This window comes from Sitophilus oryzae, unplaced genomic scaffold, assembly GCF_002938485.1.
Source record: "Sitophilus oryzae breed Bouriz unplaced genomic scaffold, Soryzae_2.0 scaffold_1181_pilon_pilon, whole genome shotgun sequence".
NCBI lineage: Eukaryota > Metazoa > Arthropoda > Insecta > Coleoptera > Curculionidae > Sitophilus > Sitophilus oryzae.
The window spans coordinates 602551-746729 of record NW_022145817.1 but is presented as its reverse complement, the minus strand read 5'-3'; the positions used below and the strand labels follow the sequence as shown (position 1 = coordinate 746729).

The 144179-nt window shown below is 32.3% G+C and overlaps 3 protein-coding genes across 5 annotated transcripts; all 3 read left to right on the top strand.

The window, feature by feature from the left end:
- The first annotated feature begins 5232 nt into the window (after positions 1-5232).
- On the top strand, positions 5233-8620 carry LOC115891446. Its single transcript, XM_030911898.1, has 3 exons — positions 5233-5661; positions 5968-6069; positions 6282-8620. Exons 1-3 carry the CDS (start codon positions 5613-5615, stop codon positions 8288-8290), a joined length of 2160 nt encoding a protein of 719 aa, XP_030767758.1. The 5' UTR covers positions 5233-5612; the 3' UTR covers positions 8291-8620.
- Positions 8621-26156: 17536 nt separating this feature from the next.
- Positions 26157-102465, top strand: LOC115891444 (supervillin-like). 3 transcript variants are annotated; one of them, XM_030911894.1, is made up of 9 exons: positions 26157-26305; positions 80899-81229; positions 94575-94779; positions 95629-95727; positions 96565-96740; positions 96968-97097; positions 97159-99093; positions 99523-99818; positions 101662-102465. In XM_030911894.1, exons 2-9 carry the CDS (start codon positions 81098-81100, stop codon positions 101902-101904), a joined length of 3216 nt encoding a protein of 1071 aa, XP_030767754.1. In that variant the 5' UTR covers positions 26157-26305; positions 80899-81097; the 3' UTR covers positions 101905-102465. The 3 variants fall into 3 exon arrangements, with proteins under 3 accessions (XP_030767754.1, XP_030767755.1, XP_030767756.1); XM_030911895.1 differs by lacking the exons at positions 26157-26305; positions 80899-81229 and adding an exon at positions 87351-87568; XM_030911896.1 differs by lacking the exons at positions 26157-26305; positions 80899-81229 and adding an exon at positions 92285-92415.
- On the top strand, positions 33824-34582 carry LOC115891445. The gene is made up of 3 exons (XM_030911897.1): positions 33824-33961; positions 34048-34302; positions 34359-34582. The coding sequence occupies exons 1-3, from the start codon at positions 33862-33864 to the stop codon at positions 34424-34426; spliced, it is 423 nt and encodes a 140-aa protein (XP_030767757.1). The 5' UTR covers positions 33824-33861; the 3' UTR covers positions 34427-34582.
- Positions 102466-144179: the final 41714 nt, after the last annotated feature.

Sequence of the window (144179 nt, the reverse complement as noted above, 5' to 3'; positions counted from 1 at the left end):
TAGCTGCCAAGTCGTAAATTATCAATTACCTTATTGAGGAATTTAAAGAAGAAGAAATAGTTGTCATTAGAGAGCAAGAGAACGCACAAAATCACAATTTTTACACAATCACACAAAATCACATATTTAAAGGACATAAAGGACCATTACTACCGCTTTCTCGTTCAAAATATTTTATTAAGGATGCGATTAGTTTTTTGTAACGGCTATTAAGCTATCATGAATGTACACTTCGTACTAAAAGAGGTTCCAAAAGAATAATGCTACAAAACGATCTGAATAAACTGCTAGTAAAAAATTTAAGCTTAAAGTATCACAACACTTTCATTGAAACGAAAAACTCGTAATAAGTGTCAAAACGAATGACAACGACAGAAAATAAAAAAATTGATTTGATAACTTGATATTTTTACAGCAGAGTTACCACCTGAAACCACTGCGGGAAATTTAAATTCCTGTTAGTCAGCCCGGCCCCAAATATGTCCATGGTTGCCAACAATGAATTTAAAAATCGAGCCTTCGATTATAGGTGTAATTAAGTATTTAGTTTTAAGAGTTTTTCTAAATCAAATTGAATTAGTCGTTGGAGATATTTGACCAGTTTTAGTGACAAAAAACTCTCTTGGTACTTTCGCTCAAACAATACAATACATTTTACCCGCCACTGAAATATTTATGAACATAATATATCAACTTTTTCTGTGAGACACAACACACATACCTCGTTGAATGAGTCATACCTGAAAATCTCCCGAAGCCATATTTACATATAATGTGCTTTACAACTTCTTGTGTGAGTGGATGTTTATTGTTTAGAGCTTAGTGAAGTCGTCACGTCTGCGCCTATACAGGGTGTTAACGAACGTCCGGACGTTGTTGTTTATTTATCAGTTCCGATTGGTAGAAAGGCTGCGTGCGTAGGTTTTTACGTAGCCCGTAAATATACGATTAAGTATGAGATATCGATATCTCGCGTAATCGATACTATCGATCTGAAAAGCTACTGATCTGGCTAGGTTGTTTAGTGATCTTGTTTGTAAATTGATTTAAGACCGGTTCGATCTCGTTGTGTCTGCTGGAGATGGAGAAATTTACTAAAACTATTTTAAAATATATACAATGCTTTTTGTATCTCGGAATAATAGCAGGATAATACATTTTTAAAACTTTACATACTGAATTTTAATGAGCTTACCCATACAGGAGTCCCTGTAGTTTGACAATGGGGCTAAGCGTGGCCCAGTCGCGGGAAACCAGATTTCGGCGCACCAAGATTGGTCCAAAGCTGGGTAATTCAGGCTTGGCCAATCCTATGTTCACCCTATCTTGGGCCACGGCTGGGAGATCAAGTCTTAGCCATCGCCTAATTCACCCAAATTTGGTCCAACACTGGAAATCTCAGCCCATGCTACGGCGACCCAGCTTTGAACCAGAGTTGGTTAACTAAGCCTGGGCCATTTTTTGGTGATTTAGACTTGGCCCAATACTGGGAAATCGAGTCTTGCCCATCTCTTAATTCACCCAGCTTTGGCCCCGCAGTGGGCATCTCAGCTCTGGCCTTCAGCCTGGCTGTTGTTCTTGTATTAAGGCACCTGATAAGCCAATGGTAAACAGTTTAGTTTAAAAGTTATAATACTTTTTGGAAAGGATATCACTGGGCAATGTGGTTACTACTTAGGTTTATAGATCAGAAGAGGACCACAATAGCCACTTCAAAAATATTTGAAAAATAATATTTATACTTATAATATTTGAAAAAAAAAACTCTAAACTTTCCTTTTTAAATTTTGGGTTAATTAAAAAACTAATTGTCACTCTAATATACTCGTTTAATTTGAAATTGCTAATTTACCAAATGAATATTTATACTACTTATCTTACGCTCTCACTTCTCGATCTCAGTTTATCAGTAAATTAGAATAAAACACTTAATTTCGTTTACCCCAACCACACTAAAATAGCAATGTCCGACATATAAAGCGTTTCCGTTTAAAACTAGTTGCTTAAGACTAGTTTACAAATATTATTTTGTGGAGCAATAAAATGTGTAAGCGATAATAAAGTCGTTCTTATTTTTAGTAGATGTGATAAGGGATAAGGGAATAGATTTTCTGTCGCAGGTAGAAAATCTTAGATGTTTTTCAGGTAATTTAAATATTTTAGAAGCTTTAAAGCTAACTCTACACAACTCTCTATTTTTTAAGTCCTGTTAGAAATACCATTGGCCTCCATAAGGATTTTAGAAATAGGGGTGTCTGCTGTAAGTTTAGCGAATATTCTAATATCAATTTTATCGTTTGTCTCTGCTTTAGTGAGTTTTCTGTGCTCTAGTGACTTTCCATCATTCTAGAGATTTGTTGACCAACCACTATTTTGTGACTATTTTTGTAAATCTTTTTGCAGAAGGGTTCTGGACCTATGAATGGCACTGATGAACCGGGTTTGACCATTCATCTGCCTTTTGGTCGCCTTTGGTCGATCCAGGAAATGTAACATTATTAAAAATTGACTTCTGTATGATTTAGTGCTTGTAGTGCTACTTGACAATCTGTGAAATTGGCATTCGGCACAATTATAGATTGCAATTATTTTCGAGGAGAAAATTGTGACATTCTTGGATACGCGTAATATTATGATAAGTAAACTGACATAATAAAAACATATCTGGGTAGTTCACCACTGAAACAGAGTTAACAAAAATAGTGTACTCCTTGAAAATGTGTCTTTTGTTAGGTTAGAAGTGAAGTGCCATTGACTAGCCGATTTCCCTTGGATTCTAACCCAGTGGCATAATAAAAAAATATCTACTTAATAGACGGAGAGATGCCTATATAAAAAAACCTTATCATCGCTACATGGCTAAATCATCCCTTTCTTATCAAAATTTCACGTTTTTCACAATGGCTGTTTCATAATGGCTACACAAAAGGATACTTTATAAGAAAAATTAGCCATGTAACGATGATAAGGTTTGTTATGTAATCAGCTCTTAGACTATAAGTAGTTATTCTGTTTTTCAGTGGTAGAACAGGCAAATATTTTATTGTAATTAATTTTCTATTGTCTCGGTGCATTTCAGTTGATTTTAAAAATTCTGACCACAGCTCTCGATACGGCAGAAATCAGAAGTTTTCGCTATGTATTTCACGCAGTTCCGATCGCATTGAAATAATTTTAAAATTGTGGCTTTGTCAGAATATTTACATACTTTAGTTTTTAATAGTGCAGTTATTGAAACTATAAAACAGTAGGGTACGAGGTTTGTGTGATATAACGCTGTTTCAGGTAGTAAAAATTAAGTGAAAAAAAAACGAACTGGGCGATTTCAAATAATGGTAATAAAATTGTCGAAAATATGTTAACACAGAAAAGAGGGTATAATTACGTGGTTTTGGGTACAATAACATTCAATAACTCAACTTCCCCAGATATTCAACTCTTTCGAAATAACCATTTTATAGCTTCACAACTTCTTACACCGATTTGATCAAAAGCAAAAATGGATTTAAGCAGCTCGACGAAACAAGTGAGTAAACAAAGTGCCCATTACATAATCAAAAATTTTAATAAGCATTTACAGAGGATAAATTGTAATTTGCAAAGGCACAAAGCCTGGAGTAAAACTGTTAATAAAATGTATGAAACGGATAATATTCTATTTAAAAATAGAGATAAATCGAATAACGGCTAACTATTTAGATTAGTAGTCAATAATTTAATTTTTATTTATCAGCTTTCTATTGAATTCACTCTCTGCAATTTTCCGATTAGACAACCGGAGTTATCGATATCATTAATTCAGGTCGAACTAAATACAACTTTTTTCAAAGAGAATATCACAGTTGTTCGTAGCCCGAAACCATCAGAAACATGTCACTTAATAACACTACTTAGCACTTTGCGTAAAATACCGCCGCGGAATGCCTATAATTTCAAACAATTTAAATTCTCTTCTATATATCGACGTTACGTAAGTTTGCGTGTCGCCAGAAGGGCTTTAAATATTCTTTCGCGTCATATTCGTTGGCGGATTGTAGACTACGGCGTATAATATAATAGAAAATGTGAAACCGATCTGGGTTTGATATTTAATAGTTAATAACAATTATGATAATTGAAGTCGAACAACGAAATTTTACAGCGCGCGCAAAGTCGTGGGCTCGGCATTGAGAAATTTCTATCGAGTATAACGGGAATAGGTAGGTAATTTTGGAATAAGAGGAAATTGAAAAAAATTGGCAAGCCCACGAATAATAATTGGAGAAATCTTTGATATAATTCACCAAAATATAAATAAAAGAATAAAAAAAAATGTCTATATCTATGTGGCGGATTCATCTCTCCAAAAAAACCCTATATGGGTATTTCGCCACTGCATGACAATCTACAAATTAAAATAGTTATTTTTTGTAAACCCTTCTGCTTTAATCCCAAACGGAAACTACTTATCAGAAGTTAGGTTTACAGATACACAAAGTTGCCTAACGAACAAAAAAATGCTTAACGTTTCGGAAAGTTTATCTCTTTCCGTCGTTGGAAGCAAAAAAATACAAAAAAAAAAAAAATTTAATATATTTAAATTAAACTATTCGAGAACACTTTAGTGTTTTAAAACAGATACGTCTACAAAAACCGTCGACGTGCTGTTAAAATGACATTATACCAAGTTAAACTTCAAAATTAGCAGTTACTAGCTGATAACAATTAAAAAAAGTAGAAAAAAGACAAAGTCTCGGTCTCTGTTTTTCTACTTTTTCATTTAAACCAGGTCTCTTTGAGAAGAATGGACGCCTTCTATAAATTTGATAACACTTAATAAAGGTAAAACCAAAAAGCCCCAAACTTTCTCTCCAAAAAAATCCTTTATGGGTATTTCGCCACAGCACTGCAAGAAAATCTACAAAATAAAATAGTTATTTTTTGTAAACACTTCTGAATGATTATTTTTAATTTTTAGGGAGGTATGTTATGTTCTTTAAAATCAAAGAAGCGATTGCCATACATTACTAACATCTACAGATGCATGAGCAATACATTTATTTTTATTAGATTGTACTAAAAAGCCTCTTTTATTTTTCTTTTAGAGGTTATCGCTTCTGTTATTATAACTTTGGCGTTATTAAAATTTATTCTGTGCCCTGTGTCCCATAAATGCTGACAAATCTTAGATTTGTGAAAATCTCCCTTTCTTAAATAATCTTTATGTTCTTTAATTCGATCATTTCTAGGGTGCCAGGGAAAAAGAGTATAAGTCATGATTTGCTCAAAATGAGATAAGTCAAGCAACTGAATCCTTAAAGTGTTGCCCACCTTTTGGTAAAAAGAGTATAAGTCATGCAAAGAAATAACGCATTATCTTTCCAATAATACAAAGAGTATAACTAGATTGTTGAGATCGTTATAGTATATGTCAAGCTATACTGTTTTAACCAACAATCGAAATAGTATAAGTTGACATGTTCTATTTTGATCGTAAAAACTGCTAGACTTATACTCTTAGAGCATAACCTCAAAAATATTCAGTGCCGAAATGTACATGCGTTTAATTTTAGTTTTACTATAGAACGTTCAGTTTAATTAAACAAAAGTGCAAAAGTGTATTATTAGTTACAATGGCCAGTGACAGAACCAGAAAAATAATGAGCCTTGTTGAAACTAAGGGTAAGTAGGAGTTTTGTTTACTTTTTAGATTTACTCTATTTGATTTTAATCGCTGTATCATTTAAAAAATGAAATCGATATAGGGAGTTAGGTTGACTTCTTTCTATACCGGTATTCTAAAAACCTTTAAAGGGGGCTCTATTCGTAGCTCACATCCGCGTTACCGTTATATTGCGTTCTTATTTGCAGTTTGGGTGGAAAAACACACTCGCCTCTATTTTTTGATATAATGATTTGACGCATTACGTTGAATTGTGAATGAATGGTTTGTATGTAGATTACCTTCCTGATTGTTCTGTTATCTAGGAAAAGAGCGGAATGAAGATGGTCAACAAGCAGATCTACGCAAAAATCTTTGCCAACCATCAAATTCTATGCAGGACTTTTCCTCAATACTAGGAGTTCCAGGTAAAAACTACTATTTTATTATGTTTCTAAGTTAATTTTATTATATTCAAAATCGCCCAAAAATAAAAAATATAGACACACTGATTTTCGCGTGGAGCATGCCATAACGTTGTTGATAACCTGAAGTCACGAAAATTTAAGACTTGATATCATTTTTAAAAATATCATAAAATGCGCGTTCTTTTGAATGTAAGCTTTCAACAATTTTTTAGGCCCATCCAAACCAACTGATGTACTATCGGAATGTAGTGACGACAGCGTGGCTGACAAAAGTTATAGTCCAGATGCATCCGAATCAAGTGACGACAATGATGTGCACGTATTTAAGACCGTTTCAGCATTGAAGATATCAAAGAGACCCAGAAATAAAAAACCATGCGCAGCTGCTCAAAAAGATGTTGCGGTGGAAAATTCAAGACAAAATGGTGCGGAGAAAGGCACTTATTCGAGAAAGAAGAGAAGCGAAAGAAAAGAAAAAAGAAACACCGGAAAAAGTTACATAACGGCTAAAAATAAAGTAGTGAAAGAGAGAGTGTCAAAGCCCTTGGCGTCATGCCGAATGAAATGTAGCCAAAAGCTGGAAGTGAAATTTGAAGAGAGAACTATTAGAGAAAAAATATTTCAAGAGTATTGGGCACTTGGTGACAGAAACAAAAGAGTAAGATTTATTGCTGGATTAGTTGATACTAAAGAGCCCGCTTCTTCGAGAAAAAGAACAGTAGATCCTGATAAAGAAAAATTCCGCACGAAGACACATATCTTTCACTTTGTTATTAATGGTGAAAGGGTTCGTGTGTGTCGTGCCTGTTTCATGAAAACGCTTGGGGAAACACAAATGTTCGTTACATTGTCTCTCTGTAATAAGAATAGCACATTATCTGGAATCACCTATGATGATAATAGGGGTAGATCAGTTTCCGCTAACAAACATTCCATTGAAACACTACAACAAGTTAAAGACCACATATCATCGTTTCCCCTATACCAATCACACTATACACGAAGGGAAAGTAGCAGGAGATACTTACCTCCTCATTTAAGTCTAAGTTTGATGTACAGTCTTTACTGTGACCAAATTAATAGCATCCAAAGAAAGCCAGTATCCAGGCAAATCTACGAAAGAGAATTTCACAAAATGAACTTAAGCTTCAAAGAACCCAAAGTCGATACTTGTAATAAATGTGACTTGCTCAGAATGAAAATCAGAGTAGCAGGGGATGAAGAAGAAAAGAAGAAAAGTGAAGAGGAGTTAGCTATACACCATTTAGAAGCTGATAACGCGTACGAAGAGAAAAGAAAAGATAAGGAACTGGCAGCAAATGATCAAACTCGGCGTTGTTTTATGTTTGATTTGCAGCAATGTTTACCAACCCCCATGTTGAATACGTCAGTTGCCTTTTACAAAAGGCAACTTTGGACTTTCAACCTAACCTTACATGAAACTAGTACTCAAAATGTTAGATGTTACATGTGGCATGAAGCTGAGGGTGGCCGGGGAGGAAACCAAATAGCTACATGCATTTTTAAGGAACTTACTTCGCTTCCTCAACAGGTATCAAAGGTAACGTTATATTCTGATACCTGTGGAGGGCAGAACAAAAACTCCCATGTTGCCACCATGTTTTTAGTGGCCATGCAACAAAATATACACTTGGAAATTGTGGATCATAAGTTCCTTATTAGTGGACACACTCATTTAGAGTGTGATGTGGACCATGGACTTATTGAAAAGCAAAAGAAGAAGTTGCAAGTGCCTATCTCTCACCCTTATGATTGGTACCAGTTAGTTCGTTCAGTTGGGAAAAAGAAAAAATTTGAAGTTATCGAGCTCAATCATTCGGATTTCCTTAATTTTGCAGATCTGCTAAAAAAGAGTTTGCAACTTCGAAAAAAGGATGAAGATGGAAATCAGTTCAACTGGCATTCTGTAAAGTGGTTTCGTTATACACGCGAATCCGGAAAAATACTTTACAAAACTACTTTGGACAACGATGAGCCTTTTCACACCTTATGCCTTACTCGTCGGGGACAACAAGATGCACGTTTGTACCCAGAACGCCTCTATACATCTTCCATACCCATTTCAAAAGAGAAGAAAAAAGATATTTTAGATCTTCTTCCTCTTATCTCACCAACATTTCACGATTTTTATAGAAACCTTAAAAGTAGTGACATGCCTGATACTTACCCTGATTCAGAAGATGATGACCTACGCGACTAACTGCAACAGTTATGAAGTATTTTAGGCATCAATATTTTTTTCCAAGTTTTGTCTTATTATTCTCGAGCGATTTTATATTGCTTATAGGTTTGGGGATTTAGTTTTGTTTGGTTTAAATAGTATAAGTGACATTTCTCATTTGGTCAAATTAGGATAAGTCATGTTTTCTGTTCAATGATAACGCTGAGTTAATGTGTTTCACTTGTATAATATCTTATCTCATTAAATATTTTGTTAATGCAGTAACAACCATAACTATTTAATTCCATAAAATCACATATAAATAAATTTGATTTCTGAAAAATCAACTTTTTTGACTTATACTTTTTTTCCCTGGCACCCTAGATATATCATCATTTTTTCTAATAGATTTTTTTACTCTGTCGTTGGCTCACCCTGTATTGCATAAGTTAGATTTCAGATACGTATTTTTTCAATAAATGGTTGTTTAGACATAGGAAGGTGTATCTAATATAAACGTCGTGTCTACTATAAGCGAAAACAATTAATTTTCCAAGCCCAACCCTGAGAATAAGGCTCAAAGATCTTTGTTAAATGGTGTTTGCGTTCGCGATGCGCCATTAATTGCCGATAACATCCGTGAACTGTTTATATTTTGAAGAGAAACAGAATGTTACGAAAACATTCCTTATTAATTATGGATGCGACGTTGGCATTTAATTAATATACACAGCGGTCAAGTAACAATAACATTTAGAGAATGTAAAGGGCAATTGAGGAATTTAATGTGGAAGAGCTTATTACAGCATTCTATAATGGAAATTAAAAAAAGTATTTTAGCACCATTATTGAAACAAAGTAATTTTGTCATCAATATCATCATCATCATCATTTTAGCTTATTAAACTATTTCCAATTATGGTGTAGCCTCACACTTTCCAGGTAGCATACCGATTGATACGCATGTAGCTCCCACTGAATCCGACAATCCTTGCAGGGAAGATTGGGAAGTAGCCAAGCTAGTAATAACAGAACAACTGAAATGGGCGATCAACACCTTCTAGCCCTATAAAGCAGCAGGGAATCTTTCCTGCCCTTCTAAAGGAGGGTCAGCAAATAGCTGTTCACCATATACTAAGCATTACAAGAAGCAGTCTAGCGATATGGGATTATATACCAACCACCTGGAGAAGAGCAAAAATTCTAAATTCTAGTTAGACCCATTGTTGTCTATTCTTGGCTATCCAAGTTATTCCTGCTAATTTCCTAATATCATGGTCCCATCTCAGGTTCGGTCTTCTTCTAGGTCTCTTAATTCCTCGTAGGTATCATGCTGTAATTTTTGTGGTCCATATGTTGTCCGTTGTTCTTGCCAGGTGCCCTGCCCATTGCCACTTGAAGGATTTGATTCTGTGGATGAAATCTATTACCTGAGTCTTTAGTCGTATTCACTCTATTCTTTTACGATCTCTCTTGGCTATTCCCAGCACATTTCTTTCCATTGAGCGTTGTGCGACCTGCAGTTTCCTTATGATGTCCGTTTTAAGTATCCAGGTTTCGCATGCATAGGCATGACTGGTAGTACACATTGCTCGAATGTTTTCTTCTTTAGATATAGTTATTTTGTATATACTCGTATAATATGCTTTTGTTGAAATATTTTGATAGTAATTGAATATAGAGTTGAAAGAAACAGTTAAATGTATGTTTTTATGGTTTTTAAGGTGGCTGTGACTTTAAATCAGGGTTGGCATGATTTAAATCGTGATTTAAATCAAGTGATTTTTTTTAATTTTAATCATGTGATTTAAATAAAAAAAAAATTATTGAAACTTAATAAATCAAAAAATAACTGTCTTCTTCTTCTTCTTCTTCTTTTAGAGGGCGTATCGCCTGGTTAGTTCCGGTTTCCTCCTCGTCTAAGCAACTCTTGCGAGGTTGTCTGCCAACTGTCTTGCCAACGTTTAGGTGGTCGTCCAGTAGGTCTTCTGCCATGGGGTACATTGTTGCGAATTATTATGGCCATTCTGTCGGGGCCCATTCTATTGACATGCTGATTCCATTCTCTTCTTCTCTGCCTTATCCATCTGACAACGTCGTTTGTTTGGCACTTTTCTCTTATGTCTACATTTTTCTGTCTGTCCCTCAATGTGTATCCAGTTATCATTCTTAAGGTTTGATTTGTTACTGATGTTTCAGCTCTGGTTTCCGCACCATATGTCATCACTGGTCGTATGCAGGTTTTGTATATTCTTGACTTACATTCTGTACTCAAATGTTTGTTTTTCCATATGGGATATTGAAGATGTCCTGATATTGCGGCAGCTTTACTGGCTTGTTTCCTTACATCTTCTTCCAGGAATCCTGAGCTTGTAATTTTGCATCCGAGGTGTTCGAATGACATTATCTGATCAATAGTTTTGTTTTTTATTACCAATTTGCACCGTAGAGGCTCCTTTGTAATGGTCATGCATTTGGTCTTATCTGTGGAAATTTGCATGTTAAGTTTTTCTGCCTGTCTGTTAAAAGCTTGTAGCATTCTTTGGAGGTCATCCTCTGACTCTGCAATAAGTACTGCGTCATCGGCATAGCATAATATGTTTACTTTATGCATTCCCATTCGATATCCTAATCCAGGATTCTTGACGGTTTTTATTACTTGATCCATGATTGTGTTGAATAGCAGAGGGCTGAGACTGTCGCCTTGGCAAATACCAGTTGTAGTTCGAAGATGCTGCGTTAAGGTAAAGTTTGTTCTTATTTGGGTTGTTGTGTTTGTGTTTAAGTCCTTGGTAAGTTCGGTGAGTTCTTTCGAGACATTACTGCTTTCCAAGATGGTGATGATGTCTTTTAGTTGGACTCTATCAAAGGCCTTTGTTAAATCTATAAAACATAGATAGGCTGGAGAGTTATATTCTAAGATTTTTCAACTAGTTGCCTGAGTATGAATAGTGCATCGGTAGTTGATCGGTTTCTTCGGAATCCTTGTTGTTCCTCGCTTATTGGCACTATTGAGGAGATTTTGTCCGCAATGATCTTAGTCAGAAGTTTTAACGAGGTGCTCAGTAATGTTATTCCTCTATAGTTTGTTGGGTCTGTTTTATCTCCCTTTAGGGAGATAAGACTTCTCCCTTTAAAAGGGAAAAAATAACTGTAAAAGTTATGAAAATGTGTCCTAGAAAACTAGAAAAAATATTTCTATAACAGATATAACAGATAATAAATCGAAAATAATTGTAAATGTTATAAAACTATATAAAAATATCTATACTACATCAATTTAAATGTTGGACCGATTTTTAAAGTAATTTCGTGTGGATCCACTAGACCGCTAAACGCAGGGATTTATTTTAAATTTTATGTATAAGTGACAAAAATTCGCTGTTCAAATACATATCATTCGCAAAGTCTAGTGCAGAACTAGGTTCTTCTGATGTAGAGACTATATCTTCATTCCCTTTTTTCTTCTCTTCATTCCCCCCATTTGTCAGAAAATGTGTTGTATGTTTCCAAATTCCTACCGACATGACCAGTACTTTACACTTTGACATTAGATAATACTAATTTCATTCTCGTCTTAAGACTATTTCCGAACAATAATAGTGTATTGTTTTATTAGGAGTAAAAATTATACTTTTTTTGACGATGCTCTTTGAAGGACCATCGTAAAGCTATTCCGACGTTACAGGGAGGCACAAAAAGTACATTTTTACTCCGAATAGAACATACTATTTCTTTTAAAACATTACAAATAATTTTTTAATCAATTTCAAACATTGCAAATAATATGAACAGTAATGGAGCAACAATTTATACTCTCGTTGAATTTGACACTTAATATCTTAGTTTAATAATATATTTTTGTACTTTTGTTTTTAGGCGTAACAGTGCTTTACTTTTATGCCTAGATGTTAAAATGACAAAAGTTAATATTTTTGAGATGTTTGAAAAAAAAATCCTTTTGATCTGAAGCGAGCGAATAGAATATATTGATGACCGATATGGAAAAATAACAACACGCCGTAGATGTTATTGGTATCGGGCAGTATTTTAAAGATTTAGGATAGGAATTTAACTGGAAATAAGTCCTAGTTTGGAAATCAGATTTAAATATTGTTTTGAATTAAAATTAAAAAAATCTTATTTAAATAAAAAAAATCTGTTTTTTTTTATTTTTTTTTAAAAAATCATGATGTTTTCCAACCCTGCTTTAAATACATATATTACATCTACCATTCATACTAAATATTTTTTCTCTAAATTTCTATTCATTATCAACTTTAGATATTATTTCATATTGACATTATTACAAACTTTATACAAAATATTCTATTTACTATTTAATGATGTAGTCGATAATTTCAATATCCATATGTCAAGAAACCCATTATTATTCTATTATACGCTATTTATCGTTATTAATTAGATTGGCTTTTGTCAATAATATTTGTTAGATATTTCATGTTAAGATAAAAGCAATATTTAGTTCTTTCAAAGGATGAAAAATAGATGGACAATGTCTTAACCATCTAAGATTCGCTGATGACATAGTCCTAATTGCCAATAGTCCTGAAGAACTATACAAGCACAAATTAATGAACTAACTACAGCCAGCAATAAAGTGGATCTGAAAATGAATTTAGCAAAAACTAAAGTAATGTACAACGAACTAGTGGAAAAAAAGACATTCTAATAAATAACACAACACTGGAAATAGAAGAATATATACAGGGTGGTCTCCGAAATGTATTCCGGACACTTCGGTAGCACATAAAAATAAGTAAAAAAGTTCGTATAAATGTCCTAAAATGCTTAGTTTTGGAGGTACAGGATGTCAAAGTTTCATTTTTATTTCGATTTTTTCTATATAATTAAAGTAGCGTCAATATTTGGATGAAAATTGGTGTCTGGGAGTTTTTTGACATGAGAAATTTGATTTTGATGTCAACATGACTCCTATTTGTAGTTGGCGCCACCTACATGTGTTTTAACTGTTTTGAAAAGTAATAACTTTTCGCTCGTACCTGTATAAAATGACTAAGTGAAAAAATATACATTTTCGTGATTTTTTTCGTAAAAAATCGCTACGAGCAACCGTTCTTAAGATATTTAGAATGGAATTAGTTACATGTCATTTATTTACAAAAAATAAACATATTAAGTAGATATTTATTTGACAGAAACGATAAATTTGGGAACTTTTATTTTTTTTAAATTAATCATATTTTTTTTTTCGAAAAAATCATGATAAAACAGTTTCTGTTGAACTTTTGGCACAAAAACATTCCAAATTTATGATTTCAGTCTAATAACTATTTAGTCAACATGTTAATGTATGTCAATGGTGACAGGTGTTGATTATTTCGATTCCAAATATCTCGAGAATCATTACTCGTAGCGATTTTCACGAAGAGACTTTTTTTTCACTCAGTAGTTTTATACAGTATGGACGAAAAGTTATTACTCTTCAAACCAGTTAAAAAATATGTAGGTGGCGCCCTCTACAAGTAGGAGTCATATGAAGATCAGAATCAAATTTCTCATGTCAAAAAACTTCTGGACACCAATTTTCATCCAAATATTGACGTTACTTCTGAAATTATTTGGAAATAATCGAAATAAAAAATGAAACTTCTATACCCTGTATCTTCAAAACTAAGCATTTTAGGACTTAATTTATACGAACTTTTTAACTTATTTTTATCTGCACAATATGCTACCGAAGTTTCCGGAATACAGTTCGGACCACCCTGTATATTTGGTACAATTAATACACAACTCGGGATCTCTACTAGCAGAAATCAACTGAAGAATTAAGTTAGTATGGAGTACTTATGGAAGAAACTCAGTTAAACTTAACGTACTTTTTTTAACTGTAAACTATTTAAATCTAGAATGCCACTCAATCCAAAGAAGAAAGCATTCGACCAATGTGTACTACCAGTGACATGTGCATGCGAAACCTGGATACTTAAACCTGGAAAACGGATATGATAAGGAAACTGCAGGTCTCACAACGCTCAAAGGATCGAAATATGCTGGGAATGACCAAGAAAGACCTTAAAAGAATAGAGTGGATACGATAAAAGACCCAGGTAAAAGATGACATCCACAAAGTCAAATGATATTAGGAAATTAGCAGGGATAACTTGGTCCCGCATAGCCAACAATAGACAACAATGGACCTAACTACGAAGAGAGTATGTAAATATGCGAGAGAGGCTACACCATAATTGGAAATGGTTGAATAAGCTGAAAATGATGATGAATTACAAATTGTTTGTGCACTACTCGTATTTCAATCATTGTAAATTACTTCGTGTGTAATAATGAGAAGTTTATTATAAAAAATAGGTTCTGCAAACTGCAGATGTTACGGCACTGGCTAGGCCAGAAAAGAACGACAATGCGTCGATCAACAATAAGTATTATTGGCCATTAAAGGTTCGATATCGACTTCCATTGTTTACAAAATGGAAAACGTCCGATCACCTGTGCGGTCGGAATATAATTAACAATCGATAGGGACGGAATGGACGGAATGGTCGTTTAAAAAGTTGTTTGCTTCGAGAAATAAGGTCAATCTATTCCATTATTAAGTTCAATTTAGATAAAGTTCAATAGAATTTTAATAAAATTCCTATATTAATGAAAAAATAGATTATTATGTTGCAGCAGAGTTCAACAGACTCTCGGTTGGTACTAGGAACTTGTAACCTGTGCTCTAAAAGAGTAGATTGTACGTACATTGTATGGGAGGGGCGAAGTTAATCACCATGGCCTTATAGATATAGTGTGTCCCCCTATCTTAAGTTATTACTTATTCTACAGTCTCAGGTCTTCTGGTGTTTTCTCATTTTCCCCACAGAATCTGCATTCGACGCTGTTTCTTAAGTATCTTAACTACAATCTACTGAGGGGTTTATTGAAGAGACAGTGTCCTATTACAAACCCCGTGACAATCTGCAACGTTGGCTACAATCAATGACACTTGTATTTTGTTCACGGCTCTTCTAAACAGCGTGTTGGTATTTACTCCGTATCACTCTCGCAAGTTCTTGAGCCAGGAAGTCCTTCTTCTTCCAGCTCAACGTCTCACTTCTATTTTGCCTTGCATGATGTTCTGCAATAGTTGGTACTTCTCCTGTCTCATAAGATTTCCAAAGTATTTTCTGGTCTTTATGCTGGTCTGTCTGGTCTTTTTTTTCTTATAATCTGAAGATGTTCAAACTGAAACCAAGGATGTTTGATTTTTTTACTGTCGTAAGTCCTGAGAAATTTCTTTGAGTGCCTTAGACCGTTGGAGGATTCCCATTCCAGGTTACGGATGGAGTCTTACAGGTTCTTGAGTTATGCTTTAAGTTGGTTTCTACTTGGGAAGCAGAACGGTTCTGGTCCAGTTAGTGGAGCGGTCGCTCCTTTTCTAGCTAGATCATTTGCTTTTTCATTACCTTCTATCCTTTGGTGGGTTGGCACCCAGAGTAGGAGGACTTCATTTGCTTTGCCTAATTTGTTCAGCTTCTTTGTTTTTAATGTTACTTTGTTATAGCGTCTCCCCAAGTCTCCTTATAGGTATGCTGTCATAAGCTTTTATCAAATCAATAAACAGAATATGAACTTCCAGATCAAATGCTGTTTTCTTTTCTAGGTTCGTGTCAGTGTGAAGATATGATCTACTGTGGATCGTCCTCTTCTAAACCTGCTTGTTCTTTAGCCTCCATATCAGTATATTCCTTTTCAATTTTGTTTTTTAGAACTATTTCATATAGCAAAATAAAACATTAAATCATCACGATACACCAAAACACTTTTACTTCAGCACTGGACGCGCGTTTCGCTAACCATGTTAGCATCATCAGCAGATGATTAAAACTCAGTTTTAATCAAAGTAAAACCTCGGAAGGCGGGTAAGGGGACAAATAACTCACAATCTTTAAGATGTTTATTTAAATTTAAATGCTTCAAAATAAAACAGGGGGGGGGCGACATGTTTCGGGACTTAACAGTTCCCATCTTCGGGCCCAGAAAGACAAAGGTCAACCTACCACTCGGAAGAATTAAAATAGTTAGAGTTGTTAACATTCACCTAACAATCTCTCTCATTGTAATTGCAAAATGTATAACTTTTCAAAAGGGAAACATTTCGTTGTAATTCTAAATAAAGGCCTATACCATAATTATCAGACAATCTTATTTCAATTTTATATTTTCTTTTTTGAGGAGTATAGTCGTTCGTCGTATAAGAATTATTACTTCCTAGGTTGACGTTTGTCTTTCTGGGCCTGAAGATGGGAATTGTTAAGTCCCGAAACATGTCGCCCCCCTGCTTTTTTTGAAGCATTTAAATTTAAATAAACATCTTAAAGATTGTGAGTTATTTGTCCCCTTACCCGCCTTCAGAGGTTTTACTTTGATAATATGTACTCACACTGGGTTAGAGAATGTTTAGTTTCAGTTTTAACCTTTCACTTCATTTTTCATTTTTAATCATCTACTGATGATGCTAACATGGTTAGCGAAACGCGCGTCCAGTGCAAAAGTAAAAATGTTTTGGTGTATTGTGGTCATTTGGTCATTTAGTGTTTTATTTTGCTGTTGTAACACCAAAGGTTCCAACCCCCAACTGTAATATTCTATTCTGTAGTATGCTCTATTAATGGTGCTTGTATATAATCGCTATTTCCCGATGATACTACTTCCCGGTACTTCCGATGTGTTTAGGCATTTTTGAAATAAAATTTTCAGCATATAAAATAGTTTTTCAGATCCACCCAATCGCTTTTTACTTAACATAAATACACTACTCAAAACAATTATCGCATATTCGAATAAAAAAGAAGTACCTAATTATTACACATTTCTAAATGAAGCATGCATTTTTCTGCTTTTCTCTTGTGAGTTTTTTAAAGATAATTAGGGTACGCACAAACATGTAATTTTTAGTCGGCCGACTATTTAGTTGCAAAAGTGAAAACAATACATTTTTATGGAGCCGATCGGCCCAATATTTGATTGCATTAGGCTATGCGCTGACAGGCAATTTTTAATCGGCCGATTATTTATTATTACGCGCTCACATGCAATCAACTAGTCGGCCGATCGGCTCCATAAGTATGTGTTGTTTTCACTTTTGCAACTAAATATTCGACCGACTAAAAATTACAGGTCTACGCCGAGGCTAATTGTTTCGAATTTTCCTTCACAGTATCCAAACTATTTGTAACCGTAAGTGAGGGAATTCAAAGTGCCTTGTTTTTCAAATTAATATTTTTTTTAGAAAATATGCGATAATTGTTTTGAGTAGTTTATTTCTAAGCGTTTTACATTTATGCAGATATTCCCAGAAGATACGCGCAGTGTCATTAATTTGAACACATTCTCTAATAACCGGAACATTTCAACTTTTCTATTTTTGTTTTTGCTCAACACAGTTATAAATGCATGCGCAGCATGCCTATGTAGATTGTGCACTAACAAAAAGTTAAGTAAGCTGATTATGGATTATGGATAGACAAGGCTTATACGCAGCTCTAGATAAGTGTAAAATAGTGATGCAAATATGGTTCGATAATTTAGTAATTTAACTGTACTTAGAGATATAAAACAGAACCAGGAACACATGTAAATATCCATTACAGGTTCTTAAGAAAATTAAAATTTACGTTAATGAAGATATCTTATATCCTGTTATGTCTATATTGCAAGTAGGTACGGTGTGATTATAAATAAACATAAGCCGGGTCATGAAACTGTAGTTTTCTTTCGTATCTCTATTTTGTTGTTTGATGTTGCATATGTATTTGTCTTTAACAAGCATTAGAGCCTTTTCTAGTTTTTGATTTGTCTAGGAATATCAGCTACGAAAGAAATTTAAAGTTCATTGAAATACGTTTATTTGTTTTACGTGGTATTTTTCGGTTAACACAGACCTAACCTAACTGAATTGGCAGACAAATAGAAGAAAAAAAGACAAATTAAAATTTAAAAATAATAATTTCCAAAATTAATTCTCTTTACTTATCAAATTTATATTAAAATGTCCGTCTGTCCGTCTGAGGACTCCATTTTTGCCATTCGGGTATCTCTATCCACGTGCCGAGTTTGGTTCCAGTCGACCCATAATTAAAAAAAATCCTGATGATTTCGTCCATTTAGAGGCATCGCACAGTGCTTCGTCCCATGGACAAAAATCGAAAAAAAAAGTTAAAATTTACCAATATCTGAATATGTAATTTTATACTTATAGCAATGTTCAACCATCCTGTATATTATTTTTCATAAACAGCGATATTTGTTTTGAAATAAATTTTGCGATCATTGTCTTATCAGTGAAAAGAATAACATTCATAGTAGTTCTGTATATTATGGAGTTAAACGGTACGTACTTAATTGAAAGCCACTATGGATATTGTTAAACAAGGTATGTACTTTAAATTTATTTCTAAACAAGTTCGTGATTGTTTAGTTTTTATTTATTTTTTAAGATGATTTCTAAATGGGTGTAAAAATTTTACGTTTTCAGACTTCAAAAAGGCATATTGATACTGTCATATTCATACACTTTTAATTTTTGTATAGTTCACCTGCGTCTGCTTGCGACGAACTTTATTTTATAATACTTTTCAGATGGAGTAAAATTGATAAGCAATACCGATCTGGTTAATACTTGGCTTGATCATAAGAACAAGAACTCAAAATTATTTGTATTTCAAAAAATATGTTCTTTATTAGATATTGATGAACCTTCTTTTTTTTCCAACTTTCTGCTTCCAACTTTCAATTTATTATAAAACCTCATACCCAAGAAAAGGAAAAAATAATATATGGATATGGTCTATTAAAGAGGTAACTATTAATATCCCGAACCCCTCATATCAACAAAAAGAACAGTAACAACGCGAAAAAGTAACATATTCGAAAATAATGTACAGAAATATCTTATATGTGAGGATACTTCAACTACCTGTGATTTGGATACTATAAATTTGGAAGATTCTGTCAGCAGTGATTCTTCTGAATCAGAGTAGTTACGATCTATGCATTTTGTTGTCCTAAAGTAAATTTATAGTACGAGGCATGTTTTTTAAGTAAGTACCGTTTTGGAATTAAAAAAAAACGTGCAAAGATATCGCAATAATTTTATTTTTACATGAAAGCCTGTATCTTAATCTACTTTTCTACATAATTTCTGTGAATATTGAGGCACTTGTCATAACGTGGCACCAGTTTTTCAATACCCTCCTCATAAAATTCTGCCGCCTGACTGGTTAACCACTGTATCACAACTGTTTTGACGTCTTGAAGACGCTGACCGCCCAGGTGTTTCTTCAAGTGCAGGAATAAATGGTAGTCACTGGGCGCCAGATCAGGGCTGTATGGAGGATGATCTAGAGTTTCCCATTTAAAAGATTTGATGAGATCTTTGGTCCGATTAGCCACATGTGGACGGGCATTGTCATGCAGCAAAACAATACCTTACTCGACTTGCCACGTCTTTTGTTTTGGATTGCACGGCGCAGATTGTTCAATGTCTCACAATAAGATGCTGCATTGATTGTCTCATTACGAGGCAGAAACTCCACTAGCAATGCTCCTTTTCTGTCCCAAAAAACTGTGCACATGATTTTCCGGGCAGAAATTGTTTGCTTAAACTTCACTGTTTTGGGTGATGATGAATGTCGCCATTCCATGGACTGTTGTTTCGATTCTGGTGTGACGTAGGCCACCCATGTTTCGTCACCAGTAACAATTTTGTCTAAAAAATCTTCACCTTCATTGTGGTACTGCTCAAGGAAAGTCAATGCACTGCCTAAACGTTGGGTTTTGTGCAAATCCGTCAACATTTTCGGAACCCAACGTGAACACAATTTCCGGTAATTCTAGTTCTCGGTCACAATGCGATACAAAACACTACGAGAACATTGAGGAAAGTAGTCGCACAATGATGAAATTGTAAAGCGTCTGTTTTCTTTCACCTTTTCGTCCACTTTCTGCACCAAATCTTCATTAACGACCGAAGGACGCCCACTCCGTTCTTCATCATGCACATTTGTGCGGCCATCTTTAAATGCTCTCACCCATTTCCTTACCATTCCATCACTCATAATGTTTTGTCCGTAAACTTCACAGATCTCACGATGAATATCGATCGGTTTTACGCCTTTAGCACTAAGAAATCGTATGACAGCCCGTACTTCACAATCGGCGGGGCTCACGATTGTCGAAGGCATCTTAAACACTTAATAAACAACGTATACAATGAAGAATCAGACTGTACTGGCGTCTGTGCATAGACAAGAGATGTAGGCAACCAGCGCGCATGCGCGGAACGCCGACCGTAGCGCTGCGGCGGCGGAATCGCAAAACGGTACTTACTTAAAAAACATGCCTCGTATCTTAAGTTTTTTTTAATTAAATATAATATTAATGTTTCTTTTTCATTAAAGAAAAACATTTTTATCTTATATTAGGCTTATATTGTAGGAATCATGTTCTAATGTTATTTCAATTCTTTTCTATCAGAAGGATTTATTTAATACTTACACCAATTTCATACTATAAGAATTATTTCCTTAGATGGAACACAGCTCCAACATTTTTATTATTTATAAGATTTTTTTTCATAAACGTGGGACTAAGAACATCATCATTTAGTACAATGAGAGTACTCATCATTTGTGTCAAATAAACCTAGTTTGAATAAATTGCCTACAATAAAAGAGTAGTTTTGCATTTTTGTCCTCTAGAACCATATGTTCACTGTGAACCATATGCACTGTGCATCGGTTCAAAACGTTGAGGGCGTCATCCTGTAGCCAGTCCCCAATTATGCCGAAATTGACACACATTTTTCTTCAATATCAAATCCTTAGTCTAGGGTTGCCAACCGTCCTCTATTTCAGAGGACAATCCTCTTTTTGATCTCACCGTTCTCTTTTCTCTCGCGTATTGAAAAAGTCTTCTTTTTTACGTACCAAACTCAAAATCTAAAAAATATTTGTCTATCGGTACAATGCTTTAAAAAATTGTTAATATGACTCTTTCGCTACTCCCATTGGTTTGTACAGAAAATAAAATGAAGAAATATTTGTGGAAGCGATAAACATGTTTAACTATTTTATGATTGCTTACTGTTATTTTAAGCTTATTTTTTGAAAAAAAAGTTTTGTGGAAAATGGTTTTGAGTATCCATCAAACGAAACATTTTTTAAGAAAGTGACAAAGACTATCAATCGCATATTGCTTAGATAACTTTTTTACTCTCTCGTCCTCTATTTTTTTATTTTGAAAGTTGGCAACCCTACCTTAGTCCCACCTTTATGAAGACGTAAACGAAACGTCGTATCCAACTTTGCAGGATCAATTATTGCGTTATGCTCGCAACTGTTTAAAAAAAGCTGCTTGTTTTATATACTGTTACTAGCGTGTACCCGCGACTTCGTTCGCTTCGAATTAATCATTTGTAATGGTGATGAAAAGGGAAAGCAAGAATTTCCATTAACATACAAACTGGATAACATTTTCTCATATTTATGTCAGCATGAGAAAAAACAATATGGCGATATTATTATATAACTTGGTAATATTTGAGAGGTAGTTTTATCTCGTTGGAATTCGACTTTCGTTTGCCAAAAATAAGCTTTTTACGTCAAGCAATTTAAGCAGAATCGTGGTTAATCAATTACCCAACTTTTTGGAACACCCTGTATGATTTTCTAAAAAAAAATCAAAATATGTAAAAAAACAAAATAAATTATGCGTGTCCAAGCGTTTTTCCGAAAGACTAACCGTTTTTTAAATAATAAATATTGTAATATTTGAGGGACGTTTTCACCCTCTTGGAATTTGAGATTTGAGAAACCCCTTATTATCGAACCTCTACACCCCACAGCTTTAAACGTCAAGCAGTTCAAGCAGTGTCGTGATTACTCAAAGGTCATATTTTATAAAATACCCTGTATAAATTTTTAAAAAATCTTAAAATATGTAAAGCAATGAAATAAAATATACGTTTTTAGAGTTTTTCCGAAAAACTGACCGGTTTTTAAATAAAAAATATTCTAATATTTGAGGGGTGGTTTCACCCCCTTAGAATTCGAGTTTCGAAAAATATACCTACACCTTAAATTCAATCCGTTTTCCAAAAATCAGCTTTTTACATCATGTGCTTTAAATGACCAGATTTTTCGAAAGACCTTGTATACATTTTTAAAAAATCTTTAAATATGTAAAAAAATAAAATATACGTGTTTAAGCGTTTTTTTTCGGAAACTTGACCGTTTTTTAAATAAAAAATATTGTAATATTTGAAGGGAGGTTTCACCCCCTTGGAACTGGAATTTCGAAAAATCCCTTCTTATCGAACCTCTACACCTTGAAGTCAATCCGTTTTCCAAAAATCAGCTTTTTACGTCAAGCGCTTTAAGCAGGATCGTGATTAATCAATGACCAGATTTTTCGAAACACCCTGGATACATTTTTAAAAAATCTTAAAATATGTAAAAAAACAAAATAAAATATACGTGTTTAAGCGTTTTTTCGGAAACGACCTTTTTTTAAATAAAAAATATTGTAATATTTGAGGGGAGGTTTCACCCCCTTGGAACTGAAATTTCGAAAAATCCCTTCTTATCGAACCTTTACACACTGAAGTCAATCCGTTTTCCAAAATCAGCTTTTTACGTCAAGCGCTTTAAGCAGGATCGTGATTAATCAATGACCAGATTTTTCGAAACACCCTGGATACATTTTTAAAAAATCTTAAAATATGTAAAAAAACAAAATAAAATATACGCGTTTAAGCGTTTTATTGGAAACTTGACCAATTTTTAAATAAAAAATATTTTAATATTTGAGGGGTGGTTTCACCCCCTTGGAACTGGAAATTCGAAAAATCCCTTCTTATCGAACCTCTACACCCTAGTGTCAACCTGTATACCAAAATTGAGCTTCTTACGTTGAGTGGTTTGAGCATGATCCTGATTAATCAGTGAGTCACTTAAGGATTTTATATATTAGTACACATAGATTTTTTAAAAGTAGCAACGTTGTGTTATGTTATTTCTAAATAACTGTTATAAAATAACTGATAGTTAAATAACCACCCATCTCTACAGTACGAAGTGACGCCACTGCCTGGGTACTCTTTCAACCTGCACGGGATGATGTTCGGAACGGAGAGAACCCGGAGTCGTTATCGATTTGAGCCGCGATATGATCGAAATTACGAGCGGTCAAGCGACGCGCGGTGGTAGCCGCTCACGTTCTAACGTGAATTATATTCGCTCGGCTTTTTTCTCAGCTTAATCGATCTCTCTCTCCCGCGGCTTAGAACAATTTTCTAACTTGTCCGAAGATTAAATTGAGTTACAGCGTCCGAAACGAGCGTCCAGCTTTTTCCTTTCTTCTATTTTCGTTGCTGAGCGCCGCTTATATTGCTTCTTGTCGGTTTTTTGGTTGTTTTTGGTGTAACGCCTTCGAATGAGATTGAATTGGTAGATGCTATTTTAGATAGAAGTTATATTTTAAAACTTGGCAACCTTTTCTACCATCTTATGTATAATGGATAAACAAATTGCTTATTTTTCTTCTTGTCTTCACCTTGTTTAATAATGTATATACCTTTGTGTCTGGTAGATTGTCACTCCATCGTTTGCGGGGTCTTTCGGTGCTCCTGCGCCCTAATGGTCCCTCGTGATCTTTACTATTCTGACGTTAGTCATGTGGTTGATGTGTTCGTTTCATTCCTTCATTTTTTATAATAGCCACTTATTCATGTTATCTACTTTACACGTTCTTCTGATATCCTCGTTCTTATTTCGATCTATAAGTATCTTGCCAGCAATTTTGCGGACCTATTTTTTATTTCCTCTGTTTCCAGTATTTGCATTGTTTTTAAGGTTTCTGAGTTGGTTTCTGCTGTGTATGTTAGTATGGGTCTGATTGCTATTTTGTAGATTCTGGATTTAAGTCCATTTTTAAGTCTTAAGTTATTTTTAAGTTTAATACTACAAAATTGATATCCTATCAACATATAGCTCCATATGATACTGTTGAGACATGGGGTTGTTCTTGGTTCGTTCAGGGTTTGTCTCCTCACCGACGTTTGCGACGTGTTCTAGATGACTAAATCCGGAACATGCATTTAGTTTTTGTTGCTGAGTTTTAAGCTTTTTGGCTGTTATATTAAATTGATGGAGCAGTCTTTGCAAATTGTGTCCTGTCATCTTAGCAAATCGTCTTCTGTCAAAACTGTCAGCTATTTATACTGCATCATCAGCGTAGCACAATATTTTCAGAATTTTATGTGAAACTGTAAGGAGCTAAGAGAATCATCTTGGTCGGATACCATTATTTACTTCTATTTTTTCTGTTAGTTCACCATTTACTCTAGCTTGAATTGTATTGGCCTGATATATATTTTCAATTGTTTGAATGATGTTTTGTGGTATTTATTTGTCGTAAGCAGGTGTGTTACATCTTTCAACTGTATGCGATTGACGGCAATTTCTAGATCAATGAAACACAATATGAAAGATGAACTTGGCAACCTAGAGATGAAAAGAACATATAAGGAGCATACGAAGGTCTAAAGTGGCAAAAACCAGTAATAATAAAAACGAAATAACAATATTGCAAGGAAGTGAACAAATCAAGAAAAAGGTTGCTGTATGCACAATTCTTGGTGACTGTGAATCCAGGCAGCAAACTTATAATTTAGGCTTTTTCTTTTACACCTAAATAAGGTTCATCAATGCCACTCATTACTTTCAAAAACCTTCTGCGGTGCCGGAAAAGCAATTACAAAAATGACCACTAACAGTGGGTAGCCAACAAATGTCTAGAAAATTGGAAAGCATCACTAATGCACCAGAGGGAGTCGAAATAGTCCAGAGTAGAACATTCGCCCAAATTTACTTTATTCAATTATTATTACATTTCAATTTAAATAGTCATTAAAATCTGTTGAGATTGAAGGACGAAGGTTAGGTTAGGTTAGTTTTGAACAGATTTAGTACAAAAAAGTGTTAAATATCGAAATAAAAAATTGTATTACTCAGAACTGCGATAATTTCAAAACAATAATGAAAGCTTAAAGACAGGTAGGTAGATAAATTTTGCTTATAGAATAAATAAATATTTATTAAAATTGAATCTATATGTATGTTTATGTAAGCTATGCAGGGCTAAGGAATGGAAAACGTCTAACACAGGCCAAGTACTGGTCTAGCAGTATATTCCATTCCATGATAGACGCCATAGATAATGTCTGTAATTTATGATTTGTAATCTATTGGTGATATATTATTTGTATTATTTTGTATTTGTTAGGTTGCTGGAGTTTGGGATCCTGTTGGATCTCTCACTTTTGGACTTGTGCCCATTGCGATACCCCTGTATTATTGTACCAAACCTTCCTCTCATTCTTTCTTTGCGTTAAATCACTTCCTGTTAAAGTTCCCGTATAACGATTTTCATATCACTCTGTATACTGCTGTAAAACAGTGCTAGCATTTCATTCGAGGTTCTTGGAAGTATCAAATTCTCTTATTTTCAAGAATATACACACAAAGTACACGATTTTATTCCCTCGACCCGTCTAACACCTTCTTCAGGTATCGACTTCTCTTCCCTCACTTCCCTGTCAAACCGCAACGGGCTTTTCAGTGCGCTTTCATAACCTTACCCCTTCACCTCACCCTGGTGCCTATGTTTACTTTCGGCACTTGGCGGCACTTCCAACATCAAAATCACGTTCCAGTCGGCCAACTCTCGCGCAATGTCCTTTGCATAGACCCCGCCGTCGACTCGTCTTCATTTGTTTGGCGCACCGGCTAGATGCGGCGCGCTTGTTTTGTGTACAAACAGAAACAGCCGACAGTCGCGCTTTGCTGGTTGCCGGAGTGGGCTGTGCGCGGTGTCGATCCTGTTTTGTTTACGTTTCGCTCGAAACGCGCGGCAGATTTGATTTTTTCCAGGATTTTTTGGTTTGTTTGGAGATGGAAAAATAGTTTTGGACGCGTCGTTTAGGTGATTTTGGTTGTCGAATTGAAGGTGAATTTATTTTTTTTATATTACTAATTATATTAATTATTATATTATCATAATGTAATAGAATATGAAATACAATTTTTATTTATTAGTAAATTTTTCTTCATCTAGATTTATTTTTCAAAAACATTTTTGATATAAAACAAATTGTGTTGATTTGTAACTGGAGAGCACTGTTACATACAATAGATTAAATATTTATTAAATAACTTTGGATATTTTTATTCTATAAGGACCACGATTTTTTATCATATTATTCATGATATGTTGTTATAATTATTTCTTGCTATTATTGAACAATTAGGTGGTATGGTTAAGTCATTAACTAAAAAATGTTTTGGAGTACTTTAGATTAAATTAAATTTTTTGATGGGGTTATTGGTCAATTTTTTTTGTGTCGAAAAATCTGCAAACCAGGGACCGTATACGGTACTGTTGGGGTGGTTGAGTACCTTACCGATCCAAAATACCTCCACAAGCTGCTTTGAGTATCCCCCCGAGGAACTACCTTTTGGCATTACTTCCCGAGGAGGCTGTTTTACTGTGATGTTTTAGTTACTTCGTCCAGCTTATTTCTCTTTTATTCTTGTTAGTATCATCATAAAAGTGTGGACACCATTCCAATTTTCTATGGATCGGAAATCTTAATTTTATCGACTCTTAGTTTTTTGTATAGCGCTCTTCGTTCAGCTGTCCATCGGTTACATTCTAAAAGGGTATGTTCCACCGTATCAGCATTGGAGTCGCCATAGAGACATCTGGGGCTATCAATTAAATTTATTTTATATAATTAATACCTGAAACAACCGTGACCAAAAAGAAATTGACTCTTGGCATAGCTCAGTTCTCAATATTCTCTGTTTATCCAACACTCTAGGTTTTTTATAAGTGTTCTAGTCTATTTATCTTTCCCATTTCTGTTTTCACTCCATCTTTTACACCGTATTTCCAAAACTCTATTTCTACTTTCTTTCGCTGTTCTTCCTGAATGTTCTTGCCTTTCCATTCTTTCTTCAATTACTATGTCTATTCAACTTCTTTCTGGGCTCCTTTGCAGATCTATTGTGGTGATCTTCAGATCTCCTGATAATAATAATAATAATATTCTCCAGTCATATTCTTTTCAAAATGGCTAATAATTAAAATTTAGCGACCGAATGAACCATATAGCTCTTTTTTAAGGTCTTAAAATGGCCTAGTACAAAGAACAGCGCCTTTTCCAGGCTATCGCACTAATTCTTCTGCTGTTTCTTCTTCTGATTGACAAAATCTGCAATGTTTTTTTTTCTGTCAATCCCATCAGCTTTTGATGAATATTTGAGCTTGCAATGTTAGTAGACCCATTACAGTTACGTCTGTTTTGCCTTGTTAAATTTTTCCACCATTCTAGAGATTTGTTGGCCATCCATTGTTTTGTGATCATACAAACGGAAGTCTATAAATCCTCAATTTGCAGTCTAGATTGATTTCATTTACAAGGCTTTTCTGTGATTGCCAATTGGGATTGTTCTATGGTTTATTAACTTTGCTAGTGTATTTGATGAATGTCGAAAAATTTATGTTGTATATTCAAACCAGGAAAAAGTCTTTCATAAAGATAATATCCTCATTAATATTTTGGTTTGGTTTGGAAGAGGTGCTGAAACTACGAATGGCATTGATGAGGTTTGTTTATGAATTAAGAAATTTTAATTACGGTACAAAAATTTTAATTAAGGTATAAAAATTAGAACCTATAAGCCTCAATTTGCAGCCTAAATTGGTGATGTTGATTAACGTTTCCAGGGTATTTGAAGAACGGGATCATGTTGTATATTCAAACCAGGAAAAGTTTTGGAAGTAGATAATATCCCCATTAAAATTTTGTCAAATGAAATTATCAGCTTTTTGAAGAAAAATTTTGTTAAACTTTTAATAGAAATTTACTAGGATCATCGTAGGAGTCTTTCAAAGGTCAGTCAAGTTTGCCCCCCGTATTAGAGGAAATTCAAAAATAAATATACCACTATTTTGCACACAGTTTTTTATCCGTAATGTAATAAAAAATTTCATATCCATTAATAATGCATTACAAAATTTTGATTAATAAGGTGCACAGGGTTATCAGAATTCAAAAGTCTTCTTCGTTAATAAAGATAAAAAGGATATAGTTAAGTTCTTATATTAATTACTCTATAACGACTTTAAAAGGTCTGTTTGGATTGGACTATAAAATAATTTTAATGGTTTTCTTTGCTATTTAAGTTGAACTACTTTCTAAGTTTTACAGGAGATGTAGATGTTGGTTTCTTCCTACATGGGATTCTTACTAGAGGAACTTTTAACGTAGAAAATGTTTAAATAAATAGTTTTCCAAGTAGTAGTAGTATTTAATGCAGATGAAAATTCAAAGAAAATAATTATTATCTATGAAAAATGAGATGTGTAACTAAAAAACGTAAAAAAGGAATGCAAGACTGCAAAAATCTTGCACGCTTGGTTTTGATCTTGTGTAAATCTTGCACTGATCGGTTTTAGTCTTGGTTTTGCTTTTTGACCAAGACTGCAAGAGACCAGTCTCGTTCATCACTACATTGTAAAAGTAGAGTTATTGGTGTTTTAGATGAGTGGCTTCTAGCGATGTCCATATCTTTTATTTTTACTTTTATTTTTAACAAAGCATCACCTTTTGAAAGGCTGTGTTCCTCATCTCATTGGACATCAAATTTTTTTTTCACAGAAATCTTTTACAGGCACTTTATAGAAGTACCATTGGGCCTTAATAACGTTTCTATAAAAGCAAAATTTTCAGAATCTTTATTGTAGTTGTAGTGTCACATTTATAAGGGGATTTTTATAAAAAAACGATATTTTTCAATCTAGATTATTCTAGATATTCAAAAAGCCGCCGATGTTCTCAAATGTTTGCTTGTTTTTTTAACTATGTTTAGTGAACTATTTAAAGTACAGTAAATATTATTATTACTCTTATTGCTATACTAAAATTGTTTCTAAAATTATAAGAAAGTTACCTATAGAGGAAGGGTTCCTAAGATGAATGGACCGATATTTTATAGTTCTTTCTATCCATTTTCATAAATACCTTGATAAGAATAAGGGTTGTTAGCTATAAAATTGTACGCACCTGAAATGCAATCTTTTCACGACTTGTGCTACCCAAATAAGTTTTTATTATGTGTATTTATGGCCCCTAATTAACACCTTGAATTCAACTTAAAGGCTTGAATGCAGTATTATTTAAATTTCTAGGCATCTCTTAGCAGTATACAGGGTGTCCCAGGCCGAGCGTGCATTAGGAGTTTCTAGAGAACTAACTACATTACCTAGATCGGAGATTTTTTGCACATCGTTGTTTCATAACGAGATCTATCGATTAAATTTTTTTTCAATATGGCGGCACATCCGGAAATACCGGAAGTTGACAGCAACTTTCTTATTTCAAACGGGTACCCCCATTTTTTATTACATAATTACATTCTATGTAAAATTCATGAATTTTGATTTTAAACACTCTATATCTAACATTAACCGTTTTTGAGAAGAAAAATATTTAAAATTTTTGGACGAAAAAAATTGCCTGTCAAAAAAATTTGTATAGCTTAAACGTCAAATTTAGTGATTATGTGTGATGCAAAGAGAAGACATGTGGCTATCTATTTCAAAAATTAAATTGTTCTAATGTCATATAATAATAGCGGTAGCTGTCATGGAATTGAGCGATTAAAAAATTATAAATCATTTTTTTCAAATGGAAACTCCCTTTTTTTATTTCACTAGTGAAAATGTTTTTCAATTCGATACTTTTTGACTATACATGTTCCTATACCCAAAATAAATCGTTTTTAAGTTATTTAAGATTTAGTTTTAGAGTCCTTTTTTCTTGATTTTAATCAGTAGCCTATGGCTTTAAACGTCAAGCGTCTAGTGTCATATTGTGACACTTTGTTCAAAAAGCAGTATGGCATGGATCATCATTCCAAAACATCTTTGCGCCTTTTTTCAATCATACGGTATATTATTAATAATATCAACTATTAGATATTACTAAAGAGCGAAAATACGAGATATATTTTTATAAATACACTTTTTAGTAGTATTTTTATAAATACACTTTTTACACACAGGCTAGCAGTATTTATAATATAAGAAATTCAAATAATTAGTTTTCTGATAGATGGAAATAAATTGTTTGATTGTTTGACGCTTAATGTAAAAGGAAGCTAGATACAATCATGAAAAATATAACAATTTAATTCTTGAAATAGATAGCCACATGTCTTCTCTTTATGTCACAATGACTGTGGTAATCAGGGGCGGGAAAGTGAAATAGCAAAAGCGGTTCCACCGTTTCCACGGAAATTTCAAATAAAATAGTTCCTGCCTCAGGCGCTAGGTGGTAGTGCAATTAATTTTTAGGTTAAGAAGTTGCTACTAGTTACTGCCAGATGGCGTTAAATCAATTTTTTTTGTAGTTTCCATAGTTGCCAACGACCATTGTCATACTATTGTCAAATTCTCAAAAAATATTGTCGTTGTCATAGCGCCAATCATAATATTATCAAATTATTATCAAAACGTTTTTCAAACTATAATTTGTTATATGTGTTTTAATTAGACAATTCCTTTTGTATGTGGCCCTAAAAATATAATGTAAGTCTATTTTTGCCATCATTTAAGTACCTATTTATATTTACTCCATTTACAAAACTTTGGGTGTATTACGTTGGCCTTATTTTATTATAATAAACGATGTTTAAATATTTGACTTATAAATAAAAACTTTAAATAATAAATAATATTTACACATGTTTGGCTTTAATTTTATTTACTTTATCTTATTTTTTACACATCACAACGATACTTGTTATTAGTATTGTTGAATTTGTGTAAAAAATAAGACTCAACAATCAAATTTAATTGTTTTAGACTAAAAGTCAATAAATACGTTCATTTAAAAAGCCCGCGCTTCGATCCGTTTAAAACAAGCCCTACTCAATAGATGGCGCCACTTCTGTAGGACCATTTTTCAGTATGGCAGAGTCCATTCTTTTTCTAGCTAGGTATATTCTTTGGTGGTAATCACTAAATTTGACTTTTAGGCTATACAATTTTTTTTGACAGGTAGTTTTTTTCGTTCAAAAATTTTAAATATTTTTTTTCTCAAAAGCGGTTAATGTAAGGTATAGAGTGTTTTACATCCTAACTCGTAGAATTTTACAGAGAATTTAGGTATGTAATAAAAAATAGGGGCACTCATTTAAAATAAGAAAGTTACTGTCGACTTCCGGTATTTCCGGAAACGCCGCCATATTGAAAATATTTTCAATTGATAGATCCCGTTGTAAAACAGTGATGTGCAAAAAATATCCGATCTAGATATTGTAGTTCTCCAGAAATTTCTAATTTACGCTCAGCCTGGAACACCCTGTATAGCCTTCTTGTTTCAAGATTGTTCAAAAATTGTGTTCTTTAATCTTTCTGTCTGTTTAAATACGTATATAAAGGATATTTTTGTTTTTAACGATGTATGTAGGTATAGCATCTGAAAAATTTAAAATTAATAGTCAAGGTAATGTACCACAATCATTATTGTATCTTCTGCTATTAACGTTAGAAAAAAACCTTGAAAACGAGAGAGAGTTTGTTTCGTAACATGTACATCATTAAACAGAAAACATCGTTTGACAAAATATGTCGAACAGGTGCAACAACAATAACATCACGATACACCGTGAAACTACAATCGACGGAGCATATATGTTTTTAAACAATTACTTTACAGAGTGAACAAAAAAAGTGTTAACTCATCAGAAATCATGACCGTCTTGTTAAATGACGATAATTTCATAATTTTATAAGAGTATCCAGGAACGAATTTGGAAATTAATTAATTGTTCCAATTGAAATGAATGAAATGAATACATTGGGCAGTGAATTTATAGTTTATTGGTGGTATCTTGTAGGAAAAGTATATTTCTATCCAGCTAACTTTGAGGCTCAATACAAAGTTGTATTTTTGAAGAAGTAAGTTTTTGTAATGTTATTTTTAATAAAATAAGAAAAAAATGATACTTTTATATTTTTAGATTCACTAAATGCGGTGTCTTTTCGCAATTTGTATTATTATTATAGGGTAACAACAAATTAAAACATTTTATTATAGTGACTTTACAATTACTTTTGTAAATTCACGAAGCGTCAGTAAATATTAATAAACTTAATAAAACGCGTGTTTTAATTATAATTTATAATTATAATTTTATTATAAATGTTAATAAAAAGCCACAAAACAGAACTTATGTATGTAAGATACTCATTTTCATTTCTTCTTGTCTAGAAGAACCTTACGGGAATTCTGTGTCTAACCAAAATAGGAAACTAACCAAAAATTGCCATTAGATACAAAATTAAAAAAAACAAGCAAGAAAAAGGTATCTAATCAAAACAGTCAACTTATCAACTTAGAGACTATGGATAGAGTCCCCTCTCTACTTCGATCCTCTATTAAATTTGTCCTCCGAAATACAGTAGGAAAGAATAAATAATACTTAGAGATAATGTTGAATATAGAGAAATCATGGAACAATAATTATGCTTACATGCAAAAATCGCTAATGTTAAAATGCAAATAATTAATAATAAATGGAGATTGTGTATTCTAAAAGAGCTGGCTTTATATTGACAGAAACTACATAATTTACTTAGCTTACTTACTTTACTTTTACTGCACTGTTCGGTTTTTATATGATTCAAAATAAAAAATATATTAATTGTAAAATTAGTAATTTTTTAATAGCCATAATGCGTTCTTTCAAAATCATCGAACAACTAAATCATTTCCATAGATCCAGTGACGTACCGTGACTTCGAATTGTGAGACTAAAAACTGAAACAATAATTTGTCAAAAAAATCATATTACAGCTATATGTTTTATTTTGCATAAAAATGTAAACTAATAAGTTAGAATAATTATAATTTTTCCCTAACTAAGTGGTTTTATCGCTAAATTTAACTAAAGCTAAGTACAACACAAATCTTAAATACGTGGTCTATTATATCAACAAATACATCGTAAAAGACTATTTTGGTAGCATTCTGAACTAGAATTCAAGTTAAACATTTTAGAAAATAATTTAAACGAAAAATGTTAATTCAGTTAATATTAATTTTTGTATACTGCTCAGATTTATCTGGTCTTCTATCATATATTTTGAAAATTAGAGAATTACCTGAAGATTTTCATCTAAAAATTGGCATTTATAGTGGTGGTGGATCACTTAAAGTTTATCTGAATGTGCTCCCCGAAAATGATCCCCAATATTTCAAGAAATATAAAAGTGCTGGAATTAATAAACTATTCATAATTGGCTTAGGACCAAAGTTGTCTGAATCTTATGCTAACATTAAAATCCTCTTTGACACGTTAGATCTGCAGTCCATATGTGGAATTTGTTCCTATACTTTTGCCGCTGACTTTAAGCTTATTATGATTCTCCTTAGTCTTCAGTAAAATTCATCCACTCACACTTGCCCATAGTGTGATGTAAATGTAAAGGAAATGGAAATTAAAGGATCATTCAGAACTATAAAAAGTATTACAGAAAATACAAATTTATGGCAACAATCTGGAGGAAATATAACAAAAGCCAAAGATTTTAGTAAGCGTTTTTGTTTGAAATATTTTTTTTGTATTTTTTAAACTGTTGTTCAGTGAACCATATAAAAAAGGGCAATTATTTTTTAGAAAATTGTATAAACATACCTTTAATCAATGGCGACGAAGAAACACCTGTCTTAAAGTATATTCCCCCTCCTGAGCTTCACCTTTTGTTAGGTGTGGTTCAAAAACTATTTGATTGTCTTGAATTGGAGAATACCAATGTTGCAACAGAATGGATAAAAAAAGCGGGATTGAAACTAGATCATTATGGAAAATATAACGCAAATAACGCCAGACAACTTTTAAAGAAATTGGATATTTTGAAGACGATATCGCCCGGTAAAGAACCTATTCAAAGTTTTTAGAAGCAAAAACCTAAACATCTTTTTTTTTAGGAATAAATATATTGCAGTGTTTTCTGCATTCAATCAAGTCGTTTCGAGTTGTTTTGGTCAAGCACTAAACAAACATTTTGAACATGACATCGAACAATTTAGATTGGAAATACTCAACTTAGGTATTAAGATAACTCCAAAAATTCATGCAACTCTGCATCATGTGCCAGAGTTTATAAAAGCAAATCATAGAGCTCTAGGATTTTACTCGGAACAAGCATCTGCGAGCAGGTTCGTTTTTCCTTTAAATTATTTTCTAAAAAGTTTAACTTGAATCCTCGTTCAGAATGCTACAAAAATAGTCTTTTACGATATATTTGTTGTTATAATAGTCCACGTATTTAAGATTTGTGTTGTACTTAGCTTTAGATAAATTTAGCGATAAAACCACTTAGTTAGGGAAGAAATATAATTATTCTAACTTATTAGTTAACATTTTTATGCAAAATAAAACATAGCTGTAATATGATTTTTTTGACAAATTATTTGTCAGTTTTTGGTCTCAAAATTCAAAGTCACGGTACGTCACTGGATCTATGGAAATGATTTAGTTGTTCGATGATTTTGAAAGAACACATTATGGCCATTAAAAAATTGCTAATTTTTTAATAACCAAAAAAGACTGTAAAATAATAGAGTGAATACGACAAAAGACCGAGGTAATAGATGTCATCCACAAAGTCAAATCTCTCAAATGACAATGCAATGGGCAGAACAACTGGCAAGAAGAACGGACAACAGATGGACCTAAAAAACAACATGGTACCCATGATGAATTAAGAGATCTAGAAGAATACTAATGGCTACACCATAATTGGAACTGGTTGAATAAGCTGAGGATCATGATGATAATGATGATCATTGGTGTAATTTAAGAACCTGGCTTTTTTTAATCACATTTTCTTCAACATTTCGTTTTTATTAGATTTATGTTTGTATCTAATAAGTATCGTTAATCTAATTTTATATCGCATCAAATAATTGTATTAAAAGGCTTAATAGGTCTGCATAAGCGCTATAATCTGTAATAAATGCACATGTACATTACAAGGCTTCCTATTGTAATAGTATACTTTCTCGAATCGGTTTTTTGTTATCCCTAAAACACCCTTGACACTGTATTAGTCAATAATTCGATAGTTAAAGGTCAGAGGCGGAGCATTAAAGCGGTCAAAAATGATAGGAGTGTCTGGCGAGAAAATGACTCAAAGAAAGCGGAAGCCAAAATAATATTATAACAATGGAATTGATTGTTTAAAAGTAATTTTGTCTGGTGTTTGGTCTTCTAAAAGATTTCTTCAAAAATATCTTCCTGGTATTTCTCAGAAAATCTACAAAATAAAATAGTTATTTTTTGTAAACACCGCTGCTTAAATCCAACGGAGACCAGTTTGAGCGGTACTTTACTAATAAAACAAATTTGCCAATCTGCTAAGAAAAATGCGTTTCAGGAGGAATATCTCCTCCAAGCAAAGTTTAAAAAGTGGGAAACAAAAAGAAACACAAAGAACAAAGGAAAAAACTATTTAAAATATACTAAAACTACTCAAGAACACTTTAGTTTTTTTCGACAGATACGTCTATTAAAAACCATCTGTTAAAATGACATTATACAGGGTGTTTCAAAAAACATGTGCTATCAAGTCACGAGTGATGAAATCGCGAGTGAATTAATTTCGGGAGACGATAATGCAATTTTATCGTCGTTTATAAAACAATATTTTTTCCATAGCGAGTTACGTTTTAAAAAATATTCAGAAATTATTATTTCAAGGAATTTATTACGAGTAGAAAAAATATTGTGCTGGGTTGGCGGTGGTTTCTATGTAATTTGTCAAATAAATAAAGCTGTCTCTTTAGTTGTCAGTTTTGAGTCAATATTTTCTATAATTCTCTTTAGTGTCGATTGCTGATTGAATTGGAGCCAGAAATGGCTCAAAACGAAATAAATAAATTACCAACAGATATTCAGGCTGAGGCGACAAACGCCATATCCAAACTATTTAAATCCCGAATAACTTATGAAAAGGAATAGAAAAATTTTCAAAAATGGAAGCAATTAAAAAACATGCGAGAAGAAGTAAAGTTTTTAACCTATCCTCGCTGTTAAAGTATCATTTAATTAAAAAAGTACTATTTTATCTATTATTTTTGATAGATATAAGGCAATTTTAACAGTTGCTATGAAAAAAATATATATATTTTTTTTAATTTTGCAATTTTCTATTTCTGCCATGCAGTAATGTTTCCAACGCTCTAAAATAAGCCGAAACCGCCGAAACAATTCGCACCGAAATCAGCTGGATTCCGGGTTTGTTAGCCTCCCCATTAGCATCAACCCCGTGTCTTTGCACCCTCCGAAAACGGCGTCACAGCAGCCAGAGATCGATATGTCCAGACGCGCATATACATCCGTGTCCCGCGTCTACGGACCCCGAATAATGGGGCTGCGCTCGTGCTTTTGGGGTGACTGACGCGGAATGCACCCCGTAAAACGAACCGAGAAGCGGGAAGTTTTTGTGTGTGTTTAAAGAGAAAGTTCATAGTATTTTTGGAGGATTTTTGGCAATATTTAAATGGCTAAAAAATTCAACTTGTTTAAAAACTTATGATAAATCGAAAGAACCAAACCAAAAACTTTTCCTATAAAGCTATAAAAAAATAGTTGTATATCAAATATACCCTATATCTATTCATTAAATAAGTACAAAGTTGCACTTGCTGTTGTAACGTTAAAATACTTTAATAGATCGAAAAATAATTGGGAAAGATATAACATTTAACACATATCCCTAATATATATTCATTTATTAAAATGTTGGGACCGATTTTTGAAGTTATTTCGTGTGAATCTATTATACATCTAAATGGCAGAGATTTATTTTGAGATTGTGAAGTGCCAGAAATCCGGGATTTGAATACATTTTATTCGCAAAATCTATTGCAGGACTAGTTTCTTCTGATGTCAGGTTATATTTTTATGCCCGAGGACTAATCAATGTCAAAAGATAAGCTGAAGTGAAGGCTGTTTTATACCTTTTTTGAAACAGCTGAATGTTGATCAAGCTAACTTCCGCATTTTCTAATTTATCTTCTAGTTTATTCCAAATTTCTACCGACATTTTCTTCTGCAATAAGTCCTTTGCACTTTGAACATTATAGATGGTACTAATTTTATTCTCGACTCTTATGTCAGGTCATGACTATTTCCAAAAAAAAATTTCTTTGATCTAAGCGGCCGATTTTTCTTGGCGGAAATAGGGGCATCGACAAAATTTACAGAATAAAATATTTCATTGACCTATGTGGAAAAACGACACCCGTCGTAGAAATGTTAATATTGTCAATATCGGGCAGAGTTACAACGATTTAGCCATTTAGTATAGAACTTTGATTAAAATCAAGAAAATCCGATTAAAATAAAAAAAAAGATTTTTAATTTTTTTTTAAAAATCGTAATTTTTTTGCACCCTGCTTTGAAACATAAAAAGGTTTTTTATATATGATAATATGAATGTTGTTTTAACAGATACAAGACAAGCATACTCATAACCATGTATCCCACATTGGTTTTGGACTGAATTTTTGTTGACAAATTTTTAAAAAACTTGTAATTTTCTGCTGTTTATTTTTTAGTAATGCAGCTTGCCTACGAAGATCTTTACTAAAATAATATGATGTTTCGTAAAATGGCTTACCGAGTTGTTATCTGTACATTTTTACGTTAAATTATTAAAAGAAACAATACCATAGCATGGCGGAAGTATAGTATAAAAATAAGTATATATAATGCAGTAATTATTCAATTATGCAGTTGCATATTGCAATTATTGCTACAGGTATTACATATTGATTTTTCTATTGTTTCTCATTCCATAACAAAATACCTTATCATTTATGTTTTACTAGTTACTCATCAGTTGTTTTGAAGTGCCTGTAAATAAATGTATGTTCCAAATAAGCTGAGAGAATTGATATGAATATGAATAATAATCAGGGGATTTATAAACTAGATAAGACAATATGTATCTTTTTTTGTTTGTATCTTTTTTTTAATTTCTATATTTCTTGGAGATTTTATGAAAGCTATTTAGCTATGCACCTCTATTCCTTAATTAATGAGTTATGTTCTAAAAAAAGCCTGGTTATTTCGCCGACGAAAGATAAAATAGATAAAAAAGTTATTTTTTTATGCCACTGCGTTATAACCCTAACGGAAACCAGTGTGCCAGTAGTTTTTTTTTCTACTAAACAAATAGCTACTGCACTAGGAAAAATATAATAAGGTACTACCAACTGGTAGACAAAAAATATTCTAATAAACACAACACTGGAACATACTAAATGGAACGCTGGAAACAGTAAAAGCACATTGGGACAATACACAGCTCAGGATCTCTATTACCAGAAATCAGCAGCATTAAGTTAGAATAGAGTACAGGGTGTCCCATTTTGGTTGAAATCATACGGTATCTCCGTTATTAGTAAAGATAGGAGGATGCGGTTTGCACAAACCTGTCCCACTTTTTTGTCAAACGGAAGATGCTGCAAACAAAATTTTCATAGCCTTCTTCGTTTCTGAGCTACAGGGTCTTTTTGAAAATTTTGCAATTTGGGACACCCCCTGTATCTCTGTTATTGTTAAAGGTATCAAGAAGGTGAAAACTGTTTATTGTAGAACTTTTTACGTAGAATACAGTGACGTAGACTGGTTTTCTACAAAAAAAATATTTTTGAAAGTATGAACTAAAGTTAGGTTTTTTCAAATGGAACACCCTGTATATTTATAAATAATATGATCTGCCTTACTATGAGCTTCTCAAAAATGTATATCACTCTACATTTATTTTCAGTATTTACTGCAATATTTAAAATATATCATTTTCTTATTAGTAGGCCGTGATAAATAACAAAAAAAATAAAATGGTAGGTATTTACTAAAATAATCTACATATATTCAAATTTTATTTGGGATTAATATATTACACTTTTGTGTTACTGTTACCACTGAATCTGTGAATATATTTTTCTTTTTCTCATAACGAAATTTATTATAACGGGATGCGTTTGCAAATATCTAAAAGCTTGCATTATTAAAGCATTTTTCAGGTGTTCGACATTGTTGTAGTTGCCAGGATATATGCCTTCATATTTCAAAAAAAAAACAAAATCAGAAATCGAGAACGAACAAATCCGGGAATCAGTGGGGCCATCATATGGGTTCATTGGTTCCATATGTTGGGATTAATTCATTCATTTGAGAAATAATAATTTAGCAAAATTCTAATATTTTCAAAGTTCTGAGCTGGAACCTCACCTTGCTGACAGTATATTTCACGTAAATTAGCTAAAGGAATATCTAAAATTTCCTGTGCTGTAGCTTCCAAGATTTACAAATAGCGGTAGAGAGTTAAGTTTCCCTAATATATAAAGAATTTATTAGTGGCTTCCAAAATAAAACAAGAGACAGATAGCAGTATAATACTTTTAATAATTCCTTAGTTTCATCATTTTTCAATCATGGCCTACTAATAAATATGATATTTTAATAAAAACTTTTAAATATTGCAGTAAATAGTGAAAATAAATATAGAGTGATATATATTTTTGAGAAGCTTATGGTAAGTCAGATCATATAATTTATAAATATACAGGGTATTCCATTTAGGAAAACATAACTTTAGTCCATATCTATAAAAATATACTTTTCGTAGACTGACAGACTACGCCACTATATTCTACGTAAAAAGTTCTACAATAAACAGTTTTCACCTTCTCGATAGCTTTAACAATAACAAAGATACAGGGGGTGTCCCAAATTGCAAAATTTTCAAAAAGACCTTGTAGCTCAGAAACGAAGAGGGCTATGAAAATTTTGTTTACGGCATGTTCCGTTTGACAAAAAAGTGAGACAGGTTTGTGCAAACCGCACCCTTCTATCTTCACTATTAACGGAGATACCGTATGATTTCAACCAAAATGGGACACACTGTACATATGTGGAAGAAGCTTAATCTTATTCAAATCTAGAATGCCACTTTATCTAAAGAAGAAAACATTCTATCAATATGTACCACCAGCCATGACCTATACATGTGAAACCTGGATACTTGATACCGACATCATAAGGAAACTGCAGCTCACACAACGCTCGATGGAACGATATTTAGAAAGAACAAAGAAAGATCGTTAAAGAATATGAGAGTGGATAAGACAAAAGATCTAGATAATAGATGTAATTCACACAACGAAATCTATCAAGTGGCAATGGGTAGGACACCTGGCAAGAAGGACGGACAACAGATGGACCACAAAAATTACGTCATGGTAAACGATGAATTAAGAGACCTAGATTAAGACCAAACTGATGAGACCACGATATCAATATCAAAATGAAAATTATTTGGACTATTACGATGCGCTTGTCAACGAACCGAACAAACATCATTAAATTTTAAAACACATACATTAGTTCAGGAAGATTAAAAGAACCTGAGCTGAATATAAAAACATGTTTTAGTATTCTCTTTTAAAACAATGTAATGTCAGCGCATAAAACAAATAAATAAATTCAGTCCAGACTATTTACGTAAAATAAAGATCGTTAAAATCGTCTTCGTGACATTTAAAAATAATAACAATTTTCTCTTTCTCAACGTCACGAAAAATGTCTTCTGATGAATCACGCCGCGCGCCGGCCGGACGAAATACAGGGTCTTTCAAAAAACATGTCTTTCGAGGGAAGATTTCTCATGTAAAAATAAGATTTATTTTTTATTTCAACATATAGGTCCGATTCTGCTTTGTTTCGTAGATACATGGGGTTAGTCCGATTTTTTTTCTTAATTGGATATAATTTTGTTACAAATGCTTTTAGCGTTTCGAATGAAATTTTGAGGGTCGTTACTATAAGTGCGACACACTTTAATTGTAAAAAAGGTACTGACAGACTGAGCAGGGACGTTTACAGTACGTCTGTCCGTTCTGCGGCTACGGGGTATCTGTGAGAGGGGAAACGATATTCTCTCGATGTTTTTCGTAAAAAATTAGACGACGCGTCCCATCAATAAAAATTCGACAAATTTGCAATAGCCAATAAAATGAGTGGGCGGAGCGATTTGCGGTGACGTACTCGTCAAATCGACGTATAAAATATATTGCTGTTTATTTAAATTTTTTTGTCCGCATTCCTTTCATAGACACAGATCGAGCAGACGAACTCTATATGCGTTATCAGTTTTACCACTGGAATATTTTTCTAAAAAAAACCTGTGCGACACTGACTTTTTTCTCTTGTTAGCATAGTTGTGTAAGGCGTTTAATGCCGATTAAAAGTTGTCTCTTAGATCTTAGATTACTAATAAGTCTCTTAATCCAAGTATAATAGCAACCTTTAAAATGGTTAATGTCATCAACTGGCCAAAATATTAAATAAGTACTCAGCGATTCCTCATAAAAAATATGAAAAAAAGTTCTTATAAATATACTCGTACTTGCGGAAATGTATAGTGTTCGAGTTACAGGTTGTTAAAACTTCAACAAATAGGTCTATTTTAATTTTCTTAAATATCATTATTTTTTGTTGAATTTGCTGTTGGGGGCACTAAACATCAGTGTTATAAATTTTAATAAAATTTAATAATAAATTAGATGAATTAAATAATTTATTATTTTTTTATAAGATGATTTATTAATTTATTAAATTTAATAGAACTGAAAAAATCTAATCGAACTATTTTATTAAAAAACGGTATGTGTTCCCTCATTTATTATTATATGTATCAATATAACTTATGTACAAATACAAATTTGTAATATTCCACAAGAATAAATAAAACAACATAAACAAAACAAACTATTTTATTAATAATAACACTTACCGGATTTTATACCTTAAAGGTTGATTAATTAACTTTAATCTTAATTTTTTTAAACCAGTATCTTTTGACATTATTTTTCTGCAAATCCATTATTTACTTATCGTGTGATGTCGTTATTTTACAGCTACTCCAGTTTTTAGTATATGTTTAGTACTATCCTTGTACCATATACGAGATGCACTTATCTATTAGAAGATGGTATACAAACTTTATTGATGGTAACTTTATTGGGGTATAAGACTTTCTGCCTGGGCACCGAGTATTAACTATAAACTGTGCTCTGGGTCTACAGTTAATTTTCCCTCGATTTTTCTTCTACTTGACTTCAAAAGACACAAAACACACGTAATAACACCAATCAAAATGCATTATCTTCCAAAACGCAGGGTATTTGACATAAGTTGACACAAAATTGTAACCTATAACTTGTCAAGAGTTTGACAATTCTCAAAAATCTTAAGTCGAGTTCATACGCATAGGCGTCCGTTTGTCGTTCATCGTTGCGTGAAACCAATAATATGGAAATATGATCTGTCATTTTTGAAATAAACCAATAAAACTGGTTAAAAACAACAAGAGACGACGCATAACGTATTTATATTTAAACCCATCCATAGTTAACTTAATAAAGATAAGAAACTTTTGTTATTAAAATAAATAGATTGGTATGGACGTCATTTGCTTTTCTTCTGTCATCGTCTGTCGAAATTTGACCTGAGAAAAAAAAAGAGTTTTTACCTCCAACTTTTACCCTCAAAATTTCATTCATTTGAAAGACAATTATAATAAATCGAAAAAAAAAATAAAACTTTAACCCCCTGTAGCTACGAAACAAAACAGAATCGGATCTATGTTGATATAAAAAATAGATCTTATTTTTACGTGGCGAATCTCCCCACGAGACATGGCACATGCTTTAGGAAACACCCTGTATAAAATTGTTTAAAAGCGATCGCTTCATAAACTACACAACTATTACGGTACGATCTCATTGTTCTCTTTGTTCCGTGTTTCAAACAAACAATAGGATTTAATATTTTCCTCTAAACATTACCGCAAGTTACTAAATATCGATTAGGCAGGTACAAGAACACACCAACGAAAAAAAAGTATTTCTAGTTGGTTCAATCGGTACGACCTACATTTTGTTTCTTTTTCAATATAGTTTTAGTAAGGTCTCGCACCAAATATATAATTTTTACGTTATCTGTTGCGGTGTGGTATGGACACAGGGTCATTTATACAGAGTGAGTCTGTGGCAATGGACCAAAATTTTAAAGTATTATTATACTATTTAATTGTATTAATTGAGGAGCTTAGAATAAAAGGGACACAAATGACTTTTTTCTAAATGCAGATTTAGATAATTTAAGTACCAATTTATTTGGTATAAAATCGAATTAAGTAAATTCTACAGTGGCACAAAGTAGAGTAGAGTGCAGATTTTACTTAATTTCCTTTTATCTATACTAATATATAAAATCCTTGACCCAGTGATTAATCACGATCCTGCTCAAACCATTCAACGTAAGAATCTCAATTTTGGCATACAGGTTGATTCTAGGGTGTAGAGGTTTGATAAGAAGGGATTTTCTCGAAATTCCAGTTCTAAGGGGGTGAAACCACCCCTCAAATATTACAATATTTTTTATTTAAAAAACGGTCAAGTTTCCGAAAAAACACTTAAACACGTATATTTTATTTTGTTTTTTACATATTTTAAGATTTTTTAAAAACGTATACAGTGTGTTTCGAAAAATCTGGTCATTGGTTAATCACGATCCTGCTTAAAGCGCTTGACGTAAAAAGCTGATTTCTGGAAAACGGACTTTAGGGTGTAGAGGTTCGATAAAAAGGGATTTTTCGAAACTCGAATTCTAAGGGGGTGAAACCACCCCTCAAATATTAGAATATTTTTTATTTAAAAACCGGTGAGTTTTTTGGAAAAACTCTTAAACACGTATATTTTATTTTGTTGTTTTACATATTTTAAGATTTTTTAAAAATTTATACAGGGTGTTTCATAAAATATGACCATTGAGTAATCACGATTCTGCTTAAACTGCTTGACGTTTAAAGCTGATTTTTGGCAAACGGATTGACTGTGGAGTGTAGAGGTTCGATAAGGAGGGGTTTCTCGATTGTTTTTTCCTATGCTGACATAAATGTGAGAAAATTTTATCCAGTTTGTATATTAATGGAAATTCTTGCTTTGCTTTATCATCACCATTACATATGATTAATTCGAGGCGAACGAAGTCGCGGGTACACGCTAGTACTAAGTAAATTGGTATCTAAAGTGTCTGAATCTGTACTTAAGTCCATTTAGAACAAAAAGTCACTTGTATCTATTTTATTCTAAGCCCCTCAAGTGTCAAAAAAATCATTTTGTTGTTCCCCTCTGCTAATGTTTAAAGATAATACTAGTAGACGGAATTTTTTGTTTTTTTAATAAAATATTAAGATCCTTCAATTTGATAGCTTAAAAAGAGTCTTATTTAGGCTGGACCTGTGATAATTTCTGCCCCCAAAGTATTGGACCCTGATTGAATGACCAACTGGACACATTTTACGTACTTTTATATTGCTGATAATCTGGCGATTATCTCCCAAACATGTGAATTGAATATTACATCAATTGTTGGTTATTATTTAGCGATACTAATTTTTATGTTTTCTTTTCAGGTAAGTTGCTGTTTGCCAATCTTAGTATACAAAAATTCCAAGGAAGCAACAGTAAGTGAAGTTAATATAAATGATTAAATGAATGAGGAATACACCTAATTTGAATTCATTTTAAATGAGATAAAGACTGTTACTAAAATTTGGCTACTAATCTTAGGTCTAGTCTGCCCAACTTGAGGATCCCAGGCTTTAAAGTTAAAGTCCTTTCCTAAATAGCTAAATTTTCGTAACTCTGTCCGATATCCATAACATTAACATTTCTATGGCGCATGTTGTTTTTCCACATCGGTCACCAATATATTTTATTCCGTAAACTTAAAAAAGTCGCTCGCTTAAATCGAAGGGATTTTTTTTGGAAATAATCTTGATTCTTGAATCGGGAATAAAACTAGTACCATCTAATGTTCAAAATGCGAAGTACTTAATGGGGGTCGAAATTTCGGTAGACATTATGCGGTAGAAATTTGGAAAGAACTACGAGTAGAAGATCCATTGGAGAAGGCAGAAGTTAGCTTGATCAACATACAGCTGTTTCAAAAAAGATAAAACAGCCTTGACATCAGCATATTTTCTGACATGGATTATAGATCCTTGAGAATGAAAATATAGCCTAACATCAGAAGAAACTTATTCTGCACTAGAGTTTGCGAATGAAATGAATTCATTTCAAAATAAATCTGCCGTTTAGAACTTCAATCGATTGACACGAAATTATTTCAAAAATCGGTCCAACATTTTAATTGATGAATAGATAATAGGTATATGTTGTTAATATGAATCATTCCTTATACGAGCCCTAACAACTATATGTTGGGACAAGGTCATATTTTGGAATTATTGCCCTGGTTTTTCAAAATGACTGAAAAATATATGTTTAATTTTTTAAATACAAACATAGCCATGTATCCTAAACAACTTGACAATATTTTTATGAATTTGTAAATCAATCTATATTTACAGTAGCGGATTTTGTTCATAAAAGGACAAATTTGCTGACAACTATATGTTGGGACAAGTATTTTTATATAATTAATATCATCATAGGCGGCTTTGCTATAAACGTCACAAATGTCGCAAACTGTTTACTTCAGCATTGACAGCTTGTAAGTGACTCGATACTTTGAGCAGTGAGATTTTATATATATATATTATATTTTATTTTAGTTTTTTTAATTTTCAATTTTGTTAATGATTTAGTTCAAAGTAATGGTCCGTGGAAAAGCTACAAATCAAAAACTACGCGAAATTATCATTCGTCAATACAGTACGGGAAAAATAATTTGAAAAATTTCTGATGATTTAAGTATTCCAAAAACCACGGTCTTTAATATAATAAAAAAATACGGCGAATCTGCCAATGTAGACGTTAGAGGTAAATGTTCGGGAAGGCCAAAAGTTTGTATCTCAAAGAGATTTACGAAATTTAGTAAAAATTTGCAAGTCTGCAAAAAGAAGTACTTTTCGCGAAGTAACAGTTAAATGGAATACTGTAACTGGTTTAAATATATCAAGAGAATGTTGCCGAAAATATATCCATAAATGCGGTCTGGGGTTTTACGAGGTAAACTTTATTTTGTTTTGATAAAGAAAAACCGCTACTGACAGAAATTCAGAAGAAAAATCGCCACAATTGGGTAAAATCTAAATTATCGTGGACACAAAATGATTGGAATAAGGTCATATTTAGCGATGAGTCTAAATTTGATGTTTGCGTTGGAGATCATCGAAAACGAATAATACGAAATAAAGCAGAAGCCTTTCATAAAGATTGCTTAAAGAGGGTTGTTAAATTTCCTAACGGGATTATGGTTTGGGGTTGCATGTCAACAAGAGATTTGGGCAAATTAAATTTTATACATGGCACTGTTAACGCCCAAAAATATCAACATATACTTGGGACCTTACTTTTGCCTAGTGCTCAAGAATTGTTTCCAACCGAAAGCTATATTTTCCAACAAGATGGAGCATTGTGCCATTCAGCAAAATCAAGTAAAAATTGGTTCAGTAATAATAATATAAAAGTTCTATCCCATCCTGCAAGTAGTCCGGACCTCAATGTTATAGAAACTGTATGGCATAAAATGAAGCAATATTTAAGAAACCACCCTCAACGAACAATTTTTGATTTGTGGGCAAAACTGCAGGAAATTTGGGATAATTTTTCTCCTCAAATGTATCATTCTTTGGTAAATACAATGCCATTAAGAGTTCAGGCAGTTGTTAAGGCGAAAGGTGATGTAACTCCGTATTAAACAAATTTCTTGTTGTGCTGTCCCAATATATAGTTGCCAGCAAATTTGGCTTGATTTTGGCAAAATAAGCTATTATCAAAAGTGATTTGTTTGCAAAGTTATAAAAATGTAGTAAAATTGTCTAGATCATATTGTAATGTTTGAATTTAGAATAATAAACAAAATAAAATTGAGTCGTTTTAACAAATTACGATTTTTTATTGCAAAACAGACCTTGTCCCAACATGTAGTTGTTAAGGCTCGTATAGTTTTACAAATTTTACAATTATTTTTCGATTTAAAAAGTATTTACACTTTGCAGTGCAGACAACAGCAAGTGATAAGATTATTTTTTTATGCTTTCTCAGTTATTTTTCGATTTATTCTACGCTTTTAAACTAGCTGATTTTTGTTATTTAAATACCATTATTAAAATTAAAAAATCGGTTGATTTAAATCAAGTTGATATAAATCTTTGCACCCTGCTATGCATATTATTCCATTTCCTTATTATTTTGTTTTAAATCGATAGAAATGCGCTTTTCATGTTTTACAAATAGAAATTGGAATAACCAGTGAATCATGCCCTAGTTATAATAAATAGTTTTGAGCAACGTTATATCGATTTTCTTTGCATTTTCTTTATTGCCTAACATTAAATCTTAACTTGAAACAACGAAATTAAATCTCGCAAGCTAGACATTATAAATTCAATATGCTATAAGACTATTTCTGTAATTTATGTTATGTTTCATCTCGATATACGGCGCTGTCGAAATTATATATATATATATTATACAGTATGTCCTCGGATTGTCTTTACAAGTGGAAAACTTTTTTATTATTAACTTTTTGAGAAAAAAACATTCCTTATAAAACTTTTTGCTTGTTCTAAAATCTCGTTTTTAATTTTCCAAATTTCCATACCGTTTTAGACAAAATTAAAAAAAAACTGAAATTATGGTTGAATTTTTCGTTGAAAATCAAAAGTCGTTTCTGTGGTCATATATTTTAGATTTAATTCTTTGATAGATGGTTATTATTGATTTTGATTATTCAGTCATATTTTTTTTTGTTGTTAAAGTATCACATTTTCCGATAACTGTTATCACTGTTTCCGTAGCATAGGGGCATAGAACTAAATAAATTTTCTTTAATACTTCTTTAACATTTTAAAACATCAAAAAATATGACGCTAATAAAAGTTCTATCAGTAAAAATCTATCAAAGAATGAAAACGAAATTATATTACCATACAAACGCGTTTTAATTTTGGCAATCAAATTTTTATGTTTTCTTTTAATTTTCTCTAAAACGATATGGAAATTTGGAAAAGTATAAACGGGATTAACCATTTTAGAACAAGCAGAATTGTTTATGAAAAATGCATTTTGCAGCCCTAAAGCTTGATTTTCATATATCCGTTATACGTTGGTACGTTGCGTTGGTCCGACGGTGCTCTGATTGGTCATAGCGTTTTCATACGATAACGGACGTTTTAACACTTTTTTGACAAATTTAATCTAACCTACTAATAAAAATATAAGTAAAATAGCAAAATCGTTATGGAAACGAAAATATAAAATAACACCAACGTATATCCAATAAAAGAAGGCATGAAAATGCAATAAATTTAAAAACTGCGTTATTTTCTAACCAATCAAAGCCTTTAAATTCTACCAATAAAATTAATATCGTATCGACGTATCGTCGGACAACTGATGCATGAAAATCAAGCTTAGCCCGGGGACATACTGTATATACAGTCCATATTATAGGAATATTTTTATCCTTTTTCATGCCTAGTTTTTGTTATTTATATTATTAAACCTCATAACAACAATTTTTTAATATATCATATTTAAACAATAAATAATAGGGAACATTATTTGTCATTTATGTGTTGGTTTCGATATTTTTTTTAAATAACTTCAGTTCTGTTAAAATAAGTTAAATCCTGAATTACTGGAACCTGGTTTAATTACTCAGTGGAGTACCAGCGTTGTTTGACATACTTCCGAGATATGTAGAATTAACTGCATAACAAGACAAATATTGAAATAGTACGCTTTAGTTTCCTAGAACTAATATCAGACGTTGTTAAGGAATCCTCTATCTTCTTGTATTATATCAATATTAAACTTGCCGTTTATTTAAGTGGTATTATAATTTTAATAATATCAAAGTAAAGGGAATTGTTATTTTATCGATTATGAATAATATTAGGGGAAATGTATTTTCAATATAAAACAATAAAGGATATAACTGCAAGTTCCCGTCAGTATGCAGGCCGATTTTGATGATTCTTTAAGCAATTTGCGACTAAATTAGTTGACTTTTTAGCTTCTTTTTTATATTGAAAATTAAATTCTCCATTTATCTATTATACGAGGTGAAACAAAATGTTGTTGTTGGTGAAAGGTTGAAACATTCCGTGGTAAGTTTTTCCAAAGTGAGGAATTAAAAAACTACTTTATGCTCTATGTGTGTCTTTTCTCAATAGTTTCTTTTTGATTAATCTCTATGGCTTTATTTTAATTATTACGCATTTGAAGAAGACAGTAACGATTAATAACAATCTTAGCATTAAAAGTTAGTTTTTAAGTTTTTTCCATAGTAGTTTTCCATATAGTAGATAAAATAGTACCTACTTTTAACCGCAAGGGTAGATTAAATGATATTTTAACAGCGAGGATAGGTTTAAAACTTTATCGTAAAACACGCACGTTTTTTAATTGCTTCCATTTTTGAAATTTTTTGTATTCCTTTTCATAAGTTATTCGGGATTTAAATGGAAGTAGTTTGGATATGGCGTTTGTCGCCTCAGCCTGAATATCTGTTGGTAATTTACTTATTTCGTTTTGAGCCATTTCTGGCTCCAATTCAATCAGCAATCGACACGAAAGAGAATTAAAAAATATTGACTCAAAACTGACAACTAAAGAGATAGCTTTATTTATTTGTCAAATTACATAGAAACCAACGCCAACCCAGCACAATATTTTTTCTACTCGTAATAAATTCCTTGAAATAATAATTTCTGAATATTTTTTAAATCGTAACTCGCTATGGAAAAAAAATGTTTTATATACGACGATAAAATTGCATTATCGTCTCCCGAAATTATTATTTCATCGCTCGTGAATTAATCTTTTCGGTCGACGATAAAATACCATTTTATCGTCCTGTATAAAAAATAACTATTAATGCCGCTTTTCCACAATTATTAAGGGTTTTGCGTAAATACAGTTAAAACAAAACTCTCAAGATCACAATAACTTTGAAAAAGAATTCTTTATACACTTTTCAGTATTTTTTCAATAAGAATAAGACCGGTTTAAATTTTTGATTTTTTAATTTTTGAGGATATACTGACTTTGAAAAATGAAAATGCTTTCTGTCCATTTTTGCGGTAGTTCTTAGCAGTCGCTATAGCAGGGCTCTAACAATTGAAAGTTTTGGCTGGAAGCCGAACATTTCAATCTAAATTTACCTATATCTTTTATTTATGTGACAGTGACAATAGAAAAATAATCAGTCTGTTGATGAGGACCAAAAGCAAAGGTATGCTTTAAATGCTAAAATTGCTGTAAATCGTTACTGTGTTATTCAAAAGCGAATATCTCCAACAAAACTAAAGATATTGAGATAAATAATAAAAATTGGTCAAGTGCGAGTCGGACTCGCCCACGAAAGGTTCCGTACCATTCATTATCTATACAACATTAGACACTATATTATTATAAACTTTTTTTCCGATTTAGCTGAAATTTTGAATGCGCGTATAAGTAATTAAAAAAAAATGAAGAAACGCATTACTAAAAATTGTATTAATCAATAATAAATATGTAAAAAGTAAAAATAAATATGTAAAAATATGTAAAAATTAAAAAAAAAACGATTAAAAAAAAGTCGCCTTGACTAGGATTCGAACCTGCCTTACTACGGCTCCAACGTCATAGCAGCGTAAAGTCCTAACCGCTTTAACCACGCGGCCACCGCACAGTGGTTCCCAGATAGGTCATAACTTAGAAATATTGTTGCTAATACTTTTTTTATATTCCCCTGTAAACGATACATAATAAATAACAAAATCAAGTAAGCCTAGTGTAGCGCTTTTTTTTATTAGAAATGTCACATTTTTGCTACTGGTATCAAGCTGACATAAACAGTTTTCAGATAACGCCAATTAATTACTTATTTTATTAAAATTAATAAAAGCTGTTGCCTTTTCTGTAATGGACGTTCGAAAAGAAGGTAAAAAGAACTGTTTTTTCTTTTTTGCACTTAATTAAACCTAAGTAATATTAGTTTAGGGCAATTTATTTGAAGGCAACAAAAAGGGTATTTTTACATTTTTGCTTGTCACTCTGTAAGACTTTTTACTAATTTTCCTCTCCAATCCTCTTAAACGGCATGATAATACTTGTTGCTTAAAGTATATTGCATACAAATGAATTGCCACTGGCTGCCGCGAATTGCCGCCGGATCTTATACCGGGTGGTTAAAGATTGACTTTTTGTCTTAAAATAAAAGTAACTTATTTTTTCCTCTTCGTGTGAACTTATTTCGTGGACACACTGTATATCAATTGACAATAAAATTGTATTTATAAAATGAAACAACTACTGTGTCCCTTTTCTTTTTTCAACATTTAAAATAAATTTGACCTCTTCAATATGAAAAAACATGTACATAATGTGCAAACATAATCTGTATCCCTTTCCGAATAGTTAGAACTTAAAATGCAAATCACATGAACTGGGCCCAGTTTTTTTAATACATATTACATTAAGTTTTTTATATACATTTATTTAGCATTTGTTATCAATTTCTATTAAAAAAGGTGCAGTCAAGCTATATCTAGATATCTAACAGTTATGACCGCGCAGCTAATTAAGGGGAGCCACTGTGCACCGAGGACTTGAAAGATTCCATGTAAAATTTTTACTTAAAAGATAATGTTTAGCGAAAGTACTTTTTTATTTATAAACATTTATTTAATTCTGTTTTTAGTATTTGTTCTTATAGCGGCAACATAGATACATTATCTGTAAAAATTTCAACTATCTAGCTATAACGGTTCATAAGATAGACCTTTGTGACAGACGGGCGGACGGACAGCGAACTCTTAGTAATATAGGGTTCCCGTTTTTACCCTTTGGGTACGGAACCCTAAAAATTTTTAGATTCCTTGCTTTGGAAAACCATTCCACAGGGCGTTTCAAACTTTCACCAAAATAACAATTTTTTGTTTTCCTTCGTATAATAGACAGATGGGGACGGGAATTTTTAATTAAAAAATGGCTAAAAAGTAAAGTAATTTAGGTAGAAATTGCCTAAAAAAAATTTTGAAAATACGATACTTAAAAATACACGAAAATTTGTCCATTTTGTTTTTTTGACTGTTTCGTCTAACATTTCATTGAAAACTTTTTCCATTACATTTTTTTGTACATTTGGAAATCGAAATTTTAATTAAATTATGTATTTTCTAATCGTGTTACAATCTCGTTTAATTATCAATATATTTAATATTACCCATAATTAATAACAATTTTCTTTAATTTAATTGATCGAAAATAATCTAACTGGCGATCTAGTTTTCGTGAGCGCCGTTTCAAGGTGAAGAAAATTTTTCCAAACCTACTGCGATCGGAGAAAGTCCAAACAAAAAATGTATTCCATGCAGCGATGAATGATAAACAATTCTAGGTGTAAATTGGTAAGACGTGACGTCATGTACTATGTATTGTTTGTATGATTTAGTTTACCTTTTGTTTATTGACAATTTGTTTGGGGATTCTTGGGTTCAAGGTTTAAATACGATAACACTGGATAGCAAATTTTAGTTTATTGGTGGGATCTTGTATAAAAAGTATATTAAAATTTAATAGCTATAGTCTGTCCAACGAGAAGATCCTTGACAGTGATAGATGTGTCTGTCATTTTAATTTCAAAGTAGTTTATTTTATTTTACAAAGAAATAAGTTGGTACAACTGGAACGCATAGCAGGATATATTTAAAATTTGATTGACAAGATGACAAGTGATTACTTCAAAATATTGTGAATTTCGGCTTGTTAGGCCTTTTTCCGTTTTTTAAAATTTGATTGACAAGATGACAAGTGATTACTTCAAAATTGTATAAAACTGAAAAAATGTAATCGAGTTATTTTATTTAATAAAAACGGTATGTGTTAATACAAAACAAACAAGAACAAGGCACTACATACCAAAAAAATATAAAAAATAACTATTATTTACTTTCAAGCTTTATGAAACTACCCGCATTTATGATTATATTTATCAATATAACTTATGTACAAATACAAATTTGTAATATTCCACAGGTATAAATAAAACAACATAGGTAAATACAACAACTATTTTATTAATAATAACACCTACCAAATTTTATACCTTAAAGGTGGATTAATTACCTTTAATCTTAATTTTTTTAAACCAGTACCTTTTGACATTATTTTTCTGCACCAGTACTAAAATCCATTATTTACCTATCGTGTGATGTCGATATTTTACAGCTACTCCAGTTTTTAGTATGTGTTTAGTTTGATCCTTATATACGAAATGCACTTATCTACGACGAAATGGTATACAAACTTTATCGATGGCAACTTCATTGGTGTATAAGACTTTCTGCCTGGGCAGCGTGTATTAACCATAAACTGTGCTCTGGGCCTACAGTTAATTTTCACTCGATTTTTCCTCCACTTGACTTCAAAAGACACAAAACACACGTAATAATACGAATCAAAATGCATCATCTTTCAAAATGCAGGGTATTTAACAAAAGTTGACACAAAATTATAACCAATAATTTGGCAAGACTTTGACAAGCGTCAAAAATGACAAAAATCTAAAGGCGAGTTCATACGCATCGGCGTCCGTTTGTCGTTCATCGTTCCGTCAAACCAATAAAATTGAAATACGATCTGTCATTTTTTAAATAAACCAATAAAACTGGTTAAAAACAAGAAGACACGACGTATGACGGATTTATATTTAAACCCATCCATAGATAACTTAAAAATTATTAGAAACTTTTTTTAGTAAAATAATAGATTGGTATGGGACCAATACCTCTATAAAGATCAGCCTACGGGCGGACTTTGTTTACTTTAAATAAAGCTGTACATACTTAGATGGGTGAGATTCTGTATTCATATTTTGTCGGTTGATTTTGGTGATTATTTGTTATTGTAGTGCAAAACTATTATTTGGTGTTTAAGTGACATAAAAGTACTACCAGATATATGGTCACTATGATGGTCACTCTGTTTCTCATAAAAAAACACGAAATATTACACGTTTTGTTAAGTGCTTTAACCTAAAAGTGCCCATAAATTTTTTATTTATCGTGATTTTTGTGTGTGTTTTTTAAGACTCTAACAATTCATCAATAAAGCTTAAGTGGAGTGTTTTTTGGTGCTATGCCTCATCTTTGTTATGTTCCTGGTGGAAAGGATAGTTATACTAGGCAGCTTAAAGTATTCAGAAGAGCAAGAAAAGTGGGTACGAGTTATAAATCAAGACAATTCTATTGAAAATATCTTTAATAAACTTAAAAATGATATTCTCCCAGGATGGTATTAAAGAAAACTGAACAATTATGTTAATTTTATTCTTATTGTGGAATCTCCACTCCAAGTGTTGTTGGTTCAGCTTCGATAGATTCAAACACGTAAGTAGGTATTATGATCTAGGGAAAAATAAAGAATATGTGTATTAAAGATCATGAAAAAGATTATTATTTTGAGTTCAAAATTAAAAAAGATTTTTGTAAAGACAAGAATGATAAAGTTTAAAAGAAGAATGTGTTTTTGTTTGATAATATAATGTATGTAAAGCATAACATATATTTGTTCAGTAATTTTTACTGAATAGTGTTGATTATTTATAATACCAAATTAATATCAAATATTTAAGTGATGGCTGAATACAATATGAATAAAATTGTTATATTTGCAATACAAAATTAAGTTTTAAGAATAAAGATGTGACTAAAAAATACTATGAAATTCATATTTCTTTGTTTAATTGGTCGAATGTTATTTACATTTATGTAAAGAATTATATCATCGAAAAATCGGCGTCTAGTTGGCTTGAAATGAACATCGATGACATTCCTAAATAATTGTACACATAAAATAATTAACTAGAATTTTACAATCTTGGAAAATTTGATATTCTTTAACCTTGTTTCTAAATATTCGTTTTGATTTTCTTGGGATTTAGGTTCGGGAAAAACGCTGATTAAGTTTTCATTTGGTTTTTCATTGTTTTTATTTGGTTTAAAAAAAAAAACGTTTTGGCTAACATTATAGCCTTCATCAGTGTTGTGTCATATGAAAAAAAATAGTGTCGAATATAATCAAAATTACATATAAAATATTTTACACCACACTACATAATGTTTACCGTACTCAATGTCTATAATACTACATAGTCAATGTAGATAGTTTTAGTGTTAAATAATAATTCTAAAAATATGTGGTCATCTTTTGATAAGTTTATTAATTTATTAATTGCAGTAAACATGGTGTGAATATTTTTATATGTAATTTTTGGATTATATTCGACACTATATATTTAACACTGATGAAACTACTGGTGAAACGTTTTTAAACCAAGCAAAAACAACCCAAATAACTTAAATCGCTTTAATCAAGAAAATCAAGTATAGAAAACTAATTTTATATAAAATACTTAGCGATCTTCATTTCATAGCCATCGCTGACGCTTGGCACAGATGATATTGTATTATTTGTAAATATAATTTTTTCGAACATTGGTACTTGCAAAATATACATATAAATTTTGTGAATGCAAATAATAATACATCACTATTAGTAGATATTGAATGTTTTGTTAAATTAGATCTGATTTTAAACCCCAAAATTTAAAATATATTTACATTTTACCCAATATCTTATGTAATACATTATTTGTATATTGTAAAACATTTGCTGCATTTGTATGGTTCATAGTTTATTTGCCAAAGTATTTATTAATATAAATAGGTATATATGTTGTCGTTATTAACTGTATATTATGTATATTTCATGTAAACTATATAATTTTTAAAATACAAACCAAAAATCTGAGGAATAATTATGTTTTCCATGTATTCTACAACATATTTATTAATCCGTAGTATCTAACTAGCGTGACGTCATAAATCTCGCCCCAAGGCTGTTCTATTAGAGACGGCATTGATGGGACGTCATCTGCTTTTCTTCTGTCATCGTCTGTCGAAATTTTACCTGAGAAAAAAACAGAGTATAATTTTGGGGTGTTGAATATGAAAATATCAATGAAATTAAAAACTTAGTTGTAGTTTTTATGAAAACGTTTTTTAACTTTATTTTTGATAAAATTAAAAAGCAACATTTAAAAACATGCTCGTGTTTGAGGATATGGCGGATTTAGCGGCCCAACAAAAATAATTTCTTTATTTTTGCATTGCTTAGTCTTGGAAAATGCACACTGCATTCACTAATTAATAGAATCAGAATCACGGTTGTTCTCTACACTATAGGATACGTTTCCATTTTCGACAAATTTCTGAGAGTTTTTTTTTTCGTTTTAAAAGACACAGGATGATTACTAGTTGTTAAAGTTGAACTAATTTGACAGCTATGGTGAAGTAATGTCAGGCATATCACAGCGACCTAGATTTCATTTTCAATTAATGACCTAGATTTCATTCTGCCTTTTTAATTAATGTACTATAAAAACTTGAAGAATGCTTAAAAGCAAAAACTGCAGAACAAAATCCAAACAATAAAGTAAGGTTATGTTCTCATATTTGACAGAATATTAAATAAATTAAGGAAACTTTTCAGGCAGAAAACGGGTACGAAATCTGTAAATGTGAGCCACATCTGTTTCTTAAAAGATTCGAAAGATTTGAGACACTAAGATCTTTATTGTTATAGCTTATGTAACGAAACCATATTTTGGTAAAATATTTCCAAACAAAAAGCGATTTATGTTACGAAACATATGTATCAAAAATGTGACGAAACTGATTCGCAATGTTTCTCAGCAGAGATTCCGTTTCGATTTTGTGTCTAAAAATGTTACTTGGGATAAGTATAAATAACGTACGTAGAAACGAAGCAGTTCAGTGATGACGATTGTCGTGGCGTCGAAATTATCAACACCTGTCATCATTGACATAAATTAAACATGTTGGTTGACATAGTTAATAGACCGAAATCATAAATTTGAAATGTTTTGTGCGAAATTATCATCAATCATCATTTTTTCGAAGAAAATTTTATGCTTAATTTAAAAAAATAAAAATTTCCCAAAATTCTCATTTCAGTCAAATAACTATCTATGTTTATTTTTTGCCAATAATGATATGTATTGACTATTTCCATTCTAAATATCTCGAGAAGGGTTGCTCGTAACGATTTTTACCAAGATACATTTTTTACGTAAAAAATTACGAAAATGTACGGACAAAAAGTTACTACTCTTCGAAACAGTTAAAACACATGTAGATGGCGCCCTCTACAAATAGGAGTCATAATGACATCAAAATCAAATTTCTCACGTCAAAAAACTACGAGACACCAAGTTTCATCCAAATATTGACGTTACTTCAGAAATTATTTGGAAAAAATCGAAATAAAAATGAAACTTCTACACCCTGTATCTCCGAAACTAAGCATTTTAGGACATACATTTCTAAGAATTTTTTTTACTTATTTTTATCTGCAGAATATGCTACCGAAGTTTCCGGAATACAGTTCGGACCACCCTGTATATGTATTTATATTTTTGTGACTTTATTATTTAAGTGTCTTTTAAATCCTACCTTGGAAAATTTATGTAAAGAACATTGACTGGATTTTTAGTGAAATAGCACTAGACCACCTGTTTAAAAATGTAAGGGTACGAACATAGTGGAGGCAGGTTTCTGCTTTCCGGCAACCAGCGCCGTCTCTGGGGACCTATTCTTGACCACATATCGCTCACATCTCGCATCTCCGAAAAAGCCATATAACAATACACGTGATGCGTAACTTGCATGCGAGCAGGGTTCGGAAGTAGTTAATTAAGAGGAAATTTACCTGATTAACTAACCTAACCTAACCTAACCATATCCAAACGCCGCTCCCGCCGCGCCGGCCCCGCACATAGGGGTATTTGGTCTATAAACCTGGCCAAAAGTGAAATATTTTTATTTTCATTTTTTATCTTAACTGAATACAAATCTATAAATACTAAATGTAGCGCGTTTATTAGCTTTTTTTAAGTCGTAAGTTGACTATCAAATAAATAATATATTTCAATTATAAGTATGAATTATCTTGAGTGTATTCTGAAAATTTCTAAGATTATAAAATAATTGGAGATTGTTTGTAGTGCTTTTTTTGCAAATTGTTTATAATAACTGTCATGATGGATACAGAGCCAGCTGGAAAGTCCTGTTTTATGCCATATTTTATTTTGAAACGTTTCCTTCTATTCTATTTCTTTATAATGTTTTATATTTAAAAAATCAGAGGCATTTTTATAAGGTGTAAGACTATTGGGCAATATTCCGCATAGAAATTAGTATCCGTTCAATGCTTAAAGTCTCCAGCTTTGGAATATGTACAAAAATCTTGCGAATATTTGCCACTGCCAAAAAAACATTGATTTAAATAGATTCTTAAAGGAAATAGTCTTTACCCTATAACACCCATCCTCGCTCAAATATCGTCTATAATATACAAATTACTTTCTTGTTCTAGCATCCTCATCCAATTGCTTGGTTTTGCACAGAATGGCCTTATTTGATCGTGGCCTTATTTGATCGGAGGGTTTCAGAGTAGAGGAAAAAATATTGTGTAGGAAAAACAAAATGAGGTTCCATATTAGCACCCTGTCCTCTAATAATTAATATTACTAGCAAAAAAGCAAAAAAATCATAAAACATAATTTTGGCCAACTTTTAGTTCTTAACACCCTCTGTGCGCCGTCGGCGCCTGCCAAAGCAGAAATAAATACATTTTCGTTCCGGTAAAAGCGAGAACGCCGACGAACGCTGGTTGACGGCTCCTACCTGCTTTTACTGTGAACTAACCGATTTGATAACACGCTTTAATTTCTCAAGGTTATAAGCGCAAGGCGGCGCGGCGCGGCGCTACTATGTAACCATATACAGGGTGTCCCAGAAATACGTGCAAGTATTTTAACTTAACTGGTAGTATAGTTCAACCCCAGAAACACGCCTATGAGGTTTTTTTCTAAATATTTTTTTTGAAAATTCGGAATTTTTTGAAAATATTTTTGAAATTTTTTTGCAATTTTTTTTTAGTTTTTATTTCAAAAAATAATTTCTTGATAATATGGCAACATAGGTAGTAGATTAAATTTATAAGAAAGAAAATCCAGAAAAGATCCAGTGGTTCTCAAACAAATATCGAAGTATTGGAAAGAATATGTAAGGACCAAGAACTATTGACTACAATAAAACGATGGAAAGCAGCATATTTTGGTCATATTTTTCGAAATAACAAATATAGTTTCTTACAGCTGATCGTTGAGGGAAAGATTGAAGGACGACGAGGCATCGGGCGTAAACGGTTTTCCTGCTTGCGGAATTTGCACCAGTGGTTTAATATAGGAGAGGCAAGTGCAATTATCCGTTTGGCTCAGACAGGGAGGAATTCCAATTGATGGTCGCCAACCTCCGATGAGGAGAAGGCACATGAAGAAGGTTCTCAAAATTTGAGCAAAAAATCATTTTTTTTGGAAATTTTCAAAGTAAAATAACTCCGTTATTTTGGACTTATTTAAAAACGATAAAGAGAAAATATGTTTCTTTTATCGAGATCTACCACCCTTTAAAATACTTGCACTTATTTCTGGGATACCCTGTTTATAACAATACACGTGATGCGTATACGCAAAGTTGCGAACGATGTCAAGAATAGGTGCCCAGATTGGCGCTGACTACCAGTAAGCGGCAAACCTGCTTGCACTGTGTTCGCACACTAAGGGTAGGTTTCATTTTAACATAATTTGCATTTATTTTTAGATTTATTTTTCTTTAACTAAACGTACCTTGTAAGAAACCAATTAAATTTGGTCGCGTCTTAAAAAAAAATCGACGCAATATTTTTAAATATCGACCTCCCTACAATAATAACCACGAGCCGCCACTGGACGATTGTCATAAGTTGAAAAGAAGAAAAAAGGAACTTCAATCCTTCAATGACAATTTGATAGAGTCGAAGTATTAATACGTCCCATCCTCAGTGCCTTTACTGGCTGGTTTTCACTTTTTTCCATACGCACTGCCTGTTTGCCATAGATACGCCAGATGTTATCGCGGGTACTTAACGACACAACGCACAAAGTAGTAAGTACCGAGAGCCGAGAGATAATGAAGGTACTTAAAGAGATCAAACACATGGCCTTTGTATACACCGTGCGAGCATTAAAATGCGGAGCGAGCAAATTTACAGATGAGTGTTTTAGCTTTGGAAAAAATAAACATGGTTTATTATTGGCTTTTGTGTTTATTGTAAAAAGATTCTTTAATGAGATTAGATTTGCATTTTGAGTTAAAAATAGTAAATAAACAAAATTTATTGGTCTTTATGTATATAAAACATTCTTTGATAATTAAATTTACATACCTATATCATGAATTTATCAATAAATAAAATTAATTAGCATATCAGAACGCTACCGAATTTTTTATTTTGTTAATTATTTTGTAATTAACTAAAGTGTTATCGGAATAGTTAGATTTAGCCATTTTAAATAGTTTTTTCTTCATCATTTTTTTTGCTTTTAACGATGGAGAGTGTGACAATAGACCTACTGAAAGAAACATTAAGAACTTGATTTAGAATGATTGAGACTAATCGATTTGATAGTGTTCATTTGTTCTCTGTATTTTTATTTACATTTCTATTCAAGTATTTTCTATATACAGGGTGATCCAGGCTTCCGAAAAAGCTCTACAGAGTGCTACAAATTCGAGGTACGAGCATTAGTATCTCGGTAATCGTTATAGATACGAACATTGTTAAATTGGGGCAAAGTTGCCTCTGGGATGTTCAACAAGATGCCATTAAAAAAAGTTTTAAAAATATCAAGGATTGCTGAGTTTTTTGGAAAAACGGATTTTTTTGAAAATCAATTATATTTTTTCCTGTCGTTACTTTTTAGAAAATCAAAAAACTAATTGCACATTCTCATAGCCACTTTATTAGGGCTATCTGATAGTATTTTTAGATATTCAAATTAGCTGATAATTTCTGAGATACAGAGGTCAACTTAATTTTTTTAAATACAGACCTGCCTTTTTATTTCAAGTTTTGAAAGAACTCGGTCTTCTGAGTACAATGATATTATGCCACACTTTATACTTTTTTTTTGTTTTGAATACCTTAACATTAACAACAACAAAACTGTTTAATTATTATTTAAAATAATTTGAAGTCCGACTCTGGTTTTTTAAATTATTGAATCTGATTATATTCATCGCAACAATATTGATCAGCGCTAATTAATATTGAATAAGGAAAATCGAGCCAATTGGAAGATTCAAATCAATAATATCCAGGTCAGCAAATTAAATATATTATTTTTAACTTTTTTATTGTTAATTTGAAATTTCAGTGTGCGATCTAATAATATACATAATATTAATTATAGTTATTATAAATAAATCAACTTCTATACACAAACTAGTCTAGTTTCTAATGCTCTACATGTTCGAAAGGGTTACCACCCTTCCTATTGCAGAAATTTATTTTTCGTTCAATTTTATTTATAGCTCTTTGAACTTTCTTCTTATACTTCCGAATGCTTTTTGTACTCTTTATTATAAATGTTGAGATGTATTGATTTCACTTTTACAAATGACGTCAAGTGATGCCCCCCTGGATATCTGGACACATCTGGATATATTTGGATATCTTCAATACAGATTTTTCTTGGTAATAAAAAAAATTTGGCTGCTCCAATACAATAAATCATATTTATTAATTCGTCACGTGAAAAATTGATCATTGAGTTAATTAAAAATAATGGCAAATCCTGTCTTATATTTCCAAACAAAAACACAATTTTCTCATAAAATATAGTTTTTATGTATAGGGGTCCCGTTTTTCCCTTTGGGTACGGAACCATAAAAAAAGCATTCGGTTTCTTCCAAAACTATTCGGAAGTATTCGAAATTTTGTAAACTAAGGTGACATTTTGATCAGAATGAAATTGAGCAACTTTACCCTACCTTAACCGACCTCGTATCTCTTCTAGGTACCGCGATCTTAATGATGAGACTCAAATTTGTGACACCCTGTACATAAAAGTATGTCGATATTATGCTATATCGATATTTTTATACATCACCCTTTAAAAGGAAAACAGGGACGCGCCCAGGCTTTCTTAAGACTAATTTGATGTATAAAATCTATCCCATAAAATCCAAGAATAACGCGACGGAACTATCTGACGAAATCAGGTCGACGAAATGTCACCCATTTACTAAACGAACGCCATTTTTAGATCGCGCTTCCGTGAACTATGACGTCGCCTAATGACAGGCCTACACTACGTCATTGACCTATACGGTAATCGGAGAAGGGCTCTCAAAGTGTTTTTTATAGGCTTCTTCTTAAAATAGCCGAGCCGATGAAGAATCTATTCCGGATGGTATTTTAAGTTGGTTAGTTTCATTTTTTAAGTTCGAAAAGCGGAAGATTGAGGTAGAGGAGAGCTGGTTAGGTTTCCGGTGTTGTCAAATTGAGTATAGTATGATGTATATCAGTTAGACAGAAGTTTGTTTTATGTTAACGGTTAATTTTTTTTATTTTGGTTGTAAATTGTTGAGGATCTGATTCGAATGAAATTTTGCTTATCTTGAGAGTATGTAAATTATCTGAATGTCTGGTTATAGTCTGGTTATTTTGATGGAAAGTCATCATTTGATTTTAGGGAAAAAAATTATGAATCTTTATATTAAATTGATTAACATAAGGCACCGTTTTGATTTTGATTAGTTTTTATGAAATTCTTTTTTAATAATGAAAATTAAATTATCGCCAAAGTTAATCGAAAAGCTAATTCGGTCTTGCTCAATGATCATACATCCTAAATGATAATAATTTGTATAAAAACTTACAAAAATCACAATGTAAATTCGATACCATCATTAAGAAAGTAACATTAATGAAAAACTTTTTGTTTCATCTGACTAAAAAGGAATTGGCAGGACCTATTCAAATTATTCAAATAATAATTTGCTTCACTTTACGTTGTGATTTCTTTGTGAAAAAGGTTCATACAAGTTTCTATGTCTAAACTAAAATTTATTCATTAATGATAAAAATCAGGTGTTATTTCTAATTGACCTATACGGTAATCGGAGAAGGGCTCTCAAAGTGTTTTTTATAGGCTTCTTCTTAAAATAGCCGAGCCGATGAAGAATCTATTCCGGATGGTATTTTAAGTTGGTTAGTTTCATTTTTTAAGTTCGAAAAGCGGAAGATTGAGGTAGAGGAGAGCTGGTAGTGTTTGTCAAATTGAGTATAGTATGATGTATATCAGTTAGACAGAAGTTTGTTTTATGTTAACGGTTAATTTTTTTTTATTTTGTTGTAAATTGTTGAGGATCTGATTCGAATGAAATTTTGCTTATCTTGAGAGTAGGTAAATTATCTGAATGTCTGGTTATGGTCTGGTTATTTTGATGGAAAGTCATCATTTGATTTTTAGGGAAAAAAAATTATGAATCTTTATATTAAATTGATTAACATAAGGCACCGTTTTGATTTTGATTAGTTTTATGAAATTCTTTTTTAATAATGAAAATTAAATTATCGCCAAAGTTAATCGAAAAGCTAATTCGGTCTTGCTCAATGATCATACATCCTAAATGATAATAATTTGTATAAAACTTACAAAATCACAATGTAAATTCGATACCATCATTAAGAAAGTAACATTAATGAAAAACTTTTTGTTTCATCTGACTAAAAAGGAATTGGCAGGACCTATTCAAATTATTCAAATAATAATTTGCTTCACTTTACGTTGTGATTTCTTTGTGAAAAAGGTTCATACAAGTTTCTATGTCTAAACTAAAATTTATTCATTAATGATAAAAATCAGGTGTTATTTCTAATGTTGATTTCGGCGATGGCAACACACTGTATTACAACATCATGTCATAAAAAATTGATTCATTACACTCATTATACTCACAAGTATTGATGCACATACAGGGTGTTTCAAAAAACATGTGCCATCTCTCGTGGGGATAAGATTTATTTTTCATATCAACATCAGTCCGATTCTGCTTTGTTTCACAGCTACAGGGTGTTAAAGTCTTAATAATCTTTCGATTTGTTTTAATTTTCTTCTAAGTACTTTTAGTGATTCGAATGAAATTTTGAGGGTACAGTAAGTGCTACATATTTTAGTGCTAAAAAAGTGTCGATAAATTCATTAGGGACGTGCATATGGGTTATCACTGGAATATTTTTCAAAAAAAAACATGTGCGCCACTGACTTTTTTCTTTTGATATTAAAATTGTATAGACCGTTTAATGCCAATTAAAAGTTATTTCTTGATATTTTGTTGAATTCGGCCTCCTTGATGAGATAAGCGCAATTTTATTAATCACAATTAATAAAATTAAAATGAAAATAAAATGAATAAATTATATATTTTACCTAATTTATTATTAAATATTATTACTATTAGAATTCAACCGACAGCAATTTCAAATAAAAAAAAATTATGGGTTTTAAGATAATTAGAAAAAATCAAATTTTAAAAAGTTTTAACATCCTGTAATTCTAAAAGTCATACTCATGTTTATAGGAACTTTTTTTTATATTTTTTGATGAGAAATCAATGAGTACTTATTTAAAACTTTCACAAGTTATGTATAAATAAATATTAAAGGCAATGATATTAAAACTTTTTAAAGGTTGCTATTAGACTTGGATCAAAGCAAATTAATAAAATTGCGTTTATCTCATTTTTACCACTTTTAATCGATATCAAACTGCTTATACTATTTCACTAACAAGAGAAAAAAGTCAGCGGCGTACATGCTTTTATTTAGAAAAATATTCCAGTGATAACCCAGATGCACGTCCCTGGTTAATTGACGACACTATTTTCGTTTTAAAATATGTCGCATTTATAGTAACTTTTACCCTCAAAATTTCATTCGAAACGCTAAAAGTGCATGGAAGAAAGTTATAATAAATCGAAAAATATTTAAGATTTAAACACCCTGTAGCTACGAAACAAAGCAGTATCGGACCTATGTTGATATGAAAAATAAATCTTATTTTTACGTGAGGAATCTCCCCGCGAGAGATGACACATTTTTGAATTGAAACGTTTTTTGAAACATCCTGTATAAAATTAAAATATAACAATCGATAGTAACAACTGTAAAATATTCATTACTCATATTCATTATCCATTTACATATTCATTACGATTTTAATAATCGTTTATGAAAACAAGTTGCAGAATTTTAAGAATTGGTTGATTCCAAAAATCTTGATAAAATGGTGAAGGTAACAACATATAAAATTGATATAGAATATTATATCACAGAATATCTAGCTACGCAACAGAAGCCTCGTTACATGTAAAAAATCGTAGGTCTCAAAAGGAGACAGGCTTTTAAAGCCTGTCTCCAAATCAGATATTTTGATGCGGTAGTTTCACTACTACATAACAGAGGGCGATAAATTTAAAAGAAAACAGTTTTCTACAAACGAAATTTAAAAGAATTTTATGCAGTGTTGCCATTGTGTAATTTATATTGTAATACTTCTTGATAAAGACTACGTTCAAATTTGCTACATCATTTAAACATATTAAAATAGATTAGAGCTCTTTTTTCAAACGTTTAAGTATTTAACTTGCCATGTTAGTTGGAGTTAAATCTTACGAGCTGAATTAAAATCACTTCCTGACGTTTGATTCTAACTGAATCCTAAATTTTGATTGTAATTCGGCGACAATATAATAAGTATTGTTCTACTATTATGACACCACCTCCTGACGTTCGATTGTGTTCATACCGTATGATCAGCAAAAAACGGCGTTAGCGATGGCTATGAAATGAAAATCGCTGTCATTTTATTTGTAAATTTATATGGGAAATGTCATCGATTGTCTTTTCCCAGCCAACTGAACGCCGTTTTTTTCGGTATCATACGGTATTTGATATATACTTGCGCCTTTTTCATGACATTGCAATATTATGGTACCATATGTTAGCGACTGCAATATAGTACCATATTACGGTACATGGCGTTCGATTAGGCTTAAACTTGGTATATTACGTATCTTCAGTGACATTGTAATATTATGGTACCATGAAGCATATCAAGAGGCACCATAATAGTACCATATACGATACCATTTCCTGGCGTGCGATTGGACTTATACTTGGTATAGTAAGTATCTTCGGTGACATTGTAATATGATGGTACTATGATGCATATAAAGTGGAACCTTTATATAGTACCATATTACGATACCACTTCCTGACCTTCGAAGCATGCGTACCGAGTAGGTTATGTGCTAGCGGCAGTCGTATTAATTTACAATTATAGTACCTGTAATTATTATTAAAAATAGAAAAAGTGTCATATTCGTGATCAAGAGTAGTGCAGATGCACGAGGTGTGGAGGCAAAAGTGAGGACTCCTCTAAAAAGCAGGTGGGAGAGTTTCAAATATTGAACCAGCGCATGGAAGAAATGGCTGCCAAGTTTAAGACTGACCTTAATGACTTCCGGAACGTTTTACAAGAAAAATCCATGGCAAGGACAAGTGCCAGCGAAGACAATGTCTTAAATGGCGATTTACTGAAGTTATCCGAAAAATTCTCATTATTCGAAAAAACTGTAATGACGTCATTGGACTCTTTAAGGCAGGATATGAATCAAATAAAGATAGAGGTCGCTACAAACAACAATAATATTCTGGTGCACGGTGTGAACGAGGACTCACCTGACATCTATCAGGCCATATGCGATCTAATGCATTCCAAAATCAATATAAATGTGCAAAAAAACGATATAAATTATTGTTATCGTTTGGGTACCACTAATACGAGAGACAAAAAACCAAGACCTATTTTAGTTTCATTTTGTTGTCGATGGCTTCGAGATCAAATATTTTATAGCAAAAAACTGCTCAAAGGTTCAAATGTCTTGTTTACTGAATTGCTTACGGCCGAGAATTTAAAACTATTTAAAGTTGCCCGTGGGCACTTTCGAAATCACTGCTGGACAAGATCGGGGAAGGTGATTGTTCTGTGTGAAGGTGTGCAGGTGGTTGTCTTTTCTCAGGAAAAACTCAGTGAGCTGATTGGAAAAGCCTAGTTCAGTGTGATACCTCGTTGACTAATTTCTCAAGGTACTGTCTTTGATTTTCTTTCAATTAACTAATTTATATATCAATTCACTATACCAAATTCAATATCTAAAAAAATGTGTGGATATTATAGATATTTGAATATCTAAAAAAAAACATTTATATTTAATTTTTTCTTTAAGGAGTTGTTCTTCTAGTTATCATAATAAGCGTATTGTATAATTCGTTGTTTTGAATGCTTCTATTTTTTAAAGAAACTGCATAATATTACTTTGTTTTTCATATTTTAATGTATTGGCTTTCTAGCAATTGTTATACGTATTAGATATGGTTGGGAATTATTGCTTATACTTTTGTTTTCTATTGAAAATACCTATTTTTTGAGGGAAAGTGTATATTAATTTCGTTTTGATATAAGCATTTCAAGTCTGCCTATTCTAGTATGCGGGTGAATATATCTATGAATTATTGAACTTTAATTTTTTATTCTCTATTGATGCTTCAATTACTAAGCTAATGAACACGAAATTTTGTATGTAAGTTTTATTTGATTATAGTAGGCGGCGAGATATAGCTGTGACTTATTGTATTTTTTCTATAAAATCTTCTTTCATCTTATATAAGTTGGGTAATGAATAATATAAATTGTACTTTACGGCTAAACATTCCTGATACTGCTTTTGATGGGCATGTATGTTTGCTATAATCTGAGAGGGTGTGATCGATGGGAGCTAGGCACTGGCGTGGGTACTGGGTTGCGACATCTCAATGATATTAGGTGATAATATTGCGCAGGTAGGCCATAATTCCAAAATTGTCAAAACTAAGAGCCTTGTCACTGCTCATCTAAATGTTCGATCACTCAATACAGGGTTTGACGAGTTCGCTAATTATATTTATGATTGCAACTTTGACATACTAGGACTGTCAGAAACCTGGTTAACATCTGACTGGGATTCAAGTTCTTTTAATCTTGAGGGATATAATCTAATACGCAAGGATCGTGGGGCCAGGGGTGGCGGCGTGGGAGCCTATGTAAGGAAACATATTAGTAGTCAAATTGTGGATCTTGGAATAACCTCTGAGAGTTGTGAATATGTTGGCGTACGTATCAACCTAAATAAGAAAACTTTGCTATTTGTGAGTTTATATCGACCTCCTTCGTCGAATTTAGAGCATTTTTTTGACACTCTAGAAAACATGTTATCTGCTACTGTTCCGTATTATAACCACATTATTCTAACTGGAGATTTTAATATCGATTTATTAAAAAACTCAAGAACTAAATTAAAAATGATTGAACTGCTTAATACCTTTAATCTAACTCAGCATATTACGGAACCTACGCGGATAGATATGAACACGAACGCATCTACACTAATTGACTGTATAATTACCGACAATAATCTTTACTGCCAAAGTAGTCACTCTTTTAATATTTCTGAGACTATATCAGATCACTGTTTAATATTTGGAAATTTTAATATACCCATTACCGAATATAAAGAAAAATATATGCAATACAGGAACTATGACAATATTGATTATGAAAAGTTTCAACAAGACGGTCAAGAATTACCATGGGGTACCATCTATTATACAAATAATATTAACACAAAATTAGAATTATTTAATAATAATATTTCAAATCTTATTAATAAACACGCACCCTTAAAACAAAAAAAAACTAAAATTAAGCCTTTTACACCTTGGATTACAGGCACTATTAAGTGTTTGATTAAATTGAGGGATAATGCTCATAAGAAATATTTAAAAAATAAGACGGATGCTCGGCTTAAATATTATCGTGATCTAAGAAATTACACTAAACATGCTATTAACCGTGAAAAAATTTCTTATTTTAAGTCTCTATCTAGTGAAAAGGGTAGTGACTTCTGGAAAGCAGCAAAAAAATTAAATCTCACTCATAGAATAACCTCTGAAGTTCCACCTGAAATTGCGGATCCTATAAAATTTAATAATTTTTTTGCTAGTTGCAATAGAATAATCGACACAACCTCGATAGAAAAAATTTTTTTTTACAATAATAATAGGCACAAAAATATTACTTCAGAACTGAACTTTAAATTAATTAATGAGACATCATTACATAAAATTATACAGTCAATTAAAACAAATGCGGTTGGTGAAGACAATTTGTCAATAAGAGATCTACAACTATGCATGCCGTTTTGTGGGAAACCACTAATGAATATAATAAATACCTGTATTCTTGAGAATGTTTTTCCGGATTTGTGGAAAAAATCTGTCATAATACCTATTCCAAAAAAAACGAATCCTACAAATCAGGAAGACTTTAGACCTATTAGTATTTTGCCGGTTGTTTCAAAAATAGTAGAGAGACATATCTGTAATCAAGTTATTACTTACACCGATTTAATGAAAATTATTCCTGATTGTCAATCAGGTTTTCGTAAAAATTTCAGTACAACTACATGTCTTGTTAAGCTTATTAATGATATAAGACTTTCCCAGGAAATGAAAGAAACAACGTGTTTAAGTCTGCTTGATTTTAGCAAAGCATTTGACACGTTAAATCATAACTTATTACTAGCAAAGTTGCATTATTTTGGACTATCTGAACAATCCGTTAACTTTTTACGTGCTTACCTTACTCAAAGATCGCATTGTGTTGGCATAAAAAAAGACTTTAGTCTGCTAAAATCTCCTTATACTCCTATGACCGCTGGTGTTCCTCAGGGATCAATATTGGGCCCGCTATTATTCTCTTTATATGTAGCAGACATGAATGACGAATTATCGCATTCTAAGTTACAACAATACGCTGATGATTCACAATTGTATCTATCTTTCACCAACGAGAATTATATCATATCCAATTTACAATATAATATTGATATAAATAGGATTGATAAATTTGCTACAGATCATAATCTGAAATTAAATACTTCGAAATCTTGTGTACTTTTTTTTGAATCCAGCAAGGCTCGAGTGACGGGTATTACAAAAAATTTCAAAGTTGAGATCAATAATGTTTTGCTACCTGTAGTTGCTGAGGCCAAAAATCTGGGAATACATGTCGATTCAAAACTTACTTTCAATTCACACATTAAAAATAAACTTACTAATGCATATTGTCGCTTAAAAAAACTAAATATTTATAAAAAATTTCTACCACCTTTTGTTAAATATTACTTATGCAATACACTTATTTTATCATTGTTTGATTATGGTGATATAGTCTATGATGCCTCGTTATCTGCAGGGCTAGCGAAATCTATACAAAAAATTCAAAATTCATGTATGCGATTCTCGTTTAATATACCCTATAGACATCACATTACACCATACCTAAATAGTAATTCTATATTATCAATGTGCAATAGACGTAAATGTCATATGTTATCATTTATTTATAAAGTTTTAAAAACCGGAAAACCACCCTATTTAAATTCACTTTTCAATTCTCATGAACATTCTTATTTTACCAGAAATGTAAATAATTTCAAAGTCCCCCAGCACAGAACTGCGGCATTTCAGAGATCTTTCAGCTTTGTAGCGATTCAATTGTGGCATCAGATTCCTAAATGCGTTCAAGAGCTTTCATATGAAAAATTTGTAAATAGTGTCAAGTCTATATATTTAGAACAACAAAAACAAAACCGTTAGAAATTTAAACGAGTGACTAACCTGCCTGCCTGCTTTCGTCGCCTTTTAGTTTTTAATTTTAATAACCTGTTTGAATCTGGCAACTGTGCATATTTTGCCGAGCTTCAAGGCCGTCGACGTGCCGTCGATCTACGTCGATCCAAAACCGAAAGTTGAAAATTTCCAATTATATTCTGATTATAATATTGTCGCGCCATCTAGTATTTTATTTGTGCAATTTTAGCTCTTTCATTTCGAGTATTTTTCTGTTGCGTAGCTAGATATTCTGTGATTATATGTAGAGTGCTTAAAGAAGACCACTTTGAAAATTTTACTAATTAATTTCAACTAAGTTTGTGGCTTTGTATGATGATTTGATTGCTTTGAGGAATACTTTTTATTTTCGTAAAATGCCACTGAGTTAGAATCTAAACGGAAACCACCTTGGCAGTGGCAATAACCAATGATTAACAAATTGGCCTAACTAAAAATTCTTTACGTTTCAGGGAGTATTTCTTCTACATTATTCTTCTCCCAGTCTAAATTGAGACTGGAAAAAAAAATAGATTGGGAAGAAAAAGGTATCAAAATATGTGGACAATACTTGAATCACCTAAGATATGCGGATGATATCGCCTTAATAACAGAAAAGAAAGAAGAACTGGTAGAAATGCTGGAAGAACTGGATACAGCAGCTAGAAGAATAGGCCTAAATATGAACTACACTAAAACTAAAATCATAACAAACACAAATAAAAACATAACAACCAAAATAAACCAAGAAAAAATAGAACAAGTTGAAGAGTATATATATCTGGGACAAATGATTAAACTGAAAAAAGAAAACCAAACAGCTGAAATAAAGAGACGAGTAAGACTGGCCGCAGGCCTGGATTAAGGGGGGCTATAGCCTATGGCCTATGGGGGCTATAGCCCCAGGCCCCGTCATTGAGAGGGGCCCCCGAATCAGGAGAATTTAATCGAGATTAGTTAAATGAAAATGTACATAGGTATTTAGTCTTATTAAATATATTGCAATATATTGCAACAGACAACTTGTTATTCTCATAATGTTAAAAACACTGACTCTTCTTCTTTTTTTTTGGGCGGCAACACACTTTCCCCAAAAAATATCAAGAGTGCTGCATAGACAATGGCTCGTTCTTCTTTTTAAATTTTTCGGGATGGATGAATTACCGAAAGCCGAAAGCGCTAGGGGAATTACTCAGATTAGAATCCTCTTTTTTATTCTATTTGATTAGTAATTTTTGCATAGCGCATCTATGAAGTAAGCGATTGCGAATAATAGATTTAAGACAACAAGAACAATAATACTTTTTAACTGTGTAGTGTATACCAGTATTTTAAAAAATATCATGTAGCAGAAAATATCTTAGTGGATCTGCTAAACGTAAGGTAGGAATCAGTTTTAGCCTTATTACGCATTTACTTGATATGACCATTTATATAATAATTTTGGTATTGACAATTAAATTAATAATAACTTTTTTAAGTTTTCTTCTTTTAAAAATAAGCGCATTAATATATTATAAGTACCTTGGTATTTACACCCTCTTTGCTTGCACCCCTTTGACGGCACTATCACCCTAAAAATAATTTTAAATGGAATAGGGGGTCGAGTGATACCTTGTTTTAAAGGTCTTTTGAGTCTTTTTATATCTGTAGAGTTTGAAGTCTCTATTGCCATTCGCGTTGAATGGTAACGCCACTACTTTTTAAATAAAATTAATATTGTTTTTGAAATCCCCATTCAATTTACAACATATTTTATTTCTTGACTTTTTTTATCCGACGCACCATTTTTGCGTAAAAAAATAAACACCATTTTCATGCATAACCAAATCGCTAAAATGTTACCATAAATTTAAATAGCAAAATTTGTAAAACGGCAAATTTAAGTTTAAAAAGATTTTTTATTTTCCAAAAACTTCTTTCTATGAACATAGTACGAACTATGTTCAACCAAAACTAAATTATTGTCGTTTTTCAAATTTTACCATTAAAATTTACATTACCATTTTAGCGATTTGGTCACATGTATGAAAATGGTTTTTATTATTTCAAGCGAAAACGGTGCAATAATATTCAATTCAATAATATTTTGGTATTATAGTAAATAGTATAGTAGTGGTATAATAGATATTAAAAAAGATCGATTTTTTTTCTTAAAAGTTTAACACCCTGTATTTTGAAAACGACGCATTTCCGACCATCAGGCTGCATCCACACTATCCTAAAAACGGCGTATCGGCGTAACGACCTTGAATAGATGTCCAGTAATTCTATTGGCTGAAAAATTCATCTGTCAGAAATTTTATCTGTCAAAAATTTCTGCCAATAGAATTACTGGAAATCGATTCAAGGTCGTTACGCCGATACGTCGTTTTCAGGATAGTGTGGATGCACCCTCAGTGTCCCATCTCAAAACGTTTATTTTGGCGAGATCTACCAACCTTTAGATTTTGGTACAATAGTTTCGGAACACTCTGTATTTTTAAATCTGCGAAAACTTAGGGATATTTTAAATTAATTTAAGATATAAGAAGAAAACCTAAAGAAAACTTTAAAATTGCCTAAAGTAACAGACTTTTTAGTATTTGCAAAACCCTTCAACGTCAAATTCTGAGTTGAATAAACACCAAGATCATGAACTGCCTTCCTGTTCAACTTCAAGCAATATTAGTTTAAGTGAAAATAACAGCAATGAGGAAAAATAATCCGACCTGGGGGGCCCCAAGGGTAGCCCCTAGCCCCGGGGCCCCTAGGACCTTAATCCGGCACTGGATTGGCCTGGGCAGCATTTGGAAAATTAAGTTATATATTAAAAAACAAAAGATATCCACATTACCTCAAAACCAAAGTATATAATCAATGTGTACTTCCTGTACTTACTTACGGATCCCAGACCTGGAGACTGACAAAATCAAATATGGATAAGGTAACCAAATCTCAAAGATCTATGGAAAGACAAATGCTACATATAAGGCTGGCAGATAGAAAAAGGAATGAGTGGATCACAATGTCAGACAGGAGGATGATCGAAGGAACAAATGCATCGTAAACTGGAGGCCCTGGGAGAATAGAAGAAGTAGAGGAAGACCCCAGATGAGATGGGCGGACGATCTGAGGAAACATGCAGGCACAAGATGGATGAGCATGGCGACAGAGAGGGAAGAGTGGAAGAGATTGGGGGAGGCCTATGTCCAACGATGGACCGAAGAGGCTGAATAGATAGATAGGTAGATTCTTCTCCCATCGTCAGAACCAAAAAAATAAATAAAAAACTTATTTTGAAAGGAAAATATAAAACTAGTTTGAGAACATTTTAGTTTTTAGCATGGAATAACACTGCATAATATTTATAAAAATTAGTTCTAATATTATAAAAAACAATATCTCCATTATGCTAGTGGCTATTTCACCTTTATTGTACCGATAACAATGTAACAGCTTTAATAACAAACCTGCGGGAAATGTTAATGACCTTTTGTTCTATCAGTTTTTTTACTTCATTTAAGTCGTAAAGTTTGACCATTTCAGGTGCCGTTACTTCTTTACGCTACATTTATGACGGTACTCTTAACATCAGTGGCGGTCACAGGGTGAGACATATAAATGTCATTTGTTAAAAATGAAATATAACTAGTCAATTCTCATCTTTTAACAGAAGACCGAATGTGTAACATTGATATTATTATAAATCTCGAAACAGTTATGGGGACTTTTCTTCAAGATTTGTATACTCATGAAAAAAAATTTAACGAGAAAAAGGATACAAAAACCTATTGAAATTTGGTCTTGGTCGAGCACAAAAAGCAAGATCAAGACCGACATGTGCAAGACTTTTGCAAGACGAAGACCATGACCAAGCATGCAAGAGTCTTGCGGTCTTGCATTTTTATTTCACCTTTATATGATATAAGAAATTACTGATTTGTTTTTTTTTTTATTTATTTCAAATAGTGTTTTCCTGACTATACAGGGTGGCGCCTCTCACACGCCGCGGAAGCTCCAAAGAGAACGGTAGTTTATATCGAAGACTTGTATAGCCTGATATTTAATTACAGTAACCATGTATGTTAAACCAAATTGAAATTTGACCCGAAAAATTATACAGGGTTAGACAAAATTAATATGGAACATTAGTCATTATTATTTTTAAAAGCAAGTTACTCCTTTATTTTAAATGGAACACCCAGTATATTATTCAGGTGTTTAATGAGGAATTTATATATCAATATTATTAAGGTTGCCTACCCCTCAGACAAAGAGTTTCCTAGGTATTTTAATTTTTATGGTTTTGCGTCAGTAGATCTTTATTATTTGAAAAAATCTAGGGTGGCTGAGATATACCTAAGCTAATTTAACGAACATTAAAGGATATTGAGTAAAATACTCAACGGTAATAAAAAGATACACGTTTAAAACTAGATATAAACCTATAATTCTGTGACAAAAATTAGCTAGATGAAATCAAATGCTCAAAATGCTTCCTTTCCTGTTAACTGCATAAAACGATTGTCTTTTCAAAAGGATCTTTTCATTTTAAAAGGCATATGTGGTGTTCTACCTCGAAAAGCAGCTGCAATAATTTCTCTTATGTTGTCGACAATAGTTTGTCGAGTTTTGTAAACACTATAAAATAGGATAAAATCAGGAGCATATAAGTATTCAATTAATTGGTGAATGCACACTGCATTCAGCAACTAATAGAATCATATCAATTCTCTCTGATGTAGGATAAGTTTGCATTTTCGGCAAATTTCTGAGAATTTTTTTTGTTTTCACTGACACAAAATGATAACTAGTTGTTAAAGTTGGACTAATTAGACAGCTATGTTGAAGTAACGTCAGACATATCACAGCCACCTAGATTTTATCAAATAATAAATATCTACTCAGATCAAATCATGTAAATGAAAATATCTAGGAAAATCTTTGTTTGAGGGGTAGGCAACCTTAATAGTATTTTGAAGAGACATGAATTCTCCATTGAATATCGAAATAATATACTGGGTGTTCCATTTAATATAAAAGAGTAACATACTTTTAAAGGTGACCATTGTTCAATATTAATTTTGTCTCACCGTGTATAACTTTTTGGATCAAGTTTTAATTTGATTTACAGTACAATAGTTAATTTAACTACATATTAGGTTATGCCGGGTAAATTCCAATTTAGGTAGCTTTTATTGTAATTTAAATAATTATTTTTTTTATTTTTAGAAAATGTTAAACATGTCAAAAATCTTACATTTCAGTCATATACTTCTCTTATAAAACTCACCTTTATTTTTCTCCCAGAATCCGAAAATCAATTAGTATATAGGGTGTTCCATTACAAAAAACACAACTTTGATATGTACCTTTTTTGGGGACACCTTGTAGAATCCTCTATATTTTTAAAAAGTGCTCTGAATTAACCTACATATATGTTCACAAAATTTCACTTCAATACAAACTGTCGTTCTCCTTGGAGCCTCCGCGGCGTATGAGTGGCGCCACCCTGTATAAGAAAGAAATGCTGATTCAATAAAAAAATGCATTTTTTTTTATTGAATTATATTGCCTTCACTACCTAACAACGATATTATAAGCTGTTATACTTGTTTCATTATTCTATTTAATTGCATTTATTTTTGTTTCGATTATTTCAATATGGGCGGCATATTTTTTCTTTCAAGTTCACCGGCCTTATGTTCTGTTTCTGACAAATCATGATCGCAATTTATATGGGACAATAAGTTGTATAACTAAATATATTATATTTTTTTATAAAAGCCGGTACGTATTGTGGGGGCTCCAATTTTTCGTGCTAATTGTTGGATATACATACATATCTATTTTTTGTTCGTGGGCCTACGCTAAAGAACCACAGATCGTAACCTTGTGTAAATCATTCGTTCCTACACCTTCAAACACCTGTTCAAATATTTCTTAGAAAGAGACATAGATCAAAAAAATATTGTATAGTTTTTTTAATACATATATGTAGTTACTAAATGTAAAGTCTAACCTTTTTAAGGGCCTGCTCTATTAAAATCCATCCTAAATAAACAGATAGAATACTTTTTAACAGTCTTTGATTACCAGTCATAAGTAAATAACGGAATTGTTCAAGATGTTGTTGAAAGAGTTGGCCTCAGACAAATAGTATAGACAAAGTTTACAGAATGAAAATATTTTTAATTTTGTAAATTTTGGTATAGGCTTGGTACATTCTCCGCCGGTACTGCCACCATCGGAGAATACCGTAAACAGCAAATTAAACAAATACACGGGTTTACATGGCGAGTATACGTAAAATTTGTTATAATATTATTTGACAAGTATTAGAAAGTGCAATTTGTAAAAATTCTAATATCTTCAGAAGGTCTAACGTGTATTATGTATTATAATTTATTAGGTACTCAAGCTAAGCTAATATAACTTTTTAGATTAGTAATAACTCGCCGACTGCTTCAACTACGGTAGTTATCATAGTTTTATGCACCGGTTTTGCTAGTTGGGACATAACTAGGACGGTCTAGACTGTAACGAAATTTTTTAAAGGTACATAAGTATAATTATTGTAGAGCACGCCATAAAAAGGCAGGAAGAAGTTGTTCGGCGAAAGATCCTGTGGTCTTTTTCTACTGTATCCCAATAGACGAGAGTTCAATGTCCTTCAAGAGATCAATGTTTTTCTTTTCTTCAACATGAAGAATATTCAAGTCATTGTTGTTTTCTTTCTGTCCAGTTATTTTTGTCTTCACACTTCCATGTGCTTAATACCATGTCTTTAGTTTCAAATCTCTGGTTTATTCTTTAAACTGTTGACTTATTCGGTATAGGCCTTTTGGAGACTGAGCTGTGAACAAATCTAACACAGTGGGAATACTGTTTCCAGCAAAATACCTTCGTAACTTAGTTAGTTACGAAGTTAGCAAAAATCATAATTATTTTGTACAAAATTACTCCATTTGGTACCTTCAAACTTTTGTAAACAAAGTGTGATATCGAATTTGACAATGACACAATCACATTTTTGCATTTTTAATTGTAACTTTTTTTTTAATGTCCTTTCCATAAAATCAATACAGTGCTTTCCATAAAATCAATAAAATGAAAAATATACGAAATAATTCTGATTTCTTTCGAAAATCGACATCTATGAAAATATGAACCCTTCCTGGATACAAACGGTACATTGTGAGACAGGATATTGTAGAGAGAAACAAGCCTTATAACATAGGATACAACATTTTAATGAACAGTGCTTTGAATAAAATGAATAAAATGAAAAATATACGAAATAAAATAAATGTTCTGATTTCTTTCGAAAATCGACATCTATGAAACTATGAACCCTTCCTGGACACAAACGGTACATTGTGAGACAGAAAATTGTAGAGAGAAACAAGCCCTATGATATAGGATACAACATTTTAATGAACAGTGCTTTCCATAAAATCAATAAAATGAGAAATATACGAAATAATATACATGTTCTGATTTCTTTAATAATAATATACTTGTTATGAAAATCGACAACTATGAAACTATGAACCCTTCCCGGACATAAACGGTACATTGTGAGACAGGACATTGTAGAGAGAAACATGCCCTATAACATAGGATACAACATTTTAATGAACAGTGCTTTCCATAAAATCAATAAAATGAGAAATATACGAAATAATATGCATGTTCTGATTTCTGTAATAATAATATACATGTTATGAAAATCGACAACTATGAAAAAAGCCCTATAACATAGGATACAACATTTTAATGAACAGTGCTTTCCATAAAATCAATAAAATGAAAAATATACGAAATAATATACATGTTCTGATTTCTTTCGAAAATCGACATCTATGAAAGTATGAACTGGACACAAACGGTACATTGTGAGACAGGAAATTGTAGAGAGAAACAAGCCCTATAACATAGGATACAACATTTTAATGAACAGTGCTTTCCATAAAATCAATGAAATGAAAAATATACGAAATAATATACATGTTCTGATTTCTTTAATCGACATCTATCAAACCATGAACCCTTCCTGGACACAAACGGTACATTGTGAGACAGGAAATTGTAGAGAGAAACAAGCCCTATAACATGGGATACAACATTTTAATGAACAGTGCTTTCCATAAAATCCGCAAAATGAAAAATATACGAAATAAAATAAATGTACCGATTTCTTTCGAAAATCGACATCTATGAAAATATGAACCCTTCCTGGACACAAACGGTACATTGTGAGACAGGAAATTGTAGAGAGAAACAAGCCCTATAACATAGGATACAACATTTTAATGAACAGTAATTTCCATAAAATCAATAAAATGAAAAATATACGAAATAATATACATGTTCTGATTTCTTTCGAAAATCGACATCTACATTATTAATTTGAAAGGAGATTTTTGCACAAATAACTTTTAAATTACTATTCGAAATGAAACGAAATTCTAGATAAAATAACAATTTTAGTGCCTCTTCACAAAAGTCTAATACAACTTTTGCATAAAATTATCTGGGGAGATAATTTTAATAATAATAATAGCTCCCGTATATAGCGTTTAACGCCTTGGGAGTAGCAAGGTACAGCTTGCCATACTAGAGCCGTTCGGTATACAAGGAAGGTAATGTGGCTAGCACTACGCTTCAACCGCCTATTATTACCTCAGGATTGTGAATCCCAAGTACTCATTTAAGGCTGAGTCGACCTAGGTACCCAAACTATTTTTATTTTAATAAAAATAGTCGGCTGATGAAATGCCGGGTGTGGTATTCGAACCCACTACCTTGAGATTGGTAGACGAGAGCCTGTACCTCTACGCCACCGGGCACGTGGAGATAATTTTAAAAAGATCAAAAAATATTTGATCTTTTTAAAATTTACATGGGATTTCGTATGTCCCCTGTTCCGATGCATCTCCTAAAAAAAGGGCATTACGACTCCTAAAATAAAGGCGGTTTTTATGTGTTTTTTTTAAGTATATCACTGTTCTTTATACGGGGTGAGTCTGCAAATATATAATAATAGTCTATAACTGCAAATATTTTGAAGAGTGATACCTATATTTCGACCCCAGAGACACGTTTATGAGTTTTTTTCCCTAAAATAAAATTTTAGAAAATTTGGTATTTTTCGAAAGAAATTTCGGATTTTTTTTTAATTTTTAGTTAAGAAACCTAATATCTCGATATTATGGCGACATAGGTTGTAGAACATAGGTCCGATTCTGCTTTGTTTCGTGGCTACAGGGTGTTAGTCTTAATTTTTTTTCGATTTATTATAATTTTCATTCAAGTACTTTTAGCGATTCCAATGAAATTTTGAAAGTTACAATAAATACTACATATTATTTTAATGCTAAAAAAGTGTCACCATATTTACCAGGGACGTGCATATGGGTTATCATTTTCTAAAAAAGTATATATGCCACTTCCAAAATTTTCAAAAAAAATTTTTGCAAAAAAACCCAATAGGCGTGTTTCAGAGGCCGAAATATACTACCAGTTAAAACATTTGCACTCATTTCTGGAACACCCTGTATATAAAACCGTCTACCGGCGGTGTTTCCTTCGTCAATTATTGTCTATACTGCCGGGGCGTTAATTTAGTCAGTTGACTTTCTTTTTAACAATTTCTAACAATCTTTTTTTTTTCTAACCTCTACTCATCTTCCTCTTTCAGACAACAGCTAGAAGGCGTCTTATCCAAAAGCCCGAGCTTCCATTCAACCCTCCGCCTTCCCTCTCCGGCATGTGACCGATCTGTCGAGGAATCTCGCTCGTTCCAGGAACCTTTCAGTTTGGGGGCGGAGGAGGGAACCAAGGGTCCCAGGAAAGCCTCTTCCGGTCTGAGGAGGTCTCACACGCACACAGCGGGCGCCATGCCTCGGACGATAGCGGATTTGAGGGCGAAGCTTCAGGAAAATGGTGAGACCGGGTGGTTGAAGAGGGTGCAGGCGAACAATAATAGTTGCGACGAGTTGAAGCTGTTGAAGGAGAAGAACAGATATAATGTAAGTATGAAGCTGACGAAATTTTTAACAAAATCAGATTTTTTTTATTTAAATCAGATTTTTTTAATTTTAATTCAAAACAATATTAAGACGGGTTTCCAAATGACTAGGACTTATTTCCAATTAAAGTCTTATCCTAAATAGTCAAATCTTTATAACTCTGCCCGAGACCGATAACATTAACAATTCTACGGCGCGTGTCATTCTATTCCGCAAAAAAGTGGCTCGCTTCAGATCAAAAGGATTTTTTTTTCAAACATGTCAAACATATTAACTTTTGGCATTTTAACACCTAGGCATAAAAGTAAAGCACGCCTAAGTTACGCCTAAGCACAAAAGTAGAAAAATATATTATTAAACTGATATTAAGTGTCAAATTCAACGAGTGTACAAATTCTTGCTCGATTACTGTTCATATTATTTGCAATGTTTGAAATTGATTAAAAAATAATTTGTAATGTTTTAAAAGAACTAGTATGTTCTATTCGGAGTAAAAATGTATTTTTCGTGCCTCCCTGTAACGTCGGAATAGCTTTACGATGGTCCTTCAAAGGTACAGCATCGTCAAAAAAGTATAATTTTTACTCCTAATAAAACAATACACTATTGTTCGGAAATAGTCTTAAGTTGAGAATGAAATTAGTATGTATTATCTAATGTCAAAGTGTAAACATACAATCGTTTCAAAAAAATAGAAATAAAACAACACATTTTCTGACAACGATTATAGATTCTCGGGAATGAAGATATAGTCTCTATATCAGAAGAACCTAGTTCTGCACTAGACTTTGCGAATGATATGTATTCGAACGGTGAATTTTTGTCACTTATACATACATTTTAAAATAAATCCCAGAGTTTAGCGGTGGATTCACACGAAATTACTTCAAAAATCGGTCCAACGCTTAAATTTATTAATAAATATTTTTATATAGTTTTATAATATTTACAATTATTTTTCGATTTATCATCTGTTATATCTGTTATAGAAATATTTTTTCTAGTTTTCTAGGACACATTTTTATAACTTTTACATTAATTTTTTGACTTATAAAGTTTCAATAAAATTTTTTTTTTATTTAAATCACATGATTAAAATTAAAAAATCACTTCATGGTTTTCAAAAGATGTCTCAAAAGAACCGGAAATTCCGGTACCGGAATTACCAGGATTTCCCGGTTCTGAACCCTAGTGATCATATAGAAGATTTTTTAGAAATATATAGTTTTCAGCACCACATTTTATTGATAATTTTAGCTTCTTAAGCTTGTGAAAATCGGCAGATTATCTCTCCCAAAAATATCCTTTATGGGTATTTCGCCACTGCACTTCACGAAAATCTACAAAATTCATTTTAACAGAACGTCAACGGTTTCTTCTAGACGTATTGGTTCAGTCATTGGGGATCAAAAAAGAGGCTTGCTTGGAAAAAAGTCCGGAAGTTTTGAAGCTTTGCAGGTTTATAGGTTTTGGGGTCCCTAACTAAAATCCATAAAATGCACATTCCCAGACTTGCCGCCGGCGCCGCCATCTTGCCAAGATGGCGTTCAAAATCGGTATTTTGTAAATATCTCGAAAACTATGCGTTTTTTGCAAAAATTGGAAGAGAGCAAAATTAAAGAGAATAAAATTTCCTATAAAAAGGTTATATGAAAATTTTCGCTAAAGTCAACCGTTTACGAACAAAATCCCTGGAAATTTTACAATTTTGTGTAAAGTATATACAGTATTGGCCATAAGTGGATGAACTTTGTTAAAATAATGGGTTTTTCCTAATATGTTTAAAATTAAAATTTGAACTATATTTACTTGAAGTCTAGTGTCAGTGCTATAAAAATAAATAGCATTGTTTTTTTAAAATGTGCTTTAATAAGGTAGCAAAAAATTTAAATTGAAAAAACTATTGGACAAAAGTAGATGAACAAAATATATATTTAATAAAAAAATCTTATGTTAACAAAAACTGAAAAATTAACTTATAATTTCCTAATACTTAGTGTAATAACCCTTATTCTTAATTACTTTCAGACATCGCTTAGGCATGGATCCCAGAAGATTTTCAATTATAGAAAAATCGATATTTTTTCCAAGACTCTTCCAAAGCTGCAAATAATTCTTGCTTATTTTTGTAGAATTTGGTCCTAATGTGTTGATCCCAAAATTTTCTATTGGATTCAGGTCTGGGGATTGCGATGGCCATTTGAGAACAGTCACCATTTCATCTTCCAAAAACCTTTTAACCAATTGTGAGGCATGTTTCGGGTCGTTATCATGTTGGAAGTAGTGTACAACTGGCATTTTTTCCTCAAAATAAGGCACTAAAAGTTTTTGTAAAATGTCTCTGTAGCCAAACCGGTCCATTATGCCTCAATTTTATGGAAAGGCCCAATCCATACCCAGAAAAACACCCCCATACCATGATTGAGCCCCCACCATGTTTTACAGTGGGTCGCGTGTACTTTGGTAGCAATCGTGTGTTGGGAGGTCTTCTTACATGTTGAATTCCATCTGATGACACCAAATTAAACTTTGATTCATCACTAAAACAAACTTTTTCCATTGTGCCACAGTCCAGTTTTGATATTCCTTGGCAAATGCTAATCGGGCCTTCAAATTTTTTTTTTTTTTGATAGCAGTGGTTTCTTGGCGGGTCTTCGGGAAAACAACTTCTGGTCAACTAATTTACGTCGGATCGTCCTTGTACTCACTGGTAGATAGCCCATTTCTTCAAGTTTTGCTTTTATCTTCGTTGACGGCAAAAATGGATCTTGTAAAGAAATTCGTTTTATGGCTTTTATCATATTGGGACCAACTTTTTTAGGTCGTCCTGGTTTTCTTTTTATAGAGACAACTCCTCTTTCATTATATCTCTTTAAAATATAATGTACCGCTGATTTTCCAAGGCGTAATTGCTTAGCGATTTCCGATTGCTTCAAACCATCCTTAAAATCATTCACTACTCGCAACTTAAGATCTGCAGACAAGTTAATTCCACATGGCATGATATATCACAAGAGCTCAAATGTTTTTAAATCGCAATTGTTCATAAAAGCAGAATAAATGAAACTAACGATTTTTAAAAATATTTGGTTCATCTACTTTTGTCCAAGACAAAAAAGCAATATTTGCCAATTCTTATCTATAAATGATAAGACTAACAGAAGAATTTATATTTGTTTGTAGTATTTTGGTGAGAATGTATTAAACTTTTAACATGCAAAGGTACATAAAATAATTTTGATATTTAACACCTCAAATCTGATTTTCTTCGCAATTATTGGTATTGGTTCATCCACTTTTGGCCAATACTGTATATGATGTATATATAGTCGATTTTCCGAAATCAAATATCAATTAGTGTTCACTAAAACTAGTTTTAGTTTAGTTTCTTCAATTTTGTCATGAAACAGTGGCGTATCATTAATTCGCTCATTAATTTATGAATAATTAATTGTCGTGCTGGACTGCATTCATTGCGAACTTACCACCAGGTTCAGCATTGGTCTGGTTGTACCAAAGATGCCGAACAATGGGGTTGGAAGAAAACAAAAACAGGCATTACTCCAGTCACAACGCTGAAAGATCCAGCTCCAAAATCCCTATTGGCATTTTTATCCTGTAAATGCAAAACCAACAACTGTGGTAAAGCCTGCGGATGCAGAAAAGCAGGATTAAAATGTTCAATGATTTGTGCATACTGCAATGGGAAATCCTGTGACAACGTCACTGAAGTGTCATTCGATGAGTCCGATGAAGAGGAGTTGGACTTGCCTGTAGATATCCCTCTGGCGGCTGAAGATGAAGAGTTGGACGTATTGAGAGACCACCCTGATGAGCCCAGCACAGCAGACACAATCGACTTTGACATCAATGAGCCAGATCCGTCGGGTTTGCGCAGATAAGTTAAAGTTTTTAATTTACCTAGTGCAGTAGGCCTCCGGGGAGACCACGTTAAAATAAACGCGCCATGTACTTTACCTTGGGTGGTGTGGAAACAAGTACACATTTTCAATAATTAAAATTAATTATTCATAAATTAATGAGCGAATTAATGACACGCCACTGTTTCATGACAAAATTGAAAAAACTAAACTAAAACTAGTTTTAGTGAACCCTAATCGACATTTGATTTCGGAAAATCGACTATACATAATATATCATATTTTACGCAAAATTGTAAAATTTCCAGGGATTTTGTGCCTAAACGGTTGACTTTAGCAAAAATTTTCATAAAACCTTTTTTATAGGAAATTTTATTCTCTTTAATTTTGCTCTCTTCAAATTTTCGCGAAAAACGCATAGTTTTCGAGATATTCACAAAATACCGATTTTGGGCGCCATCTTGGCAAGAAAGTCTGGAAATGTGCATTTTATGGATTTTAGTTAGGGACCCCAAAACCTATAAACCTGCAAAGTTGCAAAACTTCCGGACTTTTTTCCAAACAAAAATCCCCAATGACTGAACTATATCTGTTTTAAAAAATTAAAGCGTTCTCGAATAGTTGAATTTAAATATTTTAAATAGTTTTTTTCTTTATTCTTTGTATTTTTTTTGCTTCCCACGACTGAAAGAGATAAACTTTCCAAAACATTAAGCATTTTTTTCTTTGTTAGGCAAATTTGTATAACTGTAAACCTAACTTCTGACAAGCAGTGTCCGTTTAGGTTTAAAGCAGAAGTGTTTACAAAAAATAACTATTTTATTTTGTAGATTTTCTTGCAGTGCAGTGGCGGAATACCCATAAAGGATTTTTTTGGAGAGATGAATCCGCCACATAGGTATAGACTCAAGAAAATAACTATGCTAGAGAATGTCCAAGTGTAACGTTTTTTTGCAACATTGTGACTCTCCGTTGATTTCCGTATGGCATACATAAATCGTCAGCTTAATTTAAATGCACACTAGAGATAATTAGAATGATAAAATAAAATAATATAATTCAGTAAGTCGTAACCGATTCTGAAATCTGTCTCGCTTTAATCAATGCTTCCTAATTTTACTAATAGAGGGCGTATATATTTTTAGCAAGTAATTTTTTAAATTACACAGATCAATAATGAGATACTAATAATAGATACAGTAAGTATCTGCTATGTTGTTTTCTCACTGCTATTTTGAAGTAAGTTGTTTTCGGTTTTGCTATTAGCAAAGTGGCGTCCTTGAGAGATAAACAAATGAGTGTCGCGTGGGTCGAGTTTTAATTAACCAACTTAATTAATATATATATGAGAGAAATGTGGCGACCATAATGATTCCAGCATGCTCTTCGTATACTCACCTAATTATACCTTAACTATTTTTACGCTGTTTTTTGTTTTTATTAAATTAAGAAAAAAATATTTTATTTCTTAAACTCTTACAATAATAATTACGAAACAATATCCCAATTTATTAACTCTACATTGAGAAAACAGTTACTTAAACATACAATTTTTTAAAATTATTTTTTTTAAAAGAAAACGTCAAAAGTTGACCCATAGATAAAACAAACAAGTTTAGATTGGAAAGTGCCCATTCTAAGCAATTACTTTGAAAATTGATCCTTTAAACACTTTTCGGTATTTTTTCAATGAGGGCGGTTTAAATTTTGAAAGATTTTATAATTTTTGAAGGTTCTGACTTTGACAAGAGAATATTATTTCTGTTCTTGTTTGGCGGTTGTTCTTAGCAACCGCTATAGCAGCGCCCTACAACGTATGCGCTCCAAAACAATTATATAAGTTTTGGCGGCAAGCCGAGCATTTTAATCTAAAAAAAAAACTTGTTTTCTTTATCTGTGAGTTAACCTAGGATATGTCATTCTATTCAGAATATCATTTTCTATCAAATAAAGTAAAAAATACCGAGGGTACCATTTAAAAACGAATAGTTACCTGGGTAAACCTACTTACTGGGCGACCCTGTATATTAATAATTTATTTTTTTTACGGAAATCTGAAGGATATATGTACTTTTATAAGTGTCATTAGGTGAATCATATTTTCTTTATTTATTTACAAAACTCGCGAATCAAAAGCTTTATCAATAATTATCTTACATGCCAAGTTCGTTAGTTAAATATACTTCGCTCTATCTATAAAAATAATACAGTTTTATCAATTTGGCAAAAACCATATCGACGCAGCCTTATTAATCTGAAATAAATGTAGTTCAGTAGTCGCATAATGATGTTATGAATAACAGTTATTTGGCTGGTGATATTACCGAAGCGTCTAGAACAATTGCAAATAGTTTTAGTTAAAAGTGCGCGAATAAAGTTGGAGAATATGTGGCTTATCTTTGTTGCTATCGCGTTTTTAGTGGTTTGCTGGTTAAATCGAGGAAATGCCAGATCGAAAGTAAGATATTGCAGTATGTTTGTGCAAGGAGAGTTGGTATTTCTATGCAGTTTAAATAAATATATTAGTAATTTCTATTTTCATTTTATATAAACTTTGACAATAAAAAGAAACGCTAAAATAATGGCTAATTAAATTAAAACATTTCAACTATTTTATCTCTTCCACCTTAAAAAATTGGCGCCGCGCTGGGAGGCACGTATAGCCGCCCATACTAAAATATGTTAATAAAAAGTTGGTAGCAGGGGCGGCTAGTAGCACTGGAAGATGGTGAGGCACATTAGAAGAGAATTTTTATTAGTATGTATATAAGGTGGCCATTAGTACGAGGAAGTTCTATATAAAAAAATTGGCGCCGAGAGGCACGTATAACCGCCCATACTAAAATATGTTAATATCTCGAAAACTGCGACTTTGACTGATTTTGATGTTATTACAAATTTTGTTGCAAATATTATTCCTAATCTTAATTTGAAAACCGCGTTTCGCTAGTTACTGTAATTTTGGAGTTACGATTTTTTTTAATTTTTAACCCCCTCCTATACCCCTTACCAACCCCCCACCCCCACCAAAAACTAATGGCCAGATTCTCGGGTGCCACAGTATTTTTGTGCCAAATTTGGTTAAAATCGGTTCAGCGGTTTTTGAGTTATCGTGATACAGACGAACAGACGGACGGACAGACAGACAGACAGACAGACACCACGAAAATATTTTGTATTTAGGTCATTTATGACCCAAATAACTCATTTTGAGTCAAATTAAAAAAACTTTTTTTTGCCGATACCTAGCCTACCATACCTATTGGTATGGTCGACTAAAAAGTACATATTCTAAAAAAATATTTTCTTTAAAATTGCAATCGCATTACTATTTTTCTGTACAGAATTGGGTTCAGCATAAAATTCAGCATACATCACACTATTGATTTATTTGAAGCACTATATATGCGGGATTTCCATGATAATTCATATTTGAAAAATTTCATCTTTTAAAAAGTGGTAAAAACCTGGAGAGAATTTAACTTATTGATATATTATTGCTTAAGTACGTATAATATAGCGAGGTATGTAGGATAAAAAAAGAAATCCGAGAAAAATTCACATTCACAGGGATTTTTTTATGGCGCGGCCAACATTGCAATATTATAATGCTATATCTCAGTTTTTTTTAAACGCAATACACACTGTATATTATTTTTAGTATTTTAGATACCTACAGACTTAAAAATCGCACATTTTTATATTTAAAATATTTCTACATTTTTAGCAGTTGCGGAAATAGCCTTATGTAATATAATTCGCAGTATTATACCTATTACATAGGGCTATTGCAACAGTAAATTTTTATCAAAGCGACCTCAGGATATTTTCTCTTATATTTTACTCTGTATGGTAAAATTTTGTTTTTTCTACCCGTCCTATAAAAATAAAACAAAACGAAATCTGTAACAGGTCGCTTTACTTTTTGACTATACACAATTTATCTAGAAATGATTCGAAAAACTTTACCTGGGGAAGTCCTCTGATGATGCATGGCCCCTCTAAATCATCATATCAATCAACAATAAGTCACTGTCCACTTTTTAGGTATTTACTTAATATGTACAATAATCAGTAAAAAGAGTAATTAAACATGCAATTCACATTAAAAAACGTAGATATTAATCAATTAGAGACAAAACAGTGTAATTACCGGCAGAATTAATTCAAACTCTGATTCAAACTAAGCCAAATTCCCCTGTCGCCTAAAATATCTCGGGCTGATCGGGAAGTGATACATATTTTTAACGAACGGCTTTTAAGGTTCAAATTTACATTTGAGGCTCGCCTCAATACGGTCTTTTTACGCGCTACTACTCCATACATTTTATCTCTCTTCAACTAAAGGTTTTGCCTATGCTTTTTCTTTTCATTCTATAGAGTTAAGATTCCAGTGAACGCTGTCGCTCCGGGAGTGCGATATACCACAATACGCTAGACAAGGAAAGGCGAGAGGCAAACCTTTGCACATATACTTCTTAAAGAACAAATGAGATGGATATACATCGTCCAGTTTGTCGCATATGGGAAAGGGAGCGCGTTTAAAGGAATACCATCGTAATTTATTGTAGAATGACGGTTAAAAAATACAATTATTATTGATGCAAATAGGGAAAAAATATAAAATTGTGATTAAAGATGTATCGATTAATACGTTTTATGTATGATTAATACATTTGAAAGATTAATACGTAATTTTTCAAATGTATTGGTGAGGCACTGCCTCATCTGCCTCATAGGACAAGCCGCCCCTGGTTGGTAGGCAGTTCTTTTAGTTTAAATTATCTCAAAAACTGCGACTTTTGACTGATTTTGATGTTATTACAAATTTTGTTGTAAATGTTATTCCTAATCTTAAATTGAAAACCGCGTTTCGCCAGCTACTGTAATTTTGGAGTTACGATTTTTTAAAATTTTTAACCCCCTTCCATACCCCCTTACCAACTCCCCACCCCCACCAAAAACTAATGGCCAGATTCTCGGGTGCCACAGACAGTATTTTTGTGCCAAATTTGGTAAAAATCGGTTTAGCGGTTTTTGACTTATCGTGTTACAGACGGATAGACGGACAGACAGACAGACACCATGAAAATATTTTGTATTTAGGTCATTTATGACCAAATAACTCATTTTGAGTGAAATTAAAAAGACTTTTTTTGCCGATCTTAATAGCCTACCATACCTATTGGTATGGTCGGCTAAAAAACTAGGTTTGATATCTTCAGAGACCTAATACTAACTCTACACTATGCCGGAAACAGTCCGAAGTAGGTCAAGGTCGTGTTTCCTCGCCTACCTCTGTCCTGTGTCGGCTTATCTCCGGTCGTCTCGGCTTGTTTCCGTTTGTTTTGGCCTTTCATTTCTTAAAAGCGCCTTGAAACTACTCGTTAAAATGGCGAAGATGGGCGTGGGGTATTTTTTTGGCGACTTTCGCTTGTCTCCTTTTGTTTCGTTCAATTTCGTTTTGTCTCGAGTCACTTCCACGACGTTTCGGTTTCTATACCCGAGACAAAGGACTTTTTTTTTCATAAATCTCAGTGAAATACGTAAACCTAGACGTTTCTAAAATATCTGTTGTTACGATGACATTTCTTTAATTACATCTCGTTTTTGTTGATATACAGGGTGGCCCATTAGTGCGAGCAAGTGCAATATCGTCGTCATTGTTGAAGATATGAAAAAAAGTTTTATACAGACGCTGCATGGTTTACATGGGTCACATCCTAAAAATAATTTGTTGTATACAGGGTATCCCAAAAAAAGTTATGATAAAGTTTTAAGTTTTTTTAAATTGCATCTCCCATTTTTCTCTACAGATTTGGATTCGGCATAAAATTCTGCATATGGTACGCTATTTTTCTTTCCAGCACTATGCGGTGTTGTCATCCTATTTCATATTTACTGAAACTTTGGTTAAAACACTATATCCGAAAAGTGGTTAAAAACTAGTATGTATTTAACTTTGCTATTAATTACTTTTAATTTGCTAGACCATTAGACCATGCAACATGTATATAAAACATTTTTCCATATCTTCGACAACAACGACGATATTATATATTATACTCTCTGTATATTCCACAAGATCAATATTTGAACACACGTTTATAATATGTATAGTAGATATTTAAAAAAAAACTTTTCATTTGATCTGCAGGAATATAATTACAATATTTTTATTATTTAATTTTATTATAATGAATTAGTATATAACATTGTATATGTTACGATTGTTTACGGTCTTAATTGATTAATACATGTATAACAGCAGAATTGCTTGATGAGCAATACTGGTAACACCATCAAAATATATCGAGCTGATTGGGAAAATTATTGATTGACCCAATGACAATAAAAGTATGGTCCACGGTAATTTTTAAAAAGTTCTCTTATTATTTTTTAAGAGGACTGTAAAGGATTATTTTCTTAGCACACAACATGATTTGATATTCTGCTAAACTAAATTTTACCCTTTTTTGATTGCAGTAAAATTAGCATATTCATTATTCAACGCATTTTGGAGTTTTTGGATTAATTTTATCTGCATAAAGAATTAAGTACCTTTCTTAGTCATAATTATCAGTAAAGATTAGTTATTTAGGTATTTTTAGTTTGTTATTCTACTTAGTTTATCAGCCCCCGTATAACGATATAATCTTTACATATGCAATTTATCAGTAAATATATTAATTTTTTTTCAAACGTCACAAAAGTATTAATTTTTGCGACGTGATTGACAATATAAAAAAGTCATTTTAACGCCTAGGCATAAAAGTACGAAAATATATTATTAAACTGGTTTGAAATTGTTTAAAAACTTATTTGTGGCGTTTGAAAAAAAATAGCATGTTTTATTCGGAGTAAAAATGCCTTTTTGTGCCTCGGCTGTATGTCAACGTGCAGCCTCGGCCCAAAAAGTGCCATTTTTACTTCTAATAAAACAATATATTATTTATTACTTTAAAAATAATACATTTCAATATTGTTGTGTTAGGAATGATTTGTTATCTATCTGGAGATTTTGACAAATAATCTTAAATACTTTAACACCATGATGTTTTCTTAGCAAAATATTATCTGTTCGTATCGCTATTTTTATTGCAATTGATAATAATTTTTCTATTATTATATCAGTCGTCAGAAAGTGTTTCGGATACTGTGACAATAACTTTAGAATTCTATAGAAAACTGTGAAGACTTTTTGTGATTTTCGGTTTCAGATATTTCCATAAAAATCGTTTTATTACTGGTTTATAAACTTTGTTTGTATCTATGGTAACCATTTTACTACCCTGTATGGAGATTGTAAGTAAAAATCCTTCATCTGAAGCTAAGAAATAACTATATATGGGTGTAAAAAACTTAGCTTTATAGTTTCTTTTTTTAGTTGATTTCTTTCTATACAGTCAGTATACAGTCTGCATTAAGTTTTTGAATGAACCTTTTTTTATATCATGTTTTTTTAAATTTTTAACGGTTTCGCAGATACTCGCGGTATTATCTCATATGACTCTTTCAGCGGTGAAAAATTGTTGGGTGGCTTTGATAAAAATTTACTGTGGAAACTGTCATATGAAATATAAAATCGCGAATATCTGCAAAACTTAAAAATTTTGAAATACTTTAAATAATATAAAAATGTTCATTTCTTAATTCTAAATCTATTAAAAAATTTGGGCTATAAAAAACTGGGCGTTCGATTTAAAGAAACGAAGAAAAATTATTTCATATTTCAGAAAGTTTGGCCCAGAATTTTGAACATCCTGTATGATTTAAGATTACGATATTTATAGCAAAGTAAGTACAGGCCATCTAAAGTTCTTGTAGTTCAGACAGTTCTTGTATTTTTAATAATTTTTTTAAAAAAGGCTGAAAGATATATATTTTTTATTTATTTATTTATAATATTATCTCTGAAACTATCAAAACATATTTACTCATATTCTAGGAATATGTAAAGTGGTCTAATCTAAAAATCTGTAAAGGAAGTCAAAAATACAATAATATGCAGGGTGTTCCATTTTAAATAAGTCTGGTTTTCGGTCTACCCCTCATTCTCTTTCCACCTATTTCATGTCACATTATCATTTCAGGAACTCTTGTTTCAGCAATTCTTTCAATATGTCCTAGTAATCTCAGTCTTTGTGCTCTTGCACTTCCGTTATACTCGCTGCACGATATAGTTGCTTTATTTCTTCGTTTGTACTTCTGGCTCATATGTTGTCTATCTTCTTTCCTCCAAAAATCTTCCTCAGAATTTTCCTTTCTCAAATCTCTAGCCTCGAATTTTCCGATGTTTCACATGCTGATAGTACTATTGGTCGTATCATTGATCATTGTTTAGTACATTATATAAGGTGCATAATTTTTCAAATTTGGAAAAGCATAGAGATAAACTATTACCACAGATTAGGTATCCCATAAGTATACAGATAAAAATCTTGTCTCTAATTCGTGGTATGAAAATTGTTTTTTTTGACGATGTAAAATTTCCTGTGCGCAAAAATAAACTCGCGTAAAATAACAATAAACAGCGTAATAGAGAGATATCGCTAAACCGAATAGCGTGCATGGACGTTAATAAGGCCAGGTGTTATTTCCTTTACGTGAGGTGGTATTAACTCTCTTCATTTATAGTTATCGGATCGGAAAGAATTCTGTTCGCGTCGCGTCCGCTATTTAATTAACCTAACTTTGAATTTAAAACTTTGAAATTGTTTTGTTTACTAGGTATTTTAAAACTAAAGGGCCAAAGTGCTTATTTCCAGTGCTTTATTGTTCAACGTCTGCCAGTGGGTTTAGGGCAACAAGCAACAAATTCTCTTAGAAGGGCTAAGTCGTCATCTGCTGTAAACCTAAGCCTCTATAGGTTCTTTAATATTGGAAGAGGTTAGAATCCATATTTTGGGCCATATTTATTTAATGAAAACTAATCCCAGCTACTTAAATATCAAATTACCTAATAAAACTAAAGTAATAATTCAAAACAATTCAACATAACCTAAAATAAAAGATCTCGCCGGCCGGCCCCGGTTGTCAAATACCCGCACATGCCCATTTAAGCAATTTTTAAACGTTATTTAGAAATAGCGCTTGGTGTAATTGATCCGCAAATTACGTCAGGCGGTAACGTTATTAGCGGGTATTGCGTTAAAAATTGACTCGCGCATATCGTAACCATGATAAGGTACGCGCAAATACTGCATGACGCTCTTCGGTTTTCCGATATCTCCCTAATAACTGTGCCGGTCAGGCGCTGTGCACAATTTTACCGGCCATAAGTGGGCGTTCTATGTGCGCAAACTAGTAACCTAACTAGTACCCGATTCCGAAAATTGGAACCACGAAAAACAATAAAGAAAAAACAAACTTTATAATCTGTGCTATTACTATAAATAATTCTATTATTATTAATAAATTCTATAAACTGTATGAAATTTAATTATCAAAATTATCTGTTTCAGGATGAGCTATCGGAAAAATCGTTTCTGGCTTCCAGAAAGGACCAGCTGGACGCGGCATCAACCCAATGGAAACACCGCGTGGAGAAAAGCGACGCGGAAAAATTCTCAGTCGCCGGCAAAATGGACAAAATACCCACAATTAATATCCCTTCAGTGGAAAAGGAGAAGAAAACACCTCAGGCCAAAAGATACAAAGGAAAGAACGGTAATTTTTGGTTTTTCTAGACTAAAATCGTTGATTGAAAGAATTGGGAAGATACGCAACCTAATGGGTAAATTCGTGACAAGGTTGATTTGATTTCCCATTAAGTGTCAAGTGCTATACGGTGGAGCCTTTACACGTTCTGCGACCAACGCATAAAACACTCATTTTCTCTAATTTGACTAGCGAAGGCATAACGAAGATGGTGTGAAACTCAAAGAGATAGTGTTGCCATATTAAAATGTGTAATAAGTATCTGTAATAACGTTTGACGAAAATATCTTTTTTGATGAAAAATCAATTCGCGTTGATGTATTCAAAATTTATTAGTGTTAAACATACAGTAAACAACAAAAATAAAAATTCTTTTATAGGTACTGAATATTTCGTATGGTCGAAAAAAGTCGTTTAGTTGGCTTGGAAATGACTACTATTGACATTTACCATAATATTTTACATATTAAATAACAGCCATCTTCATTTCCAAGGCAACTCTTGCGCCGTTCTTTCTTTAATCATATAATATTATATTAAATTGTTTAATATTAAAAAAATCCGTATTATTAACGTACTGTACCCAAAATCCGTAAATCTACGAATTAATCTGTAGTTATGGCAACACTGTCTCCGGCACCCACTCACTCTGTCGACTGAAAGCAGAACTACGGTACAGTATTCTTTATCCGCTGCGCTGTAAACGACATAAGCGCGCATCGACGCAGAGCTGAAGTCGTTTAGAGCCCAGCGGACAGGTTTTGTGCCACGAAACCGCCCATAAGGTTACGCATCTTCTTATTTCTTCAATCAACGCTAAAATAGGTTAGTGAGTGTGATTACGTGGTTATTTTTTAGATGCCTCATCTACACCATCATCACCCGAAAAGAATACCATGTTTAATCTCTGCAGAAGTACATCTGAATTAACACCAGGTGCCCTCAAGGGTGATAAAGGTATATTCTATGTTATCCCTATATCTATGAATAAGAGTGATAGGCACGAAAAACGGACAGCTTAAAATTTTCAAGTATTTTAAAATTAAATATATTTTGTTCTGAATTTGATGATTTTTGAAGTGATTTGTAGCTGAACTATTTGACTTTTTAACACACTTCCTAAATTAAAAATTCTTTTTTCCATTGGTTTTATACAAGGGAAAACAATTGGGTTGATATTTAGAGGAAAGTTTTTAAACATCCTGTGGAATCGTTTAACAAAATAAGGAATTTAAAAAATATCTTATTATCAAGGTACATTTTTTCTCGATATTTTACTTTTTAGTTCATCACAATAGCTTTATATTTTTATTGCTGACTTAAGATTTAAGTTTTTTTTTCAAAATGAGTTGTGATTTAAATCTTTATTCCTAAATAGAAAAAGATTTAAGTCTTTTTAGAAAAGACTTAAGTCATTAAAAGTATGTAGACTGTATTGTAGAGTACCTTGAAATCTTCCAGCCCCCCTTTAGCTTATGTCATCGACATCTTACATAGTGATTCACCACAGAATGTTTCAACAGGATGTTTCAAAATTTTGCTAAAATAGCAATATTTTGTTTTTTCCTCATATAATAGACACATGGATATTTAAAAATTTAATTCTAAGAGAAGCTAAAAAGTTAAATAATTTAGCTGCTTTAAAAATCAATAAAAAACTAGAACAAAATATGTATGGAAATGCTACTTTTTGAATTCAAGTTTTAAATTATATTTATTTAGTAGACAAATTGATATCCCGTATAATATATAATTTCACTTTATAGTTGTTTTTAAACTTCTTAATTTTTACAGAGTCAGATACCAAAAGTCGAGTCGTCAGCGTAGTCAAGCCTGATGATTTCACTTTCACCGCCTTCTTTGAAAGTGTTGAACGTGCCAATGTCCAAGGTGATCAACTGGATATAAAACCTGAAGATTTTGATGCCATAGAGCGCCAATCTTTGTTAATTTACAAGAAAAACGTACAGGTTAGTTTATGTTTTTACTTTTGGAATAGAAGTTAGAACCACATAGAAAGTAGCAACCATATTGAATGGTTTTCGACGTTCTTGTTACGGGGTTCTACACCTAATCTTTGTTCTTAAACATTTTTTTAGACATAAAGTAACATGCTTTAAGTTAAAAAATCAACTGATTGATTTAAATGAATATGGAATAATTGAATTTATCGTATTATGGTAATATTTTTTGATAGATTCGAAGAAGGAAGCCCACAAGAAACCCAATCAAAGCTTTAGCTGAAAGAACTGACATCACTAATGAATATACTGAAGTCATAACCGGTGTAGCCGAGAGAGAAAAAAAGAGACTGAATATTGAAAAACGTAAGTCGATTTACAACTATCAAACACTATCCATTTATAATGATTTGTTTAATGTTTTTAGTTGCCCAAAACTCCAACAAAGCCTTGGAAGCCTTGGCAGGTCTTGCTAGTAAAGAAGACTTCACATCCGTAGCCCTGAAGAAGGGTTCCGTCTTATCCTCCTATTCGCCTTGGAAGAGCCTGATGCTCCTCCAAGTTAAAGGTCGAAGACACGTTCAAACCCGTCTGGTTGAACCCGTTGCTTCCAGCGTCAACGAAGGGGACTGTTACGTTTTAGTAACAAGTTCAGCAGTTTATACTTACATAGGACTTTACTCCAATGTGATTGAACAATCCAGAGCCGCTGATGTTGCCAGTCACATACAGAAAACCAACGATCTGGGGTGTAAAACTAGTAAAATCATGAATGTCTCGAGTAAAGACATCGTTAAGAGGAACTTAGAAGCATTTTGGAAGCATTTAGGAGCTGAGACGGTTCCTGAAACGATTAATGCTGGACATCCCAGCGAGGATGAAACTTTTGAATCCAATATCTTACAAACCAACATGATATATACTATAGAAGACAGAGAATTAGTTCCTATGGATGCTTATTGGGGCACTATTCCTAAAATCGAGATGCTCACCGAAACTAACGTTATAGTGTTTGATTTTGGATCAGAAATGTACATTTGGAGTGGAAAGAACGCATCTCCCGAGAAAAAGAACCTAGCGATGAAGCTGGCTAAAGATATGTGGGACGAAGGTTTCGATTACAGCGATTGCAGTATAAATCCTCTAAACATAGCTCATGTTTTGGGGGAAAGAGATTCTAAAGAGTTACCGTTGAAGGGAGACAAGAGACCTTCTTGGGCGATGTTTGCCAAAATTACACAGCATCGAGAAACAGTCTTATTTAAAGAAAAGTTTCTGGACTGGCCTGATTTTTCCAGGGTCATTCGAGTTAGAGGAGAAGACGGTATCAAACGAGGCAAAGGATCCATTGAAATCAAACCTTGTAACGCCGAGGAAATGGTTAAAAACAAAACAAACCTTCCGGATCTCCAGATTGGTAACACCCACTTGGGTAGAGGAGACGAATATTTTGATGAAGAAACTCGCCGACTATTTCAGTACGACACCATCCAAATAAAAGCTTGGAGAATCCAAGAAAACAGTCATGAAGAACTTAAAGAACGGTCAATAGGTCAATTTTACGACGGCGACAGTTATATATACTCCTGGAAATTTCGGCAAACTGTCAAAGGAAGAGAATTAAATGGTAAACCATCAAAACATGCGCAAGTCGGTCGTGATATGACGATATTCTTTTGTTGGCATGGAAATAAATCTTCTGTTAACGAGAAATGTACCGCTGCATTCCTAACTGTTGAACTGGATAAGCAGAATGCTCCTCAAGTACGGGTAGTGCAAGGTTCCGAACCAGCAGCTTTTCTAAGGCTTTTCAAAGGTACGATGGTGATACATAAAGGCAAGAGAAATGAAGTGGATAAAGAACCAAAATCTAGACTGTTTGTTGTACGCGGTGAAGTGGAAGAAGAAATCTATTTTATGGAAGTTCCTGTAGAAATGGCTAGCTTAAGAAGCCGATCTTCTTTGGTACTGTTAGATGTCCAAGGAGGACAGGTTATTATCTGGCACGGTTCCAAATCCAGCGAACTGAAAAGAAAAGTTACCAAATCTTCCCTAGAAAGGATTCTAGAGAAGAAATCAAGCGAGCTGTTGTTGGATGATGATGATGAAAGCTCATTGAAAATAGTTGAGATTGTTGAGGGTAGTGAGAGTGAAGACTTTTTGGATACTATTGGAAACGACAGGAAGTCGTACTCATCCCTGTTGGACAGTGATAAGGATTTCGATTATACGCCTAGGCTTTTTAAGATGTCGAGTATTACGGGTAGTTTTGCTGCTACGGAGGTACCGTGTCCGCACAGGAGCGAACATATCACGCCTTATCCTTTTGTACAGTCAGATCTTTACCAATCTAGTCAGCCAGGTTAGTGTATTTTTGATATATTTTTTAAGATACGTTTTTGAAATTATTTTAGTATTTGAAAGTAACAACGAGAAAATAAATATTACTCTTTTGGTTATTTTGTTAATAGTGAAGTTAATACTTCTCTAAACTGATCTAAATTCATCGTTCAACGTCACGTCATATCCTAGATCATATATACTTACGTATTGTCATCATATTGTCATAATCATATGTCATAATCTTATTTTCATTGTATAACGACGCTTGTTTTTGACGTTTTTTATTTTAAAAATTGTATTAATTACTCTTTAATCGACCGCTTTTGTATAGCTAAGGATGCAAGTGTCTTCAGTGAGAAGTTAATTTTAAGCTTGTGCAAATATATTTTTTTTTTCTTCGTCTAATGCCCCATTTTATATGATATTAATATTTATTATATCTTTCTAGCGCTGTTCCTTTTCGATAATCACCACGAGTTGTGGTTGTGGCAGGGCTGGTGGCCCGAAAAGGAAGACTGCGAACTGACGGCCGATCAGACCGGATCTGGAGCTGTCAGATTGCAAGCGGAGCGTCGAGCGGCCATGCAAACGGCTATGAATTACTGGAAGAAGATCCACGCTGACCAGGATGACCACGAACCGATCGAGGCTTATTTGGTGTGGGCAGGATTAGAACCTTTAGAGTTTAGGAATCTGTTTGCCACGTGGGAAGTGAGGCAAGATGTTAGGGAACTAAATCTTCGGGTATGTTAACTTAATTTTATTTCTTTGCAGTTATTTCTTCAAGGTTTGACATCAGTGTATCCTTAAACATACAGAAAATGGGTGTTAAAATAAAACACTAATTCACACAATACACTAAAACACTTAACTTTTGCACTGGACGCGCGTTTCGCTAACCATGTTAGCATCATCAGCAGATTCTGTGGGGAAAATGGGAAAATACCAGAACACATTATCACTGAGTCTCATAAACTTTGGTACGGCTGATGTCGAGGTTGGAGAGCTGGCATCTGTGGAGCCGTCTCAGATACTGGCTTTTGTCAAAGCTCTGAGACTGTATGATGAGTTATAACTCAAGAGAGAGGGACACACAAGAGATCCGTAAGGTCGAGGTGATTAACCTTCCTTCTAAACATTCTACACTCTACATCATCAACAGATGATTAAAACTCAAATAAACAGCTTTAATCATTTGCTGATTGTCTAGTGCAAAAGTGAAACTGTTTTGGTATCATCATCATCATCATCATTTTCAGCTTATTCAACCATTTCTACCATAGTATAGCCTCCCTCACGTACTCTCTTTGTAGTTGAGCCTATTGTTGGCTGACATATTAGGGCTAATAGTTTGGAAAGCCTCTCGTATTTTTACTTGAAGCTCGTCCAGATTATTAGCCCTATTATGACCATACACCTTGGATTTTACATAACCCCACAAAAACAAATCATTGGGAGAAAGATCTGGTGATCTAGCGGGCCAACAAAACAAAATAGTTCCATATCCACTAATTAAACGGTTGGGAAAAGTATTGTTCAAATATTCTTGAACAATACGGGCATTGTGAGCAGGGCAACCATTTTGTTGAAACCAGGCATTGTGGAATATTTCTCCCAATAACTCACGAATTCTAGGGACAATCTGCTGCTGTAACAATTCCAAATACTTTGCAACAGTTAAATTACCCTCTATAAAAAATGGACCAATCATATGCTCCCCTACAAAACCACCCCAAACATTTAGCTTTTGAGGATATTGCGTGCGTACCTCAAAATATTTGTGCAAATTTTCCCGAGACCAATATCGTACTTGTGTAGGGTTATGACGACTCAATAAAGGAAAACTTGATTCGTCGGTGAAAACTATACACCGAATAAAGTTTTCATCTAAATTGGCGTTTTCCATTACAGATTCACAAAACGCCATACGCCGTAAATTAGTCTTCATGGAAAATTTCTTGAGTTTTGCGCGCTTTATACGATCGGTATCCATAGGACTCTTAACCGTGCTAGGTGAAGAATCTGTTACCTCAGCAATATGATTATTTGAAAACGTGGGATTTTGATCCGCGGTACCACAAATGAATACTTGCTTTAACTTCTGTTCTTCATTAATCAACAGATCAGGCTTTTTGTGTTTTTGTGGGGACACGCACCCATGTGTTTCAAAATTATTAATAACTCTTGATGTAGTAGGTAAAGATGGAATTGGTCTGTTTACAAAAGTTTGTGGAAAAATTGTTTATATATCCCGATAAGACCTATTTTGGAAATATCATTTTACAATTTGAATTTTCTCACGAACTTCGTAAACATCCATTATTTTACTTAAAAAATAAATTTTACACGAGAACTGTCGCGAGAATCTGTGGATTCGTTTTGGCTATTAAAACACGAATAAATACAAATTCTGAAACATTCTTATCACATATCTACCTATTTTTATTTTATCACATTTTTTCGCCTGCTTTTTATCTGGCGGACGGGTATACGCTAATTCGTCCGGTTCTGCCTATGTTACTACTATGGTGGTCCGGTCTGTATAGAGAAATACTGTTAAATTTTATATTTATATTTTTCTTTTTAGGACGGTAAAAAAGAAGACGACAAAATTCCTCTTAGAACAGAGCTGGCTCTTCTCACCAGAACCACCTACCCTCTCGCCGAGATACTCCAGCGACCTCTACCGGAAGGTGTCGACCCAACCCAACTAGAAATCTACCTGTCCGACGACGATTTCAAAGAACTCTTACTCATGACCAAGGACGAGTTCGAACAGCTTCCGTCGTGGAAGAAAACAGCCTTGAAAAAGGATAAAGGTCTTTTTTGACCGCTGTTAAATTTTTTATTCGGGTTGTTGTGCTTCAAATAGACATATCACACACTTCGTAAGATAAAAAAAAAACGATTTTTTAAGTTATTTCTCTATCAAATTTAGAGCTGTTTCACACGAAGGTACTGGTGTCTGACGCCGGTGTTCAGATTTAGTAAAGTGTTATTTAAAATCTGCGTATATACATGAACCACGTTGCTTTTAATGGAATAGCTGTCGCTGTCTAGTGTCTTGTCCTCACAACAGGCCCAACCAACGGACGCTGTTTTAGCAGGCACATTTTGTGCCGTGTCTTTAGTTTGAATTAATTATGGAAAGAAGTCTTGATTCTAATATGGAGGGAGAACCTTGAGAAGAAGGTCATTGAAGGAGAACCAACTATTTGGGACAGTAAGGTTATAGTAACAAAATTAAAAATAGACCTTTTTGGTATCTCTCAGATAATAACAGGTGTATCAATAATTCTCTCCTTCGTGGCCGTTGAATTATTAATAATACAGTCAGTATAATATTTCTTCATATTTTTAAACTATACTCACAGGCACGAAAAATGGGCATCTTAAAATTTTCATGTATTTTAAAGTTTTATACAGGGTGTCCCACTTAAGATGGATACAAGCCAATATCTTGGTTGTTTGTTGAGCGATATTTTTCATTTTTGGCAGAAGGCTGTATGGCTCTAAGACGTACATTTTGCCTAGGGTAAGAAATGCGATACCTCATAGACGTACGTTTTAATGGGGTTTGATATTTATCGAGTCAAGAGTAAACTACCCTTAGGACAGTATTTATTTCAAATCTGATAAATTATATTGAATCCTTTTTACCTAAGATACTTAAGTTCTAATTTTTACTATTTTTTTAAGTATTTACGACGCCACTGGATAAACAACTGGTTTATTATCAATAACCAATTATAACCAATAATCAATTAATAATCGATTTAAGTTTTCAGATAGCTTGCATAATAATTAAGATACGATACAAAAAAACTTTGTTTAGAGCATATTTTTGAAAGTTAATAGTGATTGTTTTAAATATCCAACTATTTGGATTTTTTAAAATATTCCTCAATAAAACGAATAAAAATCATATTTCGGATTCCATTGAAAACTGGGTTTTAAAATTATTTTGTAACTCATTTTATTCATTTGTATTAGCAAACTTAAAAAACAATTTTTTAAAATATATATTATAAACAAAATAAATTGAAAGTTAATTATTATGGAAGCTATCTGAAAACTTAAATCGATTATTAATTGACAATTGGTTATAATTGGTTATTGATAATAAACCAGTTGTTTATCCAGTGGCGTCGTAAGTACTTAAAAAAAATAATAAACATAAAAATGTTTAATTTTAATGACACACCCTGTATCAATATTTATAAAAATTAGAACTTAAATATCTTAGGTAAGGAGGATTCAATATAATTTATCAGATTTGAAATAAATACTGCCCTAAAGGTAATTTACTCTTGACTCGAAAAATATCAAATCTGTACGTCTATGAGGTATCGCATTTCTTACCCTGGGCAAAATGTACGTGTTATAGCCATACAGCCTCCTGCCAAAAATGAAAAAGATCGCTCAACAAACAATCAAGATATTGGCTTGTATCCCTCTTAAGTGGGACACCCTGTATATTGTGTTCTAATGGACCGATTTTGATGAATTTAAAGTAATTTGTAGCTGAATTATTTAACTTTTTAATATCTCCATCTAAATTAAAAAGGAAAGTTGTCAGTTGTCGATTATACGAGGAAAAACAAACTGTTGATATTTTCGTGAAAGTTTGAAACACCCTGTGGAGTACGTAAACAATGCAAGGAATTTAAAAATCATTTTATCATTTAGGTGTATCTTTTCTCGATAGTTTGTTTTTTGATTCATCTTAATAGCTTTATATATTTTGGAGATATTCGCTTTTGAAGAAGACACTACCATGTTTTCGATTTTTTTTACATTAAAGCCATGCCTTTGCTTTTGGTCCTAGTCAACAGACCTATGAAATAGTGTTTATGATTTATGTAATGTCACTGTCTGGGAAAGATCATTTAGTTTCTTTAGTAGATATGGTTTTAAGTCCTAAAGTTGATATAAGCAGCACAAAACATCCCCCTTTAGAACTTCATCTCTCATGTTAAGATATGAAAGTAAATAATAAAGCGCCTCTCGTGTTTGTTCGCATACTAAAAATTTCAATTAATGCCTGTATATATTTTTAATATATTTTTTAAATTTAATTTTTTTTAATTGTCAAGTAATATATTACATTTAAATTGAATATATTACATTTCAATTATGTCAATTACAGGATTACAGGCTTGTTTTCTAACATTTTTTAAATAAAACGAATTGTTAAATTTCAATATAATATGTATATTTGTTGTAGGTATGAAAAAAGTAAAATATAAAATGGACAAACGCTTACTTACATTGCAATAAAACTTCCACTTTTAGTTTTGCAATCCAAATGCAATATTTCTATTTCACAAATAAAAATATCCGACAACACTAAAATCACTGAAACTTCCGCGGCTGACAACGAAAACTGAAAAATATAACTGCACTTTTGTTTTGGACCTGCATATCAACATTACGCTGTACCATTTATGAAAATATCTAATTATAACTTGTAAATTTTAATATTTTAACATGATTTTTTACTATTTCTGACAGTAACTAACTTTTTGTTATCAAGATGACATTTTAAATAATATTTGAATTTTAATTATGTATGTAATATAATTTAAATTAATATAATGCAACTTTATACCAAGAAAACATTTATACATTCACAAAATACAACAAAGTCTAATATATAGTTTGAAAACAATGAATATTGAAAAAAAATTAAAAAAGTTAAGCGGGACCCCTTGTGTCAAAATTAGATGATTAAATTTTCGCAATTTTTACACCATTTGATGACCGGTGGCGCCTCTAGTGTTTGTTCGGGCGGTTGGTCTTTTACTCCCACTTATGGCCATTAAAGAAAAAGTTCTAAAGGGGGATGTTTTGTGATAAGCAGCAATAGCTGATCGTACAGAACTTAAAACCATCTCTACTAGAGTAAACGTCAATGAACAATAATAATATGACTTTTCAATGACAATGACATTAGAAAAACAATAAACACTATTTTATAAGTGTGTTTATAAGTGAGGACCCAAAATCAATGCTAAAATTGGTGTAAATGGTTACTGTCTTATTCAAAAGCGAATATCTCCAATAAAAATAAAGCTATTGAGATGAATAAAAAAACAAACTATCGGGAAAAAACGTACCTAGACGATAACATTATTTTTAAATTCCTTGCTTCGTTAACATATTCCACAGGGTGTTTCAAACTTTCACCAAAATATCAACATTTTGTTTTCCTCCGTATAATTCACAGATTGAAATTTTGATTTTTAATTTAGAAAGAGACACTAAAAAGTCAAGTAATTTAGCTGCAAATCGTTTAAAAAATCATCAAAATCGGTCCACAAGAACAAAATATATTAAACTTTAAAATACATCATATATCTACAGGATTTTCTCGATTTCATTATGTGTTTTGATTTGTTGGCGGACACTGGTATCGCACACAAGTGGCTTGGTGTGAAGTAGCTCTCTCAGGAAGTATTACAGGACGAGAAAACTGCCATTTTAACCTAGCAAACGTACTTAAAAGAAATAGAAATATTGTTTTTGTTTCGATCGATTCAAACGAATATACTCAGAGTAACATGACGCGTTTTCGACGTCTTCCTTTTAAATGTAAATGTCTTTTCTTATAAAAAAAAACCGTTGTTTTGTGATAATTTCTCATTTATTTTAATTTATAGAAAAAAAAATATTAACTGTGATTAAGTTTTTTAGAAGTAGGATAATGCGACTTTCGACAAATGTATTTTGTGCTTTTAAATATGAGCATCTTTTTAGAATAAACAAATAGAATGTTTTATAATAAAAAAAACTTTATATAATATATAAGCACACACAAATTTTACAGTGTATTATTATTTGTATAGAATTTTTAACAGAAACACTGAGATACACGCAGATACTGAGATATCCGTCACTGAATATAAATATTTGTCACAGTAAAATACAATTCAGGACTCCTATTGACTTCTATAGAATAATTTGAAGGTTTTTAGTTAAGGTTTATTAAAAAATACAAAGTTTTTATCTCGCTTTTCATAATTATAATTTTATTGTCTACGATTCACATCTTCTACCTCATAAAATTATAATTGATTCTTATTTATTTATTATATATATATATATATATATATATATATATATATATATATATATATATATATATATATATATATATATATATATATATATATATTATTTACTTAATATAAGAAAAATCAATCATTTATTTTAATATTTCATCGAAAAATAAATTGCACAAGTAAATCTAAAATAAATATAATCTAGTATACTTAATTATTGCATTTTTCATATTACTTTAAGATTTGTCCCTGTGAATTCCAAACATAATTACATTACTAAAAGTATCTAATTGATATTTTAACCTAAAATTCAATTCAGAACTTTTATTGGGCTCTACAGAATTAATTTTATTTTTAAAAATAGTTTTTTTATTCGATTTTCATAATTTTTTTGGCTACGATTCACAACTTCTACTTTACTTGATTCCTTATTTATTTAACACCAGAAAATATCTATCAGTTATTATTATATTTCATCGAAAAATAAAAGTGTGCAAGTACATCTGAAATAAATAGCATCCCAGTATAATTATTATTGCATAAGTTTAAATTTTCTGTTTAAATTTAATAAAATTGGTTACTTCTAAATTATTTCAAACAGCAGTATTAATTTTATCGCATCTAATTTTTGTCAGAAATATGAATAAACGAGCGACGAAAGTGAGTTGAAAATATTATTTTCATCTTGATCTCAATGTCTATTTTATAAAAGTTAATTGAAAAGATGATAAAATTTATTGTTATAGGAGTTATATGTTTGTATTTTTTGTTTTGTTTTATTTTGATAATTCTCCTTCTTAAGAAAAATTATACAAAAAATCCTACATCACAATTATTAGCTTATTGAATTTTCGAAACAATCAAATTTTTAATTTTTATATATAAACAATTTTTTTTATGTTTTGGTTTTAAAATATTACTAGTCTCTCTAATATACTGTAAACCCTAACAATTTTGTTTGCGTTTCTTTGATGATCTTTTTATCAAAAAGAAATATGATCAGATCTTCTGGTCCTTACAGATTAAAACATTCTTTTTAACTTCGGTAACCAACTTCTACTTTATCACATTATAATTAATGAATTTTTTATTCAATTCCTGAAATAATAATCTGTGATTTTTATATTTAATTAAAAAGTAAATTGGCACAAGAAAGTCTGAAATAAACATCATCTTAAACATAACCTAAAAACTTTTAAATTTCAAGTATGATATTTGAAAATATTTAAACATTTGTTTTAATTTTCCCACAATGACAGAAATATGAATCATTGACTGATGACACTGTGTTCTAGATTGTAAAATTTAGTTGAAAAGGTTTATAATCTTTATTTGTGTTATTATGTTTAATTTTTGTACTTTGAGTTTCATAATTTTACCCTTTAGGAAAAGTTAGAGAGGCAATCTTACATCAGACTTGGCTTAATGAGTTTTTGAAACAATCAAAATTATTACTTGTTATAGAAACTGATACTATATAGTTTCTGTTTGAGTTTTGGTTTAAAAAAATATATTACTGTTTCATTTATAACAACGATCTATTTCAATAATCATTGAAATAGATCGATATAATTTGAAAGCTAGGCAAATATATGTTATATGCAAATATATTATGTTCTATACCATATGAAAAAAAAATGCCGTCAAGTTGGCTTGGAAGTGTCGATCGTCATTTCCACGTCAATTCTGACGCCCTTGTTTTCATCGTATTGTATTTAATACTTAAAATATTTTTGTCCTGTTGATTTACTGAGTGATTTTATATCCAAGGATTTTTATGTCTTTATATAGGTTCATGAAAATTGCATCACCTTGTAGATATTACTAAGAGTTTCTTTTTGATGGATATTTTAGCAACAAGAAATATTTTACGATTTCTGCAGTTTTTTATAAAATGCTTTTTAGTAATGGTTTATTTAAAGAAAAATCACTTTATTATCTTTTTATAATTTCACTGTCTATGATTACCAACTTTTATTTCGTCACAATATGCTTGATTTATTATTCAATGAATATCAGAAAAAATGATTAGTGATGCTAATACTTGATCAGAAAGTAAATTGGGTAGGTATTCTGCAGTATTATCTCTTAATTATAGCATATTAAATTTATGATAAGGACATAAGTTGCAAAATTATACTACTGTTATAATTTTTGTTATCTCTCTGATCTTCATAAATTTTCTATTTAATAAAATATGCATAATAAATCCCACATCATGATTGGCTTAATAAGTTTTTGAAACAATCAAAGTTATTATATTAAATTATATTATAGTGTATATAAACTATTATTTGCTTTTATTTTAAGTTTTTGTTATTAAATACCTTACTAGAACTTTATAGATCTTGTTGACGTCTATCTATGAAAACATTATTAATAGTTTGAACTCCGAATGTTCTGTTATATTAAATTTAATAGAAAAGTTGGAAATACACTTAATAAATGAGATTTATAAACCTTTTTATACTGTCTTTTATAACTTTACTATTAAAGAAAAAAATTATATAACTGGCAATATCAGTAAGTAAAGTATACTTAATACTATCAGGTTTTTTAGTATTTTATAAATTTTAATTTTTTTAATGATTTAGTATTTGTTTATTTTTATTTCCGTTTTGCTTTTTAACTCGTTACTAGTGTATTTATGATAACTGTTAATCTTGAAATATATGAATATCATTTTAAAGGAAAGGAACTGTAATATTTTTTTTCATACAATTCTTATTATCAATTATAACTGGTTGCTAATTTTTTTGTTTCTGTATTTACTTCAAACAAATATGAGGTGTTTTTAAGGCTATAATAGATTTTTCAAAATTAACAAAACAATTGAATGTTAAAGATCAGTCAAGCAAAAGATTTGCAAAGTCTTGCTTCATCCTGCCATTTATTTAATAATTACAAGAGTTGACAATGACCTGAAAAATTTAGAAAACTCAAAGTATCCAGTTAAAAAGAGTCTGAAAGAGAGTGAACCCAAACTTTTCTGAAAAACTTTTGTAAAAGACTTCGAATTCCATTAACTGGCGATTTTATAAATTTTAATTTTTTTAATGATTTAGTATTTGTTTATTTTTATTTCCGTTTTGCTTTTTAACTCGTTACTAGTGTATTTATGATATCTGTTAATCTTGAAATATACGAATATCATTTTAAAGGAAAGGAACTGTAATATTTTTTTTCATACAATTCTTATTATCAATTATAACTGGTTGCTAATTTTTTTGTTTCTGTATTTACTTCAAACAAATATGAGGTGTTTTTAATGCTATAATAGATTTTTCAAAATTAACAAAACAATTGAATGTTGAAGATCAGTCAAGCAAAAGATTTGCAAAGTCTTGCTTCATCCTGCCGTTTATTTAATAATTACAAGAGTTGACAATGACCTGAAAAATTTAGAAAACTCAAAGTATCCAGATAAAAAGAGTCTGAAAGAGAGCGAACTTAAACTTTTCTGAAAAACTTTTGTAAAAGACTTCGAATTCCATTAACTGGCGATGAAAATTTTAGATTACAATCTGAAATTATGTTTATAAACTTTTTTCGCGATATCTCGAAGAATATTACGCTCTTTTTTGAAGGAATTCCTTTATTTATCCTCATTTTTTAGATTTACTAGATGCTGATTGAAATTTTCTGTCTTTTTTGAGAAACTAAATTAAAAAAGTTTGATATTTTAATATTTTATAATTGCATTGCATCCAATACACTGATACTTGATATTGCCATTTTTTCTATCTCTATATTTTTTAAATTATTTTTGCTCATTAATAGTCATTTAATAAAAAGTATAAAGAATAATACATATTTCCAAGGAAACTACATTAAATTCATTAACCTTGTCGCAAGTCGTATTATCTCTACTGTTCTTTTTTATTATTATTAGTTAATACTAGTGAATTGTTTTGTATATATTTTAATATAAAGAAGATGGTGCCTTGTCGATTGATTTTATGTGTTTCTAGTCCTTTTTTATATTTAAATGATTCTCGATGTTCTCGGAAAGGAACTGAAAATAAATCGAGACGCAGGCACTGTATTCTGATAGGTTGTAAAAATGATATAAATAGTCGTATGGAAATAGATGACATTTTTTAACGCTGTTTTTTCTACTAATCGTGTAATCGGTGGTACTTCATGACAGGGGGGTTTGTATTAGTCTTTTTTAGTTTAGCTCTACGAAATTTTTTTAACGAGAATCTATTTTTCGAACCTCCTCTTTAACGTTTATAAGACCGTAGGTATACAGGGCGTCCCGAGTAAAATACTTTTTATATAAATATTTTAAAACGTAATATAAGACTATTTAGGAATTATTATATATACAGGGCTATATTGAACCTTTTTTTACTTTAGGACAGATTTACTCAAGCTTTATTCCAGAGAGTAACACATTTTGTAAACCATTTAGGAGTATATGTTTATATTTTGTGGACTTAATAACATTTAATACTTTTTAAATATCTGTTAATTTCAAGATATACAGGGTGGTCCGAACTGTATTCCGGAAACTTCGGCAACATATTCTGCAGTTAAAAATAGGTAAAAAAGTTCTTATATATGTATGTCCTAAAATGCTTAGTTTCGGAGATACAGGGTGTAGAAGTTTCATTTTTATTTCGATTTTTTCTAAATAATTTCTGAAGTAACGTCAATATCTGGTTGAAAATTGGTGTCTGGAAATTTTTTGATAGGATAAATTTGGGATTTCGTTGTCAATATGGCTCCTACTTGTAGAGGGCGCCACCTACGTATTTTTTAACTGGTTTGAAGAGTAATAACTTTTCGTCCGTACCTGTATAAAACTAGCTAGTTAAAAATATACATTTACGACGTTTTTTACGTAAAAAAGGTCTCTTGGTAAAAATCGCTACGAGTAATGTTTCTCGAGATATTTTGAATCGAAATTATCAATACCTGTCATCATTGACATAAATTGAACATGTTGACTAAATAGTTATTATATATATTATATATAGAAACTGTTTTATCATCAATTTTTCGAAGATTATGATCAGTTTAAAAAAATAAAAGTTCCCGAATTTCTCATTTTAGTCAAATGCCTACTTAACTATACTCAACATGTTTATTTTTAGTCAATAATGACATGTATTGACTATTTCCATTGTAAATATCTTGTGAACGGTTGCTCGTAGCGAATTTTACCAAGAGACATTTTTTACGTAAAAAATCACGGAAATGTACATTTTTCACTAAGTAGTTTTATACAGGTACGGACAAAAAGTTATTACTCTTCAAAACAGTTAAAAAACATGTAGGTGGCGCCCCCTACAAATAGGAATCCTGTTGACATCAAAATCAAATTTCTCATGCCAAAAAACCCCCAGACACCAATTTTCATCGAAATATTTTCGTTACTTTAGAAATTATTTGGAAAAAATCGAAATAAAAATGAAACTACACCCTGTATCTCCAATACTAAGCATTTTAGAACATACATTTATTCGTATAAATGTATGTTCTAAAATGCTTAGTATTGGAAAAAGTTCGTACTTTTTTACTTATTTTTATTTGCAGAATATGCTGCCAAAGCTTCCGGAACACAATTCGGACCACCCTGTATACAGGATGATATTAGTTTTGGCGTTTATGCAGATCCGTTCATAGGATTTTTAGATAAAGGCACCTGCCCCATCTACCTAAATTATTTTCAGCGTTACAATGTTGCCTCTTTATTTAAAAAGTAGCATAATCTTACATTTAATCGGTACATTTTTGGAAACTACTTTTATTTTTATTTTATCTTTCTTATCGCCAATAGTTTTCCAAATAAAAAGTAATATAAGACTATTTAGGAATTATATATACAGGGCTATAATGAACCTTTTTTACTTTAGGACATATTTATTTCAAGCTTTATTCCAGAGTGTAACACATTTTGTAAACCATTTAAAAATATTAAAGATGCTACTACATTTCAAATGAACCAGCAACACTGTAGCGCTCAAAAATTAGATAGACTGGTTTATGACAAAAAATATTAAAATTTTAAATAAGGTCCTATCAACGGTGCTCTATAAACATCCAATCTACTATCGTCGTGAATCACCCTATACATATTGGTCACTCTAGACCCGTCGTCTGGACTTTAACACGTAAGACAGTGATGGACACAGCCTAATGAAAAATAAAATGTATTAAAAAGAGAGAAAAAATAGGTTGATACATTTCTTGTATGCGATATTGTCGGATTTTTCATCAAAATTTCAAACCGCCCAAGTAGGTATTTTCTGAACACTCTAAGCCTCTATTTATTTTGTCTCTCTCTCTCTGTCCACTATTCATATATATTTATCTTTGTCGTATGCTTTAAATTACAGACCACGGAAATAAAGCGTCCAATACAGTATAGTAAATTAAATAGGTCTGATTTTCAATTAAATTTGAATTAATTTTTCATGTAATTTCGATTGTATACTAGATTATATTATCCCATATTCTAACGGATATTCTAAATATGCATAAGAATGGGCGCCCTGATTTTTTAAAATTATTATAAACACGTAATGCCTTAACTTTCCTGTGACCCCTCAGCGACTTGATATATGCTTTTAACCGATATTTGTAAAGGGCTTTTTTACTAAAAACAAAAATACACACACAATTTGTAATATTATTCTCCTACTCTATATATTGTTGTCGTGTCGGTGTTTTGTACATTACCTATTTTTTCCCCGACCATGTAATAAATATTTTCGATAAAATTGAATTTTTGGTGTTTTATTTCAGTAACCCTAGATGAGTGTAAAGTCTATTCAACGAGTCAGAGAAGATTTCGACAGACCACATCTAAAAATGACATAATACAATTTACTTGTGAATTAAATGACATACAGCTGCCACAGTTTTCACAATCTTCTCGTTGGACAAACTTTATCTAAGTGAATCCTTGAACTGTAATGATGTGTTTTAAGTGGCTGACCTTGAGACGTCTATTGTCACTTGCTCATAGATACGCATGTGCAACTTGTAGATGATGAAATATGATAAATTCAGTGAGAAAAATTTACAGTATCCCATTTGAAGGGTCCAGGGGAAAACATAATAAACGCCATTTCACTGATTTGACAGGAGAGCACTGCACGGCTGGTAGTTATCAGGTTCTTGCGTTGTATTCTACATTTTTACTAGGGATATATCAAAGGATTTAACAGCTTATTGGCCCTGCAGAGTTTATACATTTTGTAGGGACCAGTTAGACCTACTATGATAATGTAAAATCCTAGAATTAAGAAATTGACGCTTATCAAGTTTTTCCCCTGGACCCTTCATTTACAAAAAGTAAAGTTTTAATGTAAAAATATATTTTAACCACCCTGTACATCTTGAATAGAAAATCTAATATATATATTTTTTAAATTTCCTGTATATTTATAAAGCAATTATCATATAAAAAGTAGATAATGTCAAGACATATTCGACTTGGTAAATGTTCAGATATTTAGATCAACAATTTTTTTTCAACTAAATGGTGAAGGTAACTGCTTACTCCTGGTATCGAAAAATACCTCCTCGCTCTGCTATGTTCCTGGTACCTCAATTTTAATAAAAGCTGTTTGAAATAATTTCAACCTAGGAAATAATGGAGTACCCGACCAACGAGTTAGAATTGCTAGATTTTTTTCGAAAAATGCCAATTACGAGAAAACTATGAGAGATATCGAGGAACGGAATAGGGCATTCGATAGGGAATTCACCCTCTATAAAGGCGCAATCGGACCGAAAAAAAAATTATCGCCAAAAATGAAGGAAGGTTAGCCTTCACTCATTTTTCGTCAAAAATGTTGTTTGTCTCCGATCGCGTCTTTATTTTGCACCCTTATAGAGGGTTGAATTCCCTATGATGCCCTATCCTGTTCCTTAATATCTCTTAAATATGGTTTTCGAAATATTTGGGCTTTAATTTTTGAATCGAGTTCGAAATGCTAGAGTCAACAGAAATATCGTTGATCAATGCTATATTTACATGTGGTAGTTAATTTTGCACCTTATCTCTTCACTGTTATGTGTGTTCCTGATAGAAATCGGTGATTTTGGATTAGGATTAAAACTTTTTGTTCAATTTTTGTTAAATGCTGAAAAATCTCGGATTTGTATCAGGAGTACATAGGTTTGGAGGTACATATTTACATTTTTTTGTGAAATTTTTAATGAAAGATAAAATATCAGGTATTTGTATCAGTACATAAGAGCAAGGAGGTAATGGTAGGTATTTTATATAAAATACTGTCTATTTCTGAACAACTTGTTAAGTTCTGAGTATAAGATTATATTATTTTCCTTGATAATTATGTAGCTTTTTCTATTTGTTCATGATTAGACAGTATTTCTAATATATTTTGGTACAATAAAACTCATTTAATATTAATTATTGTTTATTGACATATTCTTTATTATTAACAATAGTAATATAAAAAGCATATTAAAATCCAAGGTGTTGATGCACATCCTGATGACTATACATATTATATATTGGTCCTACATTTCCTAAGCGGAGCAAAGGGCTTCAGTCAAAACTCTTCATCGGGTTCTATTTCTGACAGTTGTTTCTGCTTCGTTCCATGTTGATCCCATGTTTACCCTGATGACTATGTGTTGAGGTAAATAAATCTTCTGACTACAATTCTGGATAGCCTTGTTTCTGTAAGAAAAATATAATGAAATAATTAATAAATTATTCACAAATAAATTGCATGAAGGAATGAAGAGGGGAGGGATTCATGTCATTGATAATGGTCTACCGACTTGGCGAGTATCTAAATCGATTCTTACTCACGATATATCCGATCTCAAACGGCAATGAACCGGCGCGGCGTGAATGAGCAGTGTGTGTCAACTAGTGATGTGTCGGTATTTGAGTAACGCGATTTTGGAGCAGTATTTTTTTGTAACGTCGTGTTGCGCTCCTCAACGAATTAGGAACTTATTACTGAAGAACGACGATCATAATAATGAAAAAAAAAATTATTTATAATTTGCAAATAAATTATTTATAATCGCTCTTGGAGTTAGCTCGAACCGCAGTAACCGAATAGCGCCGTGTTTCGCTCCAGCCGTCGCGCTCCTAGGGTCGCGAACAGTAGCAACTGGAACTGGTACGTATACCGCGACGTACTTCGCTCCAGAGCCAGTGGTCGCGCGTCTGCTGGAGCGTAGGGTCGAGTTTTCGTCGGTCGCGAACAGTAGTAACTGGAACTGGTAAGTTCGTAGCGTCGCGCTTTGGTCGGTCGCTGTTGGCGTTGGTCGCTGTCGCTAATGCTCTAGTTACAGTCGTTACGATACTTTCGACATCGCGTTTTTTGGTAGGTCTAGGTCAGTGATTCCCAAAGTGGTCCAGGTGGACCCCCAGGGGTCCACGGGAGACTTGCTGGGGGTCTACGTAGGCGTGAACAAAAAATGGGGGTCCATAAGATGTTAATGGGGGTCCACGAAAATTTATCTGCTTTTGATAGTAAAGAGCAAAAATGTAAGCATAGTTTTTATAAGGGCCTACCTACATTGTTTTAAGTACCTATCTAAGCAGATAATATTTTAATAAGGCAAGCGACTGTTACTTGTCCAAACTTGCGTATTCGATATTACGTACAATTTCGTGTACAGACTTGCAAAGCGCTATCCGCCCGACAATGCTTAATGCTTGTTCAGACATGAACTTGATCACCACTATAAATACTTGATGCCAAAGGCAAACGCATTCATTTGTTTCCGGAATTTCGAAAAAAGGCGGAATTTGGAAAAAAAGTTGTGAGAAAATTTATATCTGTGTTTGCTAGTGCCGGAGAAAAGTAAGTAACCTACCTTTTTTTTGTTATAGTACTTAAGTATTTTGTTTACGTGTACTAGTCGGTTGATCACAACGGCCTGTATAGATAGGTAACTTAGTAACTTACAGATATTTTAATTGTCCTCTTTCGATTTGAAGACAAACACAGCACGTTTTATTCAATTGTTTTTTCCGAGAGAAACACTGCCTCTCTAAAAGGCCGAATAAGCAATATTGCAGAGCAATTAATTTTGTAATTTTTCTTGCAAATAACTACTAATTTTATAAAACAGTAATTTCATAATCATTTTAAATTGGTTTTGAAGTAACTATTTTATCAAAACTATTCCTTTTCGGAAAGAGCGAGCGGTGCGCGGGCGACGGAAAAGGGCGGGGCTTGGACTTCGATGCCAGTTTGTCACGTTTTAACAATGAAGCCGCAGACAAAAAATACGCAAATACACGGAGCGCGTGAACTCATTGATTTAATAAAATGTTAGTTATCGTTTTTATGGACAATTTTGGGATTTCGACTTTTATTTTTTCCTACACAAATATGATCAGTATTCGATACTGAGTACACCAATTTTTATTTATACTATTAAAAATTAGTGGTAAATTATGTACTTTAAAATTGATACCGTTTTGTGAAAACGTCTGTATTTGTCTCAGCGGTTTATTAGTTGGTCCCTTTACAAGCCGTAATTCTATTTCCGCGTGCTGACAAAGGCTGCGGTGTGATACCTATATTCAGAAAAAAACTTGGTTACTAAAACATTTTTTTACAGGTAAGGTAACTGACACGAAACATGGCTACAGCAAAGAAAAAATGTCGACAATATAGTATCGATTATTTGAAATATGGTTTTGTTCCATCAGAGGCAGACAAACAATTGCCCATGTGCCTATTATGCAACAAAGTTTTGAGCAATGACTCTATGAAACCATCAAAGCTCGAAGATCATCTAAAAAGGTGTCATACTGATAAAATAGGTAAAGATTTAAAATATTTTCAAACATTGAAAGAAAAATATGGAAAGAGACCCACCATGCACAGTATGTTCGCTTCAACATCTCAAAGTAACGATGATGGCTTGCGGGCATCTTACAATATCTCATTACTTATAGCAAAATCTGGAAAACCGCACACTATCGGAGAACAATTAATTTTACCCGCTGTTGAAGAGGTTTTAAAAACTGTTTTGCACAAATCTCCATTTGACGTACTAAAAAGAATTCCATTAAGTAACAATACTGTACAAAGACGCATTGATGAAATGAGCTCTGATATCGAAAGCTTTTTGTGCAATCATCTGCAAAAAACTCATTTTTCTATACAACTGGACGAGTCAACGTTACCCAGTAATGAAGCATTACTATTGGCATATGTCCGATTTATTGTTGAGGAAGAAATTCACGAAGAATTGCTATTTGCCAGAACTTTGGAGACTGACACTAAAGGCGAATCAATATTTAATGTCCTGAGTAATTTTTTTACGGAAAAATCGATCCCATTTACAAACATTATTTCAGTGGCAACAGACGGAGCTCCTGCAATGGTCGGGCGATATCGTGGGTTTATAAGTCATCTCAAAAGAATTATACCAGGACTTACAGCTATTCATTGCGTAATCCACCGACAACATCTTGTGGCAAAACATTTAAGTGACAGGTTGAACCAATCTCTTCATTTTGTAATAAAAGCTGTCAACAAAATCAGAAGCAATGCATTGAATACGCGTTTATTTGCTCAATTGTGCGACGAAAATGATGAAGACTTCCAACGACTGCTCTTACATACTGAAGTACGCTGGTTGTCGAAAGGTGCATGCTTAACGAGATTTTACTCTGTTTTCGATTCCATATTAGAGTTCTTAGAAAGTAGAGATCCAGATTTAAAAGAAAACTTGATCAAATTCAAAGCAGACATTGCGTATTTGACAGATTTGTTTAAAAAATTTAATGATATTAACTTGCAGTTACAAGGGGACAGCCTGAATTTAATAAAAACAAAGGGGATAATTTCGGCTTTTCTTGGGAAATTGAAATTTATGAAGCAAAACATTAGTCGGCGCGAATTCTCTCAATTTCCAAACTTGTCGCAGGTAGAATGTATTGATGAGGATATCCATACCTACAGTCAACATTTAAGTGCTCTGCATGATGACTTCAAAACCAGGTTTGAAGATATACTGACGATGGATATACCACCATGGATCATAAATCCATTTGATGAAACGGAAGTGGCCAATGTTGTATTACAAGAGGAGCTGCTCGAGCTAAGCACTAATGAGGAGCTGAAGGTGAAATTTAGAAAAGGCTACCCAACATTTTGGCTGCAAGCAGAAATACCCGAAAAATATCCTGGACTGTGGGAAATCGCAAGGAAATTTTTAATAGCTTTTCCCTCGTCATACCTTGTCGAAAGGAGTTTTAGTGCCGTTACAAACCTCTTAACAAAAAAAGGAGCAAATTAAACATCACAGAGCGGGGGGATTTGCGGTTATTGCTCACAAAAATAAAGCCAAACATTGATCGTTTGCTGACACTCCATCAGATACATCCTTCCCATTAATAAAAATTATGACCTGAACCTATATTACCTTAATATTTTTTCTTGTAATTCTATTCTTTTAATAAATAAAGTGATATAAAATGTACCATTTTTCGTTTTTATTTTACATATCGGAATATAGGGACAGAACTCAGAAGTGACACAATTTTTATTTTTTGGCGACTTTAAGAATGTGGTAGAAATGTAGCAGCAGGGGGTCCACCGAAACCAGTAAAATTTTGAAAGTGGTCCACGAGAAAAATAAGTTTGGGAACTACTGGTCTAGGTACTAGGCATTTTTGACTGTTAATAAATACATGTTAGGTACATTAGATAGTTACAAATAAACACATTTACAAAAATAAGAAAAAAAAAGGAAATTTGTAAATCTACATTCAATTGATTAAAAATATAAGCTAAATTAGAGTTATATAGTCTGCAAAGAAAGAGAATTACATTTTACTAACATACGGGAATCAAGTAAGACTGATTTTACTTTGATTATCTGACATGAACGTTTTACTTCTAACTTTTCCACCAGTAAGGAATATACGTAGATAAAAACATACACGTAGATAAAGAAATTTAGCATATCGTCGATGAAATGTGATAAACTGCTAACTCCATTATTCATAATTTTAGAGGAGAGAAAAGAATCGGCACAAAAAATATGTACACATGTAGCAAGTATATTCATGCGTTAATATGATAAAGAGATAAGAATAATATTTGTTGGGGAGCAATAAAAATCAATATTTCGTTAAAATTTTTACGTAAAAATAATGTATTAAAAGTATTATTTATTTAAAATCAAAAATGGAGTTAGCAGGTTATTACGCATCACTGACGATATGGCGTAGGTATCTCGAATAATGATTTAAAGTATGTTACTTTTTATTGTTCAAGCTAAACTATTTCTAAAGTAAACAGATTTTAAGAAAAAAGATAGAAAAATATAATCATCCTACAAATGTATGTATTTTAATTTAAATTCTAACGGTTATAACGGTGTATCAGAAAAAAATAAAAACACTAAATCACCACAATACACCAAAACACTTTTACTTTTACACTGGACGCGCGTTTCGCTAACCATGTTCAGTTCATCAGCAGATGATCTCTATGTGTGTCAGAAAAATATAAATCTAAATATTATTGGCAAAAATATAAAACTTATAAAAAACTACTCTTCGGTCTGAAGAAAAGAGGGAATAAAAATATATTAAAAAATAAAAAGTATTGAATACCAATAAATTATGTTATTTTATACTTTTTATTTAATATATTTATTTTCAAAATTAAAAGCTAACATAACTATATTCTTCTAGCCATCTGCATGTTGTTTATTATTTACAAATTTGGGGGTTCATTAATAATTGTTATTGTTTATGAATTTTTGCACGGACACAGAGATAACGGCCAGGGAGAGGAGTAGGTAGTGCAGTGACCAGAAATACAGCGACACTTTGGAAGTGGTTCGGTTACAAAATCACGGTATTTCTCTGGAACGGTCGCTATTGAAACGCGACTAATATGGAACTGATATTCCCATCACTATTTCGACGTAGCAGGGCTGTTTCTCCCTCCATCCTTCCTTCCCTCCGAACAAAATAAAAAAAGAATCTAAATTTGTTTCAAGCGAGATAAGGGTAAATAGTCCGTTAAGCGGAAATGAAACAAAACAGTGAGGAAACGAGTGAGGATTTAGAGGAGGGAGATGAAAAAATCCGCCTATTTTCGTAGATTAAAAAACGACTCTCGGCCACTCCAATGATACAAAACTTAAACGGTTCGCCTGCGAAAGGGTGATAAATCAAATGGCCGACAAAGACAAAGCGTATTTTTATTAGATTTTTCGTCGGGCTTGAAAAAAAAAGCATTACGTTCCCCATTGTCCCTAAAAAAGTTCGTGGAGTGGTAAAAAAGAGGGGGTAGGCAATTAGCCAGGCATTTTGTTTTAAACTATCAAAAACATTAAATTCTGAATATTTCTGGCATTGACACAATGGTTTCTCCTTCTTAAATAATTTCAATATTTTGCTAGAATTATAGAACTATTCTACAATATGTCCCCGGATTGTCTTTACAAGAGGAAAAACTTTTTTGTTATTGTTTCATTAAAATTTTTGCTTGTTTTAAAATGGCAAATCCCGTTTATACTTTTCGAAATTTCTATACCGTTTTAGAGAAAATTAGAGTCCTAAAAAAGGCGTTTCTGCCGATGGAAATAGAATGTCGTTTTCATTCTTTGATATATTGTTATTGATATAATTTTAATTAACGCCATATTTTTTGCTGTTTTAAAATGTAAAAGAAGACACAAAATTTATTTAGTTTAATGCAACGGAAAGTGTAATAATAGTTATCGGAAAATGTAACAGCAAAAAATATGACGTTAATCAAAATCAGGAGCGGGAAAGTGAAATAGCAAAAGCGGTTCCACCGTTTCCACGGAAATCTCAAATAAAATAGTTCCAGCCCTAGCCACTAGGTGGTAGTGCAATTAATTTTTAGGTTAAGAAGTTGCTACTAGTTATTGTCAGATGGCGTTAAATCAGAATTTTTTTTGTAGTTTCCATAGTTTCCAACGGCCATTGTCATATTATTGTCAAATTCTCAAAAAATATTGTCGCCAATCATAATATTATCAAATAAATGATTATCAAAACGTTTTTCAAACTATAATTTGTTATATGTGTTTTAATTAGACAATTCCTTTTGTTTGTGGCCCTAAAAATATAATGTAAGTCTTTAATATTTGCCATCATTTAAGTACCTATTTATATTTACTCCATTTACAAAACTTTGGGCGTATTACGTTGGTCTTGTTTTATTATAATAAACTATGCTTAAATATTTGACTTATAAATAAGAACTTTAAATAATAAATAATATTTCACATGTTTGGCTTTAATTTTATTTAATAATTGTATAAATTATACTGTTAAATCTTATTTTTTACACATCACAACAATACTTGTTATTAGTATTGTTGAATTTGTGTAAAAAATAAGATTTAATAATCAAATTTAATTATTTTAGAGTAAAATTCAACAAAATCGCTCATTTAAAAAGCCCGCGCTTCGATCCATTTAAGTCAAGCCCATTGAGTAGGGCTTGTCTTAAGATGGCGCCACTTCTGTAGGACCATTTTTCAGTATGGCAGAGTCCATTCTTTTTCTAGCTAGGTATATTCTTTGATCAAAATGAATAATAGCCATCTATCAAAGGATGGAATCGAAATGCTATTGCCATAGAAACGCCCTTTAATTTTTTATGACTTAAAAATTCAATCGTTTTTTCATGTTTTTTAATTTCCTCTAAAACTATACAGTCTGTCCCAATATTCCACGTATTTTTGGTATCTCTATACAAAAGTGCTTGGTTCGTTAGAAGGCATCAAACTTTTCTTCGACAGATTTTCTTTTCGTAAAATGGTCCCTGTAGTACATATTACAGTTTTTGTCTCTTAAAAATTCTCTTTTTTTTTCTCTCTTCTTTTTTTTCTCTTTTTTGTAAAAAAAAACGCCACCGAGCATACTTTTTGAGGAAAACAAATATTTTTCAGAAGCGGATTTCCAAAAGATGTTGTTTGTCACATCAAGCTATGGAGGTGCAATTAAGTATGCTCTAAAAATCTATAAAAAGTAAATATAGGATTTTATGTTAGTCTCACGAATTATGTTTGACAATAAGCTTTATAAAGAGCTTAAAAAATTAATAAATTTTAAATTAATTAACATTTGGGTTTATTTTTTATTGATGTCCTCTAACGCACAAATGAAGCACTTTTGTATAAAGGTAAATTATGTACAATTAACTTATTTTGATTTAAAAAATATATAGTTCTTCTATGTCCACGGAATATTGGAATTCCTGTATATTTTGTAGGTCTGCTTTGGAAAAATATATTCTCCAAATTTTTTTTTCTCAAAAACTATGCGATGTGTTTTTTACAAGAGATAAAAAATGTAGTAAATACTAGAGGGACCATTTTAAGAAAAGAAAATCTGTCGTGGATGGAGTTGGAAAATATTATCACTAAAATGTATGTATGTGTGGGAAACATTCAAAGAGCAGACATTCAAAATCTCATTCATATCGGAATAACGGTTCTTAAAATATCAGAAAAAATGTGTTTATTTTTTTTAAAGTTTCATGTCCTCTAGCGGACAAACGAAGCACTTTTGTATAGAGGTAAATTGTGTCCTAATTTTGATTCAAAAAATACGTAGTAATTCTATGTCCACGGAATAGTGGGACACCCTGTATAAGCATTCAAAAATCTGTTTCAAAGTAGGTTCACAGGATACATCTTAAGACTTTAGTTTGTTATAGCAAGGGTTATAGCTTTGGAAATATAATATCGTAGCTCTTGAAACAAGAGGCAATATCCACCGCCTACGGAAAACCGTATCGTTCTTCTTTCGATATTACCTGAGGAAAACATCAAAAGGGGTGGTTAGAGAAAATCCTTTCTAGAATTTCCGGTGGCTGAACGTCTTTTGTGTATCCTTGAATTTCTATATCTATACAGGGTGATGACGAAACCATTGCACAAACTTTCGACATGTCCGTCGATTGATATTTTTAGTAGTACATTTTTTCCACATTCCATACTATTCAATCTTTTGAATTATTCAATATTAGACAATATTCCATGAACAAAGTTCTATATTTATTTTTAACTATTTCTGACAGGTTAGTCTTGGATCGAGATTTCCGTATGTAAGGAGAGTACAATGCGTTTATAATGTACTGAACAAAGAAAGAACAGTAAAAACGTTGCCAAACGTACGAAATAAACCGAGAAACTGCGCACATCGCTAAGAGACGTGGAAGGGGATATAGTAAATTTGTCGCAGTCCACCGGTCGACCCCCTTAATTACGTCTCGCGATAATTTATTTGTTTATTTATTAACGAGTCGTTGTAATTTTCTCTACAGCTTGAACACTTGCATTTTTGGTAATTGGAATTGAGTTGGTGTTCGACAGTGGTCGCGCTATTAGAACTCTGAATTCAAAATTAATCGATATTTCAAAATTTATTAAAAATAATTGATTGTAGTTTTTTCAGAAACATTCTTAGACATTTCTGCTATATTTTCTTCGCAGACAGATTGCTGAAAATTGCTATGCACTAAAAGTAAATGGATGGGTTGTTTAAAATTTTTGAATAGAAAAAACAACCTTAGGGAATTTCACTCATTTAAACATATTGTAAAAGATCCGATCTTCAAAATAAAAAAAGTTCCAATATCTAAAGTGGTTCTTAATTTATGGTGTGTTATGTGTTAAAAAGTTAAGTTTTTAAATTATCGCGATTACTGACGTTTTATCGTTATAAAAAATTGGACACCATTGGGTCGGAATTTGATATCTATAGGAAAAATACCATCGCGCAGATATATTCCTAATGAATCACATCATAGCGTTGAACATAAAATGGCTAGTTTAAATCTCTTAGTTCATAGATTATTTAGTTTCCCACTTTCCAACGAAAGATATGAAATAGAAAGAGATTACATTAGGAATGTAGCTGAGTGTAATGGATATTCTCCTTCACTAGTTGATAAATTAATTAGAAAACGGAGGTATAGGTTAATGATTACTGAAAATTCGACTTTTCAAGTGGAGAAAGATACGTCTAAATATTTTTCAATACCGTTTGATAGAGAGTTATCCCGTGGTCTAAAAGGAATTTTCAAGAATGTCAATTATAAACTTGTGTATAGTGCTAATAATAAATTACAACAATTCTTAGGTAATCCAAAGGATAAAACACCTCCACTGGAAAGGTCGGTTATTTATGAAATTTCTTGTAAAGATTGTAATCAGAAATATGTTGGGCAAACTAGAAGATCAATATTAACTAGATTTAAAGAACATTTAGCTCAGATAAGATATGGTAGACCGGATAAATCTTGCGTTGCCGAACATATTGTTGACAAAGAACATTGTATAGATCTTAGTAATTTAAAATTAATTAAACAAGTCTCAAATTAGAGGCAATTAGATGCATATGAAAGCATCAGAATTAATAAATGTAAAGATAGTATGAACAGAGTCAACGGTCCAATTCCTTCAAGTTCTTTGTTCCTACTACTCTAGTGGCGGAAATCTAACTGTTACGCTCAGTGGGCTCTGACTCGGTTGGCTAGATTTTGCCACGTCCACTCGGTGCCTACTGGGCGAGTATATAAACGCTCAACTTGTAGATTGTACTTTAGTTTATAATCATCTGTTTATGATGCTAACATGGTTAGCGAAACGCGCGTCCAGTGTAAAAGTAAACGTGTATTGTGGCGATTTCGTGTAATTTTATTTTGCTGTGTAACACCAAAGGTTCCAACCCTCAACTGTACCCCTAACGATATTCTTATAATTCCATTTCAGATGCTCGAAACATATCTAATGATTTTAACTAATCTTTCCGAAAAAAAAAATAATCGGTTTGCAATCGTGATTTTACTTTAATTGACAGGGAAAGGCGTACCAGAGAAATGTGGCAACGACGCAACAGCTCACCGTCGCATTACTCTCACTCCGACTTAATAGGATCCCTATGCGATTTACTTTCACACATGAAAGTACCGACCCAAAAGTAACAGTTGCCAGCATGGTATATCGACTCAGGACATTTAGATTAGATCCTTAAAAAAGTAACTTGTTTTGGTTGTTTATGGCATTGGAATTGATACATTTTTGAAGTACTGAACACCAAAAGATTTTTTTATGTCATGTTATTGTGTATAATAGTCAGGTATAGTGTTATAGTGCAGTATATAGTGTCATATATTAATATTTAACATTGACTTAATGCCATTAGTTTTATTTTTCGATTAAATATATTTTCGGAAACACTCTGTATACACATCGGTGGAATATTGAAAAGTTGAGTAGAATCTGAAGCCGCCTTAACTCTTGTTTGCTTTCGATCGAACATGGAGGGATGAAGACCGTTTCACCGCATCCGTATGTAATGTTTTGGAAACCGAGACTCAGACAGTGGCGTACCATTGATAAGGGGCATAGGCACTCATGTTTTACTTAGAAATATTTAAAAATGGCAATACTGTATTTGCCTCCTAAATTTCTAATTTATGTCATAATAGGCGGGTAGGTATTTAAAAAGATCGCGTCAGGTTCAAACCTTTTTTAGTAGTATTTTTAATACCAAATCAAACATACTACACAGTTAAAAAAAACGGCGTCAAAGACAAGCCCTACTTTAATTAATCCATAATTTCTGTGAAATTACATTCTACTCGAAAAATAATATATTTACATTGTCTATAATTTAAAGTTTTTTAAAGCATAAAATATTTAATATTGAGATTGTAATTTTAAACTATAAATTTATTTAATATTGATTCAATACTAGTGCTTGAATTTTTTATTTCAGAGAAGGAAAAATATATAAATCTATGCTACGACACTGGCTCTGAAATATTTTCCTGAATTTAAGCTTGGGATATATTGGAATTCCATGGAAATAGAAAAGTAATGAAATAAAATATAATATGATATTACGTAGCTTTTGCCTATAGATTATCAAATATTTCTCTTGACAAATAGATTCGCTGAGAATGAATTTTCGATATTTTTTGACTGAATTCTGATGATTAGAATTATATTAGACTTTTATTTATATAATTTTTAAAAAAACGACTGCTGAAAACATCACAAAAGTATGCGTGATCATTATTCTGGATACATATCACCTGATTTAATCGTTATTTTTACATTATCTGATGTCATGATTGAATATATTAAGAAACAAAATATTTACACATAATAACTTTTGTCAATCAAAACTTTACTGTGCGTATATGAGAAACTTCTTGCTGTAAGTGTTTTATTAAATTTATAAACTAGTATTTATTTTAATAAAAAATTGTATTTCCGATTTAACGATAAAATATCAAAGCTCTAATGAACATTGGTTAATTATGTAGGATTTGTGTAAAAAATAGTTTACAAATAGTAGTTAAGCATGTGGGGTTCTGGGTCCAATGGTGAATTAATAGCATAGATTTAGGAAGAACAGATATCACATTGTGCATTTTAACCCGATCAAACAATCGGAGGTTGACTACGTACTGTAAAAACCAACTGAGATAGAGAAGGCGACATTGCCACGTCTCAAATTTGCGCCTATCTACTTAGTTTGATTTGCAGAAAAGATGACTTTAAAACCTTCACCGGATATCAATAAATCTCAATTTCGTAATTAAATTAATAGTTTATTTTTAAAGAAGCATGCGTAATTATATGGTTATTAACCAGAGGATATATGCGTTACTATTAAAGGACATGTTTACTGTTTAATGTGCTGAAACGTCTAGAACTATTGGCAACGTCGCTGCTAGTCTTCCAGAATGAAATGAGCCGTCCGTCTCACCACCCCTCGCGACGGCCCTTGGTCCGTTATAGCGTACTACGTTTAGCTTACGGTGTGTTTGAAGTCGGAATCAAGTCCGAAGTGAACTTTTCAGTGTTTTCAGTAGTTTTGCTTTTGTTTAACGTACTTTTGAATCTGCGAATTTTCAATATGGTACGACAGTGTCAAATGTGTGGAAAAATAAGCTCAAATTACCCGAATTTGTCTTTCACAGGTAGGTATTGTTTCCGCCGCGCCGTAATCGCCGTACATAGGCGTCCCACAAGGAGCCTCTCACAATTAAAATAATTTCTAATTAAATTTGTTGAATTTTGAGCTATTAAAACAAGAACGTAGTAGCCGGTAATTGAATTATAATTCGTCTCAGTTACTACTTAACTGTTGTAGATCATAACAAATTTGAATATAAACGTTGCATTTGAAACTTTATTATAAGCCAGAAAGCGACATTTTTTTTCTTAAAATTGCGTCATATTTTGGTCATTATATACGATATTCTAAAGGAATTTTGCTCAACAAATAAACAAAGGTGTTTACTCGCCCTTTTTACATTTTATTGCATTATTATATCTGCCCCTTCGGCCTCGTTTAAACAATTTTTTACCACCGTACAAATACCTCTTCCTAGAGTTATTTGTACGGTGTGTTTACCTTTTTTTTAGAATGGGACGAACTGTAAATAATTCTAAGGCTACTAGTTTTATACATACCTATATACAGAGTGACCCAGGCCTCCAAAAAAGCTCTTTACCTATTACGTTTTAGGTTTGTAATTTTTATTTCAATTTTTTACATAAGATGGGGGCCATTGTAACGCACATTTTCAAAATATTTTTGTCAACATACAGGGTGATTCTCGGGATGATTCAAACCGCAATACATATGCTTAATACAGTTCATGAAGATTGGGACATTTAATTAAAATTTGATTGTCTGATGAAGCTACCTTTAAAAGTAATGGATTTGTAAATAAACGTAATATTCATTATTATGCGACAGAAATCCCATACTGTAGCACACAGATTTGATACTTTTAATGATAAATGCCTTCTATTGAGAGACTAAGAGGTAATTGCCTCGTATCAGAGCCATCATAATACAAGAAGAAGACCGAAAGTCAAATCTTGTCTTATATTTTCAAAAAAACACAATTTTCTCATTAAATATTGATTTTAGGTATAGGAAGTTATTAATAATACAAGATTAAACAACTATTACATAGTACTTTACAGGAAGCTATCGATTGCGAACTAACTAAATCGTTACTAATTACTAATTTTAAAAAGTTCTTTTTAAGATCAAAAAAGGTAAAACTAAAACCTAAATTATCATTTGAGATTAAACGGGAAGTTCTAAATAATGTTGCCTATTCTAAACAAGAAAAATCTATTTATAAGTTTTATAACATGTCTAATTAAATTTGGACGAAAATAATATTTTTGTTTGCTGTAGGTAATTTTCTCAGGGAAAATACGTAAATAAAAATCACTTTTTAAGTAAAAAAATGTCAAAATGACAAGTTATTCCAAAAAAGAACTGTCCTTTTCAAAAAAGGACAGGTGGCAACCCTAGGTATTTCTGAAATGGAAATTTAATGGCAAATCTACAACTTTAGTTTGAAAATATGTCCTGGCCCCCTATGTTTACAAAAATGTCTAAAATGTGCTTTACCATTGCCTCCATATTCTAAAAAAAAAATTGAAAGAAAAGTCACCAACTGCAAACCTAATATTGAACTGTTTCGGAAGCCTGAGTCACCCTGTAAATATTCAAAAGTAACTGAAAGTTTATATAGAATTAACTGAAAGTTTAAATTGAAAATCGACGTTGGAGCGATTTTCGAAAACTACCTACTAACGTTTCAACATAAGTATATGTGGGATATTAATTATATTATTATATTAGACCTTATAACAAAACTCATCTGACGAAAAAGTGTTAATGTAGTATATTAATATGGAGTAAACATTTTACTAATTACTTTACTTTTACTTTACTAATTAAATTCGTTCCAAAAAACGATACGCCACTGGCCATTAGAACAATCCAAATGCGCCTAGTTGCCGGGGTCGGAAATTTTAGACTTCTCTGTCTCTTCTGTCCTTGTTTGACACATTGGAATGTTTGATACACTACCAACGAGTATTTATGAATGAGATGTTCGGTCTATATTTATAATGTCTTTGATTAATAGTAGTTATAATGTATATAATTATGTATGATGCACGGAACCAAATAAAACATTAATAATAAATATTCCATATACAGAAATTTTAACCTTTTTGATCTTATCTCATTAGGTAAGTGTGATTAGGTAGTTATTAATTTAAAGTTTGATTTTAATTTAACGCTGATATTTTAGAACGCCGTGGTATTTTACAAAAAAAATATATTTTTTAGATTTTTTTTCATTGAATTTTCAGGCATTCTTCAAGAAACACATATGTATGGAATGTTATTATTACTGATTAGTGACTACTTTATCTTTCCATTTCCCTCATTCATTTTCCACATTTTCTCGTTCCTTTTGCTTTTGCTTATTTTTCAACTTCTTCTGAGTTCTGGTGGAATACGAATGTGAAAATTATTAGTATTCGTTATTTTCACTTTCTGACAAGTCAACATTTTGGAATTTTTTGTTACACAAATTCGAAAGCATAAATGAGAAATTCAAAAATCGGCAAAAGTTATTGGGCTTTACTGGCTAACAGGTCAAAACAAAAAGTGACAAAGTATTAGTAATGAAGTATTTCCATATTTGGTATGGTTATTTTTTTTTGAAAAACTTTTGGCACTGGTGTTTTTTATCTATTTTTTTTGTAAATTTTATTTAATCCAAACTACTTTTTCTGTCTTATTTCTGAATTGGTTCTTGTTTGTGTTGTCACATCGCAAAAATAAACATTTAGGTAAAAAAAAGTTTAAACTAGTGCACAAAGGTCTGTAATCAGGAGAATCTTTATCTGTTTTTATTTTATATGGAAATACAAATTTAATGTAACTGAAATTTAAATTTTAATGAATAAGTTTTTGCTATTTTCAAAAACTCTTGTTTTGTTTTTAAGACTTCGCGTCGGCAGCTTTCTATTTAGGTTCCGATTAAACTGTAGCTAGTTAAGATACGGTTTATTTAAGGAACATTTTATTTGAAAGGTCAAACCCGTCCCTGGTAGAAAATAATAATTTTACCTCCTCCCTTGAAAATACTCTCTGTTTGCGATGGCGGCAAATCCGGCATTAGTTGGGGATTACTCCTACGTCCAAAGCTCCAATATTGATGTTGATTCGGATTTTGCCCTTTTCCCGATATGGATACAAGGTATTGCGGTATTTTCTTTTCCTGTAAAAAATAGTTATATAATATAACATATAATAATATAACATAATTATTATATTTAGCTGTGGAAAGAAAAATATATGGAATAAATTTTAGAACCAAGAAACAAAAAATCATGTATGTATAAAGCTTCATTCAGAAAACCTTGAAATTAGAGCAATATATTACACAAAACAAATTGTTGGTTAGTAATAGTCAGAGATGTAGTAATATTTTGGTTTAATGGCCACAGCTACCAGGGTTATCCAGCCGGTTGATAGAATTATCGTTTTTTAATAAAAATAAAAAATAAAAACATTATAACGCAAGAATAGTAAACAGTTTTATATTAACTCTAAAGCATTCATAAAAAAATATATCCTACAAAACCTTCAATTTTATAGCTGTTAGTAAGAAGTTTTACTTCAAACATGCGAACATAGTACACACATTGTTTTTTAACTTTGAATAAAAAGACTAAGGAAGGAGCATATCAAAAATCTTAGGTACACCGTGATGGGCCTCAAATATGGCCGACTTATTTACGGAATTTTATTTAAAAAATGTAAAACTATGATGTAGGGTAGACGTGGGGTAGACTCAATAATTTGTTGTTTTATTTTACGTTGTGAATAAATGTTGGTAGTTATTAAAATTGTTATAAAAATATATAATTCTAATAAAAATAGAAAAGTTATAATAAGTATTTATTAACACAAACATCTGATACGCTACTGAAGCAGGTAAGTCAAATTAACGTATCTAAATTCTTTGACATCTAATCTTTGACAAGTAATAAATAAAAGCTAAAATGCAAGAAAAATATATAATTTAGCTAATTTAAGTGAATTTCATAAATGATCGGTTTACTACACGTATGTATATTATATAGTCACTTACTAGCGAAAAGTTGTTCCATTATTTCACTCAATTTTTGCCGAGATCTACCGCACGCTACACAACCAACTATTTTAGAGACTTTTTCGATAAATCGCGATAGTGTCACTGTTAATTTAAGTTCTGCCACAATTTCCATCTAGATTTACTACCTTTATACAACTATCAGTAGTAGAATAAATAATAAATAACATAAAATAAGCTCCGTAAAGACTGACAAATCCACAAAATTTCAAATCAAATTCAAATGTGTCAAATGAATCGTCAAACAGAACTGTCAAAGATCCCCACCCTAGAGAGCTTTTATGGTGGCTTTTCCGCCCACCATGCATGAATACATGGATAGCATTATGCTCCTTCCTTAGTCTTCTTATTCAAAGGAAAATGCAATGTGAAAAGTTGACATATAATTTGTCATTCCATTGTCATATTCTAGTGACATTTTTTTATGAATTTAAAAAAAAAATGTATGAAATAAATTTAAAAAAAATACCGAGGGTGTCATTTAAAACTCAAAAGTTTTAGTCATTTTCAATGAAACAGAAGTTGACCGAAAACAATTGAATACGTCAATCAATCCTAATTTATGTCATATACTAACACACCAAATCTCGTTTTTTTTATCTGAAAAAAATAAAAAAGTTATAGGCGTGAGCCACTTTTGAGAAACACCCGGTATATGCTACTGTTTTAGTATACTTTATACTCAATTTTAATAAACCTTTAGTGCGATATAAAATTCTCTAACATACATTCCAGAATATCGTCACTCCATTACGCTAGAAAATATAACCGCCATCCCTGAATATGTATTAGGTAATGATAATAATAAAAAATACACGCGCGAAGGGGAAAAATATGAGACTCTCTCGCTTGGCGGGGCGCTTTTTGTTTCAAGATTGATGTTGCTCGCATGTCACCTCCAGGACGATCTTTTTCCCCTTTATTTTTTTGGCGAATTATGTAACAGGAGTCTCACCTGAGCCATATATATGTACATAAACGCGCTGCTGCTGGGGACAGGGCGTCGGCGTTGAGTTGATGTACGGGAAAAATTGTCTCTGGAGTCATATTACATCCCGCGGTTCACTTTAAATTCTATTTTTTATTAACTTAGTTGTATATTTTTAGGCTACTGTAAAATAGTAAAAAGCGAAGACTAAATGTTTCGTGATAATTATTGGCGGTTCCTTAATAAGTGCGCATATGTATGTACGTGAACTAGGAGGTGGGAATTCCTTGGGAGTAGTGATGGGCAAAACTGTTATTTTTAGATAACAGTTGAAACTGTTATAGTTATTTATAAAAAACAGCTTAAAATAACAGCTTAAAAATCACAGGTTTCTTTATTTTATTGCTAAATATCTGAAAGAGTATGAGGCGGTCACTGCCAGGCGTATTAACGCAGTTGCAAGTTGCAACAATGACGTGCTCGGTGGTAGTATTTCCAGGGTGTCAAAACATTTCTAAATATCGATTGTTATCTAAAATACCTCTCTAAAAACGGTGGTTGCTTACAAATAAGCGCCGTTTACAAATTGCGATATAAAAAAAACAAAATGCCGCCACTCGTCTATACCTTCAGTTTATAATCATCTGCTGATGATGCTAACATGGTTAGCGAAACGCGCGTCCAGTGTAAAAGTAAAAGTGTTTTGGTGTATTGTGGTGATTTAGTGTAATTTTATTTTGCTGTGTAACACCAAAGGTTCCAACCCTCAACTGTAACCTATACATTCCGATCTACCTACGCCCTGCTCCTTGATCCGCCTGAATTGCGTAGCAGTGTACAGGATGCATCTCACTCGACCGGCGAGGAGCTCTTAGTTATGATTTTACCATTTGCGGTAAAAAAATAGCAATATAAGAAAATGTGTAGTATATTCTTTATAATTAAACCAACTACACAGAGTTCGAATTAATTTTACACTTAAATTTGCAAAGGAGAATTTCTATTTAGGTATTTATTCTGAAAATTTTTCAGAATAAATAAATAACTTAATATTGAAACTTAATAACTAAGTACTGAAACATACAGCTCCATAATATCTCGACCTCCGCCCGTTATGCTCGAAACAGGTTGAAAAACAATGTATCTAAAACAACTGATGCGTTATTCTCCAACCTGTTTCGAACCTCCATCGACAATCGACCGACGCAGCAGCGTTCAGTCCCCACTCCTGTTATCTTGACCGCCAGGCGTTATGCCCGCAACTGTTTCAAATTCAAAAAAGCTGCTTCTTTTTTATCCTATTATTTTTAAGCTGTTGCAAGCAAGACCAACACGACCATCGACCGATGCAGCTACGTTCGCCGCGCCGGCCGTAGCGCATTCCCCACTCCGTTGTCCGTTGTATCTCGCCGCCTGTATCGATGGTTGTCGAAATAATATGTTTTTCATCCATACTAGTTGTTTTTTGGAATTGTTTCGAGCAGCATCGAATTTCGTGGCGGTGCAGAGCGCCGACTTCGTTTCACGAACGGTCGATCTCTACGTGTCGTTATTTTATATCTGTTATTTTTTAGAAGTAGTAACGGTTGCGTCATGTTATTTCTAAATAATTGTTATAAAATAACAGATAGTTAAATAACAACCCATCACTACTTGGGAGAAACTAGAGGAATAGTTCCTTGAAACTTGGTCTTTAGTTCACAATAGTTCCCGACTAACATTGACATCTCCGTTGCTTGCTAATGGGTTTCGTTGTCAGTCAGAACTATTCACAGTATGATCTGTACATATAGGAAAGTTGTATTGCAGATAAAAAAAATTAAAAAGGAAACTCAAATGAGAGTTTAAAACACTATATTACAAATCAATTGTAGCAAATAATACAAAACTTTTACGAAAAATTGCATTTTTCCTCGCTTCAAGCCTTTGTTTTTGTCTAAAAATTCAGAATATCTACTTCGTTTTATAAGATATTTCTTAATTTTAGGGACCTAAAGTGAAACAATCCCATAATATATTCAAAGAACAAACTAAAAATCAAAAACAGTATCCAAGACAATTTTCTGCGGTAATTACGCCGGCAAACACTGTGGCATTTTAATTAGTTCCGCTTAGTCCTTTCGGTCCAGGACAGGCAACATACGGCTGGCACTCTCCACTCTTGCCTAGCATCAGGCTACGACCGCGCTGGCCAATCCGTACGTAAACTAGTCTTTTATTTAGTTCCTCTAGGTCCGGATCCGATAACATACGGCTGCTACTCTGACTCTATATCGGTCACAGTCTCGATCCCGGAATATGTCCTGAGGATCTAGTTCTTTGCGAAAACGGGAACTAGTTTCTTTCATTCCGGTGTCGAATAGTTCATTGGAACTAGTTCGTTCACGAACTACACACCTCTAACGTGAACTCAATTTAATGCGCCTTATTCAGAAAGTCTAGGTGACCATCACTAATTCAGCTGTGCACATCTTTTCCGTGCACTCGTAACTTACTATTGGAACTATCAGCGCCAGTTTGGAGTATTATGATATTATAATATTATATTAATTCGAGTGCCTTAATTAAGTAGAAGAAGAATTTTTTACTTTGTTTTTTTTTCTCATAGCAACTGTTAAAATTGCCTTATATCTATCAAAAATAGTAGATAAATTAGTACTTTAACCGCAAGGGTAGATTAAATGATACTTTAACAGCGAGGATAGGTTAAAAACTTTATTTCTTCTCGCACGTTTTTTAATTGCTTCCATTTTTGAAAAATTTTGTATTCCTTTTCATAAGCTATTCGGGATTTAAATGGAAGTAGTTTGGATATGGCGTTTGTCGCCTCAGCCTGAATATCTGTTGGCAATTTACTTATCTCGTTTTAAGCCATTCCTGGCTCCAATTCAATCAGCAATCGACACGAAAGAGAATTAAAAAATATTGACTCAAAACTGACAACTAAAGAGATAGCTTTATTTATTTGTCAAATTATACAGAAACCAACGCCAACCCAGCACAATATTTTTTCAAATAAATTCCTTGAAATAATAATTTCCGAATATTTTTTAAAACGTAACTCGCTATGCAGAAATAGTATTGTTTTATACACGACGATAAAATTGCATTTTAAGTCTCCCGTCTTGTATAAAAAATGACTATTAACCAATGAAAACAGTTAGTATATTCAACAGCATAATTCTATTATGGATATTATTATTTCATATTAATAGTACCATAGTTTTTTTACATAAGTATTTAGAATAGGAAAACAAAACACTAATTCACCACAAAAAAAGTTTTTTTATTAAACACTTTACATTGGCACTAGATGCGCGTTTCTCTAACCATGTTAGCATCATCAGCAGGTGATTAAAACCAGTTTTAATTTAATAAAGTAAGTTTTTAGCGAAATGCGCGTTCAGTACAAAAGTAAAAGTGTTTTCGTGTATTGTGGTGAATTAGTGTTTTATTTTCCTGTTGTAGCACCAATGGTCCCAACCCTCAACAGTAATATTTAAAATAGAAAAAAAATTCTAGGCCTAGTCCCTTAGAAAATATTACCGTACTTAATACCCTGAAAGCTTATTTCCCGGGCCGAAATCAAGTATTTAAAAGTGTATACACTTTATAAACACTACGTCATTACTCATTTCCGAAAAATGTTTTTGAACTCTTTCAATTACATTTGCAAACCGTTACCATTTTGTCGATAAATCCATCAGACGGGGCTCGATAAGCGAAAGTAATGTTTTATCGAAATGAAATACAATACCGAGCAAAACATTTCTGTTTTTGCATATTTTTTCCGACGGGCCATACCGGTGGAGGGGAAAATACGGAAAATAACTGACACCGTTTTCCGTTCGGTGACGTTTCAAGTTTCAAACGGAAAATTCAGTTTATCTGCGACATGGAAATGAAATCGAGAATATAAAAGCACTTTCCCCGGAAACGTATCGAATTTTATTTAAATAGCGGGGCTCTATAAGGGTCAATTTATTCAAAGTCGTAAGGCGTCAGTAAAAATAATATAGAATTTGGCAATAATACTATACAGGGTGAGTCTTAAATAAGTGCAAATATTTTAAGGTGTAATATATTTCGATCCCAGAAAAAAAAATTGGCGCCGGGAGGCACGTATAGCCGCCCATACTAAAATATGTTAATAAAAAGTTGGTAGGCAGTTCTTTTAGTTTCAAAGTAAAGGAATTTTTCCATTTTTAGCCGACCATACCAATAGGTATGGTAGGCTATTAGGATCGACAAAAAAAGTTTTTTTAATTTCACTCAAAATGAGTTACTTGGGTCATAAATGACCTAAATACAAAATATTTTCATGGTGTCTGTCTGTCCGTCTGTAACACGATAACTCAAAAACCGCTGAACCGATTTTAACCAAATTTGGTACAAAAATACTGTGGCACCCGCGAATCTGGCCATTAGTTTTTGGTGGAGGTGGGGGGTTGGTAAGGGGGTATGGGAGGGGGTTAAAAATTTTAAAAAATCGTAACTCCAAAATTACAGTAGCTAGCGAAACGCGGTTTTCAAATAAAGATTAGGAATAATATTTGCAACAAAATTTGTAATAACATCAAAATCAGTCAAAGTCGCAGTTTTCGAGATATTAACATATTTTAGTATGGGCGGCTATACGTGCTACTTTGACTGATTTTAATGTTATTACAAATTTTGTTGCAAATATACTATATATAACATACTACGTCACTGTATTCTACCATAAAAAGTTCTACAATAAACAGCTTTTACCTTCTGGATACCTTTTACAATAACAGATATATGGGGAGTGTCCCAAATTGCGATATTATTACATTTTAGTATGGGCGGCTATACGTGCTACTTTGACTGATTTTAATGTTATTACAAATTTTGTTGCAAATATACTATATATAACATACTACGTCACTGTATTCTACCATAAAAAGTTCTACAATAAACAGTTTTTACCTTCTGGATACCTTTTACAATAACAGAGATATGGGGAGTGTCCCAAATTGCAAAATTTTCAAAAATACCCAGTAGCTCAGAAACGAAATTTTGTCTACAGCATCCGTTTGACAAAAAAGTGGGACAGGTTGGTGCAAACCGCACCCTTCTATCTTCACTAATAACGGATATACTGTATGATTGCAACCAAAATGGGACACCTTGTACAATCGTTATTTTTAGCACACATTAGACTATACTGTGTAAATTCCAATTTAGGTAGTTTTTATTGAGCTTTAAAATTTCTTCTTCATTTTTAAAGAATATGTCAAAAACATTACATTTTAGTCATATACTTTTTTAACGAAACTCTATTTTTCCTGCAATTCCAAAATTAATTAATGTTATAGAATGTTTTAATAAAAACCACATATACGCGTAATTTTTTTGGCGACACTCTGTAAAACTCCTAAAATTTAATTTCAAGACAAACTATCGTTCTCCTTGAAGCCTCCGCGTGGTATGAGAGGCGCCACCCTGTATATAAAGGTTCTTGATTGACAATACTTTAAATTTAGTACTTTATACACACCTTCAACCAAACCGATTTATCAGACACCGCCAATTACCAACTTCAAAGGTAACGTTCCATTTTACCTGATCCTCCCCTAGTTTCTTTTAGTTGTCGTAGGGGAAGGCGGCCCACGGGAGTCCTCTCTCTAATTTAAAGCGCTGCTCTCTTTGAAGTGGTCAGTGGAGGGTGAGGAAAAGCCGCCGACAGTCAGTCGTACAAAGCCTTTCGACTATGGCGTTTCGCAAACATTGCTGACTAATTAAAATCAGTCTATTCGTCGTCAGCGGACAGGATCGTGCTCAGGTGGACTTTAATCATTATAAGTAGGCGCTTTATGTGACAAAATAGAGAAACGTCACTGGACCATTGTTAGTGAATAAATGCTGTTGTACCGGGTGTCCCACTAAGAATATGTCTCGGCTGTATCTGGGAAAGTATTAGCTGTAGGGCTTACGGAAAAAAATATTTATAATTAATGGGGCTATGAGAAATTGCTGGAAATTATTTTCAAGTTTGTAAAACGGCCGCTAGGTGGCGCAACTGCTATGGAAAATAAGAAAATAGATTTTTTACAGAATTTTGCCTAGATAATGGGTACTATAAATAATAGCTTCACAATCTTCAGTAAATTTTGGATATTTTTTGTTAGAACCATTTCCCCTATCTGCTAAAATAAAGTGGTGGGGGAAGGTTAGATCTATCTTTATTTAAATGCTAATAACTCCGGACTGGATGATCAGAATCCAACAAACGAGGGCTCGTTTAAAAGAGCGTTTCTTACTCTATATTATACCGTAAAAATATTAATAATAAGGTTTTAAACGTAGACGCTAGGGGGCGCTTTCTTACAATTTAACAAACATAGCGCGTTTTTTCAAAAAAATTAAATACGATAGTATGTGTTATTTTAGCTGATAGTAAAGAGTAGTAAAAGCTTAAAAAGTCAGCGAAAACCGCATCTTGATATCTTCTTTCAAACCGAAGATATTAGCAAAATTATAATAAATACCAAAAAATAAGCCCTTATATAGTTACCTTATTTTTACAATACAGTATCAGTAGCCCTCTTGATTAGGCCCATTCTAACAAAAAATAAGATAGAAACAGTTAGTTTATTTTAAAATCGACGAAATACCAGAATACCATATAATACCAATTGTATTAATATCTAATAATTAAGATATTAATAATAGTGAACAAGAAACGATGATTCAGTGAGGTCATGGTAGGCTTTGGAAAAAAGTTGTTTTACCCGTAATAGTATAAACGTCAAATTGTTATTAGATCAACATTTTGATAGTCTTAGCAGCGTTTTTTTATCTTTTAAATGCTTTTTCAAATTGCATTTATTATTTGAAATAATTGAAGTTGTTGGCATTTTGAAAAAGCAATTTTAATTCGATTTTTTCAATTCAATTTCTGAACCAACATAGATATTTGGATGAAAATTGGTCTTTGGGTGTTTTTTGATATGAGAAATTCGATATAGGTGTCAATATTACTTCTAATTTTATGTTACTAGAGGCTTCACTATATAGTAAACGCCAGGAATGTTTGGGAGTGATTCATCGCTTGATGAAGTTAGAATCGACACGCGCGCAATCATTTTTACATTAAAAGCGTAAATTTTTACCGCAGACGTAGGTTTTTAAAGGCCCGTCTAATCATCTGCCTGCGCTCCTCCTACTTATTCTAAAATGTTAGCGTGATTGACACAGACGATACTATATCGCGTTTCTTTGATTGATCCGTTTTTGTGCATCAGTCCATTGGTGTGCTTGCAGTGCGACCAAAGAGGTATTCCAGTTTATATTTATAACCAAATATATGTTTTGACAAGACTTTGATAGTTTGCTGAAATCCTTTTTTAAGTAATTTGCGAGGGGTGTCTCACTATTGGAATTACATGTACATTTTCTTGGCAGTCGCTGGCAGTCTTATGGCAGTCACCTATAATAATTGCATGGCAGTCATAGGTAGTGTTCTTCATAGTCACTGGCAGTCGCTTAGAAGTGGAAGGATATTTTAGCAGTACGTGTATATTTTTTACCCGTGTGAGACACCCCTCGGTAATTTTAAATAAATATTTTTGTAATATTTTTGTAATATTCATCAACAATAATCAAATTAAAATTGCATGCACAAAAACATAACCAACAGATTATTGATTATTATACATATGACTTGAAACACCACGACACTGGAATTAAGTTTTATGTGACCTTGAACAGATTAGTTCACATGGCAGCGACCGATAAATCACTCCCAAACATTCGTGGCGTTTACTATACCTCAGTATTGTACTATTTGTGGTCTGAGGATTCAAATTATTCGTCTGGTTACCGCTAGTGTGATTTCCAGGTACTTAACCGCCACAGAGAGCGGAATCTCTTTACCGCAGAATCTTAAAGGTCCTGGTCCAACCAGAATCTTTCGCTTGACAAAGGGAATTATCACGACCTTTGTAGGACTAATATAAGTAATATACAAGTATGGAAACTAGTAGCACAGAATATCTAGCTACGCAACAGAAAAATACTCGAAATAAAAGAGCTAAAATTGTACAAATAGAATACTAGATGGCGCGACAATGTCATAATCAGAATATAATTAGAAATTTTGAACTTTCGGTTTTGGATCGACGGCTCGTCGACTGCCTTGTAGCTCGGCTAAATATGCACAGTTGCCAGATTCAAAAAGACTTGAATTGGCATCCCATTCTTTTTACTATGTATAATGCAGTATGTGTTTCTTTCTATTCTTCTTTTCTTGTCAGATACACTTATATTAATTATTCCTTTGGCTATTAAAATAGTTTTAAGTATATTATTACAAAACATACACATTTTTAATATACACTACCTCATAATGTTAACTAAGAAAATACCTTTAATTACCTTTAAAATTAATAAATAATAAAATATAACATATTTAAACTTCAATAATTATTGCTAATAAACATTACAGAAACTTCAAAAGAGAAAAGAAGCAAGAACAATGAGAAATAGCATCACTACTTTCTCACGTAATAAAAGAATAATTTTGTAGTTATTGTTACCGAGTCCCGAAGGTACCGAAAGAACTGGGAATTAATAATTTCGAGTCCCGTTCTTTGAAATCTCAAAATAACCGGGAATTTCCGGTTCTAAACGTTAGTTACCATATTATCAAGAAATTATGTTTTTTAGAAAAACTAAAAAAAATTCCAGATGTTTTTTCAAAAAAAAATTGCACAGAAAAATCCTCATATTTTTGGAGCCAAAATATACTAACCCTAAAAATGTTTGCACTTATTTAAGACTCACCCTAGGGGTGATTCACGGTTATGGTACGTTATAGCGTTTCCGGAACCGGAGCTGTTTTTCGGAACCGGTAATTTCGGTAGTATACCTCTAAGGAACCGGGATTTCTAGTTTTTTTTTCGGTACTTACGGTACTAGCAAATTTTTGTTCAATGATGGTGCAGTTCGTTAAACAGCGAGCAAGAGACGATTGTCAACAGTAAAATCGATAAAAATTGAGGTTTAAATGAAAATAATATCAAACTATTGAGTAGTAATCAATGCTTTGTCCGGATCGTGTCTCCCATGATTGTATAGACGACCCCGAAGTTCGCAGCGAGAACAAAAATTAAAAAAGTTATGTATGCATAGTAGGGAAAAAATAAACGTATTTACGATTTCAAACTGTGAAATAAAATAAAAAATTTAATAATTAAATATAGTGTTCTTTAAAATTATAATTTGATCTAATGAAATTGGGAAATCTAATGAAAACCCTGTAATATAGAAATTACTACTAAGTTACTAATAAAATTATATAAGGATTCTTGCCACTTAACTGCTAATATAGAAATTTAATTCTACGCTGTGTTTGTCATAATGCGGATCAACCTGCTCTCACTACCGGTTTCGGAGCCCTACTCCATCATCAGGTGAGCTTGGGAGATCCACAAAATGACAACCACAGCGCAGAGATAGTTAATTCCGACTTGTCGGAAAGTATCGGTTAAATATTAAGTCCCGAACGGGAGATAGCGGCCTGCGTGCAATGGTAGTACTTTCGTACCACCGAAGCGCAACTATCGATAGTAAAAGGATGGTAAAAGGCTTTTTTTTAGGCAAGCCAACTTATAAAAATAGAAAACAAATTTCTTGCAGTAGAGGTATAAAATAATTAATATCTAACCGATACTTTCCGACAAGTCGGAATTAACTATCTCTGCGCTGTGGTTGTCATTTTGTGGATCTCCCAAGCTCACCTGATGATGGAGTAGGGCTCCGAAACCGGTAGTGAGAGCAGGTTGATCCGCATTATGACAAACACAGCATAGAATTAAATTTCTATATTAGCAGTTAAGTGGCAAGAATCCTTATATAATTTTATTATATACCTCTACTGCAAGAAATTTGTTTTCTATTTTTATAAGTTGGTTTGCCTGAAAAAAAAAGCCTTTTACCATCCTTTTACTATCGATAGTTGCGCCTCGGTGGTACGAAAGTACTACCATTGCACGCAGGCCGCTATCTCCCGTTCGGGACTTAATATCTAACCGATACTTTCCGACAAGTCGGAATTAACTATCTCTGCGCTGTGGTTGTCATTTTGTGGATCTCCCAAGCTCACCTGATGATGGAGTAGGGCTCCGAAACCGGTAGTGAGAGCAGGTTGATCCGCATTATGACAAACACAGCGTAGAATTAAATTTCTATATTAGCAGTTAAGTGGCAAGAATCCTTATATAATTTTATTATATACCTCTACTGCAAGAAATTTGTTTTCTACCTGTATACTAATTAATACTAATTATAGACACAGGTTTCACATAATTTAAACTTATCGATGCGCAATAGCCAATATTCTAATTGATAGAATTGTTAATAATTGATAAGATATATAAAATTAGCCTTAAATTAGGGCGGTATTGCACAACCCTCCCCTAGGGGGTCTATCGGAGTGGATTGAAGGGTGGCGGAAGTGGTATGATGAGAGACTGTTAATTTAATCGTAAAGCGCTGATTGGATGCGTTTGGGAGATTCAATTCCGACGATGTCCATGCACATTAGGTAATTTGCATTGAGCGGTGTTTTGCTCTGTTGTTTTTTCATTCCATCTACGTTAAGTGTAATTACAAACTGAAATAGGACAGATAAAACTATATCGTATAAACTTGAATACTAGTATAGTACATCTCGATTTTTAGGCTATCTATGATATATTTTAAAATTAAACTACTGTAACGTTTTTAGTTCGTTACATGTCTTTTTTATATATAATATATGATGTCTGGCCTATCATCACCGGATTCCGTATCGTTCAGGCCTGATAATTTATTTGGCACGCTTGGCGTAATTTTTACGTTCCCTAGTCGTCAACCCTGCTATCGTTTCACTGTTCTGTGGAGGCGCGCGCTGTCAAGATCCTTGTTATATGTCAAGGCGCCTCTCTGCGTTTTAACCTCACTTTGTTTTTGGCCGGTTTGCGGCACGGTTGTAAATCCTGCTTTTAGAAATGGCAATTTAAATCTTGCTGCAAAATCTGAATCAGCTGCCATTTCGAAGCTACACGTAAAGATGAGTTATTATCTTTTATAGATTCGATATTATTATTGAATATTTTTAGGCTAGAGTTTTGGATTGACCCACCTTAATTCGTATTTGTATTTTGCTGACACGTTGGTGTACTTTTGCTGTTGTCCTCCAGAATGTTAAATGGAAGAAAGGACAGTTCTTTTGTTTATTTTTGAACCCTCGGAGGTGTTTCGAGGTGGGTTTGTTTTGTTTATTAGACCTTGTTTGGTTTTTTAAGCAAGAGTTTCGTATTTTTAGGGTCTTATGGACGGACTGTGTCCAAGGTTATAGTCCTAGGTTATGGTCCAAGGTACGGGTAGTGTTCCCTTGTACCATTATCCTATATACGGATGTCCTGTGGACGAGTGTCTACAGTAGGAGTGATTTTTCTTACATATGAAGTGCCCCAGCGTGGATGTAGCTTGAGCCCCATGCTGCTTCGTTCCCATCTATAACTTAGTTAGTAGTTACGGCTGTATCAATTCATGGTGTCCTCATTCTGGCCCCTTTTGTTATATTGGATGGCCGAGTACAGAGATGCGAGACCACCTCACGCTGTTACTGTTTGAAGCAAGATTACATAAAGAACAGCTAAGTGTAGATTTAAGTTCTAGTTTAAGATTTTAACATCTAAAACATTTTCAGTCTTAAACAATAACGTACATCTTAAGTAATATCGTACAGACTATGTTTAGTAGTTAGATTGTTAAGAACATGATGAACATGAACAATTTAGATCTTAGGTTTCATTACATTACGTCTTGTAATGGTATTACTTTCATAGATATTTAGTACAACTCTTAACATTTTTTTTTTTTGACATATAACCACTATATATTTATTAGAATTCTACAATGTCATGTACCAGCAAAGAACATCATGAAATATAGTCATTAGTTTTAAGTAATATACAACTGTGTTTTCTTTCTCTGTACATGCCTGGCGCCCAATATCTGTATTTTTTGTTTATTGTTATTGATTGGTTTTCTCTCTAGTGAAATACCTTATCCACGACTGCTCTCCGATGAAAAGCTGCCGTTTGCAGTGGTAATG

Excerpts from the sequence above, each read along its gene's own strand:
- LOC115891446 (XM_030911898.1), top strand. The coding sequence starts at position 5,613 with ATGGCCAGTGACAGAACCAGAAAAATAATGAGCCTTGTTGAAACTAAG. Across the intron at positions 5,662-5,967 it reads GAGCCTTGTTGAAACTAAGG|GAAAAGAGCGGAATGAAGAT; the intron begins GTAAGTAGGAGT and ends TCTGTTATCTAG. Across the intron at positions 6,070-6,281 it reads CTCAATACTAGGAGTTCCAG|GCCCATCCAAACCAACTGAT; the intron begins GTAAAAACTACT and ends ACAATTTTTTAG.
- LOC115891445 (XM_030911897.1), top strand. The coding sequence starts at position 33,862 with ATGGAAATTAAAGGATCATTCAGAACTATAAAAAGTATTACAGAAAAT. Across the intron at positions 33,962-34,047 it reads AACAAAAGCCAAAGATTTTA|AAAATTGTATAAACATACCT; the intron begins GTAAGCGTTTTT and ends ATTATTTTTTAG. Across the intron at positions 34,303-34,358 it reads TTTGAAGACGATATCGCCCG|GAATAAATATATTGCAGTGT; the intron begins GTAAAGAACCTA and ends CTTTTTTTTTAG.
- LOC115891444 (XM_030911894.1), top strand. The coding sequence starts at position 81,098 with ATGCCTCGGACGATAGCGGATTTGAGGGCGAAGCTTCAGGAAAATGGT. Across the intron at positions 81,230-94,574 it reads AGGAGAAGAACAGATATAAT|GATGAGCTATCGGAAAAATC; the intron begins GTAAGTATGAAG and ends TATCTGTTTCAG. Across the intron at positions 97,098-97,158 it reads GAGACTGAATATTGAAAAAC|TTGCCCAAAACTCCAACAAA; the intron begins GTAAGTCGATTT and ends TAATGTTTTTAG.